The 118,894-nt window shown below is 40.2% G+C and overlaps 4 protein-coding genes, 3 long non-coding RNA genes and 15 other non-coding genes across 22 annotated transcripts; 18 read left to right on the top strand and 4 right to left on the bottom strand.

The window, feature by feature from the left end:
* Positions 1-1,643: 1,643 nt before the first annotated feature.
* TRNAH-GUG (transfer RNA histidin (anticodon GUG)) lies at positions 1,644-1,715 on the bottom strand. Its single transcript has one exon. It is a non-coding gene; the product is annotated as a tRNA-His (tRNA).
* A 19,215-nt stretch (positions 1,716-20,930) lies between these two features.
* PIN1 (peptidylprolyl cis/trans isomerase, NIMA-interacting 1) lies at positions 20,931-25,333 on the bottom strand. The gene is made up of 4 exons (XM_053464987.1): positions 25,211-25,333; positions 23,303-23,509; positions 22,285-22,395; positions 20,931-21,449 (listed from the first exon to the last, which is right to left on the bottom strand). The coding sequence occupies exons 1-4, from the start codon at positions 25,266-25,268 to the stop codon at positions 21,340-21,342; spliced, it is 486 nt and encodes a 161-aa protein (XP_053320962.1). The 5' UTR covers positions 25,269-25,333; the 3' UTR covers positions 20,931-21,339.
* Positions 25,334-25,567: 234 nt separating this feature from the next.
* On the top strand, positions 25,568-25,639 carry TRNAE-CUC (transfer RNA glutamic acid (anticodon CUC)). Its single transcript has one exon. It is a non-coding gene; the product is annotated as a tRNA-Glu (tRNA).
* A 2,628-nt stretch (positions 25,640-28,267) lies between these two features.
* Positions 28,268-29,047, top strand: LOC128492439 (uncharacterized). The gene is made up of 2 exons (XR_008354095.1): positions 28,268-28,638; positions 28,706-29,047. It is a non-coding gene; the product is annotated as an uncharacterized LOC128492439 (long non-coding RNA).
* Positions 29,048-30,015: 968 nt separating this feature from the next.
* Positions 30,016-35,229, top strand: LOC128492353 (uncharacterized). Its single transcript, XR_008354082.1, has 2 exons — positions 30,016-30,224; positions 34,428-35,229. It is a non-coding gene; the product is annotated as an uncharacterized LOC128492353 (long non-coding RNA).
* A 4,997-nt stretch (positions 35,230-40,226) lies between these two features.
* On the top strand, positions 40,227-41,006 carry LOC128492165 (uncharacterized). The gene is made up of 2 exons (XR_008354068.1): positions 40,227-40,802; positions 40,971-41,006. It is a non-coding gene; the product is annotated as an uncharacterized LOC128492165 (long non-coding RNA).
* Positions 41,007-43,335: 2,329 nt separating this feature from the next.
* Positions 43,336-43,407, top strand: TRNAE-UUC (transfer RNA glutamic acid (anticodon UUC)). The gene has a single exon. It is a non-coding gene; the product is annotated as a tRNA-Glu (tRNA).
* Positions 43,408-44,464: 1,057 nt separating this feature from the next.
* On the top strand, positions 44,465-44,537 carry TRNAK-CUU (transfer RNA lysine (anticodon CUU)). The gene has a single exon. It is a non-coding gene; the product is annotated as a tRNA-Lys (tRNA).
* A 1,461-nt stretch (positions 44,538-45,998) lies between these two features.
* On the bottom strand, positions 45,999-46,070 carry TRNAH-GUG (transfer RNA histidin (anticodon GUG)). Its single transcript has one exon. It is a non-coding gene; the product is annotated as a tRNA-His (tRNA).
* A 2,188-nt stretch (positions 46,071-48,258) lies between these two features.
* Positions 48,259-48,330, bottom strand: TRNAH-GUG (transfer RNA histidin (anticodon GUG)). Its single transcript has one exon. It is a non-coding gene; the product is annotated as a tRNA-His (tRNA).
* A 1,044-nt stretch (positions 48,331-49,374) lies between these two features.
* TRNAH-GUG (transfer RNA histidin (anticodon GUG)) lies at positions 49,375-49,446 on the top strand. The gene has a single exon. It is a non-coding gene; the product is annotated as a tRNA-His (tRNA).
* Positions 49,447-63,703: 14,257 nt separating this feature from the next.
* LOC128490727 (lysozyme C-1-like) lies at positions 63,704-67,738 on the top strand. The gene is made up of 5 exons (XM_053462754.1): positions 63,704-63,826; positions 64,518-64,709; positions 65,460-65,618; positions 66,325-66,403; positions 67,568-67,738. Exons 2-5 carry the CDS (start codon positions 64,571-64,573, stop codon positions 67,626-67,628), a joined length of 438 nt encoding a protein of 145 aa, XP_053318729.1. The 5' UTR covers positions 63,704-63,826; positions 64,518-64,570; the 3' UTR covers positions 67,629-67,738.
* Positions 67,739-71,859: 4,121 nt separating this feature from the next.
* On the top strand, positions 71,860-72,000 carry LOC128493011 (U4 spliceosomal RNA). The gene has a single exon (XR_008354204.1). It is a non-coding gene; the product is annotated as a U4 spliceosomal RNA (small nuclear RNA).
* Positions 72,001-75,976: 3,976 nt separating this feature from the next.
* Positions 75,977-76,048, top strand: TRNAH-GUG (transfer RNA histidin (anticodon GUG)). Its single transcript has one exon. It is a non-coding gene; the product is annotated as a tRNA-His (tRNA).
* A 7,208-nt stretch (positions 76,049-83,256) lies between these two features.
* LOC128491545 (lysozyme C-like) lies at positions 83,257-89,142 on the top strand. The gene is made up of 5 exons (XM_053463864.1): positions 83,257-83,305; positions 84,376-84,567; positions 85,334-85,492; positions 88,024-88,102; positions 88,967-89,142. Exons 1-5 carry the CDS (start codon positions 83,257-83,259, stop codon positions 89,025-89,027), a joined length of 540 nt encoding a protein of 179 aa, XP_053319839.1. The 3' UTR covers positions 89,028-89,142.
* Positions 89,143-95,127: 5,985 nt separating this feature from the next.
* Positions 95,128-95,268, top strand: LOC128493009 (U4 spliceosomal RNA). Its single transcript, XR_008354202.1, has one exon. It is a non-coding gene; the product is annotated as a U4 spliceosomal RNA (small nuclear RNA).
* Positions 95,269-100,481: 5,213 nt separating this feature from the next.
* On the top strand, positions 100,482-100,553 carry TRNAH-GUG (transfer RNA histidin (anticodon GUG)). Its single transcript has one exon. It is a non-coding gene; the product is annotated as a tRNA-His (tRNA).
* Positions 100,554-106,038: 5,485 nt separating this feature from the next.
* LOC128490728 (lysozyme C-like) lies at positions 106,039-108,697 on the top strand. The gene is made up of 3 exons (XM_053462755.1): positions 106,039-106,322; positions 107,999-108,077; positions 108,522-108,697. Exons 1-3 carry the CDS (start codon positions 106,088-106,090, stop codon positions 108,580-108,582), a joined length of 375 nt encoding a protein of 124 aa, XP_053318730.1. The 5' UTR covers positions 106,039-106,087; the 3' UTR covers positions 108,583-108,697.
* Positions 108,698-109,765: 1,068 nt separating this feature from the next.
* Positions 109,766-109,907, top strand: LOC128492936 (U4 spliceosomal RNA). Its single transcript, XR_008354148.1, has one exon. It is a non-coding gene; the product is annotated as a U4 spliceosomal RNA (small nuclear RNA).
* Positions 109,908-113,730: 3,823 nt separating this feature from the next.
* Positions 113,731-113,803, top strand: TRNAK-UUU (transfer RNA lysine (anticodon UUU)). The gene has a single exon. It is a non-coding gene; the product is annotated as a tRNA-Lys (tRNA).
* Positions 113,804-114,315: 512 nt separating this feature from the next.
* Positions 114,316-114,388, top strand: TRNAN-AUU (transfer RNA asparagine (anticodon AUU)). The gene has a single exon. It is a non-coding gene; the product is annotated as a tRNA-Asn (tRNA).
* A 1,737-nt stretch (positions 114,389-116,125) lies between these two features.
* TRNAE-UUC (transfer RNA glutamic acid (anticodon UUC)) lies at positions 116,126-116,198 on the top strand. The gene has a single exon. It is a non-coding gene; the product is annotated as a tRNA-Glu (tRNA).
* Positions 116,199-118,894: the final 2,696 nt, after the last annotated feature.

Genomic DNA, 118,894 nt, shown 5'->3' on the forward strand with positions numbered 1-118,894 from the left:
TTTAATATAAAAATAAAAAAATTGACCCAGATTTGAACCACAACACAAAGTACTAAACACTATATGATCAAGGAGCACAAAAGCAAGAGCCTGCATGCAATCCTCTGGTCTGTAGTCAGACGAGTTAACCATTGACGTAAGATGCGTATGCCTCACAATATACCCCTGAGCATGGCTCCTTCTAATAACAAAAGGATTCAATGAACAAAACAGCCAAATAACAGACAGAAGCGTAAGAATGTGGCAACTGAAGTCACTTTTATTATCTGTAAAAAATGAAATTCAGGGTTATGGAGTCCACTTCCAAAACTAATGCGGTGTTCCCTCTGCCTGAGGACAGCTGACGAGTCACCGTGCATTCAGCAACCGGTCAGCGCCCGTTTCCCCAAACAGTTAGCAAACTGGGCCATCCCACCCAGCTGCTATCATGGGGGATTGGTGGGGTATTACTAGAATATCCACCCTCATCTCATCTGTGATATCCCCAATTGTGTGCTGTGACAAGCCTTACTGTTGACCGATACCATTACTGGCGGTCTATGCTGGAAGCCAGCCTTATGCCATTGCCGGTCATGACCACAAAGGCAGTGCCTGGTTCTGGCCAAACTAAACCATACAGGTTGTTTTGCTGGCCACCTTGAGAGGAGGGAAGGCCGCATTAATTCTCACTTGCAAGCCATCTGTAAGAGATTGGGGTTTTTCAGGGGTTTTTACCCTCCAGTGCTCCTTCACCTTTCACAAAACAGCCCAGAGGGCCAATTTGAATAGACCCTTAATTTCACTAATGCCTTTTGCCCCTGCCCCTAACTTTCCTGCCATTGAAGCTAGCCCAGTTTGCAGCCTATTAGAGAACTGCATGCTGGGCCAGCTTGGGCGCCATTTTAGGTGCACCTGGAGGCAAAGCTCCCAGGAAGACCCTCGCTAGTTTCTATACATTGGAACAGACTCCCAGCAGAATTGGTAGAGGTTAATATTTAAACATGCATAGTACAGGCATATGGATATCCTTAATATAAGACAAGACCAAGGACTGATTAAGGTCTTTATAATAGGATAAATGGACCAAAAGTTTCTTTTTTTTTTAAGTAAAATTCTATGTTTTTATATGCATGCTATACCAGGGATTAACATAATCCGAATACCTAAAAGGAGAGGAATAATCTTGACAACAGTGAATTACAAGATTTTAGTACAACCAAGTTGATTTATCAACACTACTTTTGTCTTGTACAGAGAAGGGAAAAAATGTTTGTTTTTTTTTTACTATTAAATCATTTGATGTGATGAATGTTTTTTTGCCTTAAACTATTTATGCAGTGTAACCTGTCTTGAAAAGATCTAAATCAGTTTCACTAAGTAAAGTGTAAAATGTTTCTAAGATCACGTAAATACAATTATAAAACAACTACGACAATTGTGCTGGCTTCCATGGGGGATATGCGTTTGCACTATTGGCACTCTATGGATTAGAAACATAGAATCTGATGGGGGATAAGAACAATTAGGTACACGTAGTCTGCCTATTTTTCCCGATGTAGAGAAGGTACTGAAATAATTGATTGTTGGTTATTTTTAATAATATTTGTTTGTGGTGCTTTCAATAAACCTCCAAAATATTGATGTAAATATAATACTATCAAAAGTGCCGTGACCCGGATTCGAACCGGGGTTGCTGCGGCCACAACGCAGAGTACTAACCACTATACGATCACGGCATGCTAGCTGAGCCACACGGAGGCCTGGCTATCAGCTCTCCATTCTATAGCCAGATCCATTATCTATTGTGACACTGGTCCTTCTGTGTCTACATATGGTACCAGGAATCAATACACTAGGAATAGCCAAACGAGGAGGAACAATCCTGAAACCGGTAAATTAAAAGGAGTATCTGTGCCTTCACAGATTTGATCAAAAATACTTATCATTTGAACATTATTCGGTCATTGTAATTGCGTCAGGAATATAGAGATGTTGGGATCTGTGACACGTAATTCAGGACCTCGGTGGCCTCATCTTCAGTGGCGTAATAAAAAATACTGGGCTCCTCTACAAGAATTATGGTGGGGGGCTCCCAAGCACCTCTTACACACACACACACACACAGTGAAACACTAACATACTAATATACGTGCCTGCACGGTAACATATTTAGAGATGTGCACACGCATTAACATACAGTAGGATACTTACACCCAAGCTAACATACTTACTGAAATACACACAGTAATATAATTACAAAGACACATACAGTAATATATTTACACATACATACTAACATATTTACACATAGTAACACACACACAGTAACACACTTACACATACTAACAAATTTACACACACACAGTAACACACTTACACATATGCATACACAGCAACATACTTACACTCATTCTAACATGCTTACTGAAACACACACTAACATACTGTCAACCTTACCCACAGTAATATAATTACAAAGTCACATACAGTAAGAACTTTATACACATGCAGTAACACACACAACACATACTTTAACACACACATATAGCGTGCCGACCAGCATGCGCAGCCTGGGGTGGGGAGGGGTTTGGCAGGGGCCTAGATTACGTCAGTGCCCCGGAAAGCCCCCAAAAACAACCTCCTTAATACTTTTTTTGCAAATACAATTTGTTTATACATTTTAGAAACCATTGGAAGTTTTTATAACTTTTATTTCATATTTATGGTCACGGACTGGAAAGCAGTATGAGGAGTGCTCTAGGCTGTAGGAATTAAAGCTCACTAAAGGCACACCGGAACTGAGGTTTTACTAAATAGACCTGCACTGGGATATTACAGTATTCCTCTTGACAGAACACGGCTACAATACTTGTGTAGACTCCTGACAAGTGCCCATCAGAAAATATAAAAAAGGCACAGATTTCAAGTGGAAATCAAGTGGAAAGCTTTTTAGAAAATGCCCTAAGCATAATGCCTTTCTACGCATAATATTGGATGAAAAACAAATCCCCTAGACGCACTTTATCTGCCATCTGCTGAAACCTGGCGATACTTTCTTCAGGTCTGTGTTACCAAGGTTTTGGCAAATAGCTTGAATTTCAGGAACATTTTACGCACCTAGTGTTTGAGGTATGCCGCATACAAACATAGAAAGTGACGGCAGATAAGAACCATTAGGCCCATCCAGTCCTCTGAGTACTTTCCTTTAGTACCTGCCCTTATCCTATATCTAGCTTAGCCTTATGCCTATTCCATGCTTGCTTAAATGTCTTCACTGTACTAACATCTACCACTTCTGCTGGAAGGCTATTCTATGCATCCACTACCCTTTCCGTAAAGTAATATTTCCCGATGTTACCATTAAACCTTTGCCCCTCTAGCTTATGGCTATGTCCTCTTGTTGTGGTAGTATTTCTCCTTTTAAATAAACTCTCTTCCTTTATCTTGTTGATTCCCTTTAAGTATTTAAATGTTTCTATCATATCCCCCCGTCACGTCTTTCTTCCAGGCTATAGAGGTTAAGATCATTTAACCTGTCCTGGTAAGGTTTATCCTGTAATCCATGAACCATTTTAGTATCCCTTCTCTGAACTTTCTAAAACATATCTATATCCTTCTGGAGATCCGGTCTCCAGTACTGTACACAATACTCCAAGTGAGGTCTCACCAGTGATCTGTACAACGGCATGAGGACTTCCCTCTTTCTACCGCTAATACCTCTAGCTATACAACCAAGCATTCTGCTAGCGTTACCTGCTGCTCTACTGCATTGTCTGCCTACCTTTAAATCCTCAGAAATAATTACCCCTAAATCCCTTTCCTCACACGTTGAGGTTAGGACAGTATCAAATATTCTATACTCTGTCCTTGGGTTTTTATGCCCTAGATGCATTACTTTGCATTTATTCACATTAAATCCCAGTTGCCACAACTCTGACCATTTTCCAGTTTACCTAAATCATTTGCCATTTGGCTTCTCCCTCCAAGAACATCAACCCTGTTGCAAATTTTTGTGTCGTCGGCAAAAAGACATACCTTTCCATCAAGACCTTCTGCAATATCACTAATAAAAATATTAAAGAGAATGGATCCAAGTACAGATCCCTGAGGTACCCTACTGGTAACAGGACCGTACTACGAATATACTCCATTAAGACAAAAGTCTTACTGAAACATGCTTCTCCAGTTTCACTTCCGTTAGACCCTGATAAAACTGATATCCATGCCCATAGATATGTTCCTCTTTAGCACCAAACCTCTCCATGTATTGGTATGCATTTAATATATATACAGGTACGTTACGGGTGGATCTAGTGTGATGTCACTGGCATTGGTTATGTTATGTCAAATATCAAACTATACCTCACAACAGGGCCCTATTCTCCCTCTGTACCCGCAGGACTTAGCAGGTGTTAATCCTTCTGTGAGATTGTAAATTCCATTTTTACTTTTTTCCTTACCTTCCAGTTGCTAACAGGAATCTAAGACGAGACCAAGGACTGATTATGGTTTGAGCCTTCATGGTCGCTGGGTTACTTTAAAAGGTGCCAGGTGTGGGGAATACCTGCAGCTAGTGACAGGGAGAGTATAGGGTAATCTCTCATACGCTATCCCTGCACACCCCACATTATTTTCAACTGTTTCGATAGGCAAGATACTGTTCACTCAGTTTTACAGGATCTTAAACCCTCGTTAAAATGTGCTTATATGAAAAAGCATGTGATTAGAAATTATTTGGATTGTTAAAGGGTATTTTGCCAAGGTAAAATGATGAAGAAATCCAGCACTGAAGACAATCTATTACTTGGGTTATTATTACTATTAACAATTTTTTTTAAAGAATAAATGTTAATCTCTATTTTATTTGTCTACTGGCTAACCAAAAATCTTTGGTTTTTTTTTATCTCCAATGTTTTGGAAAGCCACTAAATGTATCGGGATTTCCAACTCTAATTGGAAACCTCTCCAGCATGAACTTGCTTGCAAACGTAAGAAGGAACCGCGTGGAGGCGCCCCCTACAGGCAGAATGTCCTCAAGCGCCATCTGGTCTGCTAAGAAGACAGGGCCGACCATGGGAGACTGGATGACCAGGGTCCCACGCAAGTGGTTGGTTGCTTCAAAACTTCCCTTGGCTGTACCAACCCTACCCTGTAAACCCTACCATGAAATCATGCAAAATTCGGCTACAGATAATTAAAAAAATGTATTTTCTGAGAAAAAAAAAAAAAGATACTGACAGTTATCAGTGTGGATGTTAAATGTCATTCCATTGTGTGACTATTTTTTTCTGCACAAGTCACTGAAAATGTTAGGCCTGTCAGCTACACGATGAGATCTGTATAGATTGATGGCACAGAATAAAATGTACCGTATTATTACATTACTAACCCAGTTGCCTTTAGGTTTAGGACTTAAATGCGGTGGTAAATACTTTATTCTTTTTTTCAGTCAGCTTTTTTTAAACTAATAAAAACAAAGAAAACTGTAAAATTTATATATCTTGTATTATCTAAAATGTAATTTTTTCAAGATTCTTTGTAAAATGCTTAGTAAAAATGATAATAATTTTAATTATGACTGATAAGACTTCTTAAACACCCATTAAAGTCCATGAAATCGAGGCACTGTTCATGTCCACATCTGGACTGTTCATAACTGTTCCTGACAACCTAAGTGGAAGCATTTAGCGCTATCTTTCAAACAATTCCTTACCCATTTCCTTATTGAAACCTCCCATATAAAACATGGTGTTTAATCAGTCTTCTGCACTAAGCTATAACATATGCGAGAGCGTACCTGCCCCCCTTCCTTGATATATTGCCTTAGGAACTCTATCTGACAGAGTCTTCATTCTTCTGCAGGAAAGGACAGTCTACAAGTTCTCGATCAACTGACTTCCTCCCACCTGTCATGAAAAGTCCCTTTTTTAATAGTTAGAATTCTTTATTTTTTGTGAATTCTCATCACAAAACCCAAATATTTTCTAATTCTGGACAGACATAAATCACACACACACACACAGCGATATACTTAATGTCCAGCCCGGTAGTGTCCTTCACCAGCTCTGGGTCGCAATCTTCTATGGAAGGTGTAATGAGGGAAGGGTGAAGCATATTGTGAGTACCTAGAGAGTCACAAGGAAATATGTGGAATCAGCTTTGAAATGTGGCTTTATTTTCAGCAATACCTGTTTTCACATACAGGGTGTCTAATGTCTGTTTAGGGATCCAGGGAGCAGGTGGCGAGTGTCGAGAGTAAATTGGAAAATGGAGGGGATAGTTTTGGAGAACGCCTGTGTGGGATTTTGTTGTGGATAGTATCAATCTTTTGCTTGAAGAATTCGGCAAAGTCTTCAGGGGCGCATGAAGGCAGGGAAACGAGGACAGAGGAAAGGATCAAATATAGAGAATAGGCAGTATGGATTCCAAGTCAAGATAATGACTCTCTTCCTAGACTAAGTGCACTGTTAAAAGTGAACGGGGAGGTTAACAACAAGTAGTTAAACAGTGTTGAATATTTGCACAGTATGAACCTCAAATAAGCTTATGGAAAGGGATGGAGGTATGGGTATGTTCTATAAGTAGTGAAAGAAAGAAAGAAAGAAAGAAAGAAAGAAAGAAAGAAAGAAAGAAAGAAAGAAAGAAAGAAAGAAAGAAGCACACATTTGCCACCACCCCTGCAATCTGACATGGAGACCTGCGTGTGAGAAGGAAAGGTCTCCATGTCAGATTGCCGTTTCCACAGTTGAGTTATGTTGGGAAAGCTGTAGTGACTATGACTAGACCTTGCATTTATTTCTCATCCCTACGCTTAGTGGTGCCCTTTATAGCTTAACAAGCTGGCTAGGGCTCGAGATCGATGACCATAACTGAATCTTTGGGTTCGCTGGAGGCTGCAAGAATCAGAGCAGATTGATGGACATCCGAGTCAGCATTTGATCTCCAGGTAGTGGCTTTTGGCTCTGCCGGCTTTAGTTCTACTTGCTCCCTATAAACGTATGTGGCCTAAGATCTGCCTGTGCCATACCAGGGCTCGCTGATCCGCTTCTAAAACATGCACAAAAATGGAAAAAAGTAGAAAATGATTCACAAATGCACTCATTTCACAGATACCTGTAGGAAAAATTGGGATGTTCTTCTGGGAATTTCAACAGCACATGGCAAGTGCCGTGAATTTTCTGAGAAAGTTCCCAGTTCTTATACCCAACCTCTGTGTTACTATAGTCACATTTCATATTCATAGCTATGTATAGTAACATAGTAAATTAGGCTGGAAAAAAGAACATATCCTGCAATATTTACGAGATAAAATATGCAAAACCAATAAATTATCAAACAAACAAAATTCTGCCGCTATTAATTATCGTAGGACCATACCAACATTATTAATATAAAGAGATACCCTATATTTTATCTCTGTTCCTAAATCCTCTCTGATCACACCAAAATGTATAATTCAAAATGAGATATTATACCACCAAGATAGTTAATCACGATATCATTTACTGTGAAAACACAATCTAAAACAGGTAAAACAGCACATTGCATTAACATTTTACATCCTTGATACATTTTGAGGTTATAAGATGCAGTCTCATAAACCATCGTATGTAATAATGAAATATACTATTTTCCCCAAAGAAGGCATATGATTCTTCTATGTTGAAGAAGACAAGATTCACCTCTATTCAGAATAATAAAATATATTTTTCTATATACGAAATTTGCCAGGAGAAGATAGTAAACACGAAGATTATTAAGTAATAAAAGTAATCTGAGTTAAAATAATAATAAAACTCTTGGGAACCCAAAATTACTTATATAGCCATCTCTCCGTTTTCTCTTTACCATAATCTCCATCTATGGATTGGAATCCTCCATTGAGAATAAACTTCTTCATATATTAATAAAAATCCTTCATTTTGTGTTTGTATGTGTATAATATACATGTTTTCCAGCCCAAAAATATCTGACAGCCCTTCAAGTTCAACCATTCTACAAACCCATATTAACTGATCCAAAAGAAGGCAAAAAACCCTTCTTGACTTTGAGACAGTCCGACTCACGTTCGATCAACATTACCTTATCTACTTTTAATTTTAATCGTGATAACCCTGTTTGCATTTCATATCTAGAAAAAACCATCCAAACCTTTTTTTGAATAAATTGATTGAATTGGCGTCAATGACTTCACGTGGCAGTCTATTCGACAATTAAACCGCCCCGAAAAGTAAAGAAATTCTTTATGGGGCTTCCTACTTTTAAACCTTAAAAAATATGACCCAGGTGTAATAATGAATCAGTAAGTTTTGCAAAAGTATATTTTTTGCTTTCTTTGCAGCTGAACATAAGAAAAATTGGAACCAAACAAATAATCTTCATGTCTAGTGTGGAATGATATCGAGAAAATATGAACGGAGCTGCGGGAAAATATATTTGAAAAAGCAAGGTATTTGTCAAAAATGGAAAAACTGCAAATGTTTGGAGGGATGATTGAGTGGAAAGAAAAGCAGAAAAAGCAGACCAATAGCTGTGGGATAGAATATATTTATTTTCTGTAAGAACGTATAAAAGTAGTTGCATGAACCAAAACAAATATTACACTTAGGTTATGAAGCAATAGCAGAAAGGGGCACAATCCTGGCTCGTTTTGGTGAAGGGCCGACCCAAGTGTTCCTCCCTGATGGTGATAGTTCAATTAATGTACACTTACTAACTTCTCATTCCAATTGCTGAGATGCAATTGCCAATTTTGATGCCTTTGTGATGTCACAACTTGTCAGGACCATTGAGGCGCCACCAGTAGCGTACCTAGCGGGGGGCGGTCCGCACCGGATGCCGCTCATCAGGGGTGTGTAGTAATGTCCGCCGCTGGAGGACCAGGCTTTAACAGACCTCCGATACCGCTCCCTTGGGATCCGCGAGGCAACTGCTGCTGTGTGCCGGGGTTTGTTGTCAGATCCCGGGACACAACACTGAAGCCGTGCCCACCGCTGTCCGTGCCCTCTGACCCGGAAGAAGACAGAAGAAGAGGAGCGAAGAGCAGGAAAAGGAGCTGAATGCTATAAGGAGAAAAGAGTGGATTGGTATATGTGTGGATTGGTATATATGTGGATTAGTATATGTGTGGATTGGTATGTGTGGATTAGTATATATGTGGATTAGTATATGTGTGGATTAGTATATATGTGGATTAGTATATGTGTGGATTAGTATATGTGTGGATTGGTAGGTGTGGATTGGTAAGTGTGTGAGAGTGATGGGTGTTATGCTGTACCATTTCCAATGTCTTTTTCATTATATAATTATGCTCAAAAAGTACATCATAACTCCCATCACTCTATGCTGTTCCATACAGTGGCAGAGCTGGTAGAAAGAGGCCTTGCACCCCCACCGCAGGAGTCCTGAAACGTAAGTGAACTTCAAAGGGGGAGAGGGTAGATAGTTAGGAGGGGGTAGATAGGGAGAAGGGAGTGAGAAGGGGTAGATAGGGCAGAAGGGGGTGAGAAGGGGGTAGATAGGGCAGAAGGGGGTAGATAGGGCAGAAAGGAGTGAGAATGGGTAGATCGAGAGAAGGGAGGAAGGAGGGAAGCAAGAATATTGAAATAAAGAGTCAGAATGAGAGAGAGAAAATGAATGGATTAATGTGTGGATGAATTGTGTGAATGAGTGAAAGAATTAATGAATTTGTGAGAATGCATCAATTGTGTGAAAGAATAAATGATTGTGTGAATGAAAGTGAATTAGTGAGTGACTGTAAAAGTGTTTGTGTTAATCATAGGTGTATAATTGATTTGTCAAAAAGGCAAAGATGGTATAAGCAGGGTGTTTATGGGATAAAAATGGCACAGGCAGGGTGTTTATGGGACAAAGATGGCACAGGTAGCATGTTTATGGGACAAAGATTGCATACACTCGGCTGTTTGGGAACAATGCTGACTCATGCTGGGCTGTTTGGGGGCAAAGATGGCACGTCCTATGTGTGTGTGTAATTTGGGTGCTGGTCAGGTTCGCTGGCTTTGGGGTGTGCAATCTGATATATGCCTGTAATTTAGGGGGTTTTATCTATACCTTTACTGCTGAGTTTTTATGTATATATATATATATATATATATATATATATATATATATATATATATATACATATATATATATTGCTATTTTATTTTTTTTGTCCAATTTTAATGTGTTACTTACTTTTAATAAAAGTGTGAGATTTTTTTATGGTGTGGGGGGGGGTCATTTTAGGTTTTGGCCAAGTAAATGCTGAATTTTTGGTTTGAGTCCAGAATTTTCATTTTGGTGCATCCCTACTAAGCCAGACACTGAAGTGGTAGGCCTATACCACATCAATGTTTGGCTTAGTATATAGTGATAGGGGTTATGCTGCACTATTGTCAATGTCTGGCTCAGTGTTTAGTGATAGGGATTACGCTGTACTACTGTCAATGTCTGCCTCAGTATATAGTGATAGGTGTTATGCTGTACCACTGTCATTGTCTGCCTCAGTATATTGTGATAGGTGTTATGCTCTACCCCGTGAATGTGATATGCTCTACCCCGTGAATGTCTGCCTCAGTATATAGTGATAGGTGTAATGTTGTACCCGTCAATATCTGCCTCAGTATATAGTGATAGGAGTTATGCTGTACCCTTGTCAATGTCTGCCTCAGTATATAATGATAGGTGTAATGATGTACCCCGTCAATGTCTTGGGGGGGTGCCACATACAGGATCCGCCCCAGGTGCCAAATACTCTAGGTACGCCATTGGGCACCACTATTAGGGAGTCCGTTTGTAGAGATGGGCTCACACGGTTTAGAGAAGGACAACCATATACCACACAACCAGATTTGTGTGTCCCAAAAGGATCTGGTCCCCCGGCGACTGTCACCCTAGACACAGGTGCTGTAGAAAGATCCAGGTGATAAAGTAGACATGACAGGACAAGACCAGTGACCAACTGGAACATAAAAGTGCATGGAGAAGCAAACAACTGGAAAGGTGAGACACAAAACAGGTGCACAGGTCTAGTCACAAGACTAAGTAGCAATCAATTTTGGAGTCAACTGCACCCAATGTGGCGTTCTTACTTCACCCGGAGAGTTTCCAGGCATGGGTAAAACACTTTAAAATCTAGGCACACATTTTTGGAACAGAATTTTAGGAGGTTTAAAAAGTAGCAATACATGCATAGAGTTACATATATTACAGTCAATATGCATTCAGTTTGAAGAGGTGGATTACACAGACAAGTATTATGTTAGAGTGGATTAATTTCTTTCTTTCAAACTTCTGGAGTGGGGGGGGCATCTTCAATGGAGCCGTATTAAATACAAAACAAACTGTTATCACAAAAGGATATTTAAGGAAATGAATTAACCCAACAACAAGGTTTATTCACTAAACCATAAACTGCAGGTGAGATTAAATATTATATCTGGTTGAGTTAACTACACATAGTAAAGGACAAGGCCATTTGGCTTCTGTGAGACAGGGAAATTCTTGCCCCTCTGACCTTAAAATGCAACTAATTTCTTTTTTAGTTTTTGCATAATACAATGTTTTCAGGAAGCTGCATATTAGTCATAGAGTGACCGATAGAATGGCTCTGTGTTAATCACCCAGCCAGACACTTCTGACTAATGAAAGTCAATGGAGTAGCAGACCATTAGCATTGCCATAAAGAATCAGCTCAGTGTGGCGTATAACCAGGGGAAGTCACCCAAAATATCACGTGACTCACAACAATGGCTGCTTCCTATTCGTTTATTGCAACAAAATGAGATAAAATTAGGTTTGTGTCAATAAAAATATACAAATTATTGCCACTACATAATATAAAAGATAAAACTAATACCGTATCTAGCTCAAGGAGTCCCGGGGGACTTTAAGGTCGATGTAGCTTGTAGTCTGAAGGGCATCCATGGAGGTCAGCCTGGGCATGCTCCATGTTTTTTACGTTGGTGCAGTGTTACTCCATTCACTGTATATGACACTGGTAAGAGGAAAGAGGCACCTAGGCCCCTTAAACCATACTTCCTATCCCCCCTTTTCACAAGCCCTGGTCTCTGACTGACTGGTGGAAGACATTTTCCAGAATACTAGCACGTGGAATGGAGTGTGCACTCACACCACTGTGGAACCGGGTCGCCAAAGACTCTTGTGGTTCTCCTCTTCAGGGGAGGACAAAGAATGTCCAGCCTTGCTGCTGGCCTTTAGTCTGGAGTGGGAAGGAAGGGGTCGTATCTCCCATGGAAGGAGTAAGGCCTTTCTCCAGAAGAAAAGCCTGGGGACTTAGATATCCAATGTGGCCCCTTTGGCACTGTAGACTTCACCTTCCAATCACATGAAGCAATGCATCTTGGGCTTCAATAAAAAAAAAACTATTTTCACAGGTAAACCTGCTGGGGTAGTCATTCTTTATGGATAGTGGGACAGGCAAATAGTATTTATTTTGCAACAACCTGACACAAAAGTGTATTTATATAAACGTAAAAGCATCTGAATTTTGGACATGCGCAAAGCGGTTCACCGATCTCTGATTCACTCATAGTTTACTATAATATTCAGCGTGTTACTGTTCTCCCTCCATTGATGTTATTGCCCGGATTGAGAAATGGATTTTTCCACCGTTCCATATCTCTTTTGATGCATGATTGATGATCATCCGCAAGAATATATATATATTAGTACATGTGATACAATCGACAGGCACGTATCAAAGGAGAATTATCCTGGAACAAGATTTGTCCTCCAATCTCTGAAAACAAACACACCTAACCTCATAGCTCTTCATGTCTGAAATGTTTTATGATTAAAGCCTGGCCAAAGGGATTTATGAGTTGGTCCTCGGCAAGGGCAATTTGATAAAGGGCAATTTGTTGCTGTTTTGAAAGGTAGACATTTCCTTTCTCCTTGAAAATAATAATTAAAAAATAATAGCTTACGCTCTGATACTTTCCTTATAGTCATATCAGGGAGCTTTTTGGCTATAGATACCTGGAGCAAGCTCCTCGCGGGATGTGGCCAGGACTACTCGCTGATGTCAGTGGGTGGTCACGCCGATGTCACGGGGCACGCTCCCTTTTAAGTGGAGAATAGGCAGAGAGTGGGGGCGTATCAGGACCCCTCCCCCGCGACCCGGAGGATTCGGGTGTCGGCCAGGAAAGAAGTGCTTCTCCCAGAGTCTCGACACAAAACCTGGAGAGTTCCTAGGAATGCTTATAGTATCCGTAGGTGGTACCATAGGTGGTACTATCATATAGTTATAAAGTCCATCAAGTTCAACCCTTCTACCTAACCTTCCTACTCTTGATCCAAAAGAACGCAAAAAAAAACCCTAATTAAGCCACAAATGAACATGTATCATGTTCTCTCTTTTAAGGATGTGCAACACCCAATTTGGGGCCCGCACATCCAAAGCTCCCATTGAATTGAGCCCCTGGTCAGAAACCAGCTTGGATATTTGGACTGTCCAAATAAATTTAAGGCTGTTGGATTGTATGACTTGCCAGCTGTGCTCATAGAATTCTGTGACACTACAGATAGGGTTGTAGGATCATTCAACCGATTGATGGCCACATTTATTTTTTTTATCTCTATTCCCAAATGCTGAAAAGTATTCATATATTTTCTCATAGCTGATCATCATAAATACACCACACCTCTAGCAAGCAGGGCCTCTAAACTATGTTTCCTCTCTGTTTCGTGGTGTCATAAACGTGTACTGTGTTTCATAATCTGTTGGCACTATATTAATATATATAATTATAGTTCTGTAGCCTTCCCACTATTACTACACACTTAATCTATGAAGACACGAGTAAGTAGCCTGCAGCTCTACAGCTGGTGAGAAAAATGACTCCCATGCTTCTGTGCAGAGGTTCATGGGAGTTGTAGCGTATCACCAGCCTGAGAAACGCAGGTATCTAAAATATATTTTATTAGATTACTGCTACCTTTTAAAGCCTAAGGCCAAGGGCAATAATAAAGGAGACAGGTGGCAGGAATGCCGTTTTTGCACTATTTTCCGTGTTGGATTTTCTGGTTAGTTGGAAGGATGAGCCGATTACATGGGCCAAATGTTCCTTATATGTTGTTAGCCTCTATGATAAGACATCCAGGATTGAGAAGATGAAACCTGCAGAGTCTGAACTGTTAAATCTTGGGTTTTTTCCAAAGCGCTTGGTTTTCTTTCAAAATAAAATCTCAGCACCGAGAGCAAATCTGTTGGATTTATAGGGAGATTTGTTTCTAAGGCAGAAGACGTGAGCTGATGTTCTAAAGACATCTAAGCCAGACATCAAACGAGTCTACTAGCAACATCATACTGCCCTCTATAGGACATTCGTGTTGTTACAACCAAAAGTACAGTAAGTCAATAGCCCTATTTGGTTCTGTTTATTACTAAACATATTTAAACCCACCGCAAGAGATAAAACCACTAAAAAATGGAAGCATAACTTCCTCTATTACATAATAAAAAATATAAAAAAAATCATCAGAATATTTTACTTTACATAAGAATGTGGTGCACCTCCAGTCTGCAGCAGGCTTTAATGTTCTTTGGTAACTTGGTGAATGGTTTTGGGAAGAAGGCCAACTAATAAGAGTAAGAGGCTTTAGACGTGTCTCTGCAGGCAAGAAGAAGGGATACATTTTTTCTTGAAAGATAAGAAAATAGTTGTAAGTGAAGGAATGTCTTATTTGATGGATATCTCAGCGTTATCTGTAGCTGACTTGATGTTGGCCAAGGCTTCTGGCCAAGACTATTTTTAAGGCAGGGTAAAAGCAGCAGCTGCCCAGAGCCCAAAGCCTTCAGAAAGTGACCCTGGAAACCAACGAAGGAGGATGCTAGAAAAAGCAAAGAGGTGGGATGAAAGGAGGAAAGGGAAGGAACATGTTAATGCAAGGGTATTTAGGTGGTGGGACGGGGCAAGGCAAAAAAAGGTAGATTGAGGTGCTTTAATGACTCCTACAAGAAGAGTTTTGCCCAGGGTAAGGTTTAGGCCATTAAGGGAATAAGTGAGCCAATAAGACAATTGCTTGAAATAAAAGTTAACTTTGCAGTGGTCTCCAACTGGTCTCTGCAGTGGTCTCCAACCCCTCTATTGCTGCAAACAATTCCCCAACCCACGTCCCATTCTCGTGGGGGTTTGTATCCCACAATAGGTCATCACTTACCACCTGTAGCCGCAAACCATGTTGGAATTGTTATTCATGGTAACATGAAAACATAGACTTTGACGGCAGAAGAGAACTGTTCGGCCCAACTAATCTGCCCATTTTCCCAATGTAAAAACTTAATCAGTCCTTGGTTTCATCTTAGCACAATGTCTGCAAAGAGGGAGGGGGGACCAACTACATATTACTGTTTATGTATTTAGAATGTGATAGAATATACGCATAGTATAGAATGCAAGGGTATGCAAATTTAAAACAGGTTGAAAACATCAGATTCAGTAACCTATGTGTTGCTGATAAATCCCAAATACCAGTTCCAATTTGAAAAATTAACTTTGCATCCTGATGCAATGTGCCTGTCAACTCCCCTACCTACATCAAACAAATGAGAAAAAAAAAAAACCCTACAGCCCATTAACCTTAGGAGGGCTGACAATTGCCCCCTTTACCCCACACCATATGTGCTAGATTGGGGGGGTAGTGCAATCTAGCAAAATGAGTATGAGTTAAATCCTCCATCTTTAAAAAAAAAAACAAACATTAGCTACAACTATGAACGTATGCGTGACATTTTTTTTCTTCAAATACTTTTTCTCATTTGTTTAAAAGTAATATTGGTGGTTACCAAGTATAACCCTATGAGGAGTTTATGAAAGGGGGTAGTCAAGGGCTTTAGATGTTCCGATAATATGCAAATAGCCTCTAATAATTTCTCATCAATTGGGTCAGCTTTTTTTTTTTCTTCTTCATAGCGAATAAATAAACTGTGTAGACATTAAACAAATTATTTATGCCTCACAATAGCAGTGCAATTAAAATAAAATACATTTCCCGGCAAAGAAGAGATTTTCTTGCTGTCTAATTGTCTTACAAATACCAAGGCTGAGAACGGCCTTATCTGATCTAAAAGCAATTTCACCAGTTAGAATGAATATTAGAGGGCAGAGTTTTTACTGATTGATCCACTGTGGGTGCTTTGTCTGCGCTCCGACACTTGTAATAGAGATAAATTAGATCGTTTCCATGCACTTATTGCTGGGTACTTCATTATCCTGCTATTCTATGTGGTTAAGGGCAGGGCTGGTTTAGCGCTTAAATGGTCACCTCCATATTTGATTGCTAATGTCAATTACTTGTTTTTTGGGTTAATGGAAACATTTTATTTAATAACCAATTTTAAACAAAGCTACGCGAGACAAAAGTCACACATATTCTTATCAACGTGTCGTGTGGCATCATTTAAGCTGGTACTTCTTTTAAAGTATTTATCGCTTCCTTCTGGGAGTCAGCAGTGGAGGTACATGATGTCATGGAGTTTCCCCTCAACGTTAGGTGCACAACTATTAATTTATGCAAGAGGCCATACTAGGCTTCAAGGAACCTTAGGCAAAAGTCCAAGCCAGCCACTGTATATTTCAAAGGATTTACACCTCTAACTTGCACATAGCTAAACCGGACAATGTAATGACAATTGACCGTGGAGCGCCAAGTATGACATCTCAACGTCAAACCTCTGTGAGACATTTATCTTTGCCCTCACTTTGCCAAGTTTTGCCTTTTTTTCTACCCTCCCACAGCTTGATTCTACCCCCTTCAAACTCCCTGGGACCACATATCTAGCATGTAATGCTGTGTGTATGAGTACAATTCAGCTCATAAAGGAGGGAAGGAGCATGAGCCAGAAGCCGCAAGCATTTGAAGCGCGTCTGCCCTTAGCTCATTAAGCATTTACTGAAGGACTTGTGCATCCAAAGGGCAAGTTCAGTTCATTTAAGCTTGGTGGCTGACGTGCTCCACTACAGCCTGCACATCCATCCAAACTCAAAGACAACCACACCATCCTGCAATTAACTAAATCAGCTGCATTTTGCATGTTCCTGCACCTATGCATTACACAGTGCGTCTGTTTTTTGTGTATTCCTGGGGGTACATCTGGCAGGGCCAGGGGTAATCAGTACCTGATCTCTGAAAAAACAACATACTGCATGTTCTAATTAAAAAAGGTATACTATCGAGTCTGACCAGTGCAAAGTTAACACCATTTAAGAGCATACAAATTGTGTTTATTACAATATTGTGAATATCAATTACAACTACATATAACTCACAGACCAAATAAGTGATCTGTTGTCTTGTTCCCCCAGAATTAAATTAGCATTTTTCGAAAAGAAAATACAACAGAAAATACTGACCCCTAGTGGTACCGGAGACACCTAACCAAGCTTCTCAATTGTCACTCTTGCAAATAAACAGGTTCTTCACATATTCGTCACAAAAATAACAGCTCCAAGATGACAATTTCAATATAGCTGGAATAACCAGTATTGGCTAGAGCTGGACTTGAGCCCAGCACCCCACTCACCAAGAATTGAGATCAAGACGGAGGCAAACCTGCTGCTTGTTAAGCTTTTTGGTGTATAGAGTCTTGTGGAGTATCTTGTCCAGCTTGGCTCTCCCACTTTTTTCAATCCAACAGCCTCTCTAATAGCTAATGCATATTAGCATACTTTGCAAGTTCAATCCAAAGAGAAAAAATCTTGCAAGGCAAATAACTGGGGGTCAGGAAGCGAGAACATTCATAGAGGGCTTCCAATGATTCCTTCTGCACTGATGTTGGACGAGAAGGCCTGGCTCACAATCACCATTGTAAAGGTGTTGGAGAGGGTTGAGGCCAGGGCTCTATATGGGACAGTCAAGTTCCATACAACCATATATTTATGGACCCTGCTATGTGCACAGTCATGCTGGAGGGTCAAGTTGGAAGCATATCTAGAATTGACAGACTAAGACAAACCGATACATTAGGTTGAGAGAACGAGTATGAATGTGTATGCGATGCCTTGAATTGCAACACTGGTTTAAAAGACACAGACATGATTATACATCAGTGTTTGTATGAGCAGTTATGACAAGGGTAATAAGTTGGACAGTTTTCACTGTGCAGGTGGTACAAACAGTATGGTTTTCTGTAGTAATCACTGGTTCACTTACTGCATTCTGCTAACAGGTTTCACTCAGCAAACTTGCACCATGAGATGGGGTGACCGGTAAGAACTTGACCAGCTTTTCTCACGGAACTTAAAGAACCGTTGCAGTTAACTATGTATAGCGCAATTCATTAATTTAAGCTACCTATATATCTTGAGCTTTGTCATGCCCCTCGCAGCCTTACCTGTTCTCCCCAGCCGTCCTGCTTCACGGCAGGCCTCGCAAAAGCTCGGCAATTGCGAAGTAGGGCGAAGCGAAGGACTAATAGCGGCCCAAAACCGCAGCCTAAAGTTACAACAGACTCCAGGGAAGACTTCCAGGTGTTGCCCTGAGCTCAGCATAATGTTGCACACCTGTCGAGGGGAGGTAAAGCCTGACTCCACCATCAGCTATCCACCAATGATGTCCACACACAGAAACAGTGAACCAGGTGCTGTGGAATCACTCCTCTCTGGAGACCCTCTATTGGATTCTCCGTAACTTTCCTATTGGATTACCGTTTTCCCTGATCGCCGCCTGCCCCTGACCTATTGGGACTGTTCATGACATCGTTTTGGACAATCCTCTGCTCTTACGCTCCATACCCAATCATGACAAACTTGTTGTATGTTGGCGTCATCTTTTTGTAGACACTAGTTTAAAAGTTAGCTTAAACAAATATAGAACGCGATACTGCGATGAACTGTTCTCCTTCAAATTCATGTCACTGGGGTCTCTTACCCACTTTCAGCGGCTAGGCACATTCAGGATGAAATCCACCGCGCAAAAGGTGTAGGTGTTGCACATAAGAATTCCACTAATTGTTCACTTGTACACACACACTTTTTTTTTTTTATTGTGACACAAGTTGTTTGTACAGAACCATTGTGTATTTTTTTTCCTTTCTTAAAAATAAAAAAGTTTAACACCACAATTAAACATGTATAGCCAAACCACTAAGTTAGCATAATAAACATTTTGTTGAGTACAAGTCACATGGAAGAACTTGATAGGCGTTGGCATTAACTCCTGCAAGTAACATTACTGCGGAAGTAAACCTCTCCGGCTGTACGTTCACTTAATGCAGTTACAATAAGCAGGGAACCGCGACATGCAAGGTAAAGTCAATATCCTTGGCTATGCAGATCTACACGGACTGGGACCCCCCAAATGGAAGTGATACACTTTAGCCATTTTTTTTTAAAAATAACTTATTCATGCAACCGCCAGGGATCTTTCAGATACTGTTAGAAATTTGATGGAGTGTAATCGCACATCGTTGATGTGTTGCAGGAAACTGGGCTGTAATGAACCAAGTGCCATGTTAAACAGTGAGGTGAAGACTATTCCCACACAACTAAGACATCTAACATTGGCTATTACAGAGGACAACCCTTTGTGTTTTTCAGAAAGAAAAGGTTGAGTTGGGCGTTACATAGTTTTGGTTTGTGGTTTTGTGTTTACTAAACCATGAGTTTATCGGGGACCTGGAAGTTTTGCTTTACGGTCTTCACTAGACATTATGAAGGGCCAAGCTCTCACAAATCTTTCCGGTAAAGAAAGGGAAAAGGTTAAGTTACGTACAAAGGTGTTCAACTTCAGGATCTTGGTGGCCATCATCCTGACAGAGAGTTATCTAATTACTACAGAGCCAAACCGTTCATGTTGCTCTAAACTTTGTTGAGTAGCCCTTGAAAAGTAGAGATGAAGAACACAGCATTCAGACAAATTCAAATCTGCAAAGAAAACCTATAATCAGGATTACAACCATAGTTACACAGTCATGCGCAACTCTTGTAACTCATCCCTGGCTTTGTTTTGGAAGGATTTTGCAGAAGTCTCTAGTAGACTGGCCCTTAGTAAAAAATTGAAATCCTTATTCCTCCAAACCAGTTATTTTTCAATTAGGGTATTAAAATGGAGATTTTTGTATATGTTGTTCGTTAGTAGGAGGCACAGATCAGCCAGGGACTGCACCCCAAACTTGCATCATAGTAATAAAAAAAAAAAACACAAATTCAGTATTTAAGGTATTCAGTTTCCCATGTTCAACCGCAACAGATCATAAAACAATTTTAAACAGACGCTGGCGATACAACTCAAGGAAATAAGGCAAGTTTTCATTTCCATGAACATATCACCAAAGAAATAAAACCTAAGAAGTGCTTTCAGTATTTAAGTTTGCACCTTGTGTTTGGGTAGGGAGAAACAAAACTTTGCAATGTTCTTATGAACTAGGAATATCTTAAAATAACAAAAAAATACAAAACAATAATGAAAAAAAAAAAACAAAGCCGTTACACTGCTCAACATGGCAAGAACATCAATCACTATGGTAATAGTAATCCCTATAACGTTAACTGGATCCTGAATGTGAAAACACTAGGATAACTATTGTGTGAAAACAGTATTATTGAACCCATTCTTTGTACATCACCCTTCCCAATAGAACACGTTTGAAAAAAGATGTAAAAAAAATTCTTGAAGCTGCCCAGCTCATTATCGCCTCAGTCGGTTTAAAACCAAAGTTGAAACCCCAGTGCTAACAAAAACTCCTGATGGCAGCCATGCTATAGAACAAGTGACACTGTTGATTGAGAATACAGTGGTTATCACTTGAACTATATACAAAAGAACCATCCCAAGGTGTCAGTAGAAGCAAACAGGGATCCTGCTTTGTCAGTCTGCCCTAATAAATGATGCCTCTAGCATGCTAAATTCATATTGCAGCCCCACAAACCATGGATGTGACTTGTCAAAACAGGCTATGCTGCAGTCGCTGGTGTTGATTACGTTACTTTTTAAGAATTAAAACATGCCACAGCCCCTGCCACAAAGGCTTTCATGCTATATTAGAAAGATAATTAACAATAAGGTATACATAGTTTAAGTGGAGTAAAGTTCTTTCTACTCTTTTAGGTGCCATCAGATAATGAAGGAGCTTGAGAAACTCCAGAATTTAGAAAAAGTCCCATCTCTTCATGCAGATCCCCTTAACACTTGGAAATTCTCACCATTATTGTCAGGGTAGTCCCAATAAACATAGAACTATGAGGACACACTGCAAACTTCCATAATGTTTGACGAGATCACCAAATGTATAGTACTGCCTAATCTACCAGGCTCTTCCCCTTCCTTAGCTCTATTCCAGAACCCTTATCACCGCTACGAAAGGGTGTACGGGGAAATATTTCTAAAACAGGTGATTCACTCAGTGCGCAGAATAATGTGGATGCCGGAATCTGTGAAGACAGGACCGCTCATTTCTCCAGGCCGCAGAGCGAAGGATGCATCCTCAAAGGGTTTTTGCATGTCACCTGTACGAAAGCAAGAGGCTGTAATTAACTGACCAGACTTTTTATTACTGGCATAACTATTAGTAGATTAGTGCAGCTGTAAAAGATCAAAAATTAAACTTTGCGAATTCTGAAATTTGGTTTGCTCTTTAGTTTTAACAATAACCCCATGACCTGGAAGAGAATTACGACTGGACACAGAAGCGGACGGTATAGTAGGTAGGGAGACAGAGTTGTGAGAGAGGGAGGAACCGTGACTAAGAAATATGTTTGTATTTTGTACTGTCACAGAATTATAAAATACAAAAATAAAGTTAACCGTTACTAACGTAGGCATTGCTGGGAAAAAAAAAAAAACAATCACAAAACTGCAGCCTGTCCTTGTATTCTTATTTGGGATTATTTTAGAAAAGAATGTGCAGATTTAGTTTTAGATTCCTTTAAATATATTTTTTATCACTTACAGTGTCAGGATTTTTATACTAATTTCAATAAAAACCATATCCAATGTATGTCATATAATACTTTTAACCCCTTTAAGTCCTGGGTATTTAACACCCTAATGTCTGGCTCAGTATATAGTGATGGGAGTTATGCTGTACTGTCATTAACGTCGGGCTCAGTATATAGTGATGGGAGTCATGCTGTACGACCATCTGTGGCAAGTACGTGACCCGGAACAGCAGTTAGGAAACCTTAGCACCATGAGCTGTACACTGCTAGAGCCGCATAGAAAGTCTCCCGCTGCCCCGGAGGAGCGACACGGTGCTTTGCTAGAAGTGACTTTTTTTTTTTTTTTTTTTTTTTTTTTTAAATACACTACGTTTCTAGTAGCTAAAGAAAGATGAACTCATACCTCTCCCAAAGGAGCCCAGATCACCTCCAGCCTTAGCAGAGCTGCAGTCACTGAACTGAGATGCAAGTGCCTCAAAGTCTTCATCTCCAGATTTTATCTTCTGAATATAACCTGCGAATTGGGAAAGATGTGTGTCATAGAGCTCAAAAGTGAACAACCTCTGTGTCTTGTCTAATTTGCAAAGTTATGGAAATCCAATGGTTAACAAGAGGAGTTTAATCAGTGCAAAATACTTCAAAACAGTTATGTTCCATTAACACTATTAATGTCATTGAAAAGGATTAATAACCATAGATTCCTGCCATCCACCAGCCTCTGCTCCTGAAGATACTATTCCATTAATGAAAGGGACACTGGCGGTGACACAATATAAGCAGCATCATAATTTTATTTTGCCAAAACTACATCATAAGAAAAGCATTTCAGCTTTTAGACCACACACACTATTATCAAATACTACATTTTCCGATGTTTTACTGAGATTAAATAATGTCTTGCTTTTAAACCTTATTAAACAATAAAGCAAAAACTACAGCAGGGCTGCACAGCTCAAATTACTGAGGGACGCAAAGTGGCCATGAATTCTGTGTACGCCTGCTAATGACAAGTAGTTTAATATATGTATAACTGTGATGATTAAGTGTTTACATGTTCTTACATATGATAAACATTTCATATACTATAAAGTTGCCCCAGTAGCCAAATATATTTAGATATTTCCCCAATTAGCAATTCACTTCTCTCTCCATAGACTTCAATTGCATTTCCTCTTTGTGTATTTATGATGGCTAAACTTTCTGTCATTGCTATGGACTAGTAGATTGGGACTGAGTGCATGCATAATGTGCTCCTGTTTTTAAAATGAAACCGTAAGTACCAGCTGAATAACCAAGCAAAATATTCACGCTCACAGTGATTACTTAAAAAAAAAAAAAAAAAAAAAAAAAAAAAACAGAACCCGGGACATTAAAGCCATTTAAAGATTACCCAACCCTCAAGCCGATATCAATGCACTCACTATTAATGAGTTCTAACGCCTCATCTTTGCTGCGGGTGATCTTCTCCTGCCTCCATGAGGAGGGACGCCTCGACTGGCTGTGCTTCACCAGCAGATGAGAACATCGCACCTTTTGTGGTTCCCCTTGCCCCTGTCCGTTTTTCCCACTGCAGGTTGGTCGTTCCCACTGACTAGCATTAGTCATATGGTTAAAATAATACACACGCCCTGCAGGGAGGGGGGGAAAAAATGCAATGCGTTAATTTTCTATTTCCATTTTCACAGTTCACAAAGTAACTTAGATTAAAATAGAATCATATTGGGGGGTTCTGTATAAAATGTCGCCCTGGTGCAATGTTTGTAAGTGGTCATTCTCACATAGCAACCAATAGAATGGTCGATAAAGCTGGACCAGAGACCACCACACTTTAAGACTTTGCACCAGGATCAATTAATGATTAACTTAACGTGCCGCCATACTCTTCAGCGTTGTACAACGGATTATGCAGATGCTGAGAAAATGAATTTAAGATGGTGACTCTGATCATATAATTTGGGGTTTAATACAGACATCACTTTTTTTAATACATGAAAATATTACACAAAAAAATTGTGTTTTTGGTGAAAGTGGCACACACATGACTGAAAGGCCTATAGTAGCATTAATGGTGCATTTTCCATTGAACAGTGACAAGGTGTCAATATAAAGGAGGCAGCTTGTCACCCATACATTGTGCTATCCTGTTGACCGGGTGATATAAAGGCAGAAAATGATGGAAAATCTAAAACATAGGTAAGCCATAGTAATCCGTGTCCAACCGATCCACGCTTGTGCCTCCACAAAAGGGAAAACCAGGTGCTGAGAGCCCTGAACATCGACTCCTGACAGCAACAAAGCAAAGATCTCGCACGCAGGAATTGGATGCAAGCGGGGATATTTATTAAAGCTTAAAAAGGACAACTTGCGCAAAAGCTTAACGTGTTTGACGCCCCAATTGGCACTTACTCACCAGCCATACTGGAATGCCCCAGGAACCGGAGCCATGCAGGGAAGTATTATATATATATATATATATATATATATATATATATATACACACACACACACGTTTACAAGCGATTTCACTAGCACAATGTATATGTATGTCATACTTATCTGGAGTCTTACAGTTGGGCTTTTGTCACACTGTATTCATTGTTATTTGCATGTTATGATAAATACAGGCAGCTTTGCAACCTCAAAGTTTGTTTTAGGAATTAGCTCTACACGCGTGCCAACTTTGTAAGAAACACACGTGTGCCAACTTTGTAAGAAATATACGTATTGCCTTAATAGCCATCAAGAAAAGGCTTTAGTCGATATGTGACCCACTGAGAGGGTGGTAGTTCAATGAAACAGCAACACGGCAGCTGCAGTAAGGGGTGAGGGAATTTAAACATACATGGGATAGGCACACGGCTCCTGACTCTAAGGCGAGACCAATGAGTGATTACGGTCTAAGTCTTTATATCATGTTGGTATATGAAAGAGAGGTTCTTGGGGTCCTAAATGCTTATGTAATCTTAAATATTTTTGTGGCAGCTTCAGAAAAGCTGTAAATGCCGATACTTGTAACGAACCTCCAGTCATTATTTGTGCCAACATAACATGCAGCCCACTATTTTATTTACTCATGCAGATTAAACATATTAACGCACATACAAACCAGGCCATGCATTCGCGCCATCTAAACATAACATGTCAGGTATACCCACAATAAGAAACGAATCCCTGCTGGGCCTAGGAGGTTTACTGGCTGTGACGGTATTTTGCAGCAGATTTCCATTGCAGGACCCTCATAAACCAAACAGATAAATAATTGCACAAAACGTTTCGGTTTCTTCACAGAGATAAATGCCGTTTTACCGAGCCCCTCGCTGCTGTATTACCTGAGCTGCGACTCATTCGTTTTTCCCACCCGGGTGGAAGCTTTTCCTCGTCCGCCATCTTCCCTCCTGCGTCAAGTCGTGAACCGCCCCCTCCCCTCCAAAAACCGTATGCGTTCAGCCGGCGCCGCCTATTGGTTGACTCCTCCAGAAAGGCCTACGCCAAACAGAACATAATGTGTAGCAATTTCTCCCGCTGTGACACTGCTCACTGAAAGGGCGGGAGTTACAGATTGCACTGACCAGATAGCGGAAGATCGGCAAATTGTTTTCCAACCACGCATGCGTTATTTCTGGAATGTTTAACCATAAAGAAAGCTAGAGGCATTTGAATGCAGTGCGCTTAGCGATTTACATCCTTCCCTGGTGGTCTAGTGGTTAGGATTCGGCGCTCTCACCGCCGCGGCCCGGGTTCGATTCCCGGTCAGGGAATTGCATTTTCCTATCCACTTTAAACCTGGAAATACAGAAATGTTTGGTTTCTTTTTGATTCCCCTGTTAACTTAACCCCTTAAGGACCGGGCTCATTTTTTCTTTTTGTACCCTGTGGGACCGAGGCTGTTTTAACACTTTTCCGGTGCTTGTATTCAGCTGTAATTTTCTCCTCACCCATTTAGTGTACCCACACATGTTATATATTGTTTTTTTCAGGACAAGATGGGCTTTCCAAGAAATATTCATCAAAGCTAGGAATATGGCTTTAAACCAAGTTCATCAAATTCAAAATAGTCAAAAACCTTATTAATAAATAGATACCAGATATAGACCAATATCAAAATGTTTTTATTCAAGGAATACCGATTTTTATTCACATTGTATTCACATCGTATTGGGGTCCGCGGTTTTTTTGCCCCTGAACACCAGACCACCAGATCTCAGTCTGCTGAGATCCCTCCTGGCGCTTGGCCACTGACCCCTGACATTTATACAATCTGTTCTAGTCTGATCAAATTATCAGGAACACCTACTGGTTGCTATGGTAATTGCATCCTTCTTTGCACCAGGATAGAACTTGATACATAACCTTCCGTAGTAACATCAGGAGTAGGGGCTCATTTAAGTTTATATTCGTTTTTAAACCAAGACATTCATTTGTTATCTTAAGTCTTATGAATTATCTACGGCTCAGTCTCTCTTCTTTAAAATTTCTGATTCATAGACCCTGAACCCCGTGGTTTAATAATGTGAAGAAATAATCACAAGATGTACATGCAAAGCCTCTGCAACAACACCCTTCCCCCCCTGCTAGAATTGTGTTGCTAGGCAGTGATGTCATAATGACGACTCTCAATAACAGTGCGCCAACATTAATTTCTCACACATCAGAGGAAGATAACATACAGCTACAGCATACGTAACGAACAGCAGCCAACACACACACCAATCAGCAACATACATACAAGCAAAACACAACATACATACACACAAATCAGCTACATACATACATGCATGCATATATATATTTCTGATACATACACTCCATACAAAGTACACATGATTGATTCATTTTTTGGAGCCGTCTGGATTGGATGCGTTTCTTGACGTTTGGTGAAAGTCTGGTAGGAAGATAATCTTTCTTTTCTCTATTGTTTTATTCAAACTTTATCTCTCTTTTACACTTTTTCTGCCTGTTCTGTTGTTTGGAGTTATTTTGGTCGATTAAGCGATAGTAATCTCTTTCAAGGTATTTGCTGATGTTCTATTTTTGTCGTTTAGGGCCTCCAAATTCCATAAGAAAAACCTGATTAGTGTTCAAAAAAGGCTTTATATGTCCAAAATACATTTATTGATTCAGAAGTTTACATAAAATATTGTATACAAAATGTGGCCCTTTTTACACATTAATCAGCTTCAACATTAACTTCCCCTCCCTGCTAGAATTCTGATGCTAAGCAGTGATGTCATAATCATGTGATGTCATAGTCACGTGATGTCACAATGCAGACGGTCAATAAGAGTGCAGTAACATTAGTCTTTCTCTCACACATCCCAGAAGACAGCGTGCAGCAACAGCATATGTAACAGCAGCGAACACACACAAACCAGCAACATACACATACACACAAGTCACCAACATATATACACACAAGTCAGCAACATATATACACACAAGTCAGCAACATGCATACAAACAAGTCAGCCCCAGTTAGTGTTGGTGATCGAGTTCCCCTTTCGTGGAAAGGATGGAGTTACCTGGACCCCCCACTCCTGTGGACTCACCAACACGGTCCGGTTAAGGCAATACAGCTTGCTAGTGTTGCCCCGTTACTGGCATTTCAATCGGATTTCTGGGAAAGGCTGAGCTTGATGGACGCTTCTCTTTTTTCACTCTCAATAACAGTGCGCCAACATTAATTTCTCACACATCAGAGGAAGATAACATACAGCTACAGCATACGTAACAAACAGCAGCCAACACACACACCAATCAGCAACATACATACAAGCAAAACACAACATACATACACACAAATCAGCTACATACATACATGCATGCATATATATTTCTGATACATACACTCCATACAAAGTACACATGATTGATTCATTTTTTGGAGCCGTCTGGATTGGATGCGTTTCTTGACGTTTGGTGAAAGTCTGGTAGGAAGATAATCTTTCTTTTCTCTATTGTTTTATTCAAACTTTATCTCTCTTTTACACTTTTTCTGCCTGTTCTGTTGTTTGGAGTTATTTTGGTCGATTAAGCGATAGTAATCTCTTTCAAGGTATTTGCTGATGTTCTATTTTTGTCGTTTAGGGCCTCCAAATTCCATAAGAAAAACCTGATTGGTGTTCAAAAAAGGCTTTATATGTCCAAAATACATTTATTGATTCAGAAGTTTTACATAAAATACAGTATACAAAATGTGGCCCTTTTTACACATTAATCAGCTTCAACATTAACTTCCCCTCCCTGCTAGAATTCTGATGCTAAGCAGTGATGTCATAATCATGTGATGTCATAGTCATGTGATGTCACAATGCAGACGGTCAATAAGAGTGCAGTAACATTAGTCTTTCTCTCACACATCCCAGAAGACAGCGTGCAGCAACAGCATATGTAACAGCAGCGAACACACACAAACCAGCAACATACACATACACACAAGTCACCAACATATATACACACAAGTCAGCAACATGCATACAAACAAGTCAGCCCCAGTTAGTGTTGGTGATCGAGTTCCCCTTTCGTGGAAAGGATGGAGTTACCTGGACCCCCCCACTCCTGTGGACTCACCAACACGGTCCGGTTAAGGCAATACAGCTTGCTAGTGTTGCCCCGTTACTGGCATTTCAATCGGATTTCTGGGAAAGGCTGAGCTTGATGGACGCTTCTCTTTTTTCACTCACACTAACACACACCTAGACACATATTTATAGTGTAAGATTTGGAGCACCAGTGTTGCCGGAACCTGTTAGGCACTAATGTCCCAGACAGGTGGATTTAGTCTGTCGTGGTACCTGCCATTAGCGCTCAGTACTAAATACCCTTAGTACCTCAGGACAGTCAGAGACAAGAAGTCCAAGTTCCATAAAAAACCTGATTAGTGTTCAAAAAGGCTTAATATACATTTATTGACTCAGAACTTTACATAAAATATTGTACACAAAATGTAGCCTTTTTTTTTAACTTCCCCTCCCTGATAGAATTGTGTTGCTAGGCAGTGATGTCATAATGATGACTGCCAGGTGATGTCATAATGCAGACTCTCAATAACAGTGAGCCAACATTCATCTTTCACACATCAGAGGAAGATAACATACAGCTACAGCATATGTAACGAACAGCAGCCAACACACACGCCAATCAGCAACATACATACAAGCAAAACACAACATACATACACACAGATCAGCTACATACATACATGCATATATATTTCTGATACATACACTCCATACAAAGTACACATGATTGGTTCATTTTTGGGAGCCGTCTGGATTGGATGCATTTCTTGACGTTTGGTGAAAGTCTGGCAGGAAGATAATCTTTCTTTTCTCTATTGTTTTATTCAAACTTTATCTCTCTTTTACACTTTTTCTGCCTGTTCTGTTGTTTGGAGTTATTTTGGTCGATTAAGCGATAGTAATCTCTTTCAAGGTATATGCTGATGTTCTATTTTTGTAGTTTAGGGACACCAAATTCCATAAGAAAAACCTGATTAGTGTTCAAAAAAGGCTTTATATGTCCAAAATACATTTATTGATTCAGAAGTTTACATAAAATATTGTATACAAAATGTGGCCCTTTTGACACATTAATCAGCTTCAACATTAACTTCCCCTCCCTGCTAGAATTCTGATGCTAAGCAGTGATGTCATAATCATGTGATGTCATAGTCACGTGATGTCACAATGCAGACGGTCAATAAGAGTGCAGTAACATTAGTCTTTCTCTCACACATCCCAGAAGACAGCGTGCAGCAACAGCATATGTAACAGCAGCGAACACACACAAACCAGCAACATACACATACACACAAGTCACCAACATATATACACACAAGTCACCAACATATATACACACAAGTCAGCAACATGCATACAAACAAGTCAGCCCCAGTTAGTGTTGGTGATCGAGTTCCCCTTTCGTGGAAAGGATGGAGTTACCTGACCCCCCACTCCTGTGGACTCACCAACACGGTCCGGTTAAGGCAATACAGCTTGCTAGTGTTGCCCCGTTACTGGCATTTCAATCGGATTTCTGGGAAAGGCTGAGCTTGATGGACGCTTCTCTTTTTTCACTCTCAATAACAGTGCGCCAACATTAATTTCTCACACATTAGAGGAAGATAACATACAGCTACAGCATACGTAAGAAACAGCAGCCAACACACACGCCAATCAGCAACATACATACAAGCAAAACACAACATACATACACACAAATCAGCTACATATATACATGCATATATATTTCTGATACATACACTCCATACAAAGTACACATGATTGATTCATTTTTGGGAGCCGTCTGGATTGGATGAGTTTCTTGACGTTTGATGAAAGTCTGGTAGGAAGATAATCTTTCTTTTCTCTATTGTTTTATTCAAACTTTATCTCTCTTTTACACTTTTTCTGCCTGTTCTGTTGTTTGGAGTTATTTTGGTCGATTAAGCGATAGTAATCTCTTTCAAGGTATTTGCTGATGTTCTATTTTTGTCGTTTAGGGCCTCCAAATTCCATAAGAAAAACCTGATTGGTGTTCAAAAAAGGCTTAATATGTCCAAAATACATTTATTGATTCAGAAGTTTTACATAAAATATTGTATACAAAATGTGGCCCTTTTTACACATTAATCAGCTTCAACATTAACTTCCCCTCCCTGCTAGAATTCTGATGCTAAGCAGTGATGTCATAATCATGTGATGTCATAGTCATGTGATGTCACAATGCAGATGGTCAATAAGAGTGCAGTAACATTAGTCTTTCTCTCACACATCCCAAAAGACAGCGTGCAGCAACAGTGTATGTAACAGCAGCGAACACACACAAACCAGCAACATACACATACACACAAGTCACCAACATATATACACACAAGTCAGCAACATGCATACAAACAAGTCAGCCCCAGTTAGTGTTGGTGATCGAGTTCCCCTTTCGTTGAAAGGATGGAGTTACCTGGACCCCCCACTCCTGTGGACTCACCAACACGTTTTTTTTTTTTTTTTTTTTTTTCATCTGATTTCTGGGAAAGGCTGAGCTTGATGGACGCTTCTCTTTTTTCACTCACACTAACACACACCTAGACACCTAGGTGATACACAGAGCTGTTAATCTAGCTAACTCTCTTCCTGGATGAAGGTAATAAGGTTTTTTAATATATTGAACAACCGTGTCTTATCACTTAGTTTCTCATTGTTTGTGCTTCTTTTTCTTAGAAGTGGGAATGATGCATCCTTTCTTCAACATTACCTGAACAATAGCATAATAAGATCCACAGAGCCATCTTCACCACATCCATTCTACTGTCAGTACAATTGTGCTTTAAACTACATCTTAAGCACTAACCTCTTAGTGCCCAGAGGGATGGGCAGTCTTTTTAGCCATGGATCCCCAGAGGTTTCCCCCACAAGGGGGTTTTCCTCTCCTGAGTGCTAAAGGATGATTCTTTGTGAGTCCAGAGGGAGCCTGTACACTTTTGAGTCCTAGTAAACTCAAGTCCAGGATTTTTTAGACAATATCAAAATCCACATGATGCTATTTAGTATTACCTTGTGAACTTCTACTACAGATTTATTTCTAATAAATGATATCATCTTAAAGTTAAAATGTACTCCTTGTCTTGTTTATAATCCTTGTGACATTTTCATGTAGTTTAATTGTCGGGGTCCACTTTTTGCTGCCTGAACCATGGCTTAATCATACATGTGGTATATCCATCTGCTACCACTAGTGGCCACCCTCCTCCATCTGGAGTGCTCAGAATCCAATTACCAGGTAAAGCTGAGCCTTATTACCTGAGTGGAACCCTGCTTTTAACCCCTTAACGACCTTTGCCGGTTCAGGACCGTCATGGAAAAACGGTCGCTTAATGACCTTTGACGGTCCTGAACCGTCAAAAAATTAAAAAAGCTTAGAAAGTGATCAACGATCACTTTGTTCGCTTAAACGGCGTTACTGTAATGCCCCGATGTCGAGGCGTTCAGCAAGGCCGAGATCGGCATCGGGGGCCATGTCTGGCCCCTCCCCGGGGCATTGTATGGCGGCGGACGCCCGTTTTAAAAGCGTGTCAGGAGGCATCCAGCGACACCAAACACTTACCACACATTGGGGTGTTGTTTGACAGTGACATATACCAGAACCTGTATATCTATAACTAAAGTACAATTTGTGTGAAAAAAAAAAAAAAATACTATTACAAAGTTTGACAAAGTGTAGTTGTATAATTGGTGCATGAAAAGGGTTAAAATAACAGCATTTGGAATACCCTGGGGTGTCTAGTTTTCAAAAATTTATGGTATGACGGGGTTAAATTGAGTTAACCGGCTTCAAAGATATTCCAAAGAGGAGATGGAGGCCGAATGACCAAATGACCACCTGAATTACACATGCCCCAAAAGTAGCCTTTTACCAGCCAAACAATCTGACAAACCCATGCATGTGGGGTATCGCTGTACTCAGGAGATGTTCCTGAACACACATTGGGGTGTTGTTTGACAGGAACATATACCAGAACCTGTATATCTATAACTAAAGTACAATTTGTGTGAAAAAAAAATAAAAAAAATTACTATTACAAAGTTTGACAAAGTGTGGTTGTATAACTGTGGCATGGAAAGGGTTAAAATAACAGCATTTGAAATACCCTGGGGTGTCTAGTTTTCAAAAATATATGGTTTGAATGGGTTAAATTGAGTTAACCGGCTTCAAAGATGTTCCAAAGAGGAGATGGAGGCAGACTGACCAGATTTGTTAAAAAAGGTTTGGAAATCATAAAACGCTGCTTTTACTTATTGCCCTATAACTTACAAAAAACAGCAAAAAAACATAAAAACATTGGGTATTTCTAAACTCAGGACAAGTAGTAGAATCTACCGTATTTGCTCGATTATAAGACGAGGTTTTTTTCAGAGCAAATGCTCTGAAAAATACCCCTCGTCTTATAATCGGGGTCGTCTTCTAATCAGACCTCAAATAGAGGTCTGATTAGGAGACTAAGATCCAGATCCCCCGCACCGCTGCAGGGGACCTGGATCCTCCTGTCGTCGCCCCCCCCCCACACACACTTACCGGTGCTTCCGGAGGTGAAGTTGGCAGCGGGGGTTTGTATGCGTCCGTCGCAAATACCTTCCCCGACTGTCAGAGATCAGAGTTCCAGAGTTCCTGATCTCTGACAGCCGGGGAAGGTATTTGCGACGGACGCATACAAACCCCCGCTGCCAACTCCACCTCCTTCCGGCTGCCGCGGAATGAGAGGTCAACCCGCTGCCCCGGCAATACAGCAGGAAATTGGAAGCACCGGTAAGTAAGTAAGTGTGTGTGTGTGTGTGTGTGTGTGTGTGTGTGTAGGGCATTTCTGGAATGCCTTACACCCCTATATGCCACTCTGGCACTTAGGGGGTTAAAAGGCATATTATGGGGCAGAGTGGCATATAGGGAGGTATAAGGCATTTCAGGAGGCAGAGTGGCGTTAAGGGGGCATTTAATAGTGCACTCTGCCTCCTGAAATGCCTTATACCTCCCTATATGCCACTCTGCCCCATAATATGCCTTATAACCCCCTAAATGCCAGAGTGGCATATAGGGGTATAAGGCATTTCTGGAGGCAGAGTGCTCTATATAATGCCTTTTAACTCCCTTAATGCCACTCTGCCTCCTGGAATGCCTTATACCTCCCTATATGCCACTCTGCCCCATAATATGCATTTTAACCCCCTAAATGCCAGAATGGGATATAGGGGTATAAGGCATTTCTGGAGGCAGAGTGGCACATAGGGGGTCAAAAGGCATACCATGGGGCACAGTGGCATATAGAGGGTTAAAAGGCATATCATGGGCCACAGTGCCATATTGGTGTGGCAAGCCTGGGGGCAGATGTGCGTAACTGGGGGACAGGTTGGAAAATACAAGAAATAAAAACAAAAAAAAAATATTTTTCTCAATCATAGCTTTTATTAAAAAAAATAGTTTACATGAATTAACATTTACTGGTAAAACTTTTTTCCTTTAGGGTCGTCTTATATTCAGGCTTTTTCTTTTTTTCCTAAGTTAATATTCAGATTTTGGGGGGTCGTCTTATAATCAGGGTCGTCTTATAATCGAGCAAATACGGTATTTAGCTGGTTTTTTTACTTGCTTTTTTAGGCGAGTAAAAGATTTTTTAAATAAAAGTCATAAAATTTTTCACCATGTTTTTTTTATTTTTTTTTTTATAGTAAATAAGATGATACGATCAAAATAATGGTATCTGAAGAAAGCCCATCTTGTCGTGAAAAAAACAATATATAACTTATGTGGGTACACCAAATGGGTGAGGAGAAAATTACAGCTGAACACAAGCACCACAAAAGTATTAAAACAGCCTCGGTCCCACAGGGTACAAAAAGAAAAAACGAGCCCGGTCCAATGCAACATTAACTTCCCCTCCCTGCTAGAATTCTGATGCTAAGCAGTGATGTCATAATCATGTGATGTCATAGTCATGTGATGTCACAATGCAGACGGTCAATAAGAGTGCAGTAACATTAGTCTTTCTCTCACACATCCCAGAAGACAGCGTGCAGCAACAGCGTATGTAACAGCAGCGAACACACACAAACCAGCAACATACACATACACACAAGTCACCAACATATATACACACAAGTCAGCAACATGCATACAAACAAGTCAGCCCCAGTTAGTGTTGGTGATCGAGTTCCCCTTTCGTGGAAAGGATGGAGTTACCTGGACCCCCCACTCCTGTGGACTCACCAACACGGTCCGGTTAAGGCAATACAGCTTGCTAGTGTTGCCCCGTTACTGGCATTTCAATCGGATTTCTGGGAAAGGCTGAGCTTGATGGACGCTTCTCTTTTTTCACTCACACTAACACACACCTAGACACATATTTATAGTGTAAGATTTGGAGCACCAGTGTTGCCGGAACCTGTTAGGCACTAATGTCCCAGACAGGTGGATTTAGTCTGTCGTGGTACCTGCCATTAGCGCTCAGTACTAAATACCCTTAGTACCTCAGGACAGTCAGAGACAAGAAGTCCAAGTTCCATAAAAAACCTGATTAGTGTTCAAAAAGGCTTAATATACATTTATTGACTCAGAACGTTACATAAAATATTGTACACAAAATGTAGCCTTTTTTTTAACTTCCCCTCCCTGATAGAATTGTGTTGCTAGGCAGTGATGTCATAATGATGACTGCCAGGTGATGTCATAATGCAGACTCTCAATAACAGTGAGCCAACATTCATCTTTCACACATCAGAGGAAGATAACATACAGCTACAGCATATGTAACGAACAGCAGCCAACACACACGCCAATCAGCAACATACATACAAGCAAAACACAACATACATACACACAGATCAGCTACATACATACATTCATATATATTTCTGACACATACACTCCATACAAAGTACACATGATTGATTCATTTTTGGGAGCCGTCTGGATTGGATGCGTTTCTTGACGTTTGGTGAAAGTCTGGCAGGAAGATAATCTTTCTTTTCTCTATTGTTTTATTCAAACTGTATGTCTCTTTTACACTTTTTCTGCCTGTTCTGTTGTTTGGAGTTATTTTGGTCGATTAAGCGATAGTAATCTCTTTCAAGGTATATGCTGATGTTCTATTTTTGTAGTTTAAGGACACCAAATTCCATAAGAAAAACCTGATTAGTGTTCAAAAAAGGCTTTATATGTCCAAAATACATTTATTGATTCAGAAGTTTACATAAAATATTGTATACAAAATGTGGCCCTTTTTACACATTAATCAGCTTCAACATTAACTTCCCCTCCCTGCTAGAATTCTGATGCTAAGCAGTGATGTCATAATCATGTGATGTCATAGTCACGTGATGTCACAATGCAGACGGTCAATAAGAGTGCAGTAACATTAGTCTTTCTCTCACACATCCCAGAAGACAGCGTGCAGCAACAGTGTATGTAACAGCAGCGAACACACACAAACCAGCAACATACACATACACACAAGTCACCAACATATATACACACAAGTCAGCAACATGCATACAAACAAGTCAGCACCAGTTAGTGTTGGTGATCAAGTTCCCCTTTCGTGGAAAGGATGGAGTTACCTGGACCCCCCACTCCTGTGGACTCACCAACACGGTCCGGTTAAGGCAATACAGCTTGCTAGTGTTGCTCCGTTAATGGCATTTCAATCGGATTTCTGGGAAAGGCTGAGCTTGATGGACGCTTCTCTTTTTTCACTCTCAATAACAGTGCGCCAACATTAATTTCTCACACATTAGAGGAAGATAACATACAGCTACAGCATACGTAACAAACAGCAGCCAACACACACGCCAATCAGCAACATACATACAAGCAAAACACAACATACATACACACAAATCAGCTACATACATACATGCATATATATTTCTGATACATACACTCCATACAAAGTACACATGATTGATTCATTTTTGGGAGCCGTCTGGATTGGATGCGTTTCTTGACGTTTGATGAAAGTCTGGCAGGAAGATAATCTTTCTTTTCTCTATTGTTTTATTCAAACTTTATCTCTCTTTTACACTTTTTCTGCCTGTTCTGTTGTTTGGAGTTATTTTGGTCGATTAAGCGATAGTAATCTCTTTCAAGGTATTTGCTGATGTTCTATTTTTGTACTTTAGGGCCTCCAAATTCCATAAGAAAAACCTGATTGGTGTTCAAAAAAGGCTTTATATGTCCAAAATACATTTATTGATTCAGAAGTTTACATAAAATATTGTATACAAAATGTGGCCCTTTTTACACATTAATCAGCTTCAACATTAACTTCCCCTCCCTGCTAGAATTCTGATGCTAAGCAGTGATGTCATAATCATGTGATGTCATAGTCATGTGATGTCACAATGCAGATGGTCAATAAGAGTGCAGTAACATTAGTCTTTCTCTCACACATCCCAAAAGACAGCGTGCAGCAACAGTGTATGTAACAGCAGCGAACACACACAAACCAGCAACATACACATACACACAAGTCACCAACATATATACACACAAGTCAGCAACATGCATACAAACAAGTCAGCACCAGTTAGTGTTGGTGATCAAGTTCCCCTTTCGTGGAAAGGATGGAGTTACCTGGACCCCCCACTCCTGTGGACTCACCAACACGGTCCGGTTAAGGCAATACAGCTTGCTAGTGTTGCTCCGTTAATGGCATTTCAATCGGATTTCTGGGAAAGGCTGAGCTTGATGGACGCTTCTCTTTTTTCACTCTCAATAACAGTGCGCCAACATTAATTTCTCACACATTAGAGGAAGATAACATACAGCTACAGCATACGTAACAAACAGCAGCCAACACACACGCCAATCAGCAACATACATACAAGCAAAACACAACATACATACACACAAATCAGCTACATACATACATGCATATATATTTCTGATACATACACTCCATACAAAGTACACATGATTGATTCATTTTTGGTAGCCGTCTGGATTGGATGCGTTTCTTGACGTTTGATGAAAGTCTGGCAGGAAGATAATCTTTCTTTTCTCTATTGTTTTATTCAAACTTTATCTCTCTTTTACACTTTTTCTGCCTGTTCTGTTGTTTGGAGTTATTTTGGTCGATTAAGCGATAGTAATCTCTTTCAAGGTATTTGCTGATGTTCTATTTTTGTACTTTAGGGCCTCCAAATTCCATAAGAAAAACCTGATTGGTGTTCAAAAAAGGCTTTATATGTCCAAAATACATTTATTGATTCAGAAGTTTACATAAAATATTGTATACAAAATGTGGCCCTTTTTACACATTAATCAGCTTCAACATTAACTTCCCCTCCCTGCTAGAATTCTGATGCTAAGCAGTGATGTCATAATCATGTGATGTCATAGTCATGTGATGTCACAATGCAGATGGTCAATAAGAGTGCAGTAACATTAGTCTTTCTCTCACACATCCCAAAAGACAGCGTGCAGCAACAGTGTATGTAACAGCAGCGAACACACACAAACCAGCAACATACACATACACACAAGTCACCAACATATATACACACAAGTCAGCAACATGCATACAAACAAGTCAGCACCAGTTAGTGTTGGTGATCAAGTTCCCCTTTCGTGGAAAGGATGGAGTTACCTGGACCCCCCACTCCTGTGGACTCACCAACACGGTCCGGTTAAGGCAATACAGCTTGCTAGTGTTGCTCCGTTAATGGCATTTCAATCGGATTTCTGGGAAAGGCTGAGCTTGATGGACGCTTCTCTTTTTTCACTCTCAATAACAGTGCGCCAACATTAATTTCTCACACATTAGAGGAAGATAACATACAGCTACAGCATACGTAACAAACAGCAGCCAACACACACGCCAATCAGCAACATACATACAAGCAAAACACAACATACATACACACAAATCAGCTACATACATACATGCATATATATTTCTGATACATACACTCCATACAAAGTACACATGATTGATTCATTTTTGGGAGCCGTCTGGATTGGATGCGTTTCTTGACGTTTGATGAAAGTCTGGTAGGAAGATAATCTTTCTTTTCTCTATTGTTTTATTCAAACTTTATCTCTATTTTACACTTTTTCTGCCTGTTCTGTTGTTTGGAGTTATTTTGGTCGATTAAGCGATAGTAATCTCTTTCAAGGTATTTGCTGATGTTCTATTTTTGTCGTTTAGGGCCTCCAAATTCCATAAGAAAAACCTGATTGGTGTTCAAAAAAGGCTTAATATGTCCAAAATACATTTATTGATTCAGAAGTTTTACATAAAATATTGTATACAAAATGTGGCCCTTTTTACACATTAATCAGCTTCAACATTAACTTCCCCTCCCTGCTAGAATTCTGATGCTAAGCAGTGATGTCATAATCATGTGATGTCATAGTCATGTGATGTCACAATGCAGATGGTCAATAAGAGTGCAGTAACATTAGTCTTTCTCTCACACATCCCAAAAGACAGCGTGCAGCAACAGCGTATGTAACAGCAGCGAACACACATAAACCAGCAACATACACATACACACAAGTCACCAACATATATACACACAAGTCAGCAACATGCATACAAACAAGTCAGCCCCAGTAAGTGTTGGTGATCGAGTTCCCCTTTCGTTGAAAGGATGGAGTTACCTGGATCCCCCACTCCTGTGGACTCACCAACACGTTTTTTTTTTTGTTTTTTTTTCATCTGATTTCTGGGAAAGGCTGAGCTTGATGGACGCTTCTCTTTTTTCACTCACACTAACACACACCTAGACACCTAGGTGATACACAGAGCTGCTAATCTAGCTAACTCTCTTCCTGGATGAAGGTAATAAGGTTTTTTAATATATTGAACAACCGTGTCTTATCACTTAGTTTCTCATTGTTTGTGCTTCTTTTTCTTAGAAGTGGGAATGATGCATCCTTTCTTCAACATTACCTGAACAATAGCATAATAAGATCCACAGAGCCATCTTCACCACATCCATTCTACTGTCAGTACGATTGTGCTTTAAACTACATCTTAAGCACTAACCTCTTAATGCCCAGAGGGATGGGCAGTCTTTTTAGCCATGGATCCCCAGAGGTTTCCCCCACAAGGGGGTTTTCCTCTCCTGAGTGCTAAAGGATGATTCTTTGTGAGTCCAGAGGGAGCCTGTACACTTGAGTCCTAGTAAACTCAAGTCCAGGATTTTTTAGACAATATCAAAATCCACATGATGCTATTTAGTATTACCTTGTGAACTTCTACTACAGATTTATTTCTAATAAATGATATCATCTTAAAGTTAAAATGTACTCCTTGTCTTGTTTATAATCCTTGTGACATTTTCATGTAGTTTAATTGTCGGGGTCCACTTTTTGCTGCCTGAACCATGGCTTAATCATACATGTGGTATATCCATCTGCTACCACTAGTGGCCACCCTCCTCCATCTGGAGTGCTCAGAATCCAATTACCAGGTAAAGCTGAGCCTTATTACCTGAGTGGAACCCTGCTTTTAACTCCTTAACGACCTTTGCCGGTTCAGGACCGTCATGGAAAAACGGTCGCTTAATGACCTTTGACGGTCCTGAACCGTCAAAAAATTAAATAAGCTTAGAAAGTGATCAACGATAACTTTCTTCGCTTAAACGGCGTTACTGTAATGCCCCGATGTCGAGGCGTTCAGCAAGGCCGAGATCGGCATCGGGGGCCATGTCTGGCCCCTCCCCGGGGCGTCAACAGCCGCCATACATTGTATGGCGGCGGACGCCCGTTTTAAAAGCGTGTCAGGAGGCATCCAGCGACACCAAACACTTACCTCTAGCTGCCTGTGATCTTCGCCATGAGCAAGATGGCGGCGGCCCGGGAAAAAAAACAATAAAGATCAAAGAGTTCGCTAGATGGTCTCCAGAACCTCTAGAGAACTCTGGCTCCACTTGCAGGTTGAATACAGGTACTGCATTCAACCATGCAAGTCAATGGAGCCCAGCTTTCTAATCACAATGTGATTAGTAAAATATTCAAAAAATAATAAAAAAATGGAAAAAAATATAAAAAAAAATGTGCTAAAATTTAAAAATAATTATGCAGTGATGTCACTAGATGAACCATCCAGTACCAGCAAAATGTGTAAAAAAATATTAAAAAAGTATTAAAAAAATAAAATAAAAAAATAAAGTTTATTATTTTGAGCAAGTGCTAAAATTTCTCAAAAATCTCAACAAAGAGTTAAAATAAAAGCACTTCAAATACCCAAGGGGTGTCTAATATAAAAAAAAATTGTTGATGGGGTAAATTGGAGTGGCCGAGCTCAAAGATAGGGCATAGGTACAGACTGACCAAAATGGAGAAAAAAAGCGCACGTCCCAAATGTGGCATTTTAAATCTCAAATAACACGACAAACCCATGTATGTCGGGTATCACTGCACTCAGGAGATGTTCCTGAACACACATTGGGGTGTTGTTTGACAGTGACATATACCAGAACCTGTATATCTATAACTAAAGTACAATTTGTGTGAAAAAAAAATAAAAAAAAAATACTATTACAAAGTTTGACAAAGTGTAGTTGTATAATTGGTGCATGAAAAGGGTTAAAATAACAGCATTTGGAATACCCTGGGGTGTCTAGTTTTCAAAAATTTATGGTTTGACGGGGTTAAATTGAGTTAACCGGCTTCAAAGATATTCCAAAGAGGAGATGGAGGCCGAATGACCAAATGACCACCTGAATTACACATGCCCCAAAAGTAGCCTTTTACCAGCCAAACAATCTGACAAACCCATGCATGTTGGGTATCGCTGTACTCAGGAGATGTTCCTGAACACACATTGGGGTGTTGTTTGACAGGAACATATACCAGAACCTGTATATCTATAACTAAAGTACAATTTGTGTGAAAAAAAAATAAACAAAATTACTATTACAGTTTGACAAAGTGTGGTTGTATAACTGTGGCATGGAAAGGGTTAAAATAACAGCATTTGAAATACCCTGGGGTGTCTAGTTTTCAAAAATATATGGTTTGAATGGGTTAAATTGAGTTAACCGGCTTCAAAGATGTTCCAAAGAGGAGATGGAGGCAGACTGACCAGATTTGTTAAAAAAGGTTTGGAAATCATAAAACGCTGCTTTTACTTATTGCCCTATAACTTACAAAAAACAGCAAAAAAAACATAAAAACATTGGGTATTTCTAAACTCAGGACAAGTAGTAGAATCTATTTAGCTAGTTTTTTTACTTGCTTTTTTAGGCGAGTAAAAGATTTTTCAAATAAAAGTCATAAAATCTTTCACCATGTTTTTTTTATTTTTTTTATAGTAAATAAGATGATACGATCAAAATAATGGTATCTGAAGAAAGCCCATCTTGTCGTGAAAAAAACAATATATAACTTATGTGGGTACACTAAATGGGTGAGGAGAAAATTACAGCTGAACACAAGCACCACAAAAGTATTAAAACAGCCTCGGTCCCACAGGGTACAAAAACAAAAAAACGAGCCCGGTCCTTAAGGGGTTAAAGACCTTCAGTCAGGGCCTTGGCATTAACGTTGGAGGACCGCTTTGCTCTGGACCTGTACCTGATCCTGTATTGTTCCTGCCTTCAGCCCTGCCAGCGGGCTTACCTGCCGTCCGCCTCTGCCAGCGGGCTTACCTGCCGTCCGCCTCTGCCAGCATGCTTACCTGCCGTCCGCCTCTGCCAGCGGGCTTACCTGCCGTCAGCCTCTGCCAGCGGGCTTACCTGCCATCCACCACTGCCTCAGCTCCCCTGTCTCTGCCTCAGCTCCCCTGTCTCTGCCTCAGCTCCCCACTATTCTGTTTTCCAGTCCTGCTAATTCGTCTGGTAACCTGTCTGTACCTACCTACCCATCAATATGCATAAAGGGGTACAGACAAACTCCCCAGTGTCCCCTGCACATGAGGTGTACAGACAAACTCCCCAGTGTCCCCTGCACATGGGCTCCTACCCGACCTGCTCGCCCGGGTCCTGACATTAATCCATGGATCTCACCCTTTCTCTTCACATGAGGGAAGAGTGTCTTTCTAAATGGACAATTCAGTATTTAGTCTCCCTATCAGTAAATCATTATAACATTATAAATACTGCAGCAACAGCATAAACTGTAGCAGCATCAACGTCTGGTCGCTCCACCTATTAAGTATGATGCCAGCTGCCTGCTTTACAAGAAGTTAGTAGATGATCAACAATCACCTTCGATTAGCTCAAACAGCAACACTTCCATCCCAGGAAGCACTATGACTGCCTCGGAGAGCTGGCACATGCGCCTTAGCGAGGCATTTTGCCTCTTGAAGATGCTGGTGCCCACCAAAAAATAAATAAGTTCCCAAGAAGGTCTTCTAGACTCTCCTGAGAACCCAGCAGGTTAAATAAGGTACTGAATTCAACCATGAAGGTCAATGGAGACCAGGTCACTAATCACAATGTGATTAGTAAAATAAAGAAAAAATAAGAAAACAAAAATCTAGTCCATCTAGTTCCAACAATATGCAAAATACAGTTTATAATAAACAGCAAGAGCCTTAAGGGGTTAAAGACTGAAATCAAATGTAAAAAAAAATACACATGTAACTACTGGTACTACTGCCAAAAAGAACTAGGTTCCACAAGAACAATGTGTTTCGGCGATTTCTAGCAATAATCAACACTAGAGGTAATGGAGATATGTATTTTTAACCCTATCCTTATTTTTGACCGTTCTCATCTGGTTATTAGTAGAGTACTCTTTGTGCATTTCAGTAAAAGTTACAGTTTAATTTAGCAGTTCCATGGATTTAGTATCAATTGTTACGTCATGTTTGATATTATGCTAACAGTGCTAAATGCAGTCATACAGTGCAGTGCACATTATAGCGGTGGAAGATTGACAATACGGAGTGCTAGGTTGTGGCACCATGGCTGGAGAATCTGAAACTAAAGAATTAATACTTCAAAATTTCACAGTAAACTCCCATATGGTCTAGCGGTTAGGATTCCTGGTTTTCACCCAGGCGGCCCGGGTTCGACTCCCGGTATGGGAAGTTTCATTTTTTATTATTAACCATTATCTATAAAGAGTACATTAATTTTACATTAACAAAATATATATGATTAATTAACAGGCACGTATAAAGGAGTAGTAGAGTAAAATTGGGTCTGAGATAAATCTTTTCTTACATGCCCCTGCTTTGAGGATACTGATACTACTCATGACCCCAGTGCATTGAGAGTAAAGACTACTAATGGAAACTTGTAGAACAAGATCTGATTTAAACGAGTAGTTCTGGCCTAGGGCTGTAGCTCTACATACTGTATTTGCTTAAGAATAACATGGAGTTTTTTCCATTTATTTTCACCTTTTATTCAGACCTCAGAAGTCACTTCCTTTTAGTTTACTTTTACCAAACATCAATTACTCAGCCAATGCTGCCCCCTTGTGGTAGTTTCATTATTAATAAGCCAAAGTGAGCTAGTTCAACATAGTTAAAGCACCCGAGATCAGGGGTGATTAGTGTACCTCTGACATCCGTTCTATCAATCACACAAGACAAATGAAAAATCCAGGGAAACCTTGCTACAGCAGGGGGTGGGGTGGATTCAGCTTAGTGAATATCTGGTTGTGCTAGTGTTTTGATGTGTGATAGTGTGAGGTTCTGCATGTGAGTCTGTTATTGTATGTTAGTGTTAAATGTGTAGTTGTGTTAGTGTCTAGCACACCAAACAGGTTACAAACCTTCACAACTATAGTTTTCAAGAAAACAAATTTATTGAGATTTAGTCATGCTGTATGGCCATATAAGGCTTAGCCCACCACTAAGCCTAAGTACTCCAATAAAGGTGGTTCCAAACACTAAATACTGTTGCTTATATGGTGTTAAATATATATTTATTTTTTAAATAATTTTTATTTTTTAAAATATAAGATCGTCATCTGTAACATAAAAGACAGATCCCCAAATATGTTTTTTCCTTCTTCCTATATTAACACTAATAAGTATTATCTTCTATGTATATCTATGGTCCTGAGCAAAAGACTATATTTCATTTGTGATCTCTTATACAATCCCTCCCTCGGATTTGACTGCATTACCACGCAGAGCCCGGCTAGCTCAGTCGGTAGAGCATGAGACTCTTAATCTCAGGGTCGTGGGTTCGAGCCCCACGTTGGGCGACGCTTTTTTTTTTTTCCTCCTCCACTAATTGTTTTAAAGGGACAGAGACATTTTAAAACTGCTACACTAATCTTTTGTTTTATGCACACCGATCCAGCAGCTTCCTTTATTTAGCGCACAGCACTGCTTTGTATGTGCCATTTACAGGTGCATAGACATTGGGAGTGCACGTTCATACACTCTAAATGCATTTACGCTTCTATAAACCTAGTAGTGCCCTTTCAGCTGTTGCCAGTGAATTTTGAAAAAAAAAAAGGCTTAGCAAAAGATCCTCCCTGTGTTATTTTGTCATGGAAAGTTGCATAAATTACATCTGGTCATCTTAAAGGGACACTCCAGTGTCTTAGGCAGCCTTTTAAACAAATAAGACATATTAAAGTAACTTTATGAGTACCTTATGCATGCTTTACACCTGTGAAAAATAAAGTACTTATCTTTAGTAGAAGCTGCAGCTGCAGAGCTGCAACAGAATGCCTCCTCCATACTGTGATGATTGAAATCGAGCAGACCTCTTTCTGCACATGTGCACTGGGCTTGAGCTGACTAGCAGTGAATAAACCATGTGACCAGAGATGTGTTTATCTGAAGTCACCTCCTGCACAGCAAATTGCTGCTGATAGGTTCTGCAAGGGGGGCATCACAAACATTTAAAGGAACCATATGCAATCATATTCATTAAAGTGTCTATGATGGCTGGAGTGTCTCCCTAAGAATACGTCCCCTGTCCACCAACCCAAAAAATATTAAACTAATAGTGAGTTTAGTATTAAGCATTTTGGACCCTCGAAAAAAATAAAGGATCTATGTATGTGGTGTATTAACACACGATGACAATGGATAAATCGTTTTTTTTTTTCCAGTCGTGATACTTAACATGTTGAAGAAATCCTAAGCTAAAGTGTGAAACAGTGGGCCTTGTTTTACATTTTGGACATTTTAGGCTGCTGTGGTGATAAATACGATATTTTTATATTAATATGGTTTAAAACAAAAGCTCTATGTATATACATTTTGTGCGTCAACTAAACAGGACCTGACTGGCGATGACAGGTTGGTCCTGGCACTTTAAGGCCAGCGGCAGCCTGATGACGTTAAGCGTGGCCAACAACGGAATTTTCATGCTCATGTAGTGTGCAGTTGGTCATATCCAACCCACTGATCATTTTTCCTGTGAGACAGATGGTTGGTCCTGATCTCCAATTTAAAATGAAAAGGAAGATTGTGGTTAAAATTGCAAGAAAGTCTTTATTCAGGATGAAGACAAGTGGAACCAATCAAAGACAAACAAGTTAAAACCTGTTTATATAATATCTCCATATGTAATATGTAATATCTTCATATACAAGTATATATGAGGGTCCTCGTCTCCCTCTTTTTTTTACCATTGTTATTAAAGTTATTGTAAATTGTCCTTGCTAATTCTTATTTTTTTTACAAAGATTGCCTGCTAACAAAATAACTGCCGTGACCCGGATTCGAACCGGGGTTGCTGCGGCCACAACGCAGAGTACTAACCACTATACGATCACGGCGAGCCACACTAAGTGATGAAAAGCAGGCTGCTGTCTAGATCACACATTTTCAGAATTGTATGTAAATGTTTGAATCACATCTCCCTTCTCTTCCCTCTCCTCCAGAATATACATATCCGTATTGTTTCTGGATAATTTGTAAACGTTTACCATTTTAAATTTTAAACCATGGTTTAACTTTTGATGAGTTTGATGTTTTGAAATGTGAGAGCAGTAACTATATTAACATACAAGTACATAAAGTTAGAAATATAGAATCATAAATACATAGAAAGTGACGGCAGATAAGAACCATTAGGCCCATCCAGTCTGCCCAACCTCTGAGTACTTTCCTTAGTACCCACCCTTATCCTATATCTAGCTTGGCATTATGCCTATCCCATGCTTGCCTAAATGTCTTTACTGTACCCCATTGTACAGCGCTACGGAATTTGATGGCGCTATATAAAACAATAAATAATAATAATAAATAATACTGTATTATCATCTACCACTTCTGTTGGAAGGCTATTCCATGCGTCCACTACCCTTTCTGTAAAGTAATATTTCCTGTTATCATTAATCCTTTGCCCCTATAGCTTATGAATATGTCCTCTTGTTGTGGTAGTATTTCTCCTTTCAAATAAACTCTCTTCCTTTATCTTGTTGATTCCCTTTAAGTATTTAAGTGTTTCTATCGTATCCCCCCGTCACGTCTTTCTTCCAGGCTGTATATGTTACGATCCTTTAACCTGTCCTGGTAAGGTTTATCCTGTAATCCATGAACCATTTTAGTATCCCTTCTCTGAACTTTCTCCAACATATCTATATCCTTCTGGAGATCCGGTCTCCAGTACTGTACACAATACTCCAAGTGAGGTCTCACCAGTGATCTGTACAACGGCTCTTTCTACTGCTAATACTTTTCGCTATACAACCAAGCATTCTGCTAGCATTACCTGCTGCTCTACTGCATTGTCTGCCTACCCCTAAATCCCTTTCCTCGCACGTTGAGGTTAGGACAGTATCAAATGTTCTATACTCTGTCCTTGGGTTTTTATGCCATTTGGCTTCTCCCTCTATATATATATATATATATATATATAACGTATTGGCTCGGATATAGGCCGCCCCCGTATATAGGCCGCACCCTAAAAGTTTGGTGCTTTTTTAAAGAAAAAGTTTTTTTCTTTAAAAAAGCACCAAAAAACATGCTGCCACTCTGTCCTCTCCCCCACGAGATATGCTGCCACTCTGTCCTACCCCCCCGAGATATGCTGCCACTCTGTCCTACCCCCCCGAGATATGCTGCCACTCTGTCCTCTCCCCCCCCGAGATATGCAGCCACTCTGTCCTCTCCCCCCCCCTCGATATGCTGCCACTCTGTCCTCCCCCTCGATATGCTGCCACTCTGCCCCCCCCCCGATTTACCAGAGTAGACTCCCGGGTGTCTTACGGGGCCAGAGGGGGACATCTATGCACATCGTGTATACAACTCCCGGTGCCGGCACTCAGCGGAAGTGCCGGAACCGGAAGTTGTATACGCGTATTGCGTAGATGTCTTCCGCCGGCCCTGCAAGACACCCGGGAGTCTGCTCTGGTAAGTCGGGGGGTTAAAATGCATCGTGTGGATGTTCACCGGCAACGGCGCATCGCCACTGCTGGTGAACGTCCGTGCGATGCGCTTAGACAACCTCCCGTGCCGGTACTCCCCCCGTGGAAAGTGCCGGCAGGGGAGGCTGTCTGAGCGTATCAGACAGTAGGATACAGGTCCCCTGCACCGCTGCGGGGGATCTGTATCCTAACCCCGCTGCCTGCCCGGCGCCCGGGACTGCATGTCCCGGGCGTCGGGCGCTAGACCCCGAATATAGGCCGCACCCCCACTTTAAAGACTTAAAGTGGGGGAAAAAAGTGCGGCCTATATTCGGGCCAATACGGTATATGTGCTTCCTCTGTGTCCACTTTGTCAGCTTTTTTTTTTAATCAAGGTCATTTCAGTACTTCATCTTATTATTATTTATTAATTTATATGTTGCACTCATATTCCACAGCACTTTACAATGGATAAATAACCAATAACCAATAGCGCATCTCATGACAGTTTCCATCTACTCAGAACAGTGACAAGTGTACCTAAAGACTAAATAATGAAAGAAATGTACAATAATGACAATCATTTACTGCTCAACCATTTTTAAGAAAAATTAACTGCCGTGACCCGGATTCGAACCGGGGTTGCTGCGGCCACAACGCAGAGTACTAACCACTATACGATCACGGCGAGCCACTCAACAGTATGGTAAAGCTGATCGCTGTGGATTGAGATGAAGATAAAACAGACGTGTCACTTTCTTCAAAATTATTTTTTTCATACAAAAATCCAAGTTATTTGGCTACCATAATATATTTTTTTAATCTCAATCAACTGTGATTTGCATATAAAGGATCTTCTGTGTCCACTTTGTCAGCTTTTCTTACCAAGGCCATTTCAGTACCTCATATAATTATTATTTATTGATTTATATGTTGCACTTATATTCCACAGCACTTTACAATGGATAAACAGGACATAACCAGTAGTGCGTCTCATAACAATTTGCACCTACAGACAGGGCCAGCCCAAGACAAAATGCTGCCTGGGGCGAAGTTTAAAATACCGATGTCATCTTCCGGCGCTCAGCATTACAAGCCGGCACCGAGGCTGAGCTAGAGGGCTCGCAGAGGAGAGAGGGACGCCGAGCAGGTACTGACAACTTGGTAAGATAAAACCACTCGGCGCCCCCTCTCTCTCTCTCTCTCTCTTTCTTCCGCTTTAAAAAACAAAAGGTGGCAAAGTGCCGCCCCTTCAAAAGTGCCGCCTGGAGCAGTTGCCCCACTCGGCTCCATTGTCGGGCCGGCCCTGCCTACAGATACTAAAATTGAGGAATGCCCTGCTTAAACAATGTTGCACTCAGTCCCAACTAAAGCTTCCTCAAGTTGTGTCCTCTTTGGGAAAAAAAGTTAGGACAACTCTTGTTAATGCAGAGGTAATCAGTGATGCTGAAGTTACCGTTTAAAATATACTTTGGATTTTATTAGCAACATTGCTGTCCCACATTATATGAGGAAATACCTAATCACCCTTATTTTAGCATAAATAACCATTTGCTATACAAGAAGTTTCAAGTACAATGGCCTGGTGAGTTTTTTGTTTTGTTTTTATTGATGGTTTGTGACATCTTCAGAAATGACACTGCATTCCATTTCAGAACTCAGCCAGGTTAAGTGATACTTAAGTAAGTGACACTGCCTTGTATCCACAATGATCCATCTCTTCAAGTGGCGTGCCGTGATCGTATAGTGGTTAGTACTCTGCGTTGTGGCCGCAGCAACCCCGGTTCGAATCCGGGTCACGGCAGCTTTTATTTTTAAATTCATAGCATCTGCTTTTTTTTTTTTTTTGTTAATTCAGCGTTTATTAAAAGGAAGACACATCCATATATCCAAGTTACATAGCATACATAGGCAATGATACAAGAACATACAGGAAGATAATATATAGTTCAACAGCATACAATGGATACACAGCATGGAGCAAAACCCCTCGACACAGAGAGATTAGGAACCTACAGCAAAGGCCCCAGGGGTGGGGGCAAGATAGCGTCTGCTTTTTTAAGCTGTTATAGATAGATATATATATATATATCTTAATTAGAAAAAAAGAGTCAGTGGGCAGCAAAGGTGTATTTTTATTGTGTTTACTTTTTCAAAGACTTTGACTTTTTTTTACATTCAACTCGACTACAGATTTAAGGTTTTAGTCTACGTTAGAAAACAAAATTACACTACAAAAAATGTGGAGGTACATTAAATGTGGAAAATTAATTAAAGTTAAACAAGGACATGCAAAAATAAAAAAAATAAAAAATTGAACTGCTCTGGAAGTGTAAAAATGCCTTTGTCCTGAATGGGTTAAGATCCAGGGTTTGAAGAGTCAGCCTATATTCAGGATCACCTCATAATGAAGCATATGTTGTTGGTCTTTTTTTTCAATTTTGGCCCATTTTTTATATATATTAGTGAAAATTAATGTTATGTTGAGCATTTAGCCAACGCTCGGGAAAGAGGTGCAGTAGCCAGATCACTAGTCATGGACAGCTGTTTTGTCTCTAGTGGGACTCGTCAGCATGAGGTTGTGATACTGGCATAGTAATTGAGGCTTCTGAAAACACAAGAAATGCACATAACAAAAGTTATCACAAACCAATGGTTTGCTTTCTTATAGAATATAAAAAGACTGTTGCAAGAGTTGCATGTGTAAGCCTGCATTCAGAATGTGCTAGGTCAGCGATATTCTAGTCCCCCAAAATCTACTGGTTTTTTAACATGATCCATTCCATAACACATTTTCCACCTTTTGTGTAATATACCTTTTTTACATTACTTTTAAACTGTTACTATTAGTAAGCTTGAAAAGAGACATAAGTCCCTTGTGTTTAACCTATATCACAGGGGTTGACAAATTTGGTTTGGATTTAGGAGCCTGTCAGTTTTTTCCAGCTATACTAATTAACACACATACTAACATACACACACGCATATTAACATACTAACACACAGTAACATACACATAATAACATACACACACTCAGTAACACAATAACATACACACATAGGAATACACAGTAACATACTTACACATATGCTAACACATACGGTAAGATTGCAATGATCCAGGTATAAGCCAAGGGTAATTAGCGCCTGGGTCCAATATTTCATCACCTCCCAGGCACCTGACGTATTGTTCTTGATAAATATATAATATGAATGCCACACTTCTGGTATCTGCCACCCTCTAATACACGTGTAACAGCCATGCCAAAATCAAGTACAAAGGAACCTGTTCACATTCCTAAAATAAATGTTTGATCCTATTAACAGCTATATTTTCTTAAAAGTGTCTGCACAATGAACAGCAACAGGTGATAAGATACAAGATTTGCAGCTGGCACACTTTCTGATTGGCATCAAGAACAATTGTTGATTGTTGATACTTCCAAACAATTCCCTGTGGTAGCTAATAGCTTCCTGCGTGCGATGAAATAAAACAGATTACTTTACACAAAGCCTGCTTGTCTGGTGATATAGATAACATAGTACATAGCAACACAGCTGAGGTGTATGTTCACTAAGCGGTGAGTTGGTAGAAATAGGCCTCAAATGTTGAGCTCTGTCCTTCAATAATTAACACTGTGGCTGATACAACAGTGTCCCTGAGCTATCCTGGACCTGTAGTGGGAGAAAGTAAAATGTGTAATAGAACATTCTGAGACAGAGCACTGGGATATGATGTCCTGTTGTATAGCACAAATGACTCAAAGCACAAAGAAAGAACCCTCCTCCTCCTGGGGGAGCTGCCCTGATTTAGGGTAGTTCATGATTTTGCGTGGTTGACCTTGACCTATGGTTGTAAGGGATGTTTTACTTATTACTTATCTATCCTCTGCGTTCTCACTACCTGGAAGCGTCTTGCAGATCAGAACACGGCACAGATCGTACGAATTGTAGGTGCTTTCAGCAGTGGACAGGGGTCCATGTGGGCACCCCGACTGGTCTGTGCCTAAGCAGCCCCATATGCAACAAACTGCGATGCCCTGTGTGTTCTGACACCTTTCTATCAGAACCGCATTGACTTTTTCAGTAATTTGAGCTACAGTAGCTCATCTGTTGGATTTCAGTGGGGCCAGCCTTCTCCTTGGCCGCCCATGACCACTTTCCTTCCTTGGACCACTTTTGATAGGTACTGACCACTGCAGATTGGGAACACCCCACAAGAGCCGCAGTTTTGGAGTTGTTCTGATCCAGTCGTTTAGCCATCACAATTTGGCCCTTGTCAAAGTCGCTCACATCCTTACACTTACCCATTTTTCCTGCTTCTAACACATCAACTTTGTGAACAATACAAGGAACAACAGGAACTAAGGAACACCCATGTTAAACTTTGTAGGTTTCTTGCTCATCTTCTTCAAGTAACAAAAACATACTTACTGGTATTCTCCCCAACGAAAAGTGTATTGCTAGGTAGCCAAACATGTAAATGTAGAAATAATGGTGGGAGTTCTCCTTTTAAATATGAATCTACTCTCCAACTATATTGTTAAAAATATGATAGAATACTTAGTGTTTTTTGTATCTAATTTTATTTTGTGTATCTAATTTTAATTCTGTTCATGTTTATTTATCAGTTTGTATGTTATGTTTTGAGAACATTGTATGGTTTGTCAATAAATATCTTACTTAATCATTTTTAAAAGTCATTGAGTTCTCTTGTTGCATTGTGGCCATAGAAAGTTGCGTAGCTATAATGCAATACTCCTCACCATACAACTTTTCTGTGCATGTGGATGCAACCCTTTCTACAGCATTTTAGCAGATAAAATAAAGATTAAATGGCATGTTTCTGTGAAGCAGAAGCCAAAGATCAGCCTCTGAACATTCATGATGAGCTGACACTGACAGTGGTTGGAAAACTACCTGCCAGTAAGGGAATTCTCATGGAATTGCCCTGGGTCTACTCACAATATCGAGGATGACTGACAAGATCATTGGAGCTTTGGTGTTTATTGCACGAAAATTGCAATGTCAACCTGAAAGATGTGGTTGGCCCTGTGTAATGCGGTCAGAGAGATTTCTTGAAAGCCTCCTCATCCACTAATCAATCATGCAGGAGAACCTAGGCTTGGAACTTCATCATGCTTACTGAAAATCTACTAGAATTACCTGCTTTAGTAAACCTACTAAATGTCTTTTGAGGGGCATAGCAGCAATCGTACCTGAAATGCTACACCTGCTGCAACACATCTGTGATTAACCAACTGTACATTACATTGGTCAATAATGCTGCGCTTGTCCAAAGTCTTCCACTGAAGATGAAGTGGGGCTACAGAGGGGAATTCTGAGACATCTGGACACAAGTCCTGAATAGGGACTGCCTTTCCAATTCCAAAACACTTTGTGTATTCCACCCTAGTCCTCATTGCTTCAGAAAAACAAAATGTGAAAAAGTGATGAGAGCCCAGGTCATGTCAGTCAACCATATAGTTATTTACAAAAAAAATGCAAATCCAAGACCTTGGCATAATCGTTTCTACTTTGAAGATCAGTACTGTGTGTTGTTTTTTATGGCGTTGTACACATTTTTACTCTTTTGCCTTTGTGAACATGTACAAAACCCATTGATGGCTATGCAAAGAAGAATCAGTATGGTCTGTAATGTAACTACAAGTTGAAGGTGCTTGTACACAGATAAATGTTGTGGCCACTGTCTGAATGTTATCTTTCCCTTCATCTGTAGTCATGGTGGCACCGACTACTAGTCAAAGGGACAATTCTCTCTACTGCTTCACACTAAACCATCACAAAGAGAGACGTGTTAAAGTTTGCTACATTGAAAGCTAAAATGCACACAATTATTAAGTAAATCCATCTATTTTAATTTATTTTATTTTGAAAGTCTAGGTATTCACAATCGCAAGTCACCTACGCTAACTCCAATCAGCTTGGCTTCCTCCATGATCTTATAAGTATCTCAAGAATATATTTACGGAGTATGAAGTTTTAAAGAGATTTAAGTTTCACTAAGATCTCTATGCCAGTTGTGTAAATGTTATCGTTAGCTACACCCATACTGCATAATATGTCTGTTAACAGGCGCTGTATAAGCCAGATCAAATGAATTATTTGTCTTATTATACCAAGCTTACTGTATAATCTCCTTTTTTGTGTCCTACTGATATGATTATCATTTACATATGATTGCTAAACCGTATTGCTAAATGCTGTAACTTGTCAATGTTATCAGAGTTTCTTTTGGCCCAACAAATTTTGGCCCATTTGGGCCATTGTTGTGGACAAATCACGCACTGTACATGCAGAAGAGGAAGGCGTAGGACATTTTATCTTCAGATTGTCCCATGACTTCACATTGAATGTGGGTAGGGTGGTGCATGACCCCTTCATCTCTGCTCAACCTGGGAAATCAGAAAGTTGGTAAATATGGAATTTAATTTAAAAAAAGAAAGCAACAGCTGTGTTGGGCTCAAGTAACTTTGAAATCCACATAGCAATAATTGTTACCCTTGATCAGTGAATTCAAATCTCTATACCCCTATAGTACTATACTGCCAGGGGATGCATTATTATTTGGTGGTCCCGCGAGAGGAGCAGAGCTAAGCCTTGGCCAAATGTGCGTCGGCCTTTTTTTTATAGGTTTAGTTTATGTGGTTATAGGGATCTACTACCTTCTAGTTAGACCATAGTTTCTTGGTAACCGGTTTGCTAGTCACAGTGGAGCGAGTCTTCATAATGTCTACAGTGGAAGCTGGTCAGATACTGATAGTAAGGAGGGTTCTGTCGGACACGAGATACATGTTATCTTGGTTGTTTTTAGTCATCATGTTCAGCTCCAGTGCTGCTGACATGACGCACGCACCACACATGCCACCGGAACAAGAAAGAGAGTAATACATCTCTTGTAATTTAAGACAGTTGGCCTTTTTAAACCTAGTTTTAGGGAACATCCTTGTGATATAGGCAGTGGCGACTCTAGAAACAATATATAGGGGGGGCACACAAGATACCACAGTCAAACTGGGGGGGCATTAATAATTTCCACCATTAAATCACACCACTGTTTTTTCAGTGGTATGACACACACATATATGATGACTACACACACACACACATATATATATATATATATATATATATATATATATATATATATATATATATATATTGCCAAAAGTAATGTGCTATGGAATGATACTTTTGTTATTGGACAATACAATACTTGATCATTCAACATGGGAAGCCTGAAGACACAATTTAGTACGACTAATCCTTGAAATCCTTTAAACAACACAATACCTTAACTTTTCCACTAAATGATTTCAGGGCCTAATATTAGTCCCTGCTGCCGATATATATATAAATATATATATAAATATTAGAACCTGCTGCCGATAGCAGGTATAGATCAACACATTAACACACAAACCCAGCTTTGCATGTATAGATCAATTGAAATTCACTTGTGATCTCAGCACTGAAGGTATATATCAAATAAACAGAATCAAACAAATCCTGTATTTGCAGGTATACAATAATAATATATGAAATGTAGCATTGCAGGTATAGATAAAATCAATACATGGAAACAGCATTGCAGGTATTAATCAACTGAACAAGACATACAAACCCTGTGTTTGCAGGTATACATAAATAATGTATGGAAACATAGCATAGCAGATATGGATCTACAGAATAACACAAAAACCCAGCTTTGCAGGTACAGATCAATTGGAATTCACGGCATTAAAGGTATATTTAAAACCTCCTAAATTACAGGGATAGATCACAGGTTGCACACCCCAACCACACTGCCCACATAGAACCTGGCCAGCACCCAGATAACACACATAAGATTTGCCATCTTTGTCCCATACACACCCTGCCTGTGCCATCTTGGTCCCCAAGGCTCAAACATCCTACTAGTGCCATCTTTGCCCTTCCACAATTATACATCTATGATACACACAATCACATTAACTCATGCTCTCCCTCATTCAGACAAATCATCCACATATTAACTCATGCTCTCCCTCATTCAGACAATTCATCCACATATTAACTCATGCTCTCCCTCATTCAAACAATTCATCCACATATTAAGTCATGCTATTCCTCATTCAGACAATTCATCCATTTTAAGAAACTACACCCCTTGGAGCTTCAAATGAGGGGCTACGTGTATTTCTAGGACAAAAGTTGAGTGCACAAATAATGATGGAATATGTCGCTTTGGCTTGAAAATATGTTTTTTCTAACCATAATGACATGTTCATTTGCGTCTTGCGCACTCCAGGTTTGTACTAGAAACACATGCAGCCCCTCATTTGATGCGCCAAGGGATGTCGTTTTTGCAAATGTGTACTTTTTGTGCCATAATTTAACTTCCTACGTGAGCAGTAATGCCACGTCAAGGCTTCAACCCTAATTACTGACCATTCACACGCCTTTCATATCTCCATTCACTCACAGAAGCACACGCCATTCTTTCCATACATTTACTCACAGTAGCACACACCATTCTTTCCCCTTACAATCCCAAAGAAATGATGGGAAAGGGAGAAAAAAATAAGTTTTGCAGTAAAAATGCAAGGCGCTCCAGGGATGATATGGTTACTCACGTATGGCACAGGCTAAATGGCTGATTTTAATAATATTTGCAATTCATCAGGATTTCAAAAATTGCCTCCCTCTACCGTTGGCTAAATTTAACCCCATGATCAAAGGGATCATAGGATTAAAAATTAGTATCGGCCATTTTTAAAAAGGGAATGTGACTTTTTATAGCTATATGATCGCTGTGGTAACATTGGCTACCACAGTGATCATTTAGCTAGAATACTTAAATTTTTTTTTTTTTAAAGTTAAACTACTTTATGTTTAAATAATTTAATTTGGGGGTCTCTCAGCAATTTTGATCTTTTTTTTGTCTGCCGTTAGAGACCCCCAAATCATTTTTTTTACATTTTTATTTTTTTTAACTTAATATTTTTATTATTTTTTACAATCTATATACCGTTGGAAAGGTGAGGCGATTACCTTTCCAACGGTATATGTTGGGGGTATGTATCTGCTTAGATGCCTGAGATACAGGCATCTAAGCAGCATGCCCCCATACCTCTTTAACTGACAATTGTCAGTTGTTAATAAAGTTGCGCGGTGACGTCATCGCGTCATTGCGCGAGACGTCACCGGGCAGATCGGGTGGACCCGGTGATGCCCTTCAGTGTGAGGGGCAGATCGCCGTGGTAGGTGGTGTTAGAGGTCCAGAGACCTCCATCAAGGTAACATAGTGCTAGTGACGGCATGGTGCCGTCGTTAGCACCTGACTGGGACTGCTAGCGACGGCACCATGCCGTCGTTAGCAGTCAAGGACTGTCCTGGGTGGTTACAAATTCGGCGGGGGGGCAACAGGGGGGGCAAGGAATAACCTAGGGGGGGCAATTGCCCCCCTGTAGCGACGCCACTGGATATAGGAGTTGGGAAAGGTACAATTAGAATCGTTGCTGAACCATAATTCAGGGGGGGCTTATTATAAAAGTACACTAGTCATAATTTTATTAATGAAAGGATACCTGAGTTGCATTGTAGAATAATGACCGGTTAAGTTTCCCTCCAAAAAGCAGACAATTTACTAAACCAAATATAATTTCAATGATATTTTTTATTTAATATATTCCAATGTTATTATATAATATAGTCAATAATGTTATAATATATATGTAGAAATGGTGTTCCTACCTTCCTACAACATTAACAGTATATAAATATATAAATATATATATATATATACACATCTGTATACTTCACTTCTGCGCAGTTCTGCTAGTTTTCATGAGAGGGGGAGCTCGTTTTTATTTCCTCAGAGCTGCTTATTAGCTCAACCTGTTTATGTGCTGGGAAAGGGGGTTTAAGGACGCTTAGGCCGTTTCTCTCTCCACTGATATACTTTGCCCTCTATTAACCCCTATTTACCCCTGCTTGATTCTACAGTTGTTCACAGGCTTACCTACAAACCCTACTCTGCTCCTACACTCAGCGGCGGTTGTTTCTTTGGCAACTTTCCTACCTAAGGGAGCTTTTTCAGGGTCTAACCACCAATTCTTGCGCATGTTTTACTCCTATTCAGACTGTTTTATACATATTCAGACCCACTGGGTTCCTTGCGCATGTTTACACCTATTCAGACCACTGGTCGTTTTACGCATGTTTTACCCCTACCACAAACATAAAGACTGTATTACAGCCTGTATTTGTGGGAGGGGTCTTAAGGAGTATTTATAACCCCCCTTTTCAGCATCCTTCCCTTCAAGGCATTACGTTTCCATTCTTCCTGTCCACACCAACCCTCAGTTTACTCTCCGTACTCCCCTCAGTTTCTATATTCTTCCTTTCCTATCCCTCTTCCTTCTCCTTCCTGTGAGGTAGGTTTCTTTCCTACCTACGGGGTCGTTTTCAGGGTCTTGGCACCTATTCAGACCCACTAGGCGTCTCACATATGTTTTACACCTATTCAGACCCACTGGGCTTTTCACGCATGTTTTTCCCCTACCACAAATATGTATTTAATCAATATTTGGTGTGACCACCCATTTGCCTTCAAAACAGCATCAATTCTTCTAGGTACATTCACACGAAGCAAGGAATTTTGTAGGCATACAATTAGGTGTATGATTAAACAATTATACTAAACAGGAGCTAATAATTATCAATTTAATATGTAGGTGGAAACACAATCATTAACTGTAACAGAGACAGCTGGATGGGGAACACCCAAACTCACAAGACAGTTGTAATGGCAAAAGTCATACACCATGGCAAGACTGAGCACACCAACAAGACACAAGGTAGTTATACTGAATCAGCAAGGTCTCCGCCAGGCAGAAATTTCAAGGCACACGAGGGTTTCCAGATGTTCTGCCCAAGCTCTTTTGAAAAACTATGAAGAACCAATGTTTCTTGTTGAGGAACGTAGATGCAGTGGTCAGCCAAGGTAACACATCATGCTTACTTGCCTTTGCCATTGGAAGATGTCCACCAGTGCCATCAGCTCAGCATTAGCAGAGAACAGTGGGACCTTGGTACGCTCATTTACTGTCTAGAAATCTGGTCAGAAGTGGTCTTCATGGAAGACTTGAGGCCAGAAAGCCATACCGTAGAATAATGACCGGTTAAGTTTCCCTCCAAAAAGCAGACAATTTACTAAACCAAATATAATTTCAATGATATTTTTTATTTAATATATTCCAATGTTATTATATAATATAGTCAATAATGTTATAATATATATGTAGAAATGGTGCTCCTACCTTCCTACAACATTAACAGTATATAAATATATAAATATATATATATATATATATATACACACATCTGTATACTTCACTTCTGCGCAGTTCTGCTAGTTTTCATGAGAGGGGGAGCTTGTTTTTATTTCCTCAGAGCTGCTTATTAGCTCAACCTGTTTATGTGCTGGGAAAGGGGGGTTTAAGGACGCTTAGGCAGTTTCTCTCTCCACTGATATACTTTGCCCTCTATTAACCCCTATTTACCCCTGCTTGATTCTACAGTTGTTCACAGGCTTACCTACAAACCCTACTCTGCTCCTACACTCAGCGGCGGTTGTTTCTTTGGCAACTTTCCTACCTAAGGGAGCTTTTTCAGGGTCTAACCACCAATTCTTGCGCATGTTTTACTCCTATTCAGACTGTTTTATACATATTCAGACCCACTGGGTTCCTTGCGCATGTTTACACCTATTCAGACCACTGGTCGTTTTACGCATGTTTTACCCCTACCACAAACATAAAGACTGTATTACAGCCTGTATTTGTGGGAGGGGTCTTAAGGAGTATTTATAACCCCCCTTTTCAGCATCCTTCCCTTCAAGGCATTACGTTTCCATTCTTCCTGTCCACACCAACCCTCAGTTTACTCTCCGTACTCCCCTCAGTTTCTATATTCTTCCTTTCCTATCCCTCTTCCTTCTCCTTCCTGTGAGGTAGGTTTCTTTCCTACCTACGGGGTCGTTTTCAGGGTCTTGGCACCTATTCAGACCCACTAGGCGTCTCACATATGTTTTACACCTATTCAGACCCACTGGGCTTTTCACACATTTTTTTCCCCTACCACAAATATGTATTTAATCAATATTTGGTGTGACCACCCATTTGCCTTCAAAACAGCATCAATTCTTCTAGGTACATTCACACGAAGCAAGGAATTTTGTAGGCATACAATTAGGTGTATGATTAAACAATTATACTAAACAGGAGCTAATAATTATCAATTTAATATGTAGGTGGAAACACAATCATTAAGACTGAGCACACCAACAAGACACAAGGTAGTTATACTGAATCAGCAAGGTCTCCGCCAGGCAGAAATTTCAAGGCACACGAGGGTTTCCAGATGTTCTGCCCAAGCTCTTTTGAAAAACTATGAAGAACCAATGTTTCTTGTTGAGGAACGTAGATGCAGTGGTCAGCCAAGGTAACACATCATGCTTACTTGCCTTTGCCATTGGAAGATGTCCACCAGTGCCATCAGCTCAGCATTAGCAGAGAACAGTGGGACCTTGGTACGCTCATTTACTGTCTAGAAATCTGGTCAGAAGTGGTCTTCATGGAAGACTTGAGGCCAGAAAGCCATACCTACAACATGGAGACTGGACTGATGAGTAAAAATATTACAGTTTTTTCAGCTGCAGAGCGGTACAAGGTTGAGGTTCCTTGCAAGTTCGTGGATACATTTCTGCAAATGGAGTTGGGGATTTGGTTAGAATGACCTACACCTTAATACTTAGAGGTGTAGGTAGTACTATCAGGAAGGCATTTTATTGGCCCCAAATGTGAAGAAAAACAATGAGTCCTGAAAATGATTGTAGGGCCCCCACACAGCTCTGATCTAAACATCATAAAGTCTGCCTGGGATTACGCAACTGAGGCTTCCTAAATCCGCAGAAGAACTGTGGCTAATTATTCACGATATTTGAAACAGCCAGCCTGCCCAGTTCCTTAAAGTGTCTGCAAGTGTACCTATAAGAATTGATCCTGTTTTGAAGCCAAAGGGTGTTCACACCAAATTTCACAAAGCTGGTTCCCACAGCGGTGCCACACATCTGTTTATCGAAATAAAAGTAAATGTGTTTTAAAATAAAACCTGCTGCTTCACTAACAAAATCAATTTGTTTTAAGCACATATTAGATGAAAGAAGTATATTTCTCATAGCAGTAATTCCCTGGCCATGATGCAGGTGTACAAGCAGGTAACATCTGCTGTTACCCTTGCGGGACGCGGGCCCGGACTGCACACTGACGTTCCCAATGACGTTGAGGGAGTTCCCGCTGACGTTGGGGACGGCAGAGGGTAACACTCCCATTTAATGGAAAAAAGGGCGGGGAACAGGGCGTGTCAATACCCAGGTCCCGCTCACCTGGCAATCTCAGGGTCAAACCCGGAGAGTTCCCAGGTAAGCCCATCTATAACCAGGCAACCACTTGATTTGTTCCATAGTGTTTATAATGTCAATGGTGTCTTTAATGTAAGAGGCTAACGCGACTACAAAGGGTTGCAAAAAATATCTAAATAATGAGACAAATTAGAATTAAGGGGACCAGTCCCTGCAGTAATTGGTGTTCCAGGGGGACATTTTGAGATTCTTGTGGATTTCTGGTAGAAAATAAAAGTAACAACCACTAGGATGTTTAACTTGGAGAAAATCAAATTCTCCATTATCTAGGATACCATCCTGAAACAGCTTTGTAGGAATAAAACTGGACAAGGAGCAGCCAAACTCACTAACAGCTGAGAGATTACCGTATTTGCTCTAATATAAGTAAGTTTTTTTTGTGAAAAATAACACTTGTCTTATATTTGAGGTCGTCTTATAATCCGACCTTAAATAGAGGACCTGATCCAACTCTCTCGCAGCCGGTGAACGTTTGCCAGGCAACCTCCGCTGCTACCCGGCATTTCCGCTGGGGCTTGTATGACATGACCGGTGCTCAGTCATAGAAGCCCCAGTGGAAGTGCGGGGGAGCAGCGGAGGTGTCCTACCCGCATCAAGCAGACCGGTTGCCCCCACAAGACACCAGGGAGTCTGAAGCACAGGAGACAAGTCTGGGGGGCAGAGTTGAACAATTAAACCCCTCTAGTATTAATTTTTTTCATTTACAGTTTTACACTATTAGTTTAAGTATTAACATACTCTTTTTTTGGAAGTGCTGTACTTTTGGGTTTTAGTGTTTCTAGTGTTTTTTTGCACAGGATTACTTTATTCTTTTGTTTAAACTAAGTTAACCAGACATAGAGGCAGAAAAAATACATGGTAGTTGACAAAAAAAGCTTATTGTTAAACTGTACACCCCTTGGCTATCAAAGTGGTTTGTTCTGCTCTCTTTTTTTCCCTTTAGCTGGTCCCCTCCTCTTCACACTGGTAGCTGCTTCTTCATAGATAGCTCCCATGGCTATTAGCCAGTCTGGTATGTTATGCATCATGAGAAAGTGAGGGCAACTGGAGTGCCAAATATTACAACTACTGTGTCCTATTTACCTTGCCGTAACTAATAATTCTGCACTACACAATACAACATTACTTTTCTTGACTGCAACTCTCATGATGTTAAGCCACCGATAGTAGCTGGTAACTCTAGATTGGATTTTGGGTGGCTGGGTCTACAAATAGTCTTCAGTACAAACACAAATATTTGTGGATTGCATCTACAATAACATTCAGCAGCCATATTGATGAACTTCATGGGAATTGTAGTTACAGACTGGGGTTGTCGTGGCCTACACTACACACTAACTGCAGCTCCCATGATATACAGTGAGCCGTTACTGGCTGAACACCAGTACATTACATTTATTTATATAGCACTAGTAGCACTAGATTGAAAACAATGTATTTTGAGCCCGTACATGTAGGGGCGTTGTTATTAAGGGGTTAATATCACACATAATAACAAAATGGTGCAAAAGAAAAGGCGGGAACGTCTGTGTGCAGTCGTGGCCACGTCCGGCAAGGGAAGGCTCCGGGTAGCCGAAGCCCAGAAGTTCCCAGGTATGCTTATCTAGTAGGGCCAGAAATATTTGTGTGTGTATATTTATTGTTAAGTCTATCTATCTATCTACTGTATAGTATTGTAATATACTGTCTGAAGAAACTGACAGCGGTACATCACCGCTTGGCAGCACAGATGAACCACATGAATCCATCTGCAATATTCTTCCTTCTTGGAGTTCTTCCGCAAAAGGGGATATCATATGTAGCAGCTGTGCTACAGCAGTAGAAGACCACCACACCGGGTGCCACTCCTGTCAGCTTAGAACAGGAAACTGAGGCTACAATTCGCACAGGCTCACCAAAATTGGACAATGGAAGACTGGAAGAACGTTGCCTGGTCTGATGCGTCTTGATTCACAGTGTACCCATTTTCTGATGGCTACTTCCAGCAGGATAATGCAAAAAGCTCACAGCATCTCAAACTGGTTTCTTGAACATGACAATGAGTTCACTGAACTCCACTGGCTCCCACAGTCACCAGATCTCAATCTGCCAATATGCCAACACGGTACTAGCAAGGTCTACCTAATAAAGTGGCCCGTGAGTGTTTATTGTGATGGAGTTCCCAGAATTGTGACAAGGCTACTAGCTTTTCATGGCAATCTACCATAATTTGCTCTTGGGTAATGCAATATATAATTATAATCAATTAAGCACGTTTGATCAATATACTTTGGGTCCATGAGGTGAAGCATTTTAACGAAGGGGTGAATCAGTGTTCCAACACCACCTAATAGCACTGACCTGCATCCGATGAATTCTGAGTCATTCTGTTCCCTGAGAGGAGGGAGCTACACTTGTAATAGTATACTTTGTAAAGAGTGTGCGTTTGATTGTGCCTGATAACTGGATTTACACTACTGTTCAATCGAGTAAGAGTTTTGTTTATTTTACTAATTCCGTTTTCAAAAACTGAAAATAAATTAAACAGATTTCCTCACAGAGACACCCCCAATTTTACACGACACACCCAGATTTAATCAGACACACCTAAATATTTCAGATATATATTCTGTAGATCGGACATCATTCATCCATTCCTTTGGATAGAAAGAAGGTGGTAAGACTCCCTCAGAATTATTTGAAGACGGTAAAGTATACAGTATATGACACATATAGTTAGTTCTGCTATTATTAGGAATATTAATATATCACTAGATTCATCAATTGTGATTCAATTTCTCTTTCTATTATGATGAATATATCTTCAGTTATATATTCAGTCCATAGAAAAAAAGCTAATTTGGTGAAACCAAATATATAATATGCCTGAAGAAGAGACTTGCAAGCCATTGTAGGTCAGATGACATGGCAAATTGATTGATGGCATGCTTGCTATATTATTTAGTTTTTATATTTAATAATCATAACTGATAAAAAAACACATTTATATTCTTGAAACACCTGGCTGCAGATAAGTAGTTGTTACAAATATAAAGAATTATGTGAATTTAAAATCGGTAATTTCTATCTCCTATTATATTGCACTCCAATATAAACTAAACATTTTTAAATAATGTACCCAACATTATGATAGCTATGTGTAAATAATGTTAAGAATATTTTAATTAAATGCTTTTTTTTCATTCCACATTTGGATCTAAATAGAAAGCAGTGGGATAAAACATGTTGTGGGTTTTATTGTTTCTTGGACACTGGTCTAGGGCAATAAAAAGTCTCCATCAAAGTGGTTACTTTTGTGCCAGTTCAGCCATGAGCGCCAGTCCAGCCCTTAGTGAATACTACTCATGAGACTGTCTAAACTGTTTTGTATTTTTTTCTTGTGTGTATAGATCTGCATATAAAACAAAAAACTACTCGACAGCTTTCTTTGAAGAGTGCAAACATGAAGGGGGTTCTGTACTTGGCCATCTTTATCAGCATAATAATTGGAACTCATGGAAAACGCTACACTAAGTGCGAACTTCTCAAAATTTTCAAGGAAACTGGGCTGGCTGGATATCATGGATATAGCGCGGCTAATTGTGCGTATATTTGTATACAGTAATGCTCCCTTGCCCTTGCTGAGTTGCTAATAGTTACTTGTGAGAATTTCAACAGCTTGGGTCATCGTATCCTAAAATCTGAGATTCTCTCATCTAAACAGGGTTTCAAATCTAAATGAAGACCAACATTTATTAGCCAACAGTGCCTAAATAAGATCTCACACATAGAGGACATGCAAACTAACGTAAAACCTATTTCTTCTGGTTAGTTGAGAAAGTTCCTCAACTTGGACCTTAGCTAACCACTTTCTGTTTCAAACATTTCAAACTATGCTGTGTCTCTATTTTTTTATTCTATTATTCGTACATGGTCATAAACTCTAGGAACCAAACATAACATTAGTTTTATCATGCACAACCTGATCATTTAAACCCAAAAGTAATACCAAAGTATGGATCAAAATGTGAAGGTAGATAACCTTAACGTACATCGGTGTTACCACTGTTTGGGACTTAAACACATTACTGGGCCAGACTGAGTCAAGTGACAGGCTTAAGTCTGACTTCAGCCTTTGATAGTCCACCCATGTGTTAAACATTAAAACATTATACAAGCTGAAGAGGAAAGCCACATTGACCGAAACTGATGCATGGAAGCAATGGTCAATCGTTTAGTACCTTAACTATTCACTTATCCCAGACATACAATACAGATATGCTTTGCATACACTGTGCAACCCTGTTTTTTGATGATGTGTGTATATTAATATGTATTCATATATTCACCAGGGGTATGCCTTGCCAAACACGAGAGTGATTATAGTACCACAGCCATCAACAACAATGGCCCTAGCCGGGACTATGGAATATTTCAAATCAACAGCAAATGGTGGTGTAATGATGGGAAGACATCAAGAAGTAAAAATGCATGCGGAATCAGCTGTCAAAGTAAGTGTTCTAGGACCAAGTATTTCAAGATAAACCCTGGAGTGGTCCATTTTATCAGGCCTAAGGAAACTCTCCAAAAAAAAAAACGTTTCTGCAGATTCTATCTATTTAATCTTTTTACTGTCTTTTACTTACCATAACATTTGTTCATAGAGATTTGTTGTTATTTTTTGTAGTTTAAAAACCTTTTTCACCATGAAAGACAGCATTCCAAATGTTCCATTTTAACAAAATACGAAATAATAGTTTGCTTCTTGACGTCAAATCATGACTGCCGGCAGCTAAACTCTCTCTCAGTCTTTATGTAATATTTAAGGTCATTTGGATAAATTATCAACAAGTACTTTTTAGACGGAGAAGACTGATCCTCTGTAAAAAAAATAAAAATAAAAAAGTATATTGAACAAAATAAAACATACTGCTTTATGACAACACATTGTATAGAAAGCAAGTTTCTACCTCCCTCCCCCAACGATCAGCCACTATGTAACAAATGGTCATTAACGTCTCAGCAGAGTAATACTTTCATCTTTACATTATGATGGCCCTAGCCCAGTGAGCCTCTGGTTCATGAATAACTTGCATTTTCTTGTATAAAACATACTTCCATGGACATTTGCATTCCTGATAACCAAACATTATAATAATTCAAACATTATTTACATTTCCTGTAATCTTACCTCACGCTTCTCATTCTTTGGTTTAGGTCTTTTGAATGATAACATTCTTGATGACATAGAATGCGCTAAGAGGATTGTACGTGACCCCAATGGCCTAGGAGCCTGGTAAGACCATGTTTTGAGGATAAAAAATATGTTATTGTTTAATCCTTGTTTTTCTTAATCCTTGTTTTTGAGCATTGCCAAAATCTGACAATTATGTTTTACTTTACTTATTTTGCAATGCCATTGAGTACAGATAAGTTCCAGATTTGCCCAACCCCATCTTTTTTCTGAATAGTTTTGGATATATCTGTCACGTACAAGTAATTGGAGACACCGTGGTCAGGTAGGACTCCAGGACAGAACAGTTCATATAAGCCGAGGTCAGGATTCTGGAGAGCAGGATAGTCGTATAACGTAGCCGAGGTCAGGATTCAGGAAAACAACGAAGTCAGACGAGCCAGGATCAAACACGGTAAACAGTAATCAAACGCTATCTGGGAGCTAGCACTAGGCATAGACAACCATCAGAAGGCAAGGCATAACTGAACTGAGCAGGTTTCAATAGTGAACCGCAGGGGAAGTTCGAATCTCCCGCCAAAACCTCATGACGACACTTCCGGTGTCCGGGATTCGCGGCCATCATGAGTGTGGCGTAACCTCCCTTCATATAGCCCTGCAATTTGGGAGTTCGCCACCAGAGCGCAGAAGCAGAACGCCGTGTACCAGGAGGTCTGCCTCTCCTGCGCGGCACTTCCGAGGACAGGAGCGGAAGGGGGTCTCCCTCTCCTTCGTGACAGCTGCTGCGGAGGTGGCCGGGCGTTGGAGGGGGGTCTCCCTCTCCTCCATGGTGGCTGTAGTGGAGGTGGCCGTGCGTTGGAGGGGGGTCTCCCTCGTGGGGGTGGCCGTGCGTTGGAGGGGGGTCTCCCTCTCCTCCGTGGCGGCTGCAGTGGAGGTGGCCGTGCGTTGGAGGGGAGTCTCCCTCTCCTTCGCGGCGGCTGTTGCGGCAATGTGGGAGCCAAGGACAGGTGAGTAACAATATCATGACCATTTTTGTCATGCTACACCACCATTCCACAGATGTCCTGCTCATAAGACTGGTTTCTCTATTTAGGGAACCATGTAGCATGTTGTATGTCATCTTCACAACACATCTTAAAAACTAGTGCCATTTAAAACTTCAGGAATCCAGAGTAATAATTCTGCTAAAATGCATCTATAGTGATCAGTAATTCATAGACATAATAAAGAACATATTGATATGTCATTTTTTGCCTTTTGTTTTAGGGTTGCCTGGAGAAACAAGTGCAAGGGGAGAAACTTGAGTCAATATACTGCAGGATGCTAAAATCATCTGTAAAGTATAACCGTGCAAGGAACCTGCTCACAATATACAATTTTTTGTTTAGCTTATGAAGTTTAACATTGTCTATTAAAGCTGAATCTGCAAAAAATAATTACATCCTTTTTCGCATATTAAAGTTTCTTCAAGCATAATAACTGCTTACCAGAGTTTGGATTTTTTTTTATTCTTATATCCATAAAGTAGAGATGGTAACAGGTGGGGCTGGTGGTCGGTGGAGGAAAAAAAGCAAGTTCATGGGACTGTTCCGATGAAATCTAAAGTTGGCAAGCATGATCAGAAATATCATTTTAACGTTACGTTTGTCAAACTTTGCCAAAATGCGAAAAAGTGGGAGTTATTAAACATATTAAGTTACTAAACAGATCATTATTTAGAAAAGCAGAAAACTAATTATGTAAGATGTAAAAAGACATATTTCCTGGTTTAATTTTCATGATATTTTTAAGACATTAGCAAATTCATGACCTCTTTTATAAAATCTGCTATTGACAAAAGGGAACATGACACCCATGACGAGAGACTCTTGACTCCAATATAAACTAAACATTTTTAAATAATGTACCCAACATTATGATAGCTATGTGTAAATAATAATGAAAACTTCTAACTTGTAAAGGCTGGAAAAACTGCCTAAGGTCAAAAAAAGCAATTTCCACAGAAAGGCTAAAACGCCAGAAAAAAGTCCAGAAAAAACACCAAAACGCAGGTAAATGCAGTGGCAGTTTTCTTGGCGTTTTTCCTGGCGTTTTTCATCAAGAAAAAAACGCCAGACAAAAACCCAAGTGGAAACCTAGCCTTAGGGGTCCACATATTTTATCTACCCTGCGCTGTGAATGTTTACACGGTGTGTTCAATACGTATGATTGTGAACTTTGTATGTGATCAGTTGAAGCTTGATACTAGAATACGTCCTGATTTATTTCCCTTTCATTTTTAATGGGGCGATCCTAAGAAATGTCTGTAAATAATATATATTGTGGAGACAATAATTGAAGTTCAGGTAATCCTAAGGGGTTCACATACTTGTTTCTGCAACTGTATGCGTGTAGTAAATTTCTTAAGTGCTGAAGTGCAAAACTTTTACAACTTCGGACTGTGTGTGTGGTTAACCTTTTCAATACCGGAGTGCCACATTTTGTGAGTGTGATGTCATAATAAAAACAATGTGCCACATTGATGCGTGGGATGAGTGGGATTGACACGTTGTTACAAATATACTGTGTTGAGGCCAGTTTTTTCCTTTTTCAATTTGGTAACTCTACCGAAGACCTTCCTCTACCTGTGTGCTTTGTTACATATTCCCCTTTCTTGCCTTGTTGATTTGTTCCTTTAAGCTCCAACTCGACCCTTCCACTCCAAAATTTTGTCTCGTAGTCTAACGTAATTGATTTCAGTTTGAGAGATCTTAAAAGGGATATCAATTCCTAGATAGTTAATCTTATTAGTCTCCCATATAAAGTCCTATTTTTCCTCCAATTTAAGACTAACTGGGCCTGCAATTTCTATTATCGCGGCTTGTGTCTTTTTAATATTTAATTTATAATTCGAGGATTTACTAAATATGGAGATTTCATCCATCAACGAAATTAGAGAATTTTCAGGATCATAAAGGGATAGCAAAACATCATCTGCATATGGGTTTAGGGACCGCCCATTGTCCTTAGGGGGTTAATCAGTATGTGACGTGTAACTCTTCTTATGTGGTATATCTCCTGAAATGTCCTTGTGGTCTTTTGTATGTTGGGCAGACTACTCAGAGAATGAGAGAGAGATTTTCAAAGCATAAGTCTACCATCAGGACTGGGTTACTTGAATTACCAGTCCCGGCTCATTTCTCTGAGTCCCGCCACAACATCGCACAACTGAAATTTCAGATTCCAGAAAATTTAAGAAGGGGAGATCAACATAAAAAACTCCTTGCGAAGCATTTTGGATTAGAGAGCTGAATACTCTTAGTCCAAAAGGGTTAAATTTTGATTATGATGTGGCATCTCTCATTTGAATAGTGATGAGTTTTATATTTTTTAGTGAACTTTTATTGATATTTTTGATAGTAATTAACTTAACCTTTTTATGTTTTTCACAGATTCTTTGATGAAAATTGGTGCTGGTTCACTTTTAGAACTTCACACACACTCTCATCTTCGAGCAATATTATGCATGTGTTCTACTTTTCCATTTAGTATTAAGATTTCTTATACACTTTTATTGAAACAATTTTATAAGTTTTAATTTTATACACTTGCCAAATTTGGTTCGCTTTAATACCCTGTCACTTTAAATGTGTAACATAGTACACATTATCACTTTATATGTATGATGTAATATAGGGATATTAAGAGGTATAAGAGGACACAAGTTTCGCTATTTATATTTGTCTATTTGACATGATTTTTACACTTTAATATATATGCAATTTAATATCATTATTTTCCAAAAAAAAATTTGTAGAAAATATTATACTCCTTTATTAATTGTATTTTTTTGATAAACTGCACTTTTTTAACTTTTTAAATTATATGCTTAATATTTTAATACACTTAAATCTGCACTTTGTTCAGAAAATGGACTAATTTGGGTGTAGGGCAGTATGGAATGTGCGTAATACTTTAATTGCATATTTGCTCGTAGTATTTCTTTTTCTTTTTTTTCTTCCCATTTTACTTTATTGCTGTGGCTCTTTAATGTTATTAAATGATTGTGTCTACATTATATGTACTTTGTCGTCCTGATGACCGTTCTGCCGATACACCTTCTTCCCCTTTTTGGGAGATTTGATGACATTCATTCTTAGGCAATACCATCCTGAATGTGCCTGATCTTGTCTGGTCTCAGAAACTAAGCAGGGTTGGGCCTAGTTAGTATCCTGGATGAGAGACTGCCTGGCAATACCTAATCTTTTTTTTTTTTTTGTGGCGTGATGTCATCATGCAATCATATGGTTTGGTCTGGTCACATGATCAGACATTGGCAGAAGGGCAACAGGAAGAGATTAAGTAATGGAGATACAAGGTATTTACTTAGGATTTGATTAGTATGTGCCATTAATATGTCTGGTTATTTGTAATATACTGTATAATGTAGATGTAAACATTTTAATTATTTTGATGTTTTTAAATAACTTGGTGTTCGTTTTTAAATAAGATATGTAATTATCACTAATTGTTTGCATTACTTGGTGTGATTTGGAGTGAAGTGTTAGCTTGACAAAGGCCCTGTTTGGCCGAAACGTTGCTTTTGTTTGCTCTCGCTTAATAAAGTGTCCTAGGGACTGGAAGCTGTTTGGAGTGCTGGGATTCCTTTTCTTTGTTTGCGATCTTGTTTTCTCTCTCGCCGATCTTAATACCCTTTATATCCCCATTGTTTCTGATCCTGGATGCTAATGGTTCTATAGTTAATATGTAAAGCAGAGATGCCAATAGGCATCCCTGTCTAGTGCCATTGGCTATCCCAAACCAATTGGAACTGATCCCTTGACCTACTAGTCTTGCAATTGGAGTAGTATATAATGACATAACAGAGTCGTTGAATCCCTCTCCAAAGCCATAACATTGTAGGGCTTCTTCAAGGGAAATCCAACCAACCCTGGTAAATGCCTTTTCCGCGCCCAGGGCCAGGAACAATGGATACGTATTGGTGGATATGTATTCAACTATGTATATTTTATTCCGCCTATTATCATTGGATTGGCGTCCTCTGACAAAACCAGTTTCATCTTTATGAATTAAAAGTGGACAGGTTTTGATCTGTCAGCCGGCATTGCTGATTATATCATGTGACCCTGAGATTATTGAAATAATAACTCATTAACAGCCTGTTCAGAATTTTCTATGTAGCGATTCGCCAAATGTGTCTCATGAAAATCTCAACTTTAATTTAAAGTCATTTAAACATAAATAACAACTTGTCATTTAAACATAAACTTAATTAAATCACCTTGATTTACTTTGAGTTTTTAATTGAATTACCTGTGTGGAATAGAAAGGAAACAGCTCTAGGCCGTGCTTTATATCTGAGGCACCACAACAGACAACAGTTGGACAGTTGAACAAAAGGTGTCTGGGATTTGTTGCCATGGCAACACTTAGAGGCGGGTCCAACCATTCATAGTCTAAGTAGCATGTCAATGCCCACAATGCATAGCACATCTGTCTCTCCACAATAAGAATCAAGGCTGACTGGAGGTTGATCCTCGTTCGGCCATACCATCATTAGCTTTGCGCAGTGGCAGTATCATAGCCAATGAGGTTTATCCGAGGCGTGATTATTGCTAATTGAAAACTTTTCCCAATACCCCGCCATGATGACTTGAAATATAGTCAGCAATGGCAATTTTTGACAGTCTCCCGGGAGGCTGATAAACCTGGTAAGAAAAATAGAGGAAGTATTTGCTTGTTCAAGTTAGCGGGTTATCAAAGCTTTTATTGCTATATTTGTGTTTGGCAAGTATCTAGTGTGTTTTTTCTTAACTTAACAAATGTTTTATCATCATTATTTATATCTTCAGCTGGAATAGACTCTGATTTTGCTGGTTTGTGAAGGAAAACCAACTCATGCTCTGTCATACTCTCTCGTGCTCTTATTAACTCTGTCTCATGTGCAGCTTATCACTGGTTGTGAATGTATGTTCATTGTGCAGACCCTTTTCAGAAAATATAAGTGTTAATGGGATCAAACCTTTCTTTTAGAAATGTGAATGGGTTCCTTTTTACTTGGTTTTGGCATGGCTGTTACACATGTGAAAACCTATTAGAGCATGGCAGATATCAGATGAAGTATGCAACTAATATTATAGATTTCCCAAGATCAATATGTCATGTGCCTGGCAGACTATTAGATTCATACAAATGCTGTATTTACAAACTTTGCCAATTTCATGCATTTGTATGAATCTCTGATAACGAGGATGGACCCAGATGAAACAAACTAAAACAAATGGCAAAATCGCAGAAATTTTGTTAATATTTGTTAATTGGCTTGACACTTTTTGGTGCTATTTTCTAAATGTATTTCTACACTGAAAAAATAAACTTCTGCTGCTGTCCCAGACTCCCAGTAAATTAATAAAATGAACTATACTTGTACAGCTTCTCCAATCCACTCCAGTATATTTTCTACACTACGGAATTCACACTTGCTACATTTTTATTTTTTCACTATTTTTATTTTTTCTATTTTTTTCATGTATCACATTTAATAATTTACCAATCAAATCTGGATTCCATTGACTTGCATGGTTCAATTCAGGGCCCACAGTTCTCAGGAGGGTCTAGAGAGACCTTCTTGAAAACTTGTTCATTTTTTATTAGGTTCCATCATCTCTTGCAATGCGTTGATCACCTCCTAAGCTCTTTTACATAGTTACATAGTTCATAAGGTTGAAAAAAGACCTAAGTCCATCAAGTTCAACCCTTCTACCTAAAAGAAGGCAAAAAACCCTAATTAAGCTACTTCGAATTCTGCCATCAGGGGAAAAAAAATTCCTTCTTGACTCCAAGAGGCAATCGGATTTCTCCTTGGATCAAGAAGCTCTAAAATAGTAATGTTATTCTATTTATAGCCCTGTATGTCATGCCTTTCTAAGAAAATATCAAGGTCCCTTTTGAAGGTATCTAATGTATTGGATAACACCACCTCCCTTGGAAGTGAATTCCATATCTTTATTGTCCTCACTGTAAAGAATCCCTTCCTTTGTCGTTTATGAAACCTGCGCTCTTCCCGTCTCAGAGGGTGACCTCTTGTTCTTTGTATATTTCTGTTAATGAACAGGTCACTGAAGAGCTCTTTATATTGGCCCTGCATATATTTATATAATGTAATCATATCCCCTCTGAGATGCTGTTTTTCTAGCGTATATCATTTTTACTTTTTTAGTCTCTCTTCATAACTAGTATCTCCCAATCCCCTTATTAATTTCGTAGCCCTCCTTTGCACTTTTTCTAATTCCATAATGCCCTTTTTAAGCATATTCAAATATCCTCCTCTCTTGAATCAATGCCTCTTTTTATGCATGCCAAAACCTTATTGGCCCTCACAGCTGCTTGCCGACATTGCGCACTGTTATCAAGTCTGTTGTCACCCATTATTCCTTATTCCATAAGACCTTCTTATTGGTAGTTTCCCCCAAGGATATTCCATTTAAAGAATAGGTTGCATTTTTATTATTTTTACCATAATGCATAACTTTGCATTGAACCTCATCTGCCACTTGCACGCCCAGTCCCCAACTCTGTCTAAATCTTCAGCCAATTTCTGATCCCCGTACAGACAGGGCCGGCCGAAGACTTAACGCCGCCTGGGGCGAAGTTTAAAACGCCGCCCCCCCCCGCCGACGGGGGGGGGGGCGGTACAGCGTCATTTTAAACTTCCAGTCCAGAGGCCTTGTCTACCTTAACAGTATTTAATTGCTTGAGCACTTTTTCTTGTGTCAGCCAATCCCATGTTTGCTGCAACGGTTCCTTAAAATTAGCCAGCAGGGGCTCCGTCATTGGTTCTTCCTTGGTATAAACAGAAGAAAAAAAATCATTTAAGATGTCGGCTTTCTCTCTGTGCTCACTAACCAAATTTCCAGTTTCAGATAATAACGTACCAACATTCTCTACCTTTACCTTTTTCCATTTACATACTTTTCTTGGGATTGGTTTTACTTTCCTTGGCAATAAGTTTCTCATTTTCTAGTTTAGCCATTTTAATCTCCTTTTTGCAGGCTTTGTTGGCATCTTTGTATGCCATAAATCAGGGCCGGCCCTATAATGGGGCAGACTGGGGCAATTGCCCCAGGCGGCACTTTAGAAGGGGCGGCACTTTGCTGCCCCAAGCGCTTTTTTTTTTTTTTGAAGCGGAGGAGAGGGGGGGGGCACCGAGTGGTTTTCGCTTACCCGATCGGCGCCCCTCTCTCTCTCTCCTCTGCGGCGAGTCTCCCTGTTCGGTCCCGGTGCCAGCTTGTAATGCAGAGCGCCGGAAGTGACGTCAATTTCCGGCGCTCAGCATTACAAGCCGGCACCGTGGCAGAGCAGGGAGTCTCGCCGCAAGACTGTTTAAAGGTAAGTACCGGGGGGGGATCGTAGATTATGGCGTCGGCGAAGTTTAAAATGCGGCGTTTTAAACTTCGCCCCAGGCGGCGTTAAGCCTTCGGCCGGCCCTGCCATAAATGATACTATCGACCCCTCGCTTTTATAATGCTTAAATGCCAATTGTTTATTCCTTATTTCCTGTTTTACAGGTAAGCCACATTGGCTTTGATTTGTTTCTTTTGTATTTGTTTCCCATAGGTATATATTGGGATGTGTAACTTTTAAAGCAGTTGTCCACCGCCATATTGTATATGGCAGACATTGATGCACTGGGGAGGGATCAGACAGGGTTCCTGGAGCAGATTTTGATTTTGCTGAATGCCTCGGCATCAAGGCAACACATCAACATCTTTTAAGTGAAGAAAGACCCCTTTTATGCCATGACGTGCAAGGTACTTTAGTGGTTGTTAACTGACCGTTTTTCTGTGATGTACCTGGCACGTCATTGATCATTAAGGGGTTCATTTACATGGTATAAGTCTTCTATTGTGCGTCACTTGGTGACCGCAACAAAGGCATTGATTCCTTTGCATTGGAGCGACCCTGCCCCTAATTCATTGTGGGTGTGGGTCTGGCGGGTGGATCGGAGGTGGATTCTGGAGGAATTGATACACTCAGCCACTAACGCCCTCGATCGGGCTTATCGCCTTCCTTTTCATTGTTTATGAACCCCCTTTTTTCCCTTCTGTACCCTGTATATTTGAAAATTCAATAAACATTGATTTACCCAAAAAAAAAAAAATAAATAAAGTTAGCTTGACAAGATGGCCCTGAACTAAATTTGTGATCTTGCAAACTTGATGCGCGACTTGTTATGTCCTGTTTATAACTAAATAATAATATTAATAACGATAATATGAGTTAACAAATGACCATAATAAGTAAGACATAGTGGTGGTAGATAATGGATCAGCCTCCCATCAGAAGTGGTAGAGGCAGATCTAGTAAGGAAATGTAAACATGCATGGGATAAATAAATGTAATGTAATGGGATAGGCATATAGCTGTCCTGAATCTAAGACAAGACCAAGGACTGAGTAAGGTTTGATGTCTCTACATCAGGAGAAATTGACAGACCTAATGGGCAGAATAGTACTGAAAGCAAAGTTAGATGAGATTACCCATATACCATGGTAGCCAAATGGCTGGGATTTTCTCAGTATAGTCAAAAACAGAGTTTTGAAGCAAATGATTCATGTAAATTCATAGCCTTTCATCCCCTGTGTGAACAGCTTTCTGCATCACGTCATGTGGCTCGCCGTGATCGTATAGTGGTTAGTACTCTGCGTTGTGGCCGCAGCAACCCCGGTTCGAATCCGGGTCACGGCAGTTCTTTTCTCGGCTGTGAGTATATAGTGCCAGCAGATTCAACAGCTCTGTTACAACTGCCACAGTCTACATTGTAAGCTCGCAACAGCAGGGCCATCTTCTCCTTTTATACCAGATCGTTATTGTGTGTGGTTTATAGTTATTTTACTGACTTGGCTGTAACAGAGCTACGGAAGCTGGGGGCGCTATATACCGTATTGGCTCGGATATAGGCCGCCCCCGTATATAGGCCGCACCCTAAAAGTTTGGTGCTTTTTTAAAGAAAAAGTTTTTTTTCTTTAAAAAAGCACCAAAAAAAACATGCTGCCACTGTCCTCCCCCCCGAGATATGCTGCCACTGTCCTCCCTCCCCGCGATACGCTGCCGCTGTCCTCCCTCCCCGCGATACGCTGCCGCTGTCCTCCCTCCCCGCGATCCGCTGCCGCTGTCCTCCCTCCCCGCGATCCGCTGCGCTCCCTCCCCGAGATCCGCTGCCCTCCCTCCCCGAGATCCGCTGCGCTCCCTCCCCGAGATCCGCTGCCCTCCCTCCCCGAGATCCGCTGCCCTCCCTCCCCGAGATCCGCTGCCCTCCCTCCCCGAGATCCGCTGCCCTCCCTCCCCGCGATACGCTGCCGCTGTCCTCCCTCCCCGCGATACGCTGCCGCTGTCCTCCTCTGCCCCCCCTCCTCGACTTACCGGAGCAGACTCCCGGGTGTCTTCAGGGCCGGCGAGGGACATCTACGCAATACGCGTATGCAACTTCCGGTACCGTTACCGGAAGTTGCATTTGCGTATTGCGTAAATGTCTCCCGCCGGCCCCGCAAGACACCCGGGAGTCTGCTCCGGTAAGTCGGGGGTGGGCAGAGGTAAAACGCTTAGATAACCTCCCGTGCCGGCACCCCCCCCCGTGGGAAGTGCTGGCAGGGGAGGCTGTCTGAGCGTATCAGACAGTAGGATACAGGTCCCCTGCACCGCTGCGGGGGATCTGTATCTTAACCCCGCTGCCTGCCCGGCGCCCGGGACTGCATGTCCCGGGCGTCGGGCGCTAGACCCCGAATATAGGCCGCACCCCCACTTTAAAAACTTAAAGTGGGGGAAAAAAGTGCGGCCTATATTCGAGCCAATACGGTAAATGTAACACTTTTTACTTTGGGCCTGACATCCATCATAGTGTGTACACCCTGGCTGGCGCCTACAGGAGATCCTGGCCTCTGCATAGTGGAGAGTTAGGGGTTAATATGACCGTTTGGCAGTGCCTCCACCTAGTAATTACTCCAGGGAATTAGAGTGTAGTGTACTAGGACACATATATAACTCAAACACAAAGAATGTAAAGTTGTCAAACAGATGAACTCATGTATTAGTTTAGATCAGGAACCAACAGCATTTCAATAATATCAACAGGTATACAGCAAACAAAATATAGCTGAATCAAGCCCAGTCCAAATCACCTGCCTCCCCAAATAATTAGGAACCCAACCTTGTATAGTTATCAGTCCCCTGGGGTAAAGTTGGTGCACATAGAAGTTGGGGCCTTTGATGGAGGTAATACTTCCCTTGAAATGGGTAGTGATGGTCTCAGTGCCTGTAACTAATCCTGAGTACCTTCCTCTGATATCTGGATCTGTGCAGTCTGGCAGCTTTAGCTTCTGTAGGCCTTCTGCTGTATACTGGATTCAGTATTCCAACTAGAACCACATGGCAAGCTCACTGCAACACATCTGCCTTCAGACACCTAGCAGCCTGACACAGGAATCAATCAGCTCCTCATAGCAGAGACTTGTGGGATCCTCAGCAACAGGGAAGGTACAGAGATCTCTTGGGGTGCTTTTCTGTAGAGACCAAGTCACCCTTCCTTTTCCCCAGCTCAGCCACCTCCAGTCTCCCTCTCTCTCTACTCCCCAGGCAGTCTGGGGGAAGGACCTCACTTCCTATTGGCATCAAGTCATGCCCAGTGCTCCAGTGATCACTCTCTCTGCCCAGAAAGTCTGTATCTATGGTAACTGGAGGTATTTGCTCGATTATAAGACGAGGTTTTTTTCAGAGCAAATGCTCTGAAAAATACCCCTCGTCTTCTAATCGGGGTCATCTTCTAATCAGACCTCAAATAGAGGTCTGATTAGGAGACTAAGATCCAGATCCCCCGCACCGCTGCAGGGGACCTGGATCCTCCTGTCTCACCCCCCCATCATACACACACTTACCGGTGCTTCCTGCTGTATTGCCGGGGCAGCGGGTTGACGTCTACGCGATCCGCGTAGACAACGTCCGCTGCAGCCGGAAGGAGGTGTGGCTAGCAGCGGGGGTTGTCTGCGTCCGTCGCGTAGACCTTCCCCGATTGTCAGAGATCAGGAACTCTGATCTCTGACAGCCGAGGAAAGCATACGCGACGGACGCATACAAACCCCAGCTGCCAACTCCAGGCAGCAGCGAAAGGCGACGTCAACCCGCTGCCCCGGCTGGAAGCACCGGTAAGAGAGGGCTGAGAGGGGAGAGAGGGGTGAGAGAGGGGGAAGGGGGTGAGAGAGGGGGGAGAGAGAGAGAGTGTGTGTGTGTGTGTTAGTTAAATGGGGGTATAGGGTGTGTGTGTGTGTTAAATGGGGGCATAGGGCATTTCTGGAGTGGCGTTAAGGGGGCATTTAATAGAGCACTCTGCCTCCTGAAATGCCTTATACCTCCCTATATGCCACTCTGCCCCATAATATGCCTTTTAACCCCCTAAATGCCAGAGTGGCATATAGGGGTATAAGGCATTTCTGGAGGCAGAGTGCTTTATACAATGCCTTTTAACTCCCTTAATGCCACTCTGCCTCCTGGAATGCCTTATACCTCCCTATATGCCACTCTGCCCCATAATATGCATTTTAACCCCCTAAATGCCAGAATGGGATATAGGGGTATAAGGCATCTCTGGAGGCAGAGTGGCACATAGGGGGTCAAAAGGCATACCATGGGGCACAGTGGCATATAGAGGGTTAAAAGGCATATCATGGGCCACAGTGCCATATTGGTGTGGCAAGCCTGGGGGCAGATGTGCGTAACTAGGGGGCAGGTTGGAAAATACAAGGAAATAAAAACAAAAAAATATTTTTCTCAATCATAGCTTTTATTAAAAAAAATAGTTTACATGAATTAACATTTACTGGTAAAACTTTTTTCCTTTGGGGTCGTCTTATATTCAGGCTTTTTCTTTTTTTCCTAAATTAATATTCAGATTTTGGGGGGTCGTCTTATAATCAGGGTCGTCTTATAATCGAGCAAATACGGTAGATACCAGGGTTACATAAATAAAAGTAATGCTGTTCAGCCAGTAATGGATGACAGTCTATAACTAAAATTCCCATGAAGTTCAGCCAGCAATATGGCTGCTGAACATTATTGCAGATGCAGTCAGCAAAAGTTAGTGTTTGTACAGAAGCTTAAGCCTTCAGGCGGCCGCTTGTCTTACAGCGCCAGGGACGCCTTGTCATCTTCAGTCAGGGCTCTGTTTAGTGGACCCAGTTTATATACTGTATTATTTATAAGCACTGAGATTAAAACAATGTTGAAAATGGGAAACAAGGCTAACTATTTTGCAGTTTTGGTTACGTTTTCTTTCACATGTTAGGTACCACTAAGCGGGGCTGCCAGCAGGGATGTACAACCATAACCGTTGTAAGCGGCTCCTCTGTCTGTGAGCGGCTTCGAGAGAGCTGAAGTGCAGGTAAGGGGGTGGGGGAGGGTAGTTTGAAGTTTGAGTATGCGTGATTGAGGGAATGAAACTGTGAATGAATGAGTATATGAATGAATGAGTGTGTGTGATAGCATGGATGTGTAAGTGGGGGGGGCATGGTACAGGGTGGCTGTAAGTGATGTGCAGACCCCATACTGCTGGCAGCATCAATACACAAGGGTGGCAGCTAGCCAGGTTTCAGCATGTACTGGTTGGCTTGGCATGATAGGAGTGTGATTGCTAACAGCATTCACAGTCTCATCATGCCTAGGTTCCAGCTTTTACTGGTTTCCTGGGTATGATAGGAGTGTGATTGCTGTTAGCAATCACACTACTGTCATGCCAAGTCATATTGTTGAATATTAATTTATATATGATTGTTGACAGCAATCACAATCCTATCATGCCCAGTCAACCAGTACATGCTGGAATCTGGGTATGCCTGAGATTGCTGTTAACAATCACACATATATATAATTTCTTTTTTTTAATTAAAAGTGTGAGATTTTTTATTATTCTTAAAGTTGGTGGTCATTTTTGGTTTCGGCTAAGTGAACCCTGAATTTTCGGTTTTGGTCCAGAACTTTCATTTCGGTGCATCCCTAGAATAAATAGAACTATTTCATTTTTACTTATCCAGAATCCTGAATTTGTAGGCACAAAACTTTCTAGTACTCAAAATACAAAAAAAGTGAAGCGCAATATTCTAATTAAATATAAATGTTACACCTTCTGGTGAAGTGGTGCTGCAAAAACACAGGAACAAACTCCCCAAAATGTTCCAAATTAAATACAATCAAAACCACACAAGTGTCTGCGCACCCAAATAATAAGTGAGTAAATTATATGTGCAACACAAAAATAATATGTACAAAAGTACCCTTCCAGCGAGAGTTCCCACACACAGTATCCAAAAGGTTCATATATAAAAGGAAGAGAAAAGAAAAAAAATTATGGTGTAGTATATCAAAGTACGTTTTTAAAAAAACGCTATTAAGCAGATCGGACCCTTACAATTTAAAGGGCATAAATATGCCCATACATAGAGTGTGATGATCTCCTTAGGAGCTTCTTTATCCCACACTGGTACTTGTAGATAAAGAAGGTAGGCAGCGGAGGGGAGTAGGTAAAAACGATAATTTTAATGTATAAAAGAAAGGCAAACTTGTTGTCCTCCGTTTCGGATGTCACAGAGTCCAGGCTTCAAACTTCGTAGCAGCGCTACCACAAAGAAACGCCGTCTTAGTCCTCTGATCCACTTCCGTAATGCTACTTCTCCTCCCGATGTCGTCAACACGCACTACGCGTTTCGCTTATCGCTTCATCTGGTGCATGCACTTGACGCTCTGCCTAATGGTTTATAAAGCAGCCGGTCTATCCGAATTGAACTTTCTAGGCCCAGAAATCAGTGAGAGGAAAAGTAAAGGTTTTGTGTCATTTACTTTATCTTCATCTGCATATCTTATTTATATTTTCTTACAGTGAAAAAATGAGTGCGACCCTCACACGTATACAATTCTGACCCACTGCAGAAACAACTTGAACACCCCTGCTTTAGCAGGTCCCTTCCCCTTCACCCTGGTAACTGATTCTTCATAGATACAAAGTCTGTGCTTGGGAAGAGACACAGTTTGTAGGCTGCAGACACAAGGTAGTTTTATTAAAAAATGAATTTCAGCTAGGGTTAGTTAATACTCCAGCTCTCGTGACTCTCAGCCAGTCTGCCAGTCTGATATCTTAAGCATCATGGGAAAGTGAGTGCAACTAGAGTGCCAAATATTACAACTACTGTGTCCTATTTTGGTTCCAAACCTTTATGTCCCTTTTTACCACCCTCTAAGTCCCCTCTTTTTTGTAATACATTAGAATGCTTCACTACACAACACAACATTAAGTTTTCTTGACAACTCCCATGAACCAGCAATAGTGGCTGGTAACTATAGATTGGGTTTTGGGTGGGGTTTAACAATTAGTCTTCGGTACAAACACTACATTTTGTTGACTCCGTCTTCAATATTATTCAGCAGCCATATTGCTGTCTGAACTTAATGGGAATTGTAGTTATAGACTGGGGTTGTGGTGGCCGACACTACACACTAACTGCAGCTCCCATGATATACAGTCAGCCATTACATTACACTATATTACATTTATTTATTAAGCACCAGCAGATTCGTACAACAAAGTCAGTAAAATAATTTAATATCACACACAATAACAAAATGGTGCAAAAGGAAAAGAGAGGCCTGGCCTTGCAAGCTTACAGTTGAGACTAGGGTAGTTGTGGCTACCGTCCCAGCTATCATAAACTAAAGTTCTCATGTTGCGCAAGTTCATAATGGTCTGTAGCTACTACAGAGGTCATATAATATTTCCTATTAATGGGTTACTAACACTTGCCTTCCATAGGGAAACCCCTCTCCTGAGCCAACAAAGATGTGGGCGAGGGGGTGGGCAAGGGGGAAGGTGGAGGGTATTTCGCCCCTCCCCCGGAAAAAAAATCCTGCGGACACCATAGGTAAGACTTAGCAGCCAAACACCAAGTCGAAAGAAAGTTCAGTTTAGGACAGGCTGGCAAACACCAGGAGAAAACAGAAACTAAATCTGGTACAATTACCAGTATAATTACTATTATTACTATAAAGCCCTGCCCTTGATGCTTCTTGCACGAGATCCTGTTGGACTGCATGACAGCAATAGAGATCCACCAATGCCAGGTTACTCTTTAATCAAGGACACAGATTAGAGACTTGGCACTAATACAGTTTTAGGCAGTAGAGCTATTTCAGTGTTACTTCTGTCAATACAAACATATGAAACACACCAAGGGCCTCCTCGTATTAGTGCTCCATACCAGTAGGTCCAGGCATTAGCATGGGTTAGATTGACCTAGTGTCTCCATTTTCAATGGACTGAGTCGGATTACTGCCCAGGGTTACTGTTTGTGCAAGGATAAATTACTTTATCGCCAGAAATATTTGTGTGTGTGTATGTTTATGTCTATATCTATCTATCTCTTTCTCTGCCTTTCTACTGTATGTTATTGTAATATACTGGCTGAAGAATCTGACAGCGGTACATCACCGCTTTGCACCACAGATGAACCACATGCTAGCAACAGGCTCCCACCCAGACTGGCTCACACAAGGTAGTACGGTGCTAAATGACCTTGTTGTAGGACATAAAGAACCTGTGTACCAAATTAGTGTTTAAATATACTAAAATGGTACATCATCAGACATATATATTGTGATGGAGTTCCCAGAATTGTGACAAGGCTGCCAGCTTTGGAAGGCAATCTACCATAATTTGCTCTTGGGTAATGCAATATATAATTATAATCAATTAAGCACTTCTGATCAATATACTTTGGGTTCATGGGGTGGAGCATTTTTAGGAAGGGGTGAATCAGTGCTCCAACGCCACCTAAGAATGTTCCAACCACCTAATTGCACTGACCTTCATCCGATAAATTCAGTCAGTCTGTTCCCTGTAATAGTATAGTATAGTAAGGAGTATGAGTTTGATTGTGCCTGATAACTGGATTTACACTACTGCTCAATTGGGTAAGAGTTTTGTTTATTTTATTGATTCTGTTTTCATCACCTGAAAATAAATTAAACAGATTTCCTCACAGAGACACCCCAATTTTACACGACACACGCAGATTTAATCAGACACACCTAAATATTTCAGATATATATTCTGTAGATCGGACATCATTCATCCATTCCTTTGGATAGAAAGAAGGCGGTAAGACTCCCTCAGAATTATTGGAAGACGGTAAAGTATACAGTATATGACACATATAGTTAGTTCTGCTATTATTAGGAATATTAATATATCACTAGATTCATCAATTGTGATTCAATTTCTCTTTCTATCATGAATATATGTGAGTATTCCGTTATATAAAGGTATAGAGTTGTACCGTGTTAACCATAGGAAGAGAGAAAGCAAATTTGGTAAAGATGAAGCCAAATATAAAATATGCCTGAAGAAGAGACTTAGTCTTGAAAGCTTGCAATCCATTGTAGGTCAGTTAGCCATGAAAGGTATTTTATGCTTTTAATTATTTAGTAAATGTGACATGGCAAATTGATTGATGATATGCTATATTATTTAGTTTTTATATTTAATAATTATAACTGACTGTTGGTGGTATAATTTAAAATCAGTAATTTCTATCTCATATTATAGTGCACTCCAATATAAATTAAACATTTTTAAATAATTTACCCGACATTATGATAGATAGATAGATAGATAGAGAGATAGATTAAATGTAAATAATATCAAGAATATTTTAATTAAATGTTTTTGTATAAATAGAATAAACTTTCATTCCACATTTGATTTTCTAAAAAGAATTATACCTAATTCATGGCTTTGCATACTTAATTTATGAAAATTGTAGACAAATTCTAGACACATAGAAAGATGTGAATGTGCTTAGATCTAAATAGAATTGGAGCATGTTGTGGGTTTTATTGTTTCTTGGACACTGGTTTAGGGAAAATGAAAAGTCTCCATCAAAGTGGTTACGTTTGGGCCAGTTCAGCCCTTAGCGCCACTTCAGCCCTTAGTGAATACTACTCATGAAACTGTCTAAACTTTTTTTTTTTTTTGTGCATAGATCTACATGTAAAACAAAAGACTACGGGACATCTTTCTAACAAGAGTTCAAACATGAAAGGGGTTCTGTACTTGGCCATCCTTATCAGCGTAATAATTGGGACACATGGAAAACGCTACGCTAAGTGCGAACTTCTCAAAAGGATAAAGGATACTAAGTTGGATGTGTATAGTCAACATAGCGCGGCTAATTGTGCGTATATTTTTACACAGTAATGCTCCCTTGCTGAGTTGCTAATAGTGACATGTGAAAATTTCAACAGCTTGGGTCATCGTATCCTAAAATCTGAGATTCTCTCATCTAAACAGGGTTTCAAATCTAAATGAAGACCAACATTTATTAGCCAACAGTGCCTAAATAAGATCTCACACATAGAGGACTTTATTAATGTAAAGCCTATTTTCTCTTGATTCCTACATTAACTTCTGGTTAGTTGAGAAAGTTCCTCAACTTGGACCTTAGCTAACCACTTTCTGTTTCAAACATTTCAAACTATGCTGTGTCTCTATTTTTGATGGAAATTAATTTTATCATGCACAGCCTGATTATTTAAACCCAAACGTAATGCCAAAGTATGGATCAAAATCTGACGTTATATAACCTTAATTTACATGGCTGTTACCACTGTTTTGGGACTTAAACACATAAATGGGAGATGCTGTTTTTATTGTCTCCACTCAAATTCCTTCCTTTTGAGCCAGACTGAGTCAAATGACAGGCTTAAATCTGACTTCAGACTTTGATAGTCCACCCATGTGTTAAACATTAAAACATTATACAAGCAGAAGAGGAAAGCCACATTGACCGAAACTGATGCATGGAAGCAATGGTCAATCGTTTAGTACCTTAACTATTCACTTATCCCAGACATACAATACAGATATGCTTTACATACACTGTGCAACCCTGTTTTTTGATGATGTGTGTATATAAATATGTATATTCATATATTCACCAGGGGTATGCCTTGCCAAACACGAGAGTGATTATAGTACCACAGCCATCAACGACAATGGCCCTAGCCGGGACTATGGAATATTTCAAATCAACAGCAAATGGTGGTGTGATGATGGGAAGACACCAGGAAGTAAAAATGCATGCGGAATCAGCTGTCATAGTAAGTGTTCTAGGACCAAGTATTTCAAGATAAACCCTGGAGTGGTCCATTTTATCAGGCTTGAGTAAACTCTCCTATTGAACATTTCTGTAGATTCTACCTATTTACTGTCTTTTACTCAGGGACGTACCTAGAGTATTTGGCACCCGGGGCGGATCCTGTAAGTGGCACCCCCCCCCTCCAAATGTAAAGACATCTACAAAATTCTGTTGGCAAGAATATTTATTGCACCAATTTGTAAACTGTATGTCAACTGTAAACAACAAGAAATCTGAAAAAATAAATTAATAACTTATAAGTAAAATAAACACGTTTAAATAACAATTACTGAACATATAATAGTGCTTTCTTTAATAACCCTCCAAAAAAACGGCGTCCACATTGCCCATATAGAACCTGACCAGCACCCAAATTACACACACATAGGACCTGCCATATTTGCCCCCAAACAGCCCAGCATGAGTCAGCATTGTTCCCAAACACCCGAGTGTACGCCATCTTTGTCCCATAAACACGCTACCTGTGCCATCTTTGTCCCATAAACACCCTGCTTATACCATCTTTGCCTTTTTGACAAATCAACTATACACCTATGATTAACACAAACACTTTTAGTCACTCACTAATTCACTTTCATTCACACAATAATTTATTCTTTTACACAAATTATTTACACATATTCATTGATGCATTCTCACAAATTCATTAATTCTCTCACTCATTCACACAATTCATCCACACATTAATCCATTCATTTTCGCTCTCTCATTCTGACTCTTTATTTCAATATTCTTGCTACCCTCCTTTCTCCCTATCTACCCATTCTCACCCCCTTCTGCCCTATCTAGCCCTTCTCACTCCCTTCTCCCTATCTACCCCCTATCCCCTCCGTCTCACTCCCTTCTCCATATCTACCCCCCCTAACTGTCTACCCTCTCCCCCCTTTGAAGTTCACTTACCTTTCAGGAATCCTGGGGTGGGGGGTGCAAGGCCTCAGTCTCCCAGCTCTGCCACTGTATGGAACAGCATGGTAAGTGTGGATTGGTAAGTGTGGATTGGTAAATGTGTGAGAGTGATGGGAGTTATGATGTACTTTAGAGCATAATTATAAAATGAAAAAGACATTGGAAATGGTACAGCATAACACTCATCACTCTCACACATTTACCAATCCACACTTACCAATCCACACTTACCATTCCAGATGCCACACATACCAATCCACACATTCCACACATTCCACACATACCAATCCACACTTACGAATCCACACATACCAATCCACACTTACCAATCCACAGATTCCACACATACCAATCCACACATACCAATCCACACATACCACACATACCAATCCAAACATACCAATCCACACATACCAATCCACACATACCAATCCACATTTACCAATCCACAGATTTCACACTTACCAATCCACACATACCAATCCACAGATTCCACACATACCAATCCACACATACCAATCCACATTTACCAATCCACAGATTTCACATTTACCAATCCACACATACCAATCCACACATACCAATCCACTCTCACTGTCACTCTCACTGAATGATTTCCTACCTTTCCTCTTTTCTTCTTACAGCAGTCAGCTCCTTTTCTTTCTCTTCGCTCCTCTTCTTCTGTCTTCTTCCGTCTTCTTCCTGGTTCAGAGGGCACGGACAGCGGTGGGCGCGGCTTCAGTGTTGTGCGCCGGGATCTGACAACAAACCCCGGCGCACAGCAGCAGTTGCCGCGCAGATCGCGAGGGAGCGGTATCGAAGGCCCTTGCGAGCCTTCTCCTCCAGCGGCGGACATTGCTGTCCGTTTCTGGAGGGGTGCCGGGTGCCGGCAAGTTGGCACCCCCCTGATGAGCGGCACCCGGTGCGGAACGCCCCCCCGCCCCCCGCTAGGTACGCTACTGCTTTTACTTACCATAACATTTGTTCATGTAGATTTGTTGTTATTTTTTGCAGTTTTAAAACTATTTTCACCCTGAAAGGCAGCATTTCAAATGTTACATTTTAACAAAATAGGAAGTAATGTAATCGTTTTGCTTCTTGACATCTTGATCAAACCATGACTGCTGGCAGCTATACTCTGTCTTAGTGTTTATGTAATATTTGAGGTCATTTGGATAAATTATCAACAAGTACTTTTTAGATGGAGAAGACTGATCCTCTTTAAAAAAAAAAAATAAGTATATTGAGCAAAATAAAACATACTGCTTTATGACAACACATTGTATAGAAAGCAAGTTTCTACCTCCCTCCCCCAAAGATCAGCCACTATGTAACAAATGGTCATTAATGTCTCAGCAGAGTAATACTTTCATCTTTACATTATGATGGCCCTAGCCCAGTGAGCCTCTGGTTCATGAATAACTTGCATTTTCCTGTATAAAACATACTTCCATGGACATTTGCATTCCTGATAACCAAACATAATTTTTGCGAGAATCTTAAATAATTCTAACATTATGTATATTTCCTGTAATCTTACCTCACGCTTCTCATTCTTTGGTTTAGGGCTTTTGGATGATAACATTCTTGATGACATAGAATGCGCTAAGAGGGTTGTAAGTGACCCCAATGGCATGGGAGCCTGGTAAGACCATGTTTTGAGGTTAAAAATATGTTATTGCAAGAATTGACTGTTTAATCCTTGTTTTTGTTAATCTTTGTTTTTGATCATTGACAAAATCTGACAATTATGTTTTACTTTACTTATTTTGTAATGCCATTGAGTATATGAAAAACGTGGATAAACCTAAAATCACGTGTAGTGTATAAAATGAACAAGTAGTATAATACTTCCCTAATACGACTGCGGCGGCCCAAAAACGAACACTCCTCCTCAGGGTGTAGAAATTCAAACGAACCAAACAATAATGGGGCGCAGATGCATATAAGGAAAAAACAAATAAAAACCAATAGTGTAGAGTGTAAAACCAATAGTATGTGCGAATTAAATGTTGCACTCACAAAACCAATGGATGATTCAGACCCATCTAGGTTGGATGCAAAGTATCTTTAATATTCTTTGTGGATTATTTAGTTCGTGCACCAAAAGTGCTTGAAGAGTGTCAATAAAACGTCCACTGGTTTGCAAATTGTAGAGTAGTCCAAGGAATGTACTTCCATTGTTTGGTTCGTAATGCCATTGAGTACAGATAAATTCCAGATTTGCCCAATCCGATGCTTTTTCCGAATAGTTTTGGATATATCATAACCATTTTTGTCATGCTACACCACCATTCCACAGATGTCCTGCTCATAAGACTGATTTTGTTATTTAGGGAACCATGTAGCATGTTGTATGTCATCTTCACAACACATCTTAAAAACTAGTGCCATTTAAAACTTCAGGAATCCAGAGTAATAATTCTGCTAAAATACATCTATAGTGATCAGTAATTCATAGAAATAATAAAGAACGTATTGATATGTCATTTTTTGCCTTTTGTTTTAGGGTTGCCTGGAGAAAGAAGTGCAAGGGGAAAGACTTGAGTCCATATACTGCAGGATGCTAAAATCATCTGTAAAGGATAACCGTGCAAGGAACCTGCTCACAATATACGATTTTTTGTTTAGCTTATGAAGTTTAACATTGTCTATTAAAGCTGAATCTCAAAAAAATAATTACATCCTTTTTCGCATATTAAAGTTTCTTCAAGCATAATAACTGCTTACCAGAGTTTGGATTTTTTTTTATTCTTATATCCATAAAGTAGAGATGGTAACAGGTGGGGCTGGTGGTCGGTGGAGGAAAAAAAGCAAGTTCATGGGACTGTTCCGATGAAATCTAAAGTTGGCAAGCATGATCAGAAATATCATTTTAACGTTACGTTTGTCAAACTTTGCCAAAATGCGAAAAAGTGGGAGTTATTAAACATATATATTAAATTATTAAACAGATCATTATTTAGAAAAGCAGAAAACTAATTATGTAAGATGTAAAAAGACATTAGCAAATTCATGACCTCTTTTATAAAATCTGCTATTGACAAAAGGGAACATGACACCCATGACGAGAGACTCCTGACTCCAATCAGCGTTTGGAGAAGTAATTAGCTTAGGGGTCCACATATTTTATCTACCCTGCACTGTGAATGTTTACACGGTGTGTTCAATACGTATGATTGCGAACTTTGTATGTGATTAGTTGAAGCTTGATACTAGAATATGTCTTGATTTATTTCCCTTTCATTTTTAATGGGGCGATCCTAAAAAATGTCTATAAATAATTTATATTGTGGAGACAATAATTGAAGTTCAGGTAATCCCAAGGGGTTCACATACTTGTTTCTGCAACTGTATGCGTGTAGTTAATTTCTTAAGTGCTGAAGTGCAAAATTTTTACAACTTCAGACTGTGTGTGTGGTTAACCTTTTCAATACCGGAGTGCCACATTTTGTGAGTGTGATGTCATAATAAAAACAATGTGCCACATTGATGCGTGGGATGAGTGGGATTGACACGTTGTTACAAATATACTGTGTTGAGGCCAGTTTTTTCCTTTTTCAATTTGGTAACTCTACCGAAGACCTTCCTCTACCTGTGTGCTTTGTTACATATTCCCCTTTCTTGCCTTGTTGATTTGTTCCTTTAACCCCTTAAGGACCGGGCTCATTTTTCGTTTTCTACCCTGTGGGACCGAGGCTGTTTTGACAATTTTGTGGTGCTTGTGTTCAGGTGTAATTTTCTCCTCACCCATTTAGTGTACCCACATAAGTTATATATTTTTTTTTCAGGACAAGATGGGCTTTCTTCAGATACCATTATTTTGATCGTATCATCTTATTTATTATAAAAAAAATAAAAAAAACATGGTGAAAAATTGAAAAAAAAGACATTTTATGACTTTTATTTGAAAAATCTTTTACTCACCTAAAAAAGCAAGTAAAAAAACTAGCTAAATAGATTCTACTACTTGTCCTGAGTTTAGAGATACCCAATGTTTTTATGTTTTTTTGCTGTTTTTTTGTACGTTATAGGGCAATAAGTACAAGCAGCGTTTTATGATTTCCAAATCTTTTTTAACAAATCTGGTCAGTCTGCCTACATCTCTTATTTGGAACATCTTTGAAGCCGGTTAACTCAATTTAACCCATTCAAACCATATATTTTTGAAAACTAGACACCCCAGGGTATTCCAAATGCTGTTATTTTAACCCTTTCCATGCACCAATTATACAACTACACTTTGTCAAACTTTGTAATAGTAATTTTTTTTATTTTTTTTTCCACACAAATTGTACTTTAGTTATAGATATACAGGTTCTGGTATATGTCACTATCAAACAACACCCCAATGTGTGTTCAGGAACATCTCCTGAGTACAGCGATACCCCACATGCATGGGTTTGTCAGATTGTTTGGCTGGTAAAAGGCTACTTTTGGGGCATGCGTAATTCAGGTGGTCATTTGGTCATTCTGCCTCCATCTCCTCTTTGGAATATCTTTGAAGCCGGTTAACTCAATTTAACCCATTCAAACCATATATTTTGGAAAACTAGACACCCCAGGGTATTCCGAATGCTGTTATTTTAACCCTTTCCATGCACCAATTATAGAACTACACTTTGTCAAACTTTGTAATAGTAATTTTTTTCACACAAATTGTACTTTAGTTATAGATATACAGGTTCTGGTATATGTCACTGTCAAACAACCCCCCAATATGTATTCAGGAACATCTCCTGAGTGCAGTGATACCCGACATGCATGGGTTTGTCGGGTTGTTTCAGATTTAAAATTCCACATTTGGGAAGTGCGCTTTTTTTCTCCATTTTGGTCAGTCTGTACCTATGCCCTATCTGTGAGCTAGGCCACTCCAATTTACCCCATCAGCCATTTTTTTTATATATTAGACACCCCTTGGGTATTTGAAGTGCTTTTATTTTAACTCTTTGAGATTTTTGAGAAATTTTAGCACTTGCTCAAAATAATAAACTTAATTTTTTTAATTTTTTTATTTTTTAATACTTTTTTTATATTTTTTACACATTTTGCTGGTACTGGATGGTTCATCTAGTGACATCACTGCATAATTATTTTTAAATGTTAGCACATTTTTTTTTTTTTCCATTTTTTATTTTTTTTTTATTTTTTGAATATTTTACTAATCACATAGTGATTTGACTTGCATGGTTGAATGCAGTACCTGTATTCAACCAGCAAGTGGAGCCAGTTCTCTAGAGGGTCTGGAGACCATCTAGCAAACTTTTTCTTGTTTGTTTTTTTTACAGAGCGGCGGCCATCTTACTTGATGGCGAAGATCACCGGTAGCTGCGGCTGTGACCGCTCACCGGAGCGGTCACAGCCCACCTAAAGGTAAGTGTTTGGTGTCGCTGGATGCCTCCTGATCGAGGCATTCCAGCGACACCATTTAAGTTTAGGAGGCGATCGTTGATCGCCTCCTAAACGCTTTAAAAACGGGCGTCCGCCGCCATACAATGTATGGCGGCTGTTGACGCCCCGGGGAGGGGCCACACATGGCCCCCGATGCCGATCTCGGCCTTGCTGAATGCCTCGACATCGAGGCATTGCAGCAAGGCCGTTTAAGCGAAGAAAGTGATCCTTGATCACTTTCTAAGCTTATTTAACTTTTTGACGGTTCAGGACCGTCAAAGGTCATTTAGTGACCTTCTTGTCATGACGGTCCTGAACCGGCAAAGGTCGCGAAGGGGTTAAGCTCCAACTCGACCCTTCCACTCCAAAATTTTGTCTCGTAGTCTAACGTAATTGATTTCAGTTTGAGAGATCTTAAAAGGGATATCAATTCCTAGATAGTTAATCTTATTAGTCTCCCAAGTAAAGTCCTATTTTTCCTCCAAGTTAAGACTAACTGGGCCTGCAATTTCTATTATCGCGGCTTGTGTCTTTTTAATATTTAATTTATAATTCGAGGATTTACTAAATATGGAGATTTCATCCATCAACGAAATTAGAGAATTTTCAGGATCATAAAGGGATAGCAAAATATCATCTGCATATGGGTTTAGGGACCGCCCATTGTCCTTAGGGGGTTAATCAGTATGTGACGTGTAACTCTTCTTATGTGGTATATCTCCTGAAATGTCCTTGTGGTCTTTTGTATGTTGGGCAGACTACTCAGAGAATGAGAGAGAGATTTTCAAAGCATAAGTCTACCATCAGGACTGGGTTACTTGAATTACCAGTCCCGGCTCATTTCTCTGAGTCCCGCCACAACATCGCACAACTGAAATTTCAGATTCCAGAAAATTTAAGAAGGGGAGATCAACATAAAAAACTCCTTGCGAAGCATTTTGGATTAGAGAGCTGAATACTCTTAGTCCAAAAGGGTTAAATTTTGATTATGATGTGGCATCTCTCATTTGAATAGTGATGAGTTTTATATTTTTTAGTGAACTTTTATTGATATTTTTGATAGTAATTAACTTAACCTTTTTATGTTTTTCACAGATTCTTTGATGAAAATTGGTGCTGGTTCACTTTTAGAACTTCACACACACTCTCATCTTCGAGCAATAATATGCATGTGTTCTACTTTTCCATTTAGTATTAAGATTTCTTATACACTTTTATTGAAACAATTTTATAAGTTTTAATTTTATACACTTGCCAAATTTGGTTCGCTTTAATACCCTGTCACTTTAAATGTGTAACATAGTACACATTATCACTTTATATGTATGATGTAATATAGGGATATTAAGAGGTATAAGAGGACACAAGTTTCGCTATTTATATTTGTCTATTTGACATGATTTTTACACTTTAATATATATGCAATTTAATATCATTATTTTCCAAAAAAAAATTTGTAGAAAATATTATACTCCTTTATTAATTGTATTTTTTTATAAACTGCACTTTTTTAACTTTTTAAATTATATGCTTAATATTTTAATACACTTAAATCTGTCTTTTGTTCAGAAAATGGACTAATTTGGGTGTAGGGCAGTATGGAATGTGCTTAATACTTTAATTGCATATTTGCTCGTAGTATTTCTTTTTCTTTTTTTTCTTCCCATTTTACTTTATTGCTGTGGCTCTTTAATGTTATTAAATGATTGTGTCTACATTATATGTACTTTGTCGTCCTGATGACCGTTCTGCCGATACACCTTCTTCCCCTTTTTGGGAGATTTGATGACATTCGTTCTTAGGCAATACCATCCTGAATGTGCCTGATCTTGTCTGGTCTCAGAAGCTAAGCAGGGTTGGGCCTGGTTAGTATCCTGGATGAGAGACTGCCTGGCAATACCTAATCTTTTTTTTTTTTTTGTGGCGTGATGTCATCATGCAATCATATGGTTTGGTCTGGTCACATGATCAGACATTGGCAGAAGGGCAACAGGAAGAGATTAAGTTATGGAGATACAAGGTATTTACTTAGGATTTGATTAGTATGTGCCATTAATATGTCTGGTTATTTGTAATATACTGTATAATGTAGATGTAAACATTTTAATTATTTTGATGTTTTTAAATCACTTGGTGATCGTTTTTAAATAAGATAAGTAATTATCACTAATTGTTTGCATTACTTGGTGTGACTTTTTATTGAACCTAATTGGTTTGTATAGAATTATACTCATTACTTAAGGGTGTGATTTGGAGTGAAGTGTTAGCTTGACAAAGGCCCTGTTTGGCAGAAAACGTTGCTTTTGTTTGCTCTCGCTTAATAAAGTGTCCTAGGGACTGGAAGCTGTCTGGAGTGCTGGGATTCCTTTTCTTTGTTTGTGATCTTGTTTTCTCTCTCGCCGATCTTAATACCCTTTATATCCCCATTGTTTCTGATCCTGGACGCTAATGGTTCTATAGTTAATACGTAAAGCAGAGATGCCAATAGGCATCCCTGTCTAGTGCCATTGGCTATCCCAAACCAATTGGAACTGATCCCTTGACCTACTAGTCTTGCAATTGGAGTAGTATATAATGACATAACAGAGTCGTTGAATCCCTCTCCAAAGCCATAACATTGTAGGGCTTCTTCAAGGGAAATCCAACCAACCCTGGTAAATGCCTTTTCCGCGCCCAGGGCCAGGAACAATGGATACGTATTGGTGGATATGTATTCAACTATGTATATTTTATTCCGCCTATTATCATTGGATTGGCGTCCTCTGACAAAACCAGTTTCATCTTTATGAATTAAAAGTGGACAGGTTTTGATCTGTCAGCCGGCATTGCTGATTATATCATGTGACCCTGAGATTATTGAAATAATAACTCATTAACAGCCTGTTCAGAATATTCTATGTAGCGATTCGCCAAATGTGTCTCATGAAAATCTCAACTTTAATTTAAAGTCATTTAAACATAAATGACAACTTGTCATTTAAACATAAACTTAATTAAATCACCTTGATTTACTTTGAGTTTTTAATTGAATTACCTGTGTGGAATAGAAAGGAAACAGCTCTAGGCCGTGCTTTATATCTGAGGCACCACAACAGACAACAGTTGGACAGTTGAACAAAAGGTGTCTGGGATTTGTTGCCATGGCAACACTTAGAGGCGGGTCCAACCATTCATAGTCTAAGTAGCATATCAATGCCCACAATGCATAGCACATCTGTCTCTCCACAATAAGAATCAAGGCTGACTGGAGGTTGATCCTCGTTCGGCCATGCAATTGTTAGCTTTGCGCAGTGGCAGTATCATAGCCAATGAGGTTTATCCGAGGCGTGATTATTGCTAATTGAAAACTTTTCCCAATACCCCGCCATGATGACTTGAAATATAGTCAGCAATGGCAATTTTTGACAGTCTCCCAGGAGACTGATAAACCTGGTAAGAAAAATAGAGGAAGTATTTGCTTGTTCAAGTTAGCGGGTTATCAAAGCTTTTATTGCTATATTTGTGTTTGGCAAGTATCTAGTATGTTTTTTCTTAACTTAACAAATGTTTTATTATCGTTATTTATATCTCCAGCTGGAATACACTCTGATTTTGCTGGTTTGTGAAGGAAAACCAACTCATGCTCTGTCACACTCTCTCGTGCTCTTATTAACTCTGTCTCATGTGCAGCTTATCACTGGTTGCGGATGTATGTTCATTGCGCAGACCCTTTTCAGAAAATATAAGTGTTAATGGGATCAAACCTTTCTTTTAGAAATGTGAATGGGTTCCTTTTTACTTGGTTTTGGCATGGCTGTTACACATGTGAGAACCTATTAGAGCATGGCAGATATCAGATGAAGTATGCAACTAATATTATAGATTTCCCAAGATCAATATCTCATGTGCCTGGCAGACTATTAGATTCATACAAATGCTGTATTTACAAACTTTGCCAATTTCATGCATTTGTATGAATCTCTGATAACGAGGATGGACCCAGATGAAACAAACTAAAACAAATGGCAAAATCGCAGAAATTTTGTTAACATTTGTTAATTGGCTTGACACTTTTTGGTGCTATTTTCTAAATGTATTTCTACACTGAAAAAATAAACTTCTGCTGCTGTCCCAGACTCCCAGTAAATTAATAAAATGAACTATACTTGTACAGCTTCTCCAATCCACTCCAGTATATTTTCTACACTACGGAATTCACACTTGCTACATTTTTATTTTTTCACTATTTTTATTTTTTCTATTTTTTTCATGTATCACATTTAATAATTTACCAATCAAATCTGGATTCCATTGACTTGCATGGTTCAATTCAGGGCCCACAGTTCTCAGGAGGGTCTAGAGCAGACCTGGGCAAAGCACGGCCCGCGGGCCACATCCGGCCCGCTGAATAGCTCGGACCGGCCCGCAAAGAGTGTCCTGGTGACTCACCAATGAGTCCGGTGTCCCCCCCCGCCCCGGTCACTTACCTTAAACTCCTGTGTTGGAAGCGTTTGTCTCGGGTGCCGGCGCTTTACGCTGGGCGCCGGCATATGACGTCAGACGCCGGCGATCAGCAGTGAAGCGCCGGCACCCGAGACAAACGCCTCACGCTTCCAACACAGGAGTTTAAGGTAAGTGACCGGGGCGGGGGGGGGAGATCCTGAGAAGGGGGGGTTAGGGAGTTAGAGGGGAGATACTGAGAAGGGGGGGTTAGGGAGTTAGAGGGGAGATACTGAGAAGGGGGGTTAGGGAGGGAGGTCTTACTGTGTGTGTGTGTCTTACTGTGTTTGTGTGTGTGTGTCTTACTGTGTGTGTGTGTATCTTACTGTGTCTGTGTGTGTCTCACTGTGTCTGTGTGTGTCTTACTGTGTCTGTGTGTGTCTTACTGTGTCTGTGTGTGTCTCACTGTGTCTGTGTGTGTCTTACTGTGTCTGTGTGTGTCTCACTGTGTCTGTGTGTGTCTTACTGTGTCTGTGTGTGTCTTACTGTGTCTGTGTGTGTCTCACTGTGTCTGTGTGTATCTTACTGTGTCTGTGTGTGTCTCACTGTGTCTGTGTGTGTCTTACTGTGTCTGTGTGTGTCTTACTGTGTCTGTGTGTGTCTCACTGTGTCTGTGTGTGTCTTACTGTGTCTGTGTGTGTCTTACTGTGTCTGTGTGTGTCTTACTGCGTGTCTTACTGTGTTCATAGCTTATTCAGTTATTGTAATAAATATTTTAGCCCATTTTTTAGCTCAAAATATTTTTTCCTTTTTTTTCTCCTCTAAAATCTAGGTGCGTCTTATCAGCAGGTGCGTCTTATAGAGCGAAAAATACGGTATGCACTCCGAAGCCTTGTTCATTTTGTTCACTTCTGTGCTGTGCTAATAGTTATTCAGGCCTTACTTATTCAAGCACCTCTACCAATGACGTAGGCTTGAATAACTTTATTAAACAGCACATAAGTTAACAAAATGGACAAGGCTTCGGAGTTTGTAGTTTGTAGAGGTCTGGCCCTCTAAAACCATTCCAATTTCTCATGTGGCCCCATGGGAAAATTAATTGCCCACCCCTGGTCTAGAGAGACCTTCTTGAAAACTTGTTCATTTTTTATTAGGTTCCATCATCTCTTGCAATGCGTTGATCACCTCCTAAGCTCTTTTACATAGTTACATAGTTCATAAGGTTGAAAAAAGACCTAAGTCCATCAAGTTCAACCCTTCTACCTAAAAGAAGGCAAAAAACCCTAATTAAGCTACTTCGAATTCTGCCATCAGGGGAAAAAAAATTCCTTCTTGACTCCAAGAGGCAATCGGATTTCTCCTTGGATCAAGAAGCTCTAAAATAGTAATGTTATTCTATTTATAGCCCTGTATGTCATGCCTTTCTAAGAAAATATCAAGGTCCCTTTTGAAGGTATCTAATGTATTGGATAACACCACCTCCCTTGGAAGTGAATTCCATATCTTTATTGTCCTCACTGTAAAGAATCCCTTCCTTTGTCGTTTATGAAACCTGCGCTCTTCCCGTCTCAGAGGATGACCTCTTGTTCTTTGTATATTTCTGTTAATGAACAGGTCACTGAAGAGCTCTTTATATTGGCCCTGCATATATTTATATAATGTAATCATATCCCCTCTGAGATGCCGTTTTTCTAGCGTATATCATTTTTACTTTTTTAGTCTCTCTTCATAACTAGTATCTCCCAATCCCCTTATTAATTTCGTAGCCCTCCTTTGCACTTTTTCTAATTCCATAATGCCCTTTTTAAGCATATTCAAGGAGAGGTCTTACCAATGACCTCTAAAGAGGCAAGATAATATCCTCCTCTCTTGAATCAATGCCTCTTTTTATGCATGCCAAAACCTTATTGGCCCTCACAGCTGCTTGCCGACATTGCGCACTGTTATCAAGTCTGTTGTCACCCATTATTCCTTATTCCATAAGACCTTCTTATTGGTAGTTTCCCCCAAGGATATTCCATTTAAAGAATAGGTTGCATTTTTATTATTTTTACCATAATGCATAACTTTGCATTGAACCTCATCTGCCACTTGCACGCCCAGTCCCCAACTCTGTCTAAATCTTCAGCCAATTTCTGATCCCCGTACAGACAGGGCCGGCCGAAGACTTAACGCCGCCTGGGGCGAAGTTTAAAATGCCGCCCCCCCCGCCGACGGGGGGGGGGGGCGGGACAGCGTCATTTTAAACTTCCAGTCCAGAGGCCTTGTCTACCTTAACAGTATTTAATTGCTTGAGCACTTTTTCTTGTGTCAGCCAATCCCATGTTTGCTGCAACGGTTCCTTAAAATTAGCCAGCAGGGGCTCCGTCATTGGTTCTTCCTTGGTATAAACAGAAGAAAAAAAATCATTTAAGATGTCGGCTTTCTCTCTGTGCTCACTAACCAAATTTCCAGTTTCAGATAATAACGTACCAACATTCTCTACCTTTACCTTTTTCCATTTACATACTTTTCTTGGGATTGGTTTTACTTTCCTTGGCAATAAGTTTCTCATTTTCTAGTTTAGCCATTTTAATCTCCTTTTTGCAGGCTTTGTTGGCATCTTTGTATGCCATAAATCAGGGCCGGCCCTATAATGGGGCAGACTGGGGCAATTGCCCCAGGCGGCACTTTAGAAGGGGCGGCACTTTAATGCCCCAAGCGCTTTTTTTTTTTTTTTTGAAGCGGAGGAGAGGGGGGGGGCACCGAGTGGTTTTCGCTTACCCGATCGGCGCCCCTCTCTCTCTCTCCTCTGCGGCGAGTCTCCCTGTTCGATCCCGGTGCCGGCTTGTAATGCAGAGCGCCGGAAGTGACGTCAATTTCCGGCGCTCAGCATTACAAGCCGGCACCGTGGCAGAGCAGGGAGTCTCGCCGCAAGACTGTTTAAAGGTAAGTACCGGGGGGGGGTCGTAGATTATGGCGTCGGCGAAGTTTAAAATGCGGCGTTTTAAACTTCGCCCCAGGCGGCTTTAAGCCTTCGGCCGGCCCTGCCATAAATGATACTATCGACCCCTCGCTTTTATAATGCTTAAATGCCAATTGTTTATTCCTTATTTCCTGTTTTACAGGTAAGCCACATTGGCTTTGATTTGTTTCTTTTGTATTTGTTTCCCATAGGTATATATTGGGATGTGTAACTTTTAAAGCAGTTGTCCACCGCCATATTGTATATGGCAGACATTGATGCACTGGGGAGGGATCAGACAGGGTTCCTGGAGCAGATTTTGATTTTGCTGAATGCCTCGGCATCAAGGCAACACATCAACATCTTTTAAGTGAAGAAAGACCCCTTTTATGCCATGACGTGCAAGGTACTTTAGTGGTTGTTAACTGACCGTTTTTCTGTGATGTACCTGGCACGTCATTGATCATTAAGGGGTTCATTTACATGGTATAAGTCTTCTATTGTGCGTCACTTGGTGACCGCAACAAAGGCATTGATTCCTTTGCATTGGAGCGACCCTGCCCCTAATTCATTGTGGGTGTGGGTCTGGCGGGTGGATCGGAGGTGGATTTTGGAGGAATTGATACACTCAGCCACTAACGCGCTCGATCGGGCTTATCGCCTTCCTTTTCATTGTTTATGAACTCCCTTTTTTCCCTTCTGTACCCTGTATATTTGAAAATTCAATAAACATTGATTTACCCAAAAAAAAATAAATAAATAAAGTTAGCTTGACAAGATGGCCCTGAACTAAATTTGTGATCTTGCAAACTTGATGCGCGACTTGTTATGTCCTGTTTATAACTAAATAATAATATTAATAACGATAATATGAGTTAACAAATGACCATAATAAGTAAGACATAGTGGTGGTAGATAATGGATCAGCCTCCCATCAGAAGTGGTAGAGGCAGATCTAGTAAGGAAATGTAAACATGCATGGGATAAATAAATGTAATGTAATGGGATAGGCATATAGCTGTCCTGAATCTAAGACAAGACCAAGGACTGAGTAAGGTTTGATGTCTCTACATCAGGAGAAATGGACAGACCTAATGGGCAGAATAGTACTGAAAGCAAAGTTGGATGAGATTACCCATATACCATGGTAGCCAAATGGCTGGGATTTTCTCAGTATAGTCAAAAACAATGTTTTGAGCAAATAATTCATTCAAATTCATAGCCTTTCATCCCCTGTGTGAAAAGCTTTCTACATCATGTCATGTGGCTCGCCGTGATCGTATAGTGGTTAGTACTCTGCGTTGTGGCCGCAGCAACCCCGGTTCGAATCCGGGTCACGGCAGTTCTTTTCTCGGCTGTGAGTATATAGTGCCAGCAGATTCAACAGCTCTGTTACAACTGCCACAGTCTACATTGTAAGCTCGCAACAGCAGGGCCATCTTTTCCTTTTATACCAGATCGTTATTGTGTGTGGTTTATAGTTATTTTACTGACTTGGCTGTAACAGAGCTAGGGAAGCTGGGGGCGCTATATAAATGTAACACTTTTTACTTTGGGCCTGACATCCATCATAGTGTGTACACCCTGGCTGGCGCCTACAGGAGATCCTGGCCTCTGCATAGTGGAGAGTTAGGGGTTAATATGACCGTTTGGCAGTGCCTCCACCTAGTAATTACTCCAGGGAATTAGAGTGTAGTGTACTAGGACACATATATAACTCAAACACAAAGAATGTAAAGTTGTCAAACAGATGAACTCATGTATTAGTTTAGATCAGGAACCGACAGCATTTCAATAATATCAACAGGTATACAGCAAACAAAATATAGCTGAATCAAGCCCAGTCCAAATTACCTGCCTCCCCAAATAATTAGGAACCCAACCTTGTATAGTTATCAGTCCCCTGGGGTAACGTTGGTGCACATAGATGTTGGGGCCCTTGATGGAGGTAATACTTCCCTTGAAATGTGTAGTGATGGTCTCAATGCCTGTAACTAATCCTGAGTACCTTCCTCTGATATCTGGATCTGGTGCAGTCTGGCAGCTTTAGCTTCTGTAGGCCTTAGTTTGAAGTTTGAGTATGCGTGATTGAGGGAATGAAACTGAATGAATGAGTATATGAATCAGTGTGTGTGTGTGATAGCATGGATGTGTAAGTGGGGGGGGGCATGGTACAGGGTGGCTGTAAGTGATGTGCAGACCCCATACTGCTGGCAGCATCAATACACAAGGGTGGCAGCTAGCCAAGTTACAGCATGTACTGGTTGGCTTGGCATGATAGGAGTGTGATTGCTAACAGCAATCACAGTCTCATCATGCCTAGGTTCCAGCTTTTACTGGTTGCCTGGGTATGATAGGAGTGTGATTGCTGTTAGCAATCACACTACTGTCATGCCAAGTCATATTGTTGAATATTAATTTATATATGATTGTTGACAGCAATCACACTCCTATAATGCCCAGTCAACCAGTACATGCTGGAATCTGGGTATGCCTGAGATTGCTGTTAACATTCACACATATATATAATTTCTTTTTTTATTAAAAGTGTGAGATTTTTTATTATTTTTAAAGTTGGGGGTCATTTTTGGTTTCGGCTAAGTGAACCCTGAATTTTCGGTTTTGGTCCAGAACTTTCATTTCGGTGCATCCCTAGAATAAATAGAACTATTTCATTTTTACTTATCCAGAATCCTGAATTTGTAGGCACAAAACTTTCTAGGCCCAGAAATCAGTGAGAGGAAAAGTAAAGGTTTTGTGTCATTTACTTTATTTTCATCTGCATATCTTATTTATATTTTCTCACAGTGAAAAAATGAGTGGGACCCTCACACGTATACAATTCTGATGAAGTGGCCCACTGCAGAAACAACTTGAACACCCCTGCTTTAGCAAGTCCCTTCCCCTTCACCCTGGTAGCTGATTCTTCATAGATAGAAAGTCTGTGCCTGGGAAGAGACACAGTTTGTAGGCTGCAGACACAAGGTAGTTTTATTAAAAAATGAATTTCAGCTAGGGTTAGTTAATACTCCAGCTCTCGTGACTCTCAGCCAGTCTGCCAGTCTGATATCTTAAGCATCATGGGAAAGTGAGTGCAACTAGAGTGCCAAATATTACAACTACTGTGTCCTATTTTGGTTCCAAACCTTTATGTCCCTTTTTACCACCCTCTAAGTCCCCTCTTTTTTGTAATACATTAGAATGCTGCACTACACAACACAACATTAAGTTTTCTTGACAACTCCCATGAACCAGCAATAGTGGCTGGTAACTATAGATTGGGTTTTGGGTGGGGTTTAACGATTAGTCTTCGGTACAAACACTACATTTTGTTGACTCCGTCTTCAATATTATTCAGCAGCCATATTGCTGTCTGAACTTCATGGGAACTGTAGTTATAGACTGGGGTTGTGGTGGCCGACACTACACACTAACTGCAGCTCCCATGATATACAGTCAGCCGTTACATTACACTGTATTACATTTATTTATTAAGCACCAGCAGATTCGTACAACAAAGTCAGTAAAATAATTTAATATCACACACAATAACAAAATGGTGCAAAAGGAAAAGAGAGGCCTGGCCTTGCAAGCTTACAGTTGAGACTAGGGTAGTTGTGGCTAATCGTTACCGCCCCAGCTATTATAAACTAAAGTTCTCATGTTGCGCAGGTTCATAATGGTCTGTAGCTACTACAGAGGTCATATAATATTTCCTATTAATGGGTTACTAACACTTGCCTTCCATAAGGAAACCCCTCTCCTGAGCCAACAAAGATGTGGGCGAGGGGGTGGGCGAGGGGGAAGGGTATTTTGCCCCCCCCGGAAAAAAAATCCTGCGGACACCATAGGTAAGACTTAGCAGCCAAACACCAAGTCGAGAGAAAGTTCAGTTTAGGACAGGCTGGCAAACACCAGGAGAAAACAGAAACTAAATCTGGTACAATTACCAGTATAATTACTATTATTACTATTTAAAGCCCTGCCCTTGATGCTTCTTCTTGCACGAGATCCTGTTGGACTGCATGACAGCAATAGAGATCCACCAATGCCAGGTTACTCTTTAATCAAGGACACAGATTAGAGACTTGGCACTAATACAGTTTTAGGCACTAGAGCTATTTCAGTGTTACTTCTGTGAATACAAACATATGAAACACACCAAGGGCCTCCTCGTATTAGTGCTCCATACCAGTAGGTCCAGGCATTAGCATGGGTTAGATTGACCTAGTGTCTCCATTTTCAATGGACTGAGTCGGATTACTGCCCAGGGTTACTGTTTGTGCAAGGATAAATTACTTTATCGCCAGAAATATTTGTGTGTGTGTATGTTTATGTCTATATCTATCTATCTCTTTCTCTGCCTTTCTACTGTATGTTATTGTAATATACTGGCTGAAGAATCTGACAGCGGTACATCACCGCTTTGCACCACAGATGAACCACATGCTAGCAACAGGCTCCCACCCAGACTGGCTCACACAAGGTAGTACGGTGCTAAATGACCTTGTTGTAGGACATAAAGAACCTGTGTACCAAATTAGTGTTTAAATATACTAAAATGGTACATCATCAGACATATATATTGTGATGGAGTTCCCAGAATTGTGACAAGGCTGCCAGCTTTGGAAGGCAATCTACCATAATTTGCTCTTGGGTAATGCAATATATAATTATAATCAATTAAGCACTTCTGATCAATATACTTTGGGTTCATGGGGTGGAGCATTTTTAGGAAGGGGTGAATCAGTGCTCCAACGCCACCTAAGAATGTTCCAACCACCTAATTGCACTGACCTTCATCCGATAAATTCAGTCAGTCTGTTCCCTGTAATAGTATAGTATAGTAAGGAGTATGAGTTTGATTGTGCCTGATAACTGGATTTACACTACTGCTCAATTGGGTAAGAGTTTTGTTTATTTTATTGATTCTGTTTTCATCACCTGAAAATAAATTAAACAGATTTCCTCACAGAGACACCCCAATTTTACACGACACACCCAGATTTAATCAGACACACCTAAATATTTCAGATATATATTCTGTAGATCGGACATCATTCATCCATTCCTTTGGATAGAAAGAAGGCGGTAAGACTCCCTCAGAATTATTGGAAGACGGTAAAGTATACAGTATATGACACATATAGTTAGTTCTGCTATTATTAGGAATATTAATATATCACTAGATTCATCAATTGTGATTCAATTTCTCTTTCTATCATGAATATATGTGAGTATTCCGTTATATAAAGGTATAGAGTTGTACCGTGTTAACCATAGGAAGAGAGAAAGCAAATTTGGTAAAGATGAAGCCAAATATATAATATGCCTGAAGAGGAGACTTAGTCTTGAAAGCTTGCAATCCATTGTAGGTCAGTTAGCCATGAAAGGTATTTTATGCTTTAAATTATTTAGTAAATGTGACATGGCAAATTGATTGATGATATGCTATATTATTTAGTTTTTATATTTAATAATTATAACTGACTGTTGGTGGTATAATTTAAAATCAGTAATTTCTATCTCATATTATAGTGCACTCCAATGTAAATTAAACATGTTTAAATAATTTACCCGACATTATGATAGATAGATTAAATGTAAATAATATTAAGAATATTTTAATTAAATGTTTTTGTATAAATAGAATAAACTTTCATTCCACATTTGATTTTCTAAAAAGAATTATACCTAATTCATGGCTTTGCATACTTAATTTATGAAAATTCTAGACAAATTCTAGACACATAGAAAAATGTGAATGTGCTTAGATCTAAATAGAATTGGAGCAGTATATATTGCTGGGTTTTATTGCTTCTTGGACACTGGTTTAGGGCAATGAAAAGTCTCCATCAAAGTGGTTACGTTTGGGCCAGCTCAGCCCTTAGTGCCACTTCAGCCCTTAGTGAATACTACTCATGAGACTGTCTAAACTTTTTTTTTGTTTTTTTTTGTGTGCATAGATCTACAAGATGAACAAGAGTTTAAACACGAAGGGGGTTCTGTACTTGGCCATCCTTATCAGCGTAATAATAGGGACGCATGGAAAACGCTTCACTAACTGCCAACTTTTCAAAGTTTTGAATGAAAATGGGCTGCATGGATTTCATAAATATAGCACGGCTAATTGTACGTATATTTTTATACAGTAATGCTCCCTTGCCCTTGCTGAGTTGCTAATAGTGACTTGTGAGAATTTGAACAGCTTGGGTCATCCTATCCTAAAATCTGAGATTCTCTCATCTAAACAGGGTTTCACATCTAAATGAAGACCAACATTTATTAGCCAACAGTGCCTAAATAAGATCTCAAACATAGAGGACTTTATTAATGTAAAGCCTATTTTCTCTTGATTCCTACATTAAATTCTGGTTAGTTGAGAAAGTTCCTCAACTTGGACCTTAGCTAACCACTTTCTGTTTCAAACATTTCAAACTATGCTGTGTCTCTATTTTTTATTCTGTTATTCTTACATGCTCATAAACTCTACTTTGATGGAACCAAACATAACATTAGTTTTATCATGCACAACCTGATTATTTAAACCCAAAAGTAATATCAAATTATTGATCAAAATCTGAAGTTATATAACCTTAATTTACATGGCTGTTACCACTGTTTTGGGACTTAAACACATGAAATGAAGATGCTGTTTTTATTGTCTCCACTCACACTCCTTCCTTTTGAGCCAGACTGAGTCAAGTGACAGGCTTAAGTCTGACTTCAGCCTTTGATAGTCCACCCATGTGTTAAACATTAAAACAATATACAAGCTGAAGAGGAAAGCCACATTGACCAAAACTGATGCATGGAAGCAATGGTCAATCGTTTAGTACCTTTACTATTCACTTATCCCAGACATACAATACAGATATGCTTTACATACACTGTGCAACCCTGTTTTTTGATGATGTGTGTATATTAATATGTATATTCATATATTCACCAGGGGTATGCCTTGCCAAACACGAGAGTGATTATAGTACCACAGCCATCAACGACAATGGCCCTAGCCGGGACTATGGAATATTTCAAATCAACAGCAAATGGTGGTGTGATGATGGGAAGACACCAGGAAGTAAAAATGCATGCGGAATCAGCTGTCAAAGTAAGTGTTCTAGGACCAAGTATTTCAAGATAAACCCTGGAGTGGTCCATTTTATCAGGCTTGAGGAAACTCTCCAATTGAACCTTTCTGTAGATTCTATCTATTTACTGTCTTTTACTTACCATAACATTTGTTCATGTAGATTCGTTGTTATTTTTTGCAGTTTTAAAACTATTTTCACCCTGAAAGGCAGCATTCCAAATGTTACATTTTAACAAAATAGGAAGTACCGTAATCGTTTTGCTTCTTGACATCTTGATCAAACCATGACTGCTGGCAGCTATACTCTGTCTTAGTGTTTATGTAATATTTGAGGTCATTTGGATAAATTATCAACAAGTACTTTTTAGACGGAGAAGACTGATCCTCTTTAAAAAAAAAAAATAAGTATATTGAGCAAAATAAAACATACTGCTTTATGACAACACATTGTATAGAAAGCAAGTTTCTACCTCCCTCCCCCAACGATCAGCCACTATGTAACAAATGGTCATTAACGTCTCAGCAGAGTAATACCGTATTTGCTCGATTATAAGACGACCCTGATTATAAGACGACCCCCCAAAATCTGAATATTAACTTAGGAAAAAAAGAAAAAGCCTGAATATAAGACGACCCCAAAGGAAAAAAGTTTTACCAGTAAATGTTAAGTCATGTAAACTATTTTTTTAATAAAAGCTATGATTGAGAAAAATATTTTTTTTGTTTTTATTTCTTGTATTTTCCAACCTGTCCCCCAGTTACGCACATCTGCCCCCAGGTTGCCACTCCAATATGGCACTGTGGCCCATGATATGCCTTTTAACCCTCTATATGCCACTGTGCCCCATGGTATGCCTTTTGACCCCCTATGTGCCACTCTGCCTCCAGAAATGCCTTATACCCCTATATCCCATTCTGGCATTTAGGGGGTTAAAAGGCATATTATGGGGCAGAGTGGCATATAGGGAGGTATAAGGCATTTCAGGAGGCAGAGTGGCATTAAGGGAGTTAAAAGGCATTATATAGAGCACTCTGCCTCCAGAAATGCCTTATACCCCTATATGCCACTCTGGCATTTAGGGGGTTAAAAGGCATATTATGGGGCAGAGTGCTATATAGGGAGGTATAAGGCATTTCAGGAGGCAGAGTGCTCTATTAAATGCCCCCTTAACACCACTCCAGAAATGCCCTATGCCCCCATTTAACACACACACACCCTATACCCCCATTTAACTAACACACACACACACTCTCTCTCTCTCACCCCTCTCAGCCCTCACAGCAGGAAGCCCCGGTAAGTGTGTGTATGATCGGGGGGGTGAGACGGGAGGATCCAGGTCCCCTGTAGCGGTGCGGGGGATCTGGATCTTAGTCTCCTAATCAGAACTCTATTTGAGGTCTGATTAGAAGACGACCACGATTAGAAGACGAGGGGTATTTTTCAGAGCATTTGCTTTGAAAAAAACCTCGTCTCATAATCGAGCAAATACGGTACTTTCATCTTTACATTATGATGGCCCTAGCCCAGTGAGCCTCTGGTTCATGAATAACTTGCATTTTCCTGTATAAAACATACTTCCATGGACATTTGCATTCCTGATAACCAAACATAATTTTTGCGAGAATCTTAAATAATTCTAACATTATGTATATTTCCTGTAATCTTACCTCACGCTTCTCATTCTTTGGTTTAGGGCTTTTGGATGATAACATTCTTGATGACATAGAATGCGCTAAGAGGGTTGTAAGTGACCCCAATGGCATGGGAGCCTGGTAAGACCATGTTTTGAGGTTAAAAATATGTTATTGCAAGAATTGACTGTTTAATCCTTGTTTTTGTTAATCTTTGTTTTTGATCATTGACAAAATCTGACAATTATGTTTTACTTTACTTATTTTGTAATGCCATTGAGTACAGATAAATTCCAGATTTGCCCAATCCGATGCTTTTTCCGAATAGTTTTGGATATATCATAACCATTTTTGTCATGCTACACCACCATTCCACAGATGTCCTGCTCATAAGACTGATTTTGTTATTTAGGGAACCATGTAGCATGTTGTATGTCATCTTCACAACACATCTTAAAAACTAGTGCCATTTAAAACTTCAGGAATCCAGAGTAATAATTCTGCTAAAATACATCTATAGTGATCAGTAATTCATAGAAATAATAAAGAACATATTGATATGTCATTTTTTGCCTTTTGTTTTAGGGTTGCCTGGAGAAAGAAGTGCAAGGGGAAAGACTTGAGTCCATATACTGCAGGATGCTAAAATCATCTGTAAAGTATAACCGTGCAAGGAACCTGCTCACAATATACTATTTTTTGTTTAGCTTATGAAGTTTAACATTGTCTATTAAAGCTGAATCTCAAAAAAATAATTACATCCCTTTTCGCATATTAAAGTTTCTTCAAGCATAATAACTGCTTACCAGAGTTTGGATTTTTTTTTATTCTTATATCCATAAAGTAGAGATGGTAACAGGTGGGGCTGGTGGTCGGTGGAGGAAAAAAAAAAGTTCATGGGACTGTTCCGATGAAATCTAAAGTTGGCAAGCATGATCAGAAATATCATTTTAACGTTACGTTTGTCAAACTTTGCCAAAATGCGAAAAAGTGGGAGTTATTAAACATATTAAGTTACTAAACAGATCATTATTTAGAAAAGCAGAAAACTAATTATGTAAGATGTAAAAATAAATATTTCTATATGTCTATAAATAATTTATATTGTTGTGACAATAATTGAAGTTCAGGTAATCCCAAGGGGTTCACATACTTGTTTCTGCAACTGTATGCGTGTAGCAAATTTCTTAAGTGCTGAAGTGCAAAACTTTTACAACTTCCGAGTGTGTGTGTGGTTAACCTTTTCAATATGATGTCATAATAAAAACAATGTGCCACATTGATGGGTGGGATAAGTGGGATTGACACATATGTTACATATGTTACATATGTTACAATATTGTTACAAATATTGTGTTGAGGCCATTTTTTTCCTTTTTTAATTTGGTAACTCTACTGAAGACTCATTAACAGCCTATTGTGAAGATTCCATGTAGCGATTTGCCAAATGTGTCTCATGAAAATCTCAACTTGTTATTTAAACATAAACTTAATTAAATCACCTTGATTAACCTTGAGTTCTTAATTAAATCACCTGTATAGAATAGAAAGGAAACAGCTCTAGACTGTGTGACCCTGAGAATCTGCTCCTTCACACTGACATTAGTGCTTTCATTCTTTATATCTGAGGCACCACAACAGACAACAGTTGGACTACTGAACAGACAAAAGGTGTCTGGGATTTGTTGCCATGGCAACATTTAGAGGAGGGTACAACCATTCATAGTCTAAGTAGCATGTCAATGCCCACAATGCATAGTGCATATGTCTCTCCACAATAAGAATCAAAGCTGACTGGAGGTTGATCCTCGTTCGGCCATTCACTCCCTAGCTTTGCGCAGTGGCAGTATCATAGCCAATGAGGTTTATCCGAGGCGTGATTATTGCTAATTGAAAACTTTTCCCAATACCCCGCCATGGTGACTTGAAATATAGTCAGCAATGGCAATTTTTGACAGTCTCTGAAAGAGACTGAGAAACCTGGTAAAAAAAATAGAAGAAGTATTTGGTTATTCAAATGAGGAAGTTAACAATGCTTTTATTGCTATATTAGTGTTTAGCAACTATGTAGTGTTTTTTTTTTGTAAAATTAACAAATGTTTTATTATTGTTATTTATCTTTCCAGCTGGAATACACTCTGGTTTTACCAGTTTGTGAAGGAAAACAAACTCATGCATATATGTTCATTGTGCAGACCCTTTTCAGAAAATATGAGTCTTAATGGGATCAAACCTTTCTTTTAGAAATGTGAATGGGTTCCTTTTTACTTGGTTTTGGCATGGCTGTTACACATGTGAAAACCTATTAGAGCATGGCAGATATCAGATCAGAAGTATGCAACTAATATAGATTTCCCAAGAACAATGTCATGCGCATGGTAGACTTTTAGATTCATACAAATGCTGTATTTACAAACTTTGCCAATTTCATGCATTTGTATGAATCTCTGATAACGAGGATGGACCCAGATGAAACAAACTAAGACAAATGGAAAAATCGCTGAAATTTTGTTAACATTTGTTAGCAAGAGCAGGAGAAGAGAGCCCTGCTCTTGCCAGCTTACAATCTAGTAGGTGGTTGAGGGGGCAGCGAGACAATAGGAGAGGACTGCTTGGATGTGGTTGTGTTAATCTGGTTCCGATGATGTGTTGTAGCTGCTTTCTGCAGTGGTACTTGGTAATGATAATCTGAGCTATCAAATGACCATAATGAGTAAAACAGTGGTGGTAGATAATGGAACAGCCTCCCATCAGAAGTGGTAGAGGCAGATATAGTAAGGATATGTAAACATGCATGGCATAGGCATATAGCTGTCCTGAATCTAAAACAAGACCAAGGACTGAGTAAGGTTTGATGCCTCTACATCAGGAAAAGTGGACAGACCTAATGGGCAGAATAGTCGTTATCTGCTGTTAAATTCTGTTTCTAGTTGTCCTTTAAGTACTGAAAGTACTGAAAGCAAAATTGGATGAGATTACCTATATACCATGGTAGTCAAATAGCTGGGGTTTTCTCAGTATAGTCAAGAACAAAATTTTTAAGTAAATGATTCATGTACATTAACTGCCTTTCATTCCCTGAGTGTACTGGTTTTTCATCACTTTGTGTGGCTTGCCGTGATCGTATAGTGGTTAGTACTCTGTGTTGTGGCCGCAGCAACCCCGGGTCACGGCAGTTCTTTTCTCGGCTGTGAGTCTTCTTACAATTGATAACTTTTATGCACGGTAAACCATAAGAAAAAAAAGATGGGGACCCTGCTCAGTGTAGTATCCTTTTTTTTTGTAAATATAATTGTATTATTTTTCAATGAAACAACATAAGGAAAGGGAAAACGGGAATGGGTACGGGGTGGGAATCGGGGAGAAGGTATACAGATGAAGAGAACGGGCAGGAGGAGGGCACAAGGATACAGAGCTGTCCATGATAACCTGACGCAGCGGCCAACAGAATTCCAAAATCCAAGGCAATATCAGCAACGTGACAGTCACAGAAATATAGCAGTCCGCACAGAGTAGGGATAACAGTCAGCATTACCAGTCATGGGCAAACAAGAAACTGTGGAGCCTATCCATTTAAAGTTGGCATGATAGGGAATAATACACAGGGCAGATAGACCTCCCCACCACCCTCCCAGGAAGGAAATAGGAAATCAGGAAACGAGTGAGAAGGGGCACGAAGAAGGGGAAGAAAGAAGAGGAAAGGTATAACAGAGGAACATAAGACACAAACAAGACTCCAGGGGAGAAACAAAGGGGAAAAAAAGGGAAAAAGGAAAAAAAGGCGGAGGTCCCACCCGGCACCAAAGTGCCACGCTCCACAAATAAACATCATCACTGTAGCAGAAGAGGTTTAGTGAGAGGATCCGCCAGGAACGTGAGCCAGTGAAACCACGTCCGAAGGTATTGCACATGGCGGTCCTCGGAATGCATCGTCAGTTCCTCAAACACCCTGATCGACTCAACCCGTTCAATCCATTCGCGAAACGAGGGCGGGGAAGCGTCTTTCCAATGAAGAGGTATGAGCAACCGTGCCACAGTTAGTAATTGACGAGTCACCGACGGTTTGTAGCCAGCAACGGACTGGGGAGTATGACTTAGTAGGTAAAAACCAGGCAGGAACGGTGGAGGAAAAGTCTGAAAGGCGTCGAACTGTAACATGGACGCGCGACCAGAACGGGACAATCCTTGGACAGTCCCACCAGACATGGAGTAGAGTACCAGGAGCAGCGCCACAACTCCAGCACGTATCAGGGGAGTCGGGAAAAGCCCTATGGAGTGCCACAGGCGTCATATACCAATGCGTAAAGAGTTTGTAGGAAGTTTCCTGAGCCTTCGTCTGTCTGGAGCTTTTGTGGATCAAAATAAAGATCTTGTCCCAGTCTGTCTGGTCCAGTGTGATTTGTAGCGTCTGTTCCCAGAGACTCTGAAATCGTAATGGCGCAGCCCCCGGTTCCTGAAGCAGCAATTGGTACAGTAAGGAAACACCATGAGCAGGTAGATCAGGTCTGGTACATAACAATTCAAGAAGTCTCTAGTGAGCTTGCAGGACCTCTCAATAACTGGAGAGTTGACAGTACTGAAAGCGTTCCAGAGGGGAAGGCCCCGTGTCTCCGCAAATGTCCTCCAGGGAGCGCAGTCGATCTCCAGCAAGAAATTTTGAGAACGGGGCATAATCCGTCGCAGCCGTCCGCAAGTAGGGACCCTGAGCCTGTCCGGAAGGAAAACCAGGATTGCTCCGCAGTGGCAGCATCGGGGATGGGTAGGATGTAAGAACAAATTTAGTGTGGAGAGAGTGCAGGACCCATAAAGATGCAGATATCAAGTGGTGAGCATGAGCAAGGTCCCGAAAATGATGTCGCTGAAACCACGGGAGATGGCCAACAGGAACGCCCAGGAGAGACGATTCCATAGCTATCCACAATTTGTGCAAGGGACAATGCGCCCACTCCAGGACCCTTAAAAGATGGCAAGCGTGATAGTAAGTACGGGGGCAAGGCAGGCCCATCCCCCCACAGGACTTGGGGAGGACCAACGTGGAGAATTTAGTCCTGGATTTTCTGTTAGCCCACACAAACCTGATGAACATGGTTTTGAGAGTAGCAAAAATGCACGGAGGTATCCGAATGGGAATCGTTTTAAACAGATAAAGGATCCTAGGCATCACAATCATCTTTAGGGCACTAATCCGGCCAAACCAGGATAAATACTGCGGGGACCACCTGCACAGATCGCGTTGGAGGACAGTCAATAGTGGAAGAAAGTTGCAAGCGTACAGACGAGACAAATCACTTGTAAGCCAGACCTCCAGATATTTCAATTTACCGGCAGTCCACTTGAAGGGAAAATTAGGTGCCAACCGTTGGGCCTCCATCCTCGGCAGAGAAACATTTAAAATCTCCGACATGGTAGAATTGATTTTAAAGTTCGAGAGCTCCCCATATATTCGAAACTCCTCAATGATGCTGGGAAGGGAAATCCTCGGATTTGTCACAGCAAAAAGCAAGTTGTCCGCATAACCAAGCACTTTATGTTGCGTACCCCCCACCAACAGACCCCTGATATTCGGATTCTGTCTGACGGCCTCTAAAAATGATTCAAGGGACAAAATAAAAAGGAGAGGGGAAAGGGGGCAACCCTGTCGAGTACCATTAGTAATTGGGAAGGGATCTGTCAGGGCCCCATTAACCCTGATCCTAGCTGAGGGAGCGGTATATAGAGACAAAACCCACCTACAATTATTGAGATGTACAATTTATGGACCAAAACGTAATTGACTTTTCATGGTGCCAATGAAGCCCGGATAGCTCAGTCGGTAGAGCATCAGACTTTTAATCTGAGGGTCCAGGGTTCAAGTCCCTGTTCGGGCGTCTCGTATTTTTTTAACATAGTGGATTTACTCATTCGTCGCATAGCTCTCCAAACAGAGAGTAGTAGTTTAGGTCAGACCATCTCACCTTTATTGGGAACAAACACCTGGTAGAATGAGTAGGATGGGAAAAGTTCATGTGGTTTTAGGTTACATTTAAACCTTCAGTCTCTGAAATCAAATTGTGAAAAAAACACACACTTTAAGGTATTCAGTCACTGAGATGACACCTACAGCAACTGAAGTCAGATAGCTGAAGGTCCAGGGTTCAAGTCCCTGTTCAGGATGCTGTTTTACTTTTAACATAATGGATTTACTCATTCATTGCATAGCTCTCCAAGCAGAGAGGAGTAGTTTAGGTCAGACCATCTCACCTTGTTGGGGAACAAACACCTGGTACAATGACTAGGATGGGAAAAGTTCTTGTGGTTTTAGGTTACATTTCACCATTCAGTCTCTGAAATCAGATTGTGGGAAAAAACCCCACACACTTTAAGGTATTCGGTGACTGAAGCCCAGATAGCTCAGTCGGTAGAGCATCAGACTATTAATCTGAGGGTCCAGGGTTCAAGTCCCTGTTCAGGCGTCACATATTTTTTTTAACATAATGGATTTACCATATTTGCTCGATTATAAGACGAGGTTTTTTCCAGAGCAAATGCTCTGAAAAATACCCCTCCTCTTATAATCAGGGTCGTCTTATAATCAGACCTAAAATAGGTCTGATTATTAGACTAAGATCCAGATGCCCCGCAGCGATGCAGGGGACCTGGATCCTCCTGTGTTATGCCCCCACAACTTACCGGTGCTTCGTCCGGGCTGCGTGTAGAGCTCTACGCGATACAATCGCGTAGAGCTCTACACAATACAAACGCGTGGAGCTCTACACGCTTCCTGGACTAAGCACTGGGGACCCAGATGCAGGGGACCTGGATCCTCCTGTGTTATGCCCCCCCCCAACTTACCGGTGCTTCTGAGTCCCCGGTGCTTAGTCCGGGCTGCGTGTAGAGCTCTACGCGATATAATCGCGTAGAGCTCTACACGATACAATCGCGTAGAGCTCTACACGCTTCTCGGACTAAGCACTGGGGACTCAGATGCAGGGGACCTGGATCCTCCTGTGTTATGCGCTCCCAACTCAGAAGCACCGGTAAGTTGGAGGAGGGAGGGGGAGGGAGTGTTAAATGGGGGGTGTAAGGCATTTCTGGAGGCAGAGTGCTCTGTGAAATGCCTTTTAACCCCTTTAATGCCACGCTGCCTCCTGAAATGCCTTTTACCTCCCTATATGCCACTCTGCCCCATAATATGCCTTTTAACCCCCTAAATGCCAGAGTAGCATATAGGGGTATAAGGCATTTCTGGAGGCAGAGTGGCACATAGGGGGTCAAAAGGCATATCATGGGGCACAGTGGCATATAGAGGGTTAAAAGGCATATCATGGGGCACAGTGGCATATAGAGGGTTAAAAGGCGTATCATGGGGCACAGTGGCATTTAGAGGTTTAAAAGGCATATCATGGGGCACAGTGGCATATATGGGGTATAAGGCATTTCTGGGGCAGAGTGGCAAGCCTGGGGGCAGATGTGCATAACTGGGGGGGCAGGTTGAAAAAAAAGGGAAAAAAAAAACTAAATATTTTTCTCAATCATAGCTTTTATTAACAAACAATTGTTCACATAGTTTACATGACCTAACATTTACTGGTAAAACTTTTTTCCTATAGGGTCGTCTTATATTCAGGCTTTTTCTTTTTTTCATAAGTTAATATTCAGATTTTGGGGGGTCGTTTTATAATCAGGGTCGTCTTATAATCGAGCAAATACGGTACTCATTTGTCACATAGCTCTCCAAACAGAGAGTAGTAGTTTAGGTCAGACCATCTCACCTGGGAACAAACACCTGGTAGAATGAGTAGGATGGGAAAAGTTCATGTGGTTTTAGGTTACATTTAACCCTTTTTTCAGTCAAATTGTGAAAAAACACCCACTTTAAGCAACTGAAGATGGATAGCTCGGTCCTAGAGCATCAGACTTTTAATCTGAGGGTCCAGGGTTCAAGTCCCTGTTCAGGCGACTGTTTTACTTTTAAAATAATGGATTTACTCATTCATTGCATAGCTCTCCAAGCAGAGAGGAGTAGTTTAGGTCAGACCATCTCACCTTGTTGGGGAACAAACACCTGGTAAAATGACTAGGATGGGAAAAGGTCTTGTGGTTTTAGGTTACATTTAACCCTTCAGTCTCTGAAATCAGATTGTGGGGGAACAAAAAACCCACACACTTTAAGGTATTCAGTCACTGAGGTGACACCCACTGGGACTGAAACCCAGATAGCTCAGTTGGTAGAGCATCAGACTTTCAATCTGAGGGTGCAGGGTTCAAGTCCCTGTTCAGGCAACTGATTTAATTTTAACATAATGGATTTACCGTATTTGCTCGATTATAAGACGACCCTGATTATAAGACGACCCCCCAAAATCTAAATATCAATTTAGGAAAAAAAAAAAAAGCCTGAATCTAAGACTACCCTATAGGAAAAAAAGTTTTGCTAGTAAATATTAATTCATGTAAACAATATTTTCATATTTAATAAAAGCTATGATTGAGAAAAATATTTTTTTTTATTTCCTTTTATTTGCCAACCTGGCCCCCCAGTTATGCACATCTGCCCCCAGGGTTGCCACTCTGCCCCCCAAAATGCCTTATATCCTCTATATGCCACTCTGCCTCCAGAAATGTCTTATACCCTCCTATATGCCACTCTGCCCCATGATATGCCTTTTAATCCCCTATATGCCAGAGTGGCATATAGGGGGTTAAAAGGCATATCATGGGGCAGAGTGGCATATAGGGGGTTAAAAGGCATTTCTGGAGGTGTGTATATATATACATATATATATATATATATATATATATATATATATATATATATATATATATATATATACATATATATACATATATGTATATATATATATATATATATATATATATATATATATATATATATATATATAAACTCCTAACAGCAATCACACTCCTATCAAGCCAAGGCAGCCAGTACATTCTGGAACCTGGGGATGATAGGAGTCTGAGTACAGCCTCCCTATGCCATGCTACCACCACCACCACCTCCCTTACACATCCATACTAACACACACTCATTCACAAACATTTAAATACTCATTCATTCCATTAATCACACATACTTCACACATTAATCACAAAAAGCCTCCCCCACCCCCTTACCTGAACTGCAGATCTCTCACTCGAAGACTTCTGCAGGGGCTCGGCTGTGCGAGCAACTTCTCTGGCCCCGCCCCCAGAGGAAGGAGGGGGGAGGCAGAGTTATGTGACACTCTTCTAGCTTCCTGTTCTCCTGCTGCTCGCGACCAAAGCCCGGTAAGCCCCAGTTGCCGATATATATTTTAATATTAGTCCCTGCTGAGGATATATATATATAAATATATATATATAAATATTAGACCCTGCTGCCGATAGCAGGTATAGATCAACACATTAACACACAAACCCAGCTTTGCATGTATAGATCAATTGAAATTCACTTGTGATCTCAGCACTGAAGGTATATATCAAATAAACAGAATCAGACATACAAATCCTGTATTTGCAGGTATACAATAATAATATATGAAACGTACCATCGCAGGTATAGATCAAATAAATACATGGAAACAGCATTGCAGGTATTAATCAACGGAACAAGACATACAAACCCTGTATTTGCAGGTATACATAAATAATGTGTGGAAACATAGCATAGCAGATATGGATCTACAGAATAACACAGAAACCCAGCTTTGCAGGTACAGATCAATTGGAATTCACATAAAAACACAGCATTAAAGGTATATTTAAAACCCCCTAAATTACAGGCATAGATCACAGGTCGCACACCCCAAAGCAAGCCCTGGCATCCACACTGCCCACATAGAACCCAGCCAGCACCCAGATTATACACATAAGATTTGCCATCTTTGTCCCATATACACCCGGCCTGTGCCATCTCGGTCCCCAAGGCTCAAACATCCTGCTAGTGCCATCTTTGCCCTTCCACAATTATACATCTATGATACACACAAACACATTAACTCATGGTCTCCCTCATTCAGACAATTCATCCATTTTAAGAAACTACGCCCCTTGGAGCTTCAAATGAGGGGCTACATGTATTTCTAGGACAAAAGTTGAATGCACAAATAATGATGAAATATGTCGCTTTGGCTAGAAAATGTTTTTTCTATCCATAGCGACATGTTCATTTGTTTCTAGCGCACTCCAGGTTTGTACTAGAAACACATACTGCCCCTCATTTGATGTGCCAAGGGGTGTAGTTCTTGAAACGTGTACTTTTTGTGCCATAATTTAACTTCCTACATGAGCAGTAATGCCACGTCAAGGCTAATTACTGATCATTCACACGCCTTTCATATCTCCATTCACTCGCAGAAGCACACACCATACTTTCCATACATTCACTCACAGAAGCACACACACCATTATTTCCCCTTACAATCCCAAAGAAATGATGGTAAAGGGAGAAAAAAAATCACTTTTACAGCAAAAATAAGTTTTGCAGTAAAAATGCAAGGCGCTCCAGCGATGAGATGGTTACTCACGTACCGCACAGGCTAAATGGCTGATTTTAATAATATTTGCAGTTCATCAGGATTTCAAAAATTGCCTCCCTCTACCGTTGGCTAAATTTAACCCCATGATCAAAGGGATCATGGGATTAAAAATTAGTATCGGCCATTTTTAAAAAGGGAATGTGACTTTTTATAGCTATATGATCGCTGTAGTAACATTGGCTACCACAGTGATCATTTAGATAGAATACTTAAACTTTTTTATTTTTTTTAAAGTTTAACTACTTTATGTTTAAATCATTTTGTTTTACATTTTTTTTAATGTATTTTTTTTAAATTCTTTTACAAGCTATATACCGTTGGAAAGGTGAGATAATTACCTTTCCAACGGTATATGTTGTAGGTCTGTAGCTGCTTAAATGCCTGAGATACAGGCATCTAAGCAGCATGCCCCCATACCGCTTTAACTGGCAATTGTCAGTT

Source organism: Spea bombifrons, chromosome 4, assembly GCF_027358695.1.
Source record: "Spea bombifrons isolate aSpeBom1 chromosome 4, aSpeBom1.2.pri, whole genome shotgun sequence".
Taxonomy (NCBI): domain Eukaryota; kingdom Metazoa; phylum Chordata; class Amphibia; order Anura; family Pelobatidae; genus Spea; species Spea bombifrons.

Coding starts and splice junctions, on each gene's coding strand:
- LOC128490727 (XM_053462754.1), top strand. CDS start 64,571: ATGAAGGGGGTTCTGTACTTGGCCATCTTTATCAGCATAATAATTGGA. Junction 65,619..66,324: donor ATGCGGAATCAGCTGTCAAA/GTAAGTGTTCTA, acceptor TCTTTGGTTTAG/GTCTTTTGAATGATAACATT. Junction 66,404..67,567: donor CCCAATGGCCTAGGAGCCTG/GTAAGACCATGT, acceptor CTTTTGTTTTAG/GGTTGCCTGGAGAAACAAGT.
- PIN1 (XM_053464987.1), bottom strand. CDS start 25,268: ATGGCGGACGAGGAAAAGCTTCCACCCGGGTGGGAAAAACGAATGAGT. Junction 22,396..23,302: donor GGCGTTAGAACTCATTAATA/GTGAGTGCATTG, acceptor CCCAATTCGCAG/GTTATATTCAGAAGATAAAA. Junction 21,450..22,284: donor TCTGGGCTCCTTTGGGAGAG/GTATGAGTTCAT, acceptor GCTTTCGTACAG/GTGACATGCAAAAACCCTTT.
- LOC128490728 (XM_053462755.1), top strand. CDS start 106,088: ATGCTTTACATACACTGTGCAACCCTGTTTTTTGATGATGTGTGTATA. Junction 106,323..107,998: donor ATGCGGAATCAGCTGTCAAA/GTAAGTGTTCTA, acceptor TCTTTGGTTTAG/GGCTTTTGGATGATAACATT. Junction 108,078..108,521: donor CCCAATGGCATGGGAGCCTG/GTAAGACCATGT, acceptor CTTTTGTTTTAG/GGTTGCCTGGAGAAAGAAGT.
- LOC128491545 (XM_053463864.1), top strand. CDS start 83,257: ATGAGTTTGATTGTGCCTGATAACTGGATTTACACTACTGCTCAATTG. Junction 84,568..85,333: donor TCAACATAGCGCGGCTAATT/GTGCGTATATTT, acceptor TATATTCACCAG/GGGTATGCCTTGCCAAACAC. Junction 88,103..88,966: donor CCCAATGGCATGGGAGCCTG/GTAAGACCATGT, acceptor CTTTTGTTTTAG/GGTTGCCTGGAGAAAGAAGT.